A 127,903-nucleotide genomic window follows, 5' to 3' on the forward strand; every position below is an offset into this window, starting at 1 on the left:
GCTAAGGGGGCAGAACCTCCCTTGGTTAAGCAAATTTTATTTCCTGGATGGCAGCTGCCTCTCTTGGCTATGCCCATGCATCTGATATTGGAGCATCTGGTTCTTCCTGCCTAAGCGCACAACCTTGCATTTGTCCCGTGGTATTATCCCATTATTTCGTGGTAGCCGAGCAGTTTTTGGTAACAGGAAGCCCCAAATTCAGACTGGAAACCTTCCATAGCTTTCAACCTTCCCCTTTTTTGCGGGAAATTCCCTTATTCCAGCGCCGTTTCCTGTTGCTATCCCGGATTGTTAGATATCTCGTAGACTGTCCCCGGGACAGGTGTGGCTGCTGATCCCTTATTTTCAAATCTGAAAGTTGACAGCTATGCCGAGGGGGGCCCTTCCCGAAGAGAAGCCTTCTTCACTGCAGATCCCAGAGACCTCTCTCCGCCGGGGACCCTTCTCTCTCTCCCCCCCCCCCACGGCGGGGCCCCAGAGGCCTCTCACCCCGTTCCTCCGACCGGGGGCCTCTTGCCATGGGGGGCGGAGAGGGGAGAAGGCCGCTCACCGCCCCCCCCCCCGCCAGGCCGGCCTTCTTCCCTCAGAGGGAAGCGCCAGGCGCCCCCTCCGCCCCACCTGGAAGGGGCTCCGTCCTCTCCCCCCGCCCCAGTCCCCAAGGGAACGCGCGCGGACGGAGCGGCGAGGCGCGAACTTGGCGCTTCTCCTCCTCCTGCCGGCCGGGCGCCTCCCGCCTCCGCAGCGGCGCCGCACATCCGGGCCCCGCCGCCGCCCTGGTCTCGCTCTTGCCTCCTCCCGAGCCCCCCTGGGCCGGAAGTGACGACGGCCAGGTTTCCCCCACGCGGGCGGGAGCGAGGCGTCGCGTGCCCCTCCCTGCTCGCGCGCTCGGAGAGCGGGGGTGGGGGGGAGAGTGCGGGACGTCCGCGCGCGCCGAGGAGAAGGCGGCCGGGCGGGCCGAGTGCGCCAAGCGCCGCGCGGGCCAACGGTCTCCCGCGGGTGCCTGACTCGCGCACGCGCGGTGATGCGCCGGCCGAACCCCCTCCCCCGCGCGCGTCTCTGGCCCGGGAGTGGGCGGCGGGCTGTCCGTCAGGGCCTTGGCGCCGCCCCTTCCGGCGCGCGAGGCTGGGCCGGCGCCTGCTGGTCTCCTCCCTCTCTGTGTCTCTCTCCCTTTTGTGAGTTATAGCAACGGTTGCCTTGAGAGCCAGGCGCCATAGTCACCGTAGTCCTGGCGACTGTTACCCACCAACAACAACGGCTCCGCTCCGACTCCGCCGCCGCCGCCGCCGCCTCCTCCTCCTCCCGCCGCGGCTCCTCCTCACCCCCGTCCTCCTCCTCCTCCTCCTCGCCCCGCGGCGCCTCAGCCTCGCCCACCACCACCGCCACCACCACCACAGCCAGCGGCCACAGCAGCGGCGGCGCCCCGGCAGCCCCCCTCAGCCCAGGTGAATATGCCGCTCGCGCCCCCCCTCCCTCGCCCCCTCCCTTTCCCGGCCTGGCTCTGCCCGGGGGGGGGGGGAGAAGCGAAGGCCGGCTGCCCCGCGAGAGCGACGCGCGCGTGGAAGAGAAATCCCCGCGGCGGCGCCCCCCCACCCCCCCGCCCGGCCTGCTTGGCGTCCTCCTCGCGGCGGCGCCCCCTCCCCCCGCGAGGAGTTTGGAGGGGGGAAGGGAGGGGGCGCCGGGGGGGGCAGAGCTTTTTGTTTGCTTCGACCTGCCGGTTTGGTGTGGGGTATTTTTTTTTGGGGGGGGGTGGAGTAAGGTCACAAACTAAACTCTGCGTGGGGTTTGCAATAATAATAATAATAATCATTGGCGGCAATGCAGGGAAAAAAAGCCCTTTTGGTACTTGCCTGCTGTTTGCCCTGCTGAGATCCTGGGGAGCTGCGATGGTGGTGTCGCGGGGGGAGTCAGGTGCAGCGGCGGGCGGTCCGCATCTCCCTCCGGGTCTCGCTGCGCTCTCGCTTCGGATTCAGCAGCCCAGATCCCCCTCTCTCTCGAACTCGCGTGCGGGCCTCGGGTTCCCGTCGGGGTTGCGAGGCTCTGGGTGAACTTTTCTCTCCTGATCCTCCTCCTCCTCCCCTCGCTGCCTCTTTAACCTCTTCTGGGCTTTGGGGGTTAGCAGTTTGCTCCTGTGCCTTGGTCATTGGCATGCAAACAACCCTCCTTGCGCTGCAAATCACTCTCCTGCATTAAACACCTCGCTACATAAACACAGGTTTAGTGGGAGAAATCTTGCAGAAATTCAGTTTTTGCATTCTCGAGTTTTAATCCAAATTGACTGCCTGTGCATAACTTGGCTATACTGTAGCTTGCCCACCTGGAGTGTGCCTGTGGCTGGTAGAGAATCTGCATTTTATGTTTTATGAACTGGTGCTTTGGGATTAGAGGGCACTCACGTAAAGAAATTAAATTTCATTTTATTTATGAGACTTATTAAACATGGGCATGAATTAAATGGGGGGGGGGGAACATGTACCTAGACATTTTATTTATTAATTGATGTAGTTTTTAGTGGTATCTTACTGTTTTCACTTGTGACTTTTTAATCCCCCCAAATTGTGAAACTGATCAACCATAAATAATTATGAATATTCTGAACTTGAAATATCTGTGCATTTAATCATTTTCTTGTTGTTAGTTAAGATCTGCAGATTAGTACTTAGAGCATATGGTAATCACTTTTTCTTTCTGGACAAAAGGTAACATTTGTGATGCCGCTTCCTCAGTGGGAATGCTTGTTGATGTTCAGTTACTTTGCACCTGACCCCACTCCCTTTTAATATAGCCCCAAATCACCTTTCAATGAGTAATGCTAGTCATTGGAGTCAATGTATTATTTAGACTATAAGCGTCTGTACCTGCGTGTATGCTCAATTTAACTCAGTTAAATAGGACTTACTTCTGTGTAAACATGCATAGGATTGATCTGCATGGATACTAATGACATGAAAAGTCTTGTTACTTCACTGCTTTTAATTATTATGATTTTTGGAGAGGTGCTAATGTTTCCTAACTGGAGTCCTGTAAATTTTGTTGATTCTTTATAAAGAAGCCTAATTTAATTGTTAATAATTGTTATTCCTCACATTTGTGAAACCTGCATGGAACTGGTTGTTGTTTGTAGCAGTGCCAACAGAAAGATATTGATTTATTTGACAGAGCAACCCCTGAAGAATGTGGCAGTGTCTATTATTCCTTGAATTGTCAAGTGCAGAGCAGATTAGGTTAGATAATTGATGCTTTGGTAAAGCTGGGACTATTTTCTGAATTGAGATTTGTGTGCCACATAGTTTTATTCCATAAACATATCTTACACCTTCTATACTAAAGGTACATGATAATTCAATGAAGATTGAACAGGAGAAGCAATACATCATTCTCCTATTACACATTAACATGTGAATATTGAATACAATTATTTTGTTTGTTAAGAAGATACAGCCACTTCAGAATATAGTTTACCTGTTTATAGTCTTTTAGGGTGACAGTGATTTTCTTCATTCCTCCTATTGGTTGCATCCACCTGTTGTCTTATTTTAGATGTTTATAGCTAGGAAACGGATCTGATGATTGTCTTCTCTCTAGCACATTTAATACAACAGTGCAGTCAGTCCTTGATCAGCGAGATTAGTCTTCCAAAGGCAGGAAGCAATAGGGTAGGATATTTGTCTAGTCTTGAAAGTTTAGTAAGATACCTTATGATCTGATAGTTCAAGGAGGGAACCCTTTCCCAACCCACTACAATTCCCCAACTAATCAGATTAGGGTTGTTTTTTGGGGGGAGGGGGAGGAATGGAATATTTATGTCTTCTAATGACAGGTTCAGTAGCCATTCTTGTTACTGATACTTAGGTTCACAAATGTTGCTAAATTACTCTTAGCCATAGATAATTCCTGTGGTATCACTGCTAGGTATAAGATAGCAGAATTGGTGCTCTGATACTTACTGAGTTGATCCCTAGGAGGCAGAGTAGATTTGTTTGCCTGCTCAAGACTCAAATCTATGGCATTGTGAATCAGAAATGCACTTTCCTCCTATGATTTTTTTAAAAAGGGAACCTTCTTCCTTGACACCCCCCCCCCCCCATGACCGGCATACCCCTGAGTGTGTATCAATTTTAATTTATTTATCTTGTGTATTTATAAAACAAATTAGTTTTTGTTCTTCCTGTGCTTCTTGAGATACTGTGTACAGTTTTTGTTCTATCCCAAGAGCTAAGGACATTTCATGAGATGATAGTTCAAAAGACAAGCATCTGAACATACATTAAATCCATGTTTTTGTTCTTATTCCAATTTCCCAATTTCCTAACTAAAGAGAGCTGCAGCTTCCAACCAAATTTAGTACTCCCACCAATGGCCTACTTTTCCTTCCTTATCTGATGCTTGCACCTATTTGAGGGTATAAATACCCCCCTTTCCAAGAGAAGTGTAATGTTTACCCACTATCATAGCAAAGATCCATGTTTTTATTTACTGCCGTGTTTGTATACTACATGGTTGTGATATGGATGTCTACATATTATTAAGTAGAACTGAAAATGAAGGAGTGTCAGTACCCCCGTTGTTCAGCCTGGACACTGAGGTCCAGCGCTGAAGGCCTTCTGGTGGTTCCCTCACTGCGGGAAGCCAAGTTACAGGGAACCAGGCAGAGGGCCTTCTCGGTAGTGGCACCCGCCCTGTAGAACACCCTCCCATCAGATGTCAAAGAGAAGAACAACTACTGTACCAGACTTTTAGAAGACATCTGAAAGCAGCCCTGTTTAGGGAAGCTTTTAATGTTTAACAGACCACTGTATTTTAATATTTTGTTGGAAGCCTCCCAGAGTGGCTGGGGAAACACAGCCAGATGAGCGGGGTATAAATAATAAATTATTAATATTATTATTAAACTGGAGAAACTCTTCTGGGGCTGCCTAGCCAATGTTCAGTTACTAGGAATTGCACATAAGGGTGCATTTGTATTGTCTCACGTGTAGGCATATCCCCTACCCCCTCTTACATATATATTATACATACGTGCACACAAGTACATTCACTCTCTTTTGTACCCTTTATCATGTGTGTACATCAGACATGCAAACAGTTCTTGCCCTTTCTTTAGCATCACGTAGCACCTGATTTGCGCATACAGTTAACACTGTATTCAAGTAATCCTTGGCTTGCTGTGGAATTTTGTGGAGGGGAGCAGCATCACTTTCCCCTTGGTTCAGCTTGAATGGAGAAGGCTGACAGAAAGTGGGTAGTTTACGGAAGTGCCTCACACTAAAGAGGAACCACTGCATCCATATGGGTCACCAGCTGTAACTTCAAACCTTGGGGGAAACAGTTGAATCTTGCTTACTCAGAGAGTGATTGCTCTTCCCATGTAAGGAATACTCAACGTTTCCCTCAAACCTCAGTTCTGCAACTACTGGTTAGGACTTCACTTGGGCGGAAGGGGTCTGTGTGTGTGTACGTGCGTGCATGTGTGCAGCAGCAGCAGCAGCAGCAGCAAAAAGTTGCTTCTCCTTTGTGTAGGCCAAGGTCATTGATCTTCCCATATCTTGTTAGCCTCTTCTTAGCTCTTCACCTGTGCTGGAGCCTGCTGGAAGTGATACAGTCCCCTTCCACAGGATACAAAATAGCTACTCCAATACACATTGTAATTATGATTTGGGTCTTGGTTGTCACCATCTACAAGAAGGAAGCTGCTGCTGTAGGGGTGGTGGACTTGTAGCTCTGCCATTATTGGACTCCAGCTGCCTTCCGGCCCAGTCTGTGGCAGTAGCTAGGAATGCTGAGTGGTGGAGTCCAGTTAGTAGTATCTATTGGGCCAGTGAAGTGGAAGACATTTCTCCTGGCTTCCTATACCGTTTTCACTTGCTCCTTTTCCTTAATGGAGATAAGTTCCTGCGGCATGTAGACCTGTCCTGTGGTGTGGAAGAAAGAGCCATAAAACAACTGTGGGATGGGAATGCACCATGGGACATCTGCAATAGGACATTATAAGTGGGGTCTGGTTTTTATGGGACAGTCACTTCTGAATAATTTAAGAGACAAGTCATACATCCATTGCAGGAATGTGACAGCCCTTGTGTAAGCCGCTTAAAATCACTTTTATGATTTAAATAAATAATTTTGATTAAATAATAATATTCATTAGATTATCATTCTGAAAAGAAATAGGATAAACTATACTTTGAGCATTTCAAAAATAAAAATGTCCAACTTAGAAATCTCCAAGAGGATTGTTTAAGCTGTCCAAGTATCTTACTCCATCGTTGAATAGTTTTTGATGTTTTTCTCCAGACACCTAACTTAAATTTATCTTGCTGTAGTCTTGTTATTTCTTTGTTAATGTTTATATTGTGAATGTGCTATTTGTGAGATCATGCAGCAAGTTGCAGGTACATTTCTGATATGATCATGGTGTCTGTAAAGAAACCCTTTAGCATAATTGGGGAGTGGCAGTATTTTAAACTCTGTTCTAGGGGTGAGAAATGCTCTGTGTGCTGTTGCATACATCAGGGGTGTAGTATTTTGTCTTTATGGACGAGAATGGAAAATCCCTCTCTGTGTGAAGCTCTGTACCACTGCCATGATGCATACAGGTACATTGTACCACAGATTGGGTACTGATCTCTCATAAGTGAGTTTGATTTCTGGGAGCTGCTCGTTTGGGCAGGAAAAAGAATGTTAGTAGGCATTTTAGGCCTTCTTGTTGAGAAACTATATGAACATATAATGCTTGATTATGCTGATTCTGTTATTGCCCACCCCCCATTTCTTTTGCAAGTACTATTTAACACATTGTTTTCTACTTACTTTTAAAAAATTGTTCCCGTATATTCATTATACTTTTGTATATTCCTAATGACTTATCCAGCAGAATAGCAGATGTTATGCTAGCCGGTCCTGACAAGAACAGTTGGTATTTTTAAAAATACGTGCAGCCTAGAGTACATAGCTGAAAAAGTGTGATTAAGGATGGATTTAAATTCATCTGGTGTTATAACCTCATTAAAACTTTGGATTTTAGGCACTGGTGCTCTCTTCATGTTCACAATATTTTAAATGGATTTTTCCATGTGGTATAAATAAAAAGCAAGGTAGGAGTCTTAAAAGCCTGATCCTAAAGATTTGTTGTAAATTGGAGCATAGGATAGACTAATACTTAATTGTTCCAGCACCACCCAACTAATGTATAACTGGCTTGCAGAACTGCATATTCAAGCACTAAAGTAAGAATATTCTCCTAGAATTTGCTGTTTTTAAATTATCTCTTACTTGACAATGATTATGAGAGAAAGTTTACATTATTATCCTATCTGCTATGTCTTTGGATTCACATGGCCACTTAATTCTAGAACACTGCTATTTTGTGAAGTCAATACAGTCTAGTGAATAACTGACATGTATTAATGTGAAAAGCCAATGCAAGTTGTGCATGCATACATTTTAAAGTTTGCTGAGCTTACATTGGGTTGAACATGCATCAGACCTATGGTAGAAAAAGTTACTTGCTTTGTCACCTAAGATGAGTAGGAATTTTCTGCATGTTGGGTTTTTTTTGTAAATTAGAGGTTTTCCCCCAAAATTTATATTTTTCACAGGCTTTGGAGGGAATATGATCATCATGCTTGTTGTTGGTTTCTGTGTGTTTTAGATAATTCTCTTTTTGTTAAATGTGATAGGGTTTTTAAATTGTATATGTTAGTTGCCTAGAGACATTTTGTATTGGGTAACAAATCAGTTATACAGTAATTAGTAATAAGAGATAAATTTTCTCCATCAGTGGTCAACCAGCATTCCCAAGGCAGTTTACAAAATCTTCCTCTTAACCACCTCCTACAGCTCTCGGTGTGCATCAGATATTTTGCATGAGTATGTTTGCGTATAGTAAATGTAAGTGTATTTGTGGGCTATGACTTGCGAAGCTAGTGAAATGATTGACAAGGTATGTGGCTCTCGGCTAAAGATGGCTAAAAGTCACCTTGAGCCTCGGAAAAAAGTCGTCATGTAAATGCCAAGTTATACATTTTCAAAAAGGATTAACAGTGTGATTAAATTACCGGAAATGTTAGCGTTTCGTTAAATACAAGGTGCTACTCAAAAAGGTAGAATAAAATAGAATAATATTGTATAATATACAAGCCTGAGAGCACTCGTTATAGGTCAGGGAGAGGCATCAAACAGCACCCTACCATTATGAAACCTTAAGGTAACCACTTTAAATAAAGATGATTCGTCTCAGTCACATTAAATTTGGCATAAATAGTCTATGTGGTGGACTTTATAAGGTTCAAAAAATCTTTTGAAACTGTTCATGATGCAACAGTTTAATGTTTATCATCTGAAGTGCTGCCCTGTTTGTTATCATTTTTTGCTCCTGTAACGTGCCTTCTACCATTTCTACTGGATTAAATAGTATGTATGTATGTATAAATAAATAAATAAATCTAGAAAATTGAAGGGATTTTAACTTTCCTTGTTTGATGAAACAGTCATGGTCATTATAATCCAACATTGTACAAATCTGGAGCAGATATGGGAGGGTGGAAGGGGAAGTACTGTTGTGCTGGCAGAGGTCTATTCTGCTTGTGCAAGGATGCTGCTGGAGTACAACCTGTGTTCATAACAATATGATATTTTAGTTAAGACTCGAATTTCAGTTTTAAATCAACCAATTAAGTAAATGCAAGGTATATTGCTACATATGCTTAGGGCCAGATTGACTCTTCTTGAGTAAAATCTGTTCTCAAAAGAACACTGACTGCCACCATACTGAGGAGGTGTAAAGCTAATGAAACTAGGAGGATGTCGAAAGAGGGGGAGTGAGTGGGATTGTATGTGTGCAACAGATTGATTGTGAAGTACTCGGCTCTATGTGTGGGGATTGTGCTAAGTGCCTGTAGGAGGTTGGACTGACAATGAATGGACTCAAACAAGTCCAAGAGATCTTGATAGCTAAATAAAGATACCAACTTGGTCTTCATCTAGTAAATGATGATGATGGTGATGATGATAATAATTATTATTATAATACTTTATTTTTTGTACCCCACCCATCTAACTGGGTTCCTTTAGCCACTCTGAGTAGCTTCCAACAGGGTATACATTGCATGTTAATTTGGGCTGCAGTTTATATACATACTTGCCTTCTGAGTAGACATGTCGGAGAGAGTGAGTGTGCCATGGCTAAACACAGAACTGAACTGCCATTGTCTGAATAATCACTTTTGGTAGTTCATTGTTAGACCTACCCCTTCCTGCTCCCTGCTTCTTCTTCTTTTTTAAAAAAACCAACAAACAATAGATCCAGTTACAGATAGGTAGCCGTGTTGGTCTGCCATAGTCAAAATAAAAAAAAAATTCTTCCAGTAGCACCTTTAAGACCAACTAAGTTAGTTCTTGGTATGAGCTTTCGTGTGCAAGCACACTACTTCAGATACACTGAAACAGAAGTTGCCAGATCCTTCTATATAGTGAGAAGGTGGGGAGGGGTATTACTCAGAAGGGTGGTGGGAATGGGAGATTGGCAGATAGCTGAGATGAGCCTGCTGACGACTCTTAAACAATAGAGTTATGGACTCTTAAACAAACAATAGAGTTATGGACTCAAAATCAGAAGAGGTAAGAAAGTTAAAAATTTAATCATGCACCAAAAGAAGGAAAAAGAGAAAGAAAGAAATTATTATTTTACGTGCCTAATCTTAACTTCTGCAACATGTAAAGAGTAAACACACCTATTGTGCTTGCTTACAGTTTAGCTTCCCTGCATACATGTTCTGCCTTGGACTTCCATCCTAAATTGTTTTTCTCTTCAGTTGGTGCACGTAAAAGGAGCCAGTGCTATATCTGTGCTTAATATCCTTTTAAATTCTAAATTCTGATTATCGTAACTTCTTTCCTAGATACAGAACACAGTTCTATCAATGTTTAACAACAAATTGTTTTGCTGTATAAATTCCAAATTTTAATTTTGACAGCCAGTCCCTTGCAAACCTTATTTTAGTCTCCCAGATGCAACTTTGTACATATTTACCTACAAGTTAAACCAGCAAAGTGATTAACTAATATACTCTTATCAAAACATCAAACTTGTTATGCTTATAAATTCTAAGAATTTATTTATTTTAAACTGAGCCAACTTGTTACATAGTCCAGTCCTGTGCATGTTTGGTATGACATCTGCAAAATCATAACCTAAGGACTTGACCCCTTCTGGAAGGGTCCCCCACTTGACTTTGAAGTCCACCAAGTGGCCCACATCCCATCTCTAATGTTCCTAAACTTTAAGGTAACTTGAATCATTATTCTACTTGGTAAGTTCTAAGCTTTGGAAGGATCATGCGTAAAAACATGCTAAGAGCAGGTCACCTTTGCCAAACTATCAGTGTCAGCAGCTGAAATTTAGTAAAAGTTTTAATGAATTCTCAGGCTGTTATATAACACCTCTCAATTTTGATATTTGCTGTGGTTTTCATTCCCTTTTCAATTTGCCACCAGAGGGTCAACATTTCACAATGTTACTTTAGAAACTCAAAATAAGGCTGGTAAGATTCACCTGTTCCACTCTTAACTTTTGTGGAATCATGAAAGTATAAAGTCTACTATTCTAGAACTATCTGTGACTGAATTTGAATGTCTTGGAAGTTATATAGGCTGTTTGTGCTGCTTTTCCTGGAAATCTTACAATTCCTGTAGTCTACTACCATAGACTTGATCTTTAAAAGTTCTCAATTGCTGTAGAGTTGCAGTATTTGATTACAGTCACAAGTGAGTTCTTCTGGTTCATCATTAGGAAGTGAAAATTGAATTGTGTGAACTGGGAGAAGTAATTCTGAAGAGGGAAATTATATATACATGTCTCTGAGTTAAAACACGGGAGGCTAGAACTATTTAGATCACTGCTTTGTGGTGGAACAGAGTGAATGTTAGCCTCCCTCCCTGCCAAAATACAATGAAATATTCTAGATTGCACGGGAGGGAAAGCTAGTGTGGTATAGAAATAACATGGGAAATTAGGGTTCAGATCCTCACTCAGCTATGAAGCTCACTGGGTGACATTAGGTCATTCATTGTCTCTTAGCCTAATCTACTTCACATGGTTATGAGGATTAAATGGGGAGGGGAAGAAAATCAAATATGTCCCCATTGCTTCTTGAAGGAAAGGTGGATGAAATAAAAAAATAAAAATCCTGGTCCAAAATAATTTGCTAATATAATACAAACACATTCACATATGGTTATAATCTCTGAAAATTTAAAACATGACCCTCATTGGCTTGGCTGAGCTATAATGATCTCTTCCCTTGTGTATCCAACTTCACCGAACCTTTCCTGGTTTGTTTAAACCACAGTTTCCTGTGAGGTCTGAACTGGGAAACTAGTTTAAAGGCTTTCAGAAAGGTAGGATACCAAACTGGGATCATTTTCCCCCTCCCTTGTCTAAGCTGGGATAGCTCAGCTGGTAGAGTAAGAGACTCTTAATCTCAGTGTCGTGGGTTCAAGCCCCACGTTGTGCAAAAGATTACTGCATTGCAGGGGGGAGGGTGAAGTAGATGACCCTTGTGGTCCCTTTCAGCTCTACAGTTCCATGATTTTATCACATCTTGTGTTCAAATAATTGTGGTATCTCCCGTTTCAAGTGTTTGTGTCCTGTGTGTGCGGAGAGGGCAAGGTGGAGGAATGAACCCGAAAGCCCAAGACCTGATTGCCTACAGTAGGCGTGGGAGACCTCTGACCTTGGGGGCTACATGTGGTCCTCAGCTTCATTTTAAATGGTCCCCAGAGCTATCAGACTCTGGTTCCTTTCTCATCCTTGCATCCCTGTTGTGTTCTGAATTCCACAGCCTTCTATTAAAGGGGGAAGAAATGAAGCCATCATTTAATTCTGGTGAACAACTAGCAGAACATCTTTTTAATACTGTTTGTTTCAAAAAATAGTTTTAATTGTGAACTAATGGAATGATTCCTTCAAATAAATCCCACAACTCTGGCTCTGACCAACCACTGGTGTGTTGCCCCCAGAATATCTCCAAGGGAATGTGGCAGAAAAGTTCCCTACATGTTTGAGGATAGGGAAAGAAATATTATCTAAGACCTACAGTACATGTGATAGAAAGCAGACTTTTCAAAATGGAGGAAATGTTAAAATAAGGGCTCTTCTCTGATATGGATAATTGGTAGCTTTGGAGATCAATATTAAAATAGTTCTTTTTCCACTTTCAATTTGCCATTGCCATATTTTAACTGTGGAGTTACGATCAGAAATGAGTTTTAACAGCAGCAGACTGATATGAAACAAACAAAAAGAACAAGCTTTTAAAGTATTTAAGATACTTATTTTCAATGCTAATTTTGAGGGAAATTGTCTTGCATTTAATTTGACAAGTTATAAATTAATCAGAAATATTTATGGAACTAAAACAAACTTTCAAACTGACTATTAAGAAGATAGCATGCTGTTGTTGGTAGTTTTTTTAAGCTGGGTTCTTTATCAGAGGAGTAAAGGCTTACTTTAAGTACCCCAAAGTGCATTTTTTAATTATGAATGATGCTATTCATCTTATCTAAGAATAAAGGGAGAAAACTGCATGTTTACGTTCAAAAGTAATGTTTTCCCAACATGTACATTAATCAGTAGATGGCATTATTTATGGGATTTAAGCACTGGTGGATGTGAGCAGCATTTGTGCAAGGGTTCCCAGGTGCAGTGTAGCTCGGTATTTTGAAGATCTAAGATTAGGTGGAAAGACTCTGGTTTCTTCAGCTGGTGAGGGACAGATGGTTGCTTGAAACAGGTGTCACTTTTATTTCTCATGTATTGTGTTGGGACTTCCAGTGGCTAACAAAAGGACTGCCAAAAGCATGCGGCAATGGCATCATCTGCATTTTTAATTAGCAAAATGTAATCTTATGTTTTACTTTTCTTTGGGAAGCATTTTACTTGGCTGAATGTTTTATTAGTCTCACACTTTTCAGAGCACATTCTTATACTTTAAAAAAAGCCCTAATCCTCTTAGGAGGTGGTTGTTTTTAATAAAAAGGAGTGTGCATGTGTGCATTAGAAATGTAATTTAGCAGTGTTTCAGTCTATGCAGGTAGAGGTGATCCTTGTAATTTGCTTTATAAAGCAAGGAACAGTACTACTTTTATTAACATTCATTTTGATATAAAATTAATGACAGCCACTCTGAACATATATTGCTCCGAGTATTGGTTAAAGTCAAACTATAAACTAAATTTACAGGTCGAATTTCCACACAGTGTCTTTTGAAGCGGTGGTAAAGCAACCCCTGACCATTAAGTCCAGTCGTGGACAACTTTGGGGTTGCGGCACTCATCTCGCTTTAGTGGCCGAGGAAGCCAACATTTGTCCGCAAACAGTTTTTCCAGGTCATGTGGCCAGCATGACTAAGCCGCTTCTGGCGAAACCAGAGCAGCGCACGGAAATGCCATTTACCTTCCCGCTGGAGCGGTACCTATTTATCTACTTGCACTTTGTCGTGCTTTCGAACTGCTAGGTTGGCAGGAGCTGGGACCGAGCAACGGGAGCTCACACTGTTGCGGGGATTCGAACTGCCGACCTTCTGATCAGCAAGCCCTATACTCTGTGGTTTAGACCACAGCACCACCCACGTCCTAGTCTCTTTAAAACGTAACATTTATCATGTTGATCCCTCACCCCCTCTACTACTGCCACTACTACTAATTTTATTATTTGTACCCTGCCCATCTGACTGGGTTGCTCCAGCCATTCTGGGCAGCTTCCAACATATATAAAAACATAATAAAACATTAAACATCGAAAGACTTTCCTCTACTTACTCTCAGTGTTGTGCTTCGGGCTGCGTTAACTGAGGGTCTAAAGAGAATAACTTACTGCTTTATTTCTTTCCTCAAAACTTACTGAAGAAAACAGGTGTGATCTGAATATCAGCTCTTGTCCTCTGAATTTTGGTTGTTTAAAGCATGCTTCAAATCACAGCCAAGTAGTAGGCTGATCTGACAGTGCTGTGATGCCAGCTCTTGTACCAACAGAATATAGTCATAAAGGATATTTTGTGTGCTTAGATGCACAATTGCGCTAGAAGTTCACAGAAGAGCACTAACGGACAATTTCCCTATATCTCTGCAATGGTGCCACCATCCATCCTCAGTTATATTTTATCTGCACAGTCAGAAGGAATTTTAGGAAGGAAAAAGTCATATTGAAAAATACAACTTTCAAGCCATCTGGCCCCAAAATGGCAACTAGGCATTCTGTTTTGGCAACTGTAACCCAGTTTAAGGAGCCATTTTGCACCTAGCTTATATTCTAACACCAATCTACATCACATCATTGGTTGATGTAACATTAAGATGATGTTTACTTTATTTTCACAAAATTAATACACCTCAAAACAGTTTACAAAAGATAAAACAGAAAAATGAAGAAAAATGTATAACCCTACTTGAAAACATGCGAAAATTAAATTACTAAAACTACCTTAGGATTGCGCAAGTATGATCTTTGAAGTAAAAGCATAGGATTCTGTTGACACCCCACTGCCACTGCTCCCCATTCCGCCTCCAGCGCCATCTGTATATCTTCCCCAGTGCAAGAAGGCTTTGCAGCAGAGTTTTTCTGTTAAATGAATCAACGTGCGTCTCTAGAGCTACAGACAATTTGGGAGTCTAACGTTTATGGTCTTGCATTGGTTAAGTTAATGTAAGATTTCCATGAGTAGAACTATCAAATTGGCAGTAAATGTTCCAAACACCTTCAAGGTATACTAATATTTTATAGTCATGCTTACACAACACTTCTCTTTCCTATGCCTTTAAAAAGATTTTTGGTTTTTTTAATAACGTTTATGGAGCAGATTGGTAGAAAGAGGTACAGTTTTATACCCTCTTAAATTTGCTTAATCAGCAGGTGGACATAATGTAGCTGATTCATTGTAACTTGCATAAATGGAAGAAGAAAACATTTTTTTAAAGTTGGAGCTTTCTAATTTGCCCAGGTTTCTTGTTTTATTTCATTTATTTATTTTTCTATAAGGGGTCATCCAGATTGAAAACCAGTATTTTCTACATTAAGAAATTGTTATATCTCAGTACTTCAGAGGCTTTAGACTTGCTAAATTCACAAAATTAGCAGTTGACCCATAAGTCATGGAAATATTTTGGCTTTTGGTTTTCATGTTCAAGGGAAAACTAATCCATTAGTTTGCCTAATTTGTATGAAGTTTGTGGGAGGGACATAATTTATGATGGAGTTCTTTAAAATAAACATTTGCTACTGTACTTGCTCAGGACACATAACTGTAAAACATATTTTGGAAACAAGTCCTTCTGGAATATGAATGCTTAGGGAAATTTGGTTTAAATGATGTGCAGGGGAGCAACTTCCCAATCTGACCAGGACTCTTGTCCTGGAGGACAGGCTGATGGGGGGTCTGGCAGGGCTAGTCTAATAACTAGCAGTCTGATAATTAGCATCCTTTGTCATAACGAACAAAGATCCGAGAATAGGTAACATTAATATAAGTTACTATGAGTAGAGGAATTCTCTTGGAAGGTACTAGAGTAGCAATAGAGACAATTTAGTTGTTTTTTTAATTGAGGTTTTGTTGAGAAAATATAACAATGTAGCAATTAAATGTTTAACCATGGTGGGGTGGGGAGAGGAGCGGTGTGTGTTGACTGATATGTCTATCAAGTGTGTCTTTTGGCTTTGAAGGGAGGGAGGGGAGCTGCTGTCAACAGAACACTTGGAAAGAATAAAAGTTAAAAGTAGGGAAGAAATAATAATAATAATAATAATAATAATAATAATAATAATAATAGTTTATTTATATCCCGCCCTCCCCAGCCGAAGCCGGGCTCAGAGCGGCTAACAACAATAAAATAATACAGCATTCTAAAATCAATTCATTATAAAATCAGTTCAATACTCAACTTCCCCATTTGTGATCTGTCAAGAAAGAAGTTTTGGAACTTGTGGAGGATGGGTGAGAACTCTGGGGAATCCTGGCCATACAAGGAGTTATAAATCGGGGCAAAGAGATGCTTGAGGTATCAAAGGATGGTCCTGGAATGGTGCTTCCAAACACAGGAAAGACAACAGTCTTCCACCAGTTAACAAAAGGTATCTTTTGGCTTCTCCTTGAATTTGGCTTCTCGTTGGCCTGATCCTTAGTGTAAAGTGTTCTTTTCTAATTGAGGTTCTCCTAACCAATTTGGTAACTGAGTGATGAGGCCAGATGCCTGGAATAGGGTTGATCCCATACAGTCTCAGGAGGTGACTTTAGCTGAATATCTCCTGGCATCACCCCCTTGTCTAGATCAGTGGAAGTGTTTCCGCACAGAAGCTGGGTGCAGTTACAACCTACTTTGCTTTGTCTGGCCATTTCTGCATGAGGCTCAACCTCCAAATGTAACTCTTCAGAATTGTGCCGAGGAGCTAGAAAAATGGTAGCAGAACTTTGTTCTCCTGGCAGCACAACTGGATTCATTATATCCAATTGGAGTATAAACTGTAATCTAGAATTTATGCATGGGCGTTTCCCATTTTCTTAGAGAGAGAGAGAGAGAGAGAGAGAGAGAGAGAGAGATGCTTGTTTCTAGTATTTATCATTGCCCCAACCCAGCAATTGCATTGCATGGAAAAATAAAAAAAATAAGAACCTTCTGCAGGTGTAGAGCTTTGCACAGGCATGAATGCTAATCTGTCTTGGCTATGATGTTCAAAAGGTACTTGACAGTTATAAATTGCTGACAAACTAAGCTAATATGATGTGTAAAAAAAAAGAGAGAAGCATGAATTGTGGAAATATAAGACATGGGTTGCTTTTTTGAAATGTGTGTAAAAAACATTGTCATTCATCTCCTTGAAGCATGATTTACTTCTGTGTTAATTTCAAAACCCAGACCTTGTACTTAAGTTTCACAATTCTCAAATCTGTACTAGGTTGCCATGCCAGGCAGTGGACTGCTCATATATTAGCTATTGATCACATATTATTTGCCTGTCATATTTTCAAAGAAATCATGATGCTAATAATGCTTTAAGAATTGTTATGCTGCCTATTTAGCATGTGCCTTTTAAAATGGCTTTTGTTTTGTAATAGTTGCTGTTACTTTCCTTCTTTTTTCTATTTTAATTTGCTTTAAAAAAATGTATCCGTAAACTGACCTAGTCTGTCAAGATAAAAGCCAAATGGAAGAACTGTTCAGCCAATCATTCACATTTATAGGAAACCTTTTAAAAAATATATATGCAATTTTAACAAAGAAAGGAAGGCGAAGAATATATATGCATTGAATAATACTAATAGTAACCAAGAAACACTATCAGTTCAAAACACCAAGAAACACTATCAGTTTACGGTTACAGTAACTATCAATACATGCATCTTAAGTTAAATATTTAAGTCCTCCAGACGCCAGGTATCCATACAAAACTGACATCTGTATGAAATACATTAATAGAAATCTTAACATCCAGTGTTAAGTTAGTTCATTACAATTTTTTAAATTTGAAGTCACTGTTTCACAATAGCAGTAGCTTAATTCTGTTTTTGTAATTAACATAAGTGCAAAACCCTTTGATTAAAATAAAATAAGTTAATACTTTAAATCTTTAAATGCAATTCGCATTTGACAATATTTTATTGGTCTGTTGGTCACAGCTTTTTTGGCCTGGTCAGCTGCCCATCCCCTGTTTGTTCATTGATTCTTTAGGTTGACACAACCTGTAAGATTCATTAAGTATTCATGAACTTAAATAGAGGTGAAATCTCAAGTGCTTCTAGAGTTAAAGAATATAAGCAGGCTGTTAGTAGGCTTTTCTTTAGTCTGTCATCTCACCTGATGTTCACTACATTTAATGTGATGTGTTGAATTAGATAACAGGCTCTTCAGAGACAGTATCCTTCTAGATGTTAAATGCATATTGTATGATAGGATCTTAAGTTTTATGGGACCTCTGAATAGTACTGCAGCATACATAGAATAGGTTTCCTTCTGTTAACCACTGTGATAACAGATAAAAAGTCAAAATACCTGTGAATTTTAAAGTTGGGACAAAATGGTGATCAGCAGACCCTAGTTGGGTGCCAGTCATTGCTATGGATTACAGACTTAAAATAAATTTCCTAGTACTTACAACCCATTGCCATCTTCAATCGGTGTAATATAGATTACAACTTTGGTTAGGTTTACCAGTCCTTGTACAATATTTATTTCATTTTGGGTGAGGTGTTAATTTGGTGTATATGATATTTATTCAACCTGTATTGAAAAGTGCATGGAGACATCATGTGAGGTTTATAAAAATGGAATTGAGCCTTATAAGCATACAAGTATCTATAATATCTGGTTTGCAGATGAGTATACCTTTTGCTTCATATGGGACATCTTTATACAACTTAAGACTGTTTCAGAGCTGGTTGCTTGAGAACAACATAGTTCACTATCCACATCTGCCTCCCAAACTGAGGGGAGAAAATTGAAGGTTTAATAAGAGGAAGTATATAGTAGAAACCATGCCCACTCTTACCATAGATTCAAATGGTTTTAAAGATTTAGTAGCCGCCTCCAGTTTGTTAAGAAACATAATTGTCTTACATGTAGCCAATTTAATATCTAGTCTCGTAGCTCATACTAGGGAGAAAGGGCCATTAAATGCAATGTGATTTACTTCTGAGTGAACATGCATAGGATTACACTGTGAATGTTTTGGTCTTCACATGTGTTAGTGCCCGTCATAGATACCAATATTTTGTACAGGACAATTTGCAGTAGGGCTTGAACATTTTCTTCTGCCTATGAAATGTATAAAAATGGATCTAGGTGGGGCCATGATTAGGCTGGCAGTCCAAGTTTTTAAAATGTATTTTACTCCCCGCCCCCCCGTCTAAGTATAGCGTTTAGCTTTTTTCAGCTTCAAGTGCAATATAATGAGAAAGTCAGGTTTTTGAACGTAAAGCTAGTATAAGCAATGTGGCTTCACTACCCTGGAATTGGGCCCAATTTAAATGTGATGCTAGGCAGGCAAAAATTGCTTACCTGTGCAGCGTTCCACGTGGCTGGCTTTGTGTTTAAATCAGGCCCTCAGCTGCTACACGGTGTAGCATTAGCACGCCAGGGTTGCTCTTCGTAGCACAAACTTAGTTGAAAAATAACAAGGTAAATTAATGAATTCAGAGGAAAGGTTGATAGACCTGTGTATCAGAAATACACAGTACTCTGCATGCTCCTACAATTCAACGAAGTCTTCTCCTAGAGATATTGTTAGTTGGGGCAATGATGGAGGGCATGGAGGTCTTTCTTAAACATGTAATGAAACTGTCTAGGAGAAAGTGGCTAGTGTAAAACAGGAGGTGATGCATGCCAGATGACACCCATGAACTCCTTCTTTATCCCAGAATTTGCTGTTTTGTTTTTATGCCCTGCTGTAACTAAGCCTAACAGTTCATTTCTACTGAAAAATAAGCCCACAGAATTCAATGGGACCTACTTTCAAGTAAGTATGTGTATAGGATCATTGATGTGAATGTTTAACAGAAATAATTTGCTTATTCTTCAATATTTCTTCTTGCTTCCACTTCTGTACTCTTCCTCCTGCGTTTCTTAGATTGTAAACACTGGAAAGGGATATGTTCTCCTCTATCCTTGTAAGCACATTGTTGGTGCTATATGAAAATACCTAACAAACATTAGATTTTATATATTTCACTCATGCCCACTTTGCTGGCTCTTAGTATAAATTCTAAAGAAATTAGTAAAACGGTCTAACTTACTATTCTAACTTTTTATTATTCCTGACCACAATTGTTGCCTTCTGCAATTTTCTAGCCCACTATCTTTTCCTAGTTGTGGTGTTTTGAACTACATATATTCAGGTACACAGTTGATAGATATTTATTAGTATCTGCCCCCTGTTTTAAATACAAATAGTGCATTGCTCTAACATAAGAGCTACTATGTTTAATGGATAGTATTGGACTTAGTTGGGGGAAACCCAGTTTAGCCTGGTCCTGCTAAACCAACCTTCTGGGTAGCAGCCTTGGGCATGTTGCAACTCTCAGTCTAATCTACCTCACAGGATTGTTTTTTTGAAGATAAAATAGAATGGCCCACAGATTCCCCACTCCTTAATGATTAACATCTAATTCAAGTTTGTCCAAAATTGGGAATGAAGGCTGAATTTTGTAGGAGCATATAGCATGCTGTTATACAAGGAAGTAGCTTTGTGTGCTGGTGCATTAAAGAGAAACCATTGCTCATTGTGTGTGCTGTGATCTGTTTGTTAAGTCAGTGCAGCTTGTATCTTGTTCCATTCTGAAGTGGAGATCATATAGCAGAAACAAGCAGTCCTATAGACAGCCTCAGGACTATTTAGACAAATGAGATTTCATATTTGGACATAGCTCCAGCAACAAGTATCTAAGTCATTCCTCATAAGCATAAGCTGACATTTTATAAAACATTATTTTTTAAAAAATTAAAATTAAAATTAATGTTTTATCAATTTTTCTGCATTAAAAATTGTTTTAGCGATTTCCTTGTTTCTTTTAGTAGCTAGTATGTAGTTTTTATTGCCTATGACTAGCTGAAATTTAACTTGTCAGTTGACATGAAAAAGAGTAAGGACAACTGTTGCATGATTGGTGCATAACAGTTATTTTGATGTGCAAAAGGAGCTATTTAAATGCTGTGTCCTTGCACCCTTATGCTTATGTTTATAGGGATAGGAAGTTGTAGCAAGTCTCAGATTTGCATACTTCCTCCTTGCCTCTGGTATGGCTCGAAGGAGGACTTTGGAAGCTTTTGTTTCCATATTTTTATTAATTGCAATTGGTTGTTTTCTCCAAATCCAGTGAACTGGAGTTAATCTTAACAATGGTTTGTTTGAAATAGTTCATCTTCAAACCATGGATTATGAAGCTAGCATGTTTCAACTAAGTGTAATGCTAAACTACTCTTTAATAAAAAACAAAAATAAACCATGCAATCTCCTCCTCAAAGCCGCATCAGTGGAAGAAAGTTTTGTTGTGTTTCGTTTGTGAGGGGAAAGCAAATGAACATGAGGCTTGCTGTGGCCCATTTCCATTGCAACAAACCATGGTTTATCAGAGCCCTCCTTAATCTGATGACCATCAGATTGTGGACTACAACTTCCATCAGCGTGGACAATTACCCATACTGGCTGGGGTTGATGGGAGTTGGTGGAGGTTGGGGAAGGCTGGCTTATTTTGACAACTGAATGTAGTTTTACTATAGTTGTTTTTCTATTTTATCATTTTTGTTTTTTTAAGTACTACATGCTTTTCAGCTTTCTGTATGCTGAGTATGTGGTAGTTTGTTTATTAAAAAAATTCATTTCCATTTGAATACTGAGGTGGCATAAATTAGCAATTCAACATGCACATATGAAGGAGGAAAACAGTTTTAAAGGCTTTTCTGGTGAGTATAATGGTGCCGAAAGATATGATAACAAAGAGAAAAAGCATTTCAGCATGGCTTAAAAGCTGTCCCTTTCTGTGACTTTGAGACCTACTGAGTTTCCACAGCGTGTTTTTGAAATTTTGGGTATTCATGAGATATATTCATATCTTACTTATATATAGAAATGTAAGTGTTGTCATACTGCAGTTTGCCTGGCTGCTGACAGATGGCGCTGCAAACTACAGCAGACAACAGACTTCTGAGAGCTGCTCCCCTGCTGCTGGGCCATCACAACCATGTTGAGGGGCTGCCCAGGGGAGTCACGGAGGAACAGTTGGCCCCAGAGATGGTGGTTGTAGCATCTAGAGCTGGTGGGCTGCCACTTCTGACTGGCTTCTCCTCCTCATGCTACATGAGCGTGAATCACCTTGCTCGCGCAGCACCAGAAGTCTGTGCCAACCCACAGACCAGGTGATTCATGCAGCAGCGCAGCACCAAAAGTTGTGTGTATTTTGGTCCCTTGCTGCCCCACAGACCAGTTGACTGGCACGGCATTGCAGCCACACCAGCTAGCCAGCTGGAGATGTTAGGCGCCAAACCTGGACATCTTGCAAAAGACCAGTTGGCTGTCGCAAAATGCAACCAGCACCGGGCTAATTTTGAACGCTGATCATGTTGCTCATCCCACCAAGGGGGCATTTGGAGGAATGATGGGGAGCTGGGAGGAAGGCAGGTCCTTGAAATGGGTTGTATCTTTAGTGAATAAGGGGAGTTAAGGGGACTCCTGCGGTGGCGGTGGGAGCAAAGAGAAGTGTCGGTGTGATAGTTGTATGACTGGTGACACAGTGGGGTTGGGGAAAGCTTGAGAGGACAAGGATTGGGGAGGCACAGGTGAAAGTGTCTGGGGTTAAGAGGGCGTTTGAAAGGAAGGGCAAGGGCAGGTGTGCTGTGGGGGAACAAGAGGGGGCATTCGAATAAACGAGGGGGGGATATGGGGACAAGTCCCTAAGGAGGGTAAGAGTGATACATATGTGAGAACTGCTGCTGGAAATGTGGGGTTCTGGAAGGGCACTGGGAAGGGTTTTCGGTGTTTGCAAAGGATGTATGTGAAAGCAAGGAAGAGATCTGGGTGGCAACCCAGAGGACTGGAGACAGTCAGGGAGGCAGCTAGGATTACACTTGGTTTCTTGAAGGGGTGAAAATGGACATACAAAGTGAATGTAGAATGTAAGAGGAGTAGCTTCAGAAATAGGGTTGAGGAGGTGAAAATGGGGCTTAGTAGTTGCATGAGGTGGAAAGGAGAAGGTCCACGGGGTTACCATGGTGGGGGCAGTGGGGGGGTGTTGGCGAGTGGAATGAATGGGAGGGCACCCCCTCATCAAAATTCAGGAGAAATTTCTACAGAAAAACAACATGTTGACGATTAGAGAATGTTAGAACAAGAAGTATGACTTCCCTTCATTGCTCACACTGGGGTTGGATGTGCTCTTCCCTGTTGTGTACAAATCCCCGCCCCCCGGCTTCAGGGCTAACTGAGCATTGTTAACCAACACTAAAATGAAGCTAGTTACAAGCCTGGGCTTGCTGAGAACCTAGATCCAGCCATGATACTTGGAGTGCATTTGAAGTATATACTTTAAGCTGGCTTGGCTGCATTTGAGTAAAAAGTGGTGTGGTATATTTGGAGTGGAAAGAAAGGAGGCAGCCGGGTTTTATTCTGTGCCTAGATCCCTAAGTGTTACGTTTGAGGACAAAAGCATTAATATCTATTTAGGACAAATGGGAGTTGGAGTCTGACAACCTATTGAGGGCTACAGATTTCCCATTCTTGGTTTAGGAATGAATCTCTCAGTAATGTACAGTCCCACTGAATATTTAAGAAACAAAGAACTAGTTGCTCCTATTTACAGAAGTGAAGTCTGGATCCAACTCAGTGCCTTTAAAAAAACCAGCTTCTGTAAATGGGTATGCTTTGAATTAAAAACGTCAAAGTTATTCTCCTACAATGCAGTACCAAATAAGCATAGTTACTTTGCAATAAGTTCTAGTGGCAGTGTTACTTTATTTCCAGCTAACTCTTCTGAGGATTAGTATTTTAAGTGCACCTTTAAAAAAATTACCCAAGAGCACTGAATTTTTGGTGAATGTAATCTTTTAGACAATAGATTGAAATAAAGTTACAGTCATGACAAATGTATATTATGCCTTAATGGTTAACAATTTGTGTGTACACACACACACACAGGCATGCACACATACACACGCTCACTGCACACACTCACTTAAAATAAAGAAGCAGAGGACAAACGTCCCTGTTTTTTGTTAGATGGCAAAATACTTTTAAAAGACAAAATAGTGATGGAGGTAGGATCTTGATTTCTTGGCAAAGAAACAGTTGCCGTCTTAAAATACCTAATCAATCCTACTTTGCTCATGCTGGTTCAGGTGCCTTAGGAACAGAGCTGATTGTTTCTTGGAAAGGTAAGGGCAATTTTCAAGTGTAATAGGATAAATGATTTTGGACTATTTCAGGCCAGAGCTAACTCACTTTGGACACTGAAAGATTCTCACTGAGCTTGGATTGTACAGTACTGTCATTCATAGTTGTTTGGAGCAAGATGGGGCGCTATGTGCCTATGTCTTCCTTGAACACTTATTAGGGTCTGTTTTAAAATCACTTTCATATTCACATACAAACACTGAGGTCTGTGTGCCATTGGTTCCATAAAACTACAGTAGAGAAATACCCAAGACGGAACAATGAAAACAGTCACTGTCTATGTCAACTACGTGAATGGATGTTATCCCCTGTCTAGACAATGTACAGCACAGGCTAGAGTTTCAGAACATTAGTTATTTGGGAAAGACCATTGTTCAGCAGTTGAGAACATACGTTGCAAGCAAAAGGTCCCAGGTTTGAGCACCAGCATCTCCTGGTAGAACAAGAATTCTACCTGTCTGAAAATGTGGGAGACCATGGCTAGTCAGTGTAGATGGCACTAGGCAAGATGACTCTGTGGCCTGACAGCTTCCTGTGTTTCTAAGGAGATAACTTGCTTTGAAGCCTGAAGCTCAACTGAGGCTTTTAGTCTTGTTGCAGCCAGATTGTTCCTCTGACTGAAGATTGAAGATCCTTAAATGGAAAGTTCTTTGGCCTGCAGCCTAGCCCTGCATCTGTTGTCATCTCCCACCTGTGTGTTGCTTGTGCTGGCAAGCAGGCATTGGGAAGTGCAAGGCTCTTGGTTCCTGAGGTCAGTTTGATCCAGGGGCTCTGCCTCTGGGGCTCAGAGTTCGGTCGCCTTTCACTCAGGGGGCTCTTGGTTGACAGGCTCCGAACCTGGCTGTTACTGTCTGTGTCTGACTTCATCCTTTGCCTGGGTCTTCCTGATGCTGTTGGTTCTCCCACTTCAGTGTCAGAGTTCTAGCTGTTCCTCAAGATCACGGTCATGAGACACAAGGTCTGAAAACATGATATAATGGTTCATAATAGTTGGGTTCTTCTTCTTTAAGACTGTAAGAATTTCTTTTTGACCTTTTTTTTAATAGATGAAATAGACATTACAAGCCCACTTTCAAATGTCTAATGTTCCCAGCAAAATTGCTGATCTTGGGATGAACAGATTTTCAGTTGAACGTAACATCAGTTGTAATAAATAGTGTTTTAATAATCAAGATGCTATTGAGACTTAATCTCTTGATTCAAAGGCAGATGCTTCTTTGTTGGTTTAAATCTAATTAAACAATCAAGGCCTGAACTAGAAAATGCATTATACAGAGCCATCATTTTAGTTATATTCAAAACTATTAAAACTGCTTATGTCTGATTTAAGAGGTTTTGTAGAAGGACCCATGTGACTTAGTAAGGTACTTTGCAATAATGCCTTTTGTATAATAGTGTTACCATTCCATGCTGAATAGCTTAAATGCACAGAGAAACATTAAATGATGCCTGAAATGATCCGCTCCTCCTTATGCAGCTCTTTACCATAAATCATTTTTTCTTCTTATTTCTAGCTTTCGTAATATCCAGACTAAGTGATCCAAATATTATAATTGAGAATAACTTGGACTCTTAAGTGTATTATCCACCAAGGAAACTAAAGAAAATAACATTTCATATAGTTGCCATTTACACCAATCATGAGGAAGATTTTAGTTAAAATAATTTCAAATGGTGACTATTACCACAAATACCTTTGTTTAAGAGTAGTATCTTATTTTTTAAAGAATCCTAAGTATACTTACATGGAAGGAAGTTTTATTGAAATCAAGAACTGTTTGTTTTATGTTCTTTTTTACACTTAGTGGAAAGAATTCGCGGATTTCAATATGTGTTTGCTTTTTAGGGAGACGTGGAAATATAGTATCACGAAAGACTTTTTGTTATGAGTGCATGTAACAGACAAAAATGGAAATACTTGTTCTGATAGGTTGTACTTTTTCATCAATAATACGGCTTTGGCACCCTGCAGTGAACAGGACAAGCTGAGGCTTGCATATGTTGATTACCTTTTAAGGTGTTACAGATGATTAAGTAAGTAAAGAAAACGAAGCAGTGTGCACCCTTTGTGGAGCCACCAGGTTAAGTCGAAACCAATGATTAAGAACAAGAACAAAATAAAAAATTGAATTTTTGTTGAATGTTTAAAGCACTTCCATTTAAAAACCTAAGACATGCCTTATCGATGTCAGGCAGAACTACTATTCTTCATGCATGCCATCTTGAGCATCTGGTCTCTGTTTATGACGTACTGCTTCTGAATAAATTGGGGTTGATAGAGCTGGGGAATGATGGTTTTGCCTTTGAGCTTGATGTTGGACTAGGTGGTCTTTTGATACTTTTCATGTTTATGAAAATAAAGATGCAATATAAATTTTATTTTCCAGATATTTTCTTTTAAAATAATATCAAGCCTGTTTTGTAATCTTGTTTGATTCCATTTTGATTCTTTTTGAATTAGCATAGTTTGAGTTTAGAAAGCATGAATTACAACAGGATGATAAATGGTTTTAACTCTTTGTCTGACCAGAGAATTGAGTAATATTAACATGTCAGTCTTATGCGACTGCCGTAGCGTGGCCATATGGTGCATGTTGGAGGACATGAAAAGTTACTTACTTGAAAGTGCCATCCTTTCTATTGAGTGTACAGAGCTAACTTGCTCATGGCAAGGTTATTCCCTTAGGGATCTGCCTGCATTGTTAAACTGATCCCTCTGGATTTGACTTTACTTTGAAATTTAAAAAAAGCAATATGATAAACAGTGGCATGATGAAATGTTAGTTAAACATTGCATCTTACTAACAATACATTCTCCTATGTTGGGAATCTGCATTTTTAAAATTAATAACACCTGCTTTTTCCAAATATTTCACATAGTAATTTACCAAAATAAATTGGGCTAATTATATTTATTGCATTGAAGGTATCATTGTAACTATTGCTTAAAGTAGAAATATATTAAGTTTTAAGCCCATCACTTGTGAGATTAAATGGCCTCATTGGTGTTGCCAGATGCTAAATGTGGAACTAAAGCCTAATTCCATGATTTTGATTTTTATTTTAAGCTGGAATTGATTGAGTTTTTCAAATGTCAAAAGGGAGGGAATTCCAAAGAGAAGGAACTGATAGAGGAAAGGGCAGTTATGAAAAGAGAATAACAAAGAATTGGACAATGTAGCAGATGGTGGGTGTGCGGGTAAAGAAGAGGTGAAAGATAAGAGAGAGCAATATAAACATCTGCAGACAAAAGTGGGCGCTTAAAATGAAAAAGAAGTCCATAGGTGGGGGGGGGGAGAGTGGTGTGATTATAATGGAGGAGAACAAGGAACAAACGGAGCAGAGTTGTAAATGGTGAAATAAAATTGTATTAAAACATTTGTATACCACTCTTTATCCACTTTGAAGTTCAGGGTGGTGTTCCACAAAAGTTACTGAAAGTTCCTAAAGATGGGAAACAGGAAGACTAGGAAGAACGGCGTTAGAGGTATTGGTAAAGGTAAGGTAAAGGACCCCTGGACGGTGAAGTCCAGTCAAAGGAGACTATGGGGTGTAGAGCTCATCTCCAATTTCAGGCCGAGGGAGCCAGCGTTTGTCCACAGACAGCTTTCCGGCTCATGTGGCCAGTAGGACTAAACTGCTTCTGGTGCAACAGAACACCGTGACGGAAGCCAGAGCGCACGGAAATGCCATGAAAACAGCCAGGTTTTCATAGCAGATCAAGAAGAGAGTGCAGCTTGGAGAGATTCAAGAGTTAAAAATGACAAGGGTTGGCAGTTGCCTGAATAAAAGAACAAAAGAAGAATTCTTCATAACACCATGATTATGTACCTAAGAAGAATAGATCAAATCAGAGTCAAACAAGAAAGGAAAAGTTGGGGTAATAATAGAAGAAAGAGCACATGCAAAAAGCTAAGTTTAAGACACTTTTTTAAAAACTAGAGAAGCATGCACTCCCTTGTCAATATTATCAGTAAGGTGGGTGTTCCTGCATGTATCTAGCTCAGCAGGAGAATAGCAGCATAGCTTCCTCTCATGGGTGGCCTGGGCCAACATGCGTATCCTTAAGCTTGAACAGCAGCAGCTCCTCAAGCAAGATGGAAAAAAATGCTTTTGAAACAGAAGGGAGTTTGCAGATCAGTTCTGAGCATGGAGTCTGGCAGTTCAGATTAAAAAATGGCTTTAAAAGCCTATAGGTATGCAAAAGCTATTGGGTGTGCCTAGATTAGGTCTTTGGTTTCTGGCCAACATTTGGTATTGTTATACTTTCCATACGTTGCATGCAAAGAGTGTATTGCTTAGGTTTATAGCTTTGAGGTTGTGATGGTGTCTGAGTGGTGAATGTGCACACCTGTCTACCTCCTGTGATCTTGGCCTTTTCTCTTCTTGATCTGTGAGATGTAGCTGCTGTGTGTGTTGGGTCCAATGCTTCCTTCCTTGCAGCAGGGGACTGTTCTTGCCCTGTTCCAAGAGCAGTAGTGCTGCCTTGCCTTAAGGAGCCATCGCTGAACCCTAAAGTGTAACTTCTGCTGTCCAGTCACAGATAAACCCTTGTTGAGCAAGGTGCTTGGTGTTGGCCATTCCTCTTCAGATGAATTTAGAGGAAGCAGATTATCTTGATACATTTTAATCTACCTTCAGGCGTGATTGTAGCACTGAAATGACTTTTATTACTTTGAAGGAGCTGGAGGCATGTCATTGCCATGTTTTTGCTCCCCCCTAGTAGTGAAAGGCCCCATGACAGCTGGGTCACAGAGACCCACAAAGCATGATTCTGTCTCCTACATTCTGTACATACATACATCCTTTTTTTGGTATGATGCCTTTCCATAGTTACAACCATGATCAAGGTGCTTTAAAACATGAAGAAAATTACAAACAGAACAAATAATTGCAATAAATACATCCAAAAGTATACAGCCCAAATTGAGTAATTTCCACATAAATCATTATAAGATCTGAAAATAATGATACAAAAATGATTATCAATAACAGCAACAATGCCCCCCCAAAGCGATACCCCAATCCAAGAGTTTGTTCAGCAGCCTCAGCTCTTGTAGAGCCCTGCCCTCCCAGGCCAGGTGAAAATGACTAGCAAGGCAGGGAGCACAAGACTCACAGCCAAGATTTAACATCTATAAAAAGTTGTTGTGAGTGGAAATCATGAGATTTGGGCTCAGGGATTGTCCGTATGCAGATGATGGCCACCTCTTTTTCTTTTTACCATCTGAATGAAGTCAAGCCATATAGGTTCTGGATCAGTGCTTGTAGTCAGTAAGGGCTTGGATGAAGGCTGATAAACTGAAGCTGAGTCCTGACAGGACAGAGGGGCTGTGGGCTGAAGGGTCTTAGGTCTGGAAAATAGGAACGTGGCCTGTTCTGGGTGGCGTTACACTCCCTCTGGAGGATCAGTGTTGTATCTGGGGGCAGAGTTCCCTTTCCCAGCTTTAGCTGGTTTGTCTGCTTTAGCTGGATCACAATCATCCCTGCTCTAGTAACCTCCTGCTTGGATGACTGCAATTGGCTGCATGTGGGCTGCTGTTGAAGGATGCAACAGCCAGATTGTGAATAGACATAGCTGTATGATCTCAAGGGTCCTCAAAGATCTGTACTGTTTGCTACTGAGCTCAATTCATCTTGCTACTTTTGATAATATAAAGCCACAACCAACTTGTGATTGACTTACCTGAAAGAACATCTCACTCTGCCTGGGCTTTAAGGTCTATTAGTGAGGCCCTTCTGGTAGTGCCAGCATTACCTGAAGTCAGGAGATTTGTGGCCCTTCTGGACTGTCTAGACAGAGGGTTGGGAGTTGGCGGCACTGTTATGCATCCCACAGAATGTAAGCAAATATGTTGTTTTCTCTATTTGTTTCTCAGATTTGATAGTGCAACTTCTCAAGACTTTATCTCATATTTGCCGGTTTTTAATCCTGCTTTTAAGCAGTCATGCTTTTGGACACACATTCAGCTTCTTTGCCATTTCATAGTAGGCTTGATTGTTATGAAAAAAAGATAACTAGTTGGTGATTAGGTATTAGTGATTTATAATCATAATATAAATATATGAATTGCTAGGAAATTAAAGCCAATCTTCACATTAACATATCTTTGCAATGTGACTTGTGCTTGATTAACAGTGATATTGTATATTTTGTATCTGACCAGTGATAGGTAGTGATCTAGGCTTGTGATCTGGTGTAGTGCTGCTAATTCAACATAAATCAGCTTTCATCTTTTGTGCAGCATAGTTTTGATTCATATTTAGGCCACTATTACCCCCAAATCCTTTTGAAAAGTGCTAGAATATTGTCAGTATTTCTCCATTTTGTATTTATATATTTGCATTTGCTTTCCAATGTGAAATATTTAACATGTGTTGTTAAATTTTGTTTTGTGGCTTACAGCCCAGTGCTCCAATATTGTTAAAGCTGATTTTGAATTATAATCATATCCTTCCAATGTTTGCAATTCTTCCCATTTCTGTGTCTTCTGAAAATTTAATGAGTGTTCTCCAAATCTTTATCAGAGTAATTAATGAAGATGTTGAACAGCATTGGACCTAGGACAGATCCCTGTGAACTGAAGCATCACTTTTTACTTCCTCCCAGCTTGACACTGATCCATTAATTACTCCTCTTGGGCACTGCAGCTTTTCAGCCAGCTGTGTGCCCATCTTATGATAGCACTTTTTAATTACTTTTCTCTAGCATACTTAGGCAACTATCATGTGGAACATTGTCAGATGCCTGTTGAAATCAAGACGTAAATCAACTGCATTTTCTGATATCTATCATATATAAATCATATATTCTTACAGAGAAAGGAAATTGGATTGATTTGGAATTATTCTTTACAATTCTGTGAAGGATGTGAATAATCATTGGCTTTCTTTGACACACAAATAGAATTAAAAAATCACAATGAAGCTACATTTATCTAGATGCTTATTTCTCTTTGGGTCCTCTCTTCACCTAACGTTGGCTGAGACACAGCTAGGCAGCAGGAGAGATTATTGTTTCTTCCAAGTGCTTCCCATTGTAGGGTGAGGCACTTTCTTTAGAGAAGTGGCAATTTATTTTACTCACTTTGGTCAACACAGATAAAGTGAGCTCAGCATGTGGTGTGTGAACAAGCCCATCCTTCCAGAGAGAGGGAGAGAGAGAGAGAGAGAGAAATGAAAGGATGGATCAGCCTTTCACTTTACACCAGGCTGAGAGGCATGCCAAAGGATCTTAACCAGGTATGAAGTTGAATCTGCCCCTCACATGAGCTGCAAGGTAGTTCCCTCCGGTGGCACTTGACTGGGAGGTGTCAGAAGCTTTGAGAATTTCTGCTGCCATTTCTCAGTATGTCCCAGAAGGTCAGGTGGGCCATGCAAGAGAGGTTAAAAATAATACAAAATGTTTCTTTGGCTATGTGTGAAGCAAGAGAAAGGACACGCAAGTTATAGGTCCCTTGCATGGAGAAGATGGATACGTGCTATTGGGTGACAGAAGGATATTGATAAGCTGGAATTTGTGCAGAGGAGGGTGACCAATATATTAAGGGGTCTGAAACCAAGCCTTATGAGGAACGGTTGAAAGAACTGGGTATGTTTAGCTTGGAAAAGAGGAGACTGAGAGGAGATATAATAGCCAGCGCCAACTATCTAATGGACTCTCACATGGAAGATGGAGCAAGCTTGTTTTCTCCTGCTCCAGATGCTAGGAGCTGAATCAGTGGATTCAAGTTACAGGAAAGGAGATTCTGAATAAACATAAGAAAGAACTTTCTGACAATAAGAGCTGTTTGAGAGTGGAAATAACTCCCATTAGAGGTGGTGGAATAGAGCCTTCCTTGGAGGTTTTAAAGCAGAGGTTGAATAGACATCTGTCATATATTATGTTTTTGAGATTCCTGCATTGCAGGTGGTTCGACTAGATGACCCTCGCGGTCTCTTCCAACTCTACAATTTTATGATTCTATCTGTATGTACTCGAGGATCCTGTGATGAGCTGAAATTTCTTCTAGCTTGACATATGCTTGTAATTTCTGAAATATGAGTCCTTTTCTCCCCTGTGTCACCCCATGTACAAATTTAGTATCTTAGGAAACCTTACAGTTCCAAACTAATGTTACTATATCAGTTTCTACATAATAACAAAGTCCATTCCAAATTCACAGCTGAAATAAAAAATGATGAATACTAATGATAATGTCCGTGTGTTGCCTTAACCCTAAATAATACTGATAATTGGTCAATGGTAGGTTTTTACCATATGGACTTTATTATGTGCTTGTTTTGATTCCCAAGATATACATGTATTTGCATATTATATATTTTCTTTATAGTGTAAAACATTTTGGATAGTTTAATTCTCCTTATGTCAGGGGCTCTGAGTTTGAACTGAGAACACCAAGGTCTGAGACTGTCACCTAGGCTAACACAAGGAAAGTTTGAAGTGAAATAATTTAATGTGCTAATAATTAGTAGACAATAGATGTTACTTTTTTACAGTTGCATTTTAGAATGTAGCATTATTTAAAATTCCAAGAAAATAGTTAATTTGAATTTATGTATAAGTCTTTCTTTCTTTCTTTCTTTCTTTCTTTCTTTCTTAATGTAGTGCTTTTTTAAGGTTACAAAATATGTGTCATGTGTTATATAACTATATAAATTTCACATCAGGCCTGTGCAGTGGACCACTATTTTCCCCCATTTTTATTTTATTTTATTTTTAAAAAACTTTATTAGAATAGCTTATTTAGAACTCATTGGTCTTGAATACTTCAGCGTAGTTTTCCTGTTTCAGTTGTTTTAATTACCCTTGCTTTGGAAGGAGTACTGACTAGGCAAGAAGCAGTTTCAGGTCTTTGGACATACTGTTTATAACTGTAGACGGAGGCCTACAGGTTTATTAATGCTTCTTAGCCTGAACACACAACATACCCTTTTAGGTTGCACAGCAACAGATGCCTAGCAACGATAATAGATTGAACTTCCAAGAGTGACCATGCCAGATGTAATAATGAAGCAAGAGTACAAATAGTTGTCATGGTTTTCTTTTTGCAGTAAACTTGTCTCCATTCAGAGATCTTTTGTCATTTCCAAATAAAAACCCCAGTTTTGTGGTAAAAGTACCTAATAGTTCTGGTACCCAAATGCGAAGAGAGTCCTTTAAAAAATGTGTTGGGCATTTTTGTTTTAAAGTGCAGCAGCAGGAAAGGTAGCAGAAAAACAAACGAAGGTTAGATAGATTATCGGGGGTTGGCAATGTGCAATATCTGACTGAATTCTAATTCCCTTCTTACTTCAGAAATTAATTCAAACCTGGTTGTTACATAGACCAAAGAAAAATAACCATGGTAAACAAAGTTATGAAGTGAATGTACACCATTAAGCAGTAGAACATCAGCCAACTATTAACAGGTTTAAGGAGAAGCTTCCCTAGGCCAGGTACGGTGAGATCAAAAATGTTGTTGTTTCAATCTATACACAGTCAGTATCTTATTAGCTTTTGTTTGTTCATTTTAGATTCAATCATTTCTGCAGCAGCTGTTCAATTTTTTTTGAGTTTGGAAATGCATTCTTTGCTAAAGTTTTTTTTAAAAATTAAGAAGAAATGCAAGAAAAGAGAATAATTGAAAACCCGAGAATCGCATAATGAGGATAGAGTTTGATAGCTATTAATTGCACATTCATCTAGAGACAGTGGCTATGAATAAGTTGCCAGTGGCGGCTAGACAAATTTAGTTCAGTGTCATAAGTCTGTCATGCTGTTCTCCTGTCAAGTCTGCAGTGTGAAAAGTGCAGGGACGTGGGTGGGAGGCTGAGGAGGTGGGAGGCTGAGAATGGCAAAAATGATAGAAACTTGGGTATACCTGTCCATGGTTACATTTCCTGACACGGCTAGTTATGCTGAGGATTGAATCGTCGCTTTTGACAGCCATAGGCTGTAAATGCACATTCATACACCATTTGCTCATTATTATTATTTTAGGGAAAATGTAAAATGGTAGTTTAAAGGCCAGCGATTAATTTATAGAGCAAGTGTTACTTTTACCCAATTACATTTCATTAAAAGGACTTCCTTATTAAAATGACACAACTTTCTATGATTAGTTGACAGTTGTCCTAGCAGTATAAACATAAAAGCTTAATTTAATAATAAACTAATCCACACAAATAACTTCCAATGAGTATTAAATAATTCAAATTGTTTAAAATATTTTTTCAATTTTTAAAATACTGTTTGTCTTTCACTATTAAGCTCCTTCCGTAACTTTCTTGGCATGTGGCATAGAATGAGATCAGGCAAGAGACTTGAAACTTTGCAGAATTGTATTTATATTTATCAGTTGATTGAAATTATAGTCATTCAGTGAGATGAGGCTCTTCTTTTTACCCAAGTTCTTTGTTTCAATGATACAAAGGTGAGAACAGTTGGGATGGGAAATTACTGCTCTCCCAAATACAATGGGAAGTTTATCTTCTAAAAACTTTGAGGTGGTATCAAATGTACTTGTTCATTTGTGCGAAGCTTTATGTTTGTGCAATGGAACCTCTTTTTGCTCACTGTGCTCACACCAAATCTGCTTCAAAGGGTTGGGGGGGGAACCCAGAACAAATTGAGGGGGTGGACAGGGAGAGGAGAGCGAAGGGCAGTTCCGTTCTGCACCCAGAAGTTCTCACACTGATGGGATGAATGCATTGAACTCTGTCCTTGAATACTTGGTCTTGTGATAAGTGGTTTTGTTTTCGTGATAACTTTTAAAAAGTTTGATGTCGGCACATTAGTAAACTGAAAATATGAGTCTTCTGCATATTTAAGGATTATGATGAACATGTGTATAGATGGGTTAACAACTTTCTTGTGAACTTGGAGTGAAACTGGAAATACCGTCCAATTATTTTCTAATACTCCTTTGGTGTCCTGACACTTACGCTCATTCCTTTCCATGCGCACTACTTCTCCCTCTCATTACTGCTTTAATTTATTTGCATTGTCCACAAGTACCACTCCGTAAGAATTACATTTTTTTCTTTCTAATACCCTTCTGTTATAAATTCTTTGTTGCTTCCACTTGTAGTTGTGGTTTTTGATTTGGTCTAGTCTCATTCAACAAATGGCATATTAGCATTACTAAATGTATCTGGAGTACTAGTATAAGTGTATTAATCTTTTAGTAATCTACATAGTCAGCATTTCCGCAATTGTCTGCATTGTTTTTCTAAGTTGATATGAGCTGTAATAACTCCCCATAGCTCCCTGCATCCTCTCCCAACATATATTGCTGTCTTTCCCACTTCTTCTTCATTATCTTTTGCACCTCTATGCTTCCTACTTTTTTGCCTATCACATTCCTATAGAGCTCAGGATACAGTGGGAAATAGCATGAACTAAATTTCTCTGTTGAAAACTCATCTCTTCCTTGGGTGGCATTGCGCAACCCTTGAGCCCCAGTCAGTATCTGGGAGAGTCATAATAGTGCCCCCCCCCTTTTAAGGGTTGCTGAGGCTGTAGAGATTCTAATGGTGCCTGGAGTAGTTAGTGGATTGGATAAGGGGCATTAAATTGACGTTAAATCCAAACAAACCAAAAAAGCTGCTGGAGTGTGGCTTGTCTCACCTGGGAACTGATGTTTTGCCTTCTCTGAATAGCATTGCGCTTCTACACAATAATTGGGTTCAGACTTTGCAGGTGTTAGCCCCTGTCTTTAGAAACTCAAGTGGCTTTCCTGGCACCTTTCATCAGTTATGGCTTGTATGCCTGACGTTGGCATCTTCTTCAAGGCAGAGATAACATAGCCAACAGTTAGGCATGTCCTGGTAGCTCGGCTTAAAGTGCTGCTTCTTCCTTAAGCAACATTTGAACCTGCCTGTCTGTGTGGCTCTCCAGCCTGAGCTACAAATGGAGCTGTCCAAGGTGCTACCTACTTTGCTTGGACTTTCTCTTATCAGAAGCTGACTACTGTGTCTCACTGGAACCTAACTCAGACTTGCTTATCTTTCTCTTACTGGCACACTCTCCCTGCACCGGCTCTGGGAATCAAATCCCATCTGTCTGAGTTAAACTGACAAGTTTGCTATCACAAGATTACGTGATGGCCTCCAACTTTAATCTTAAAAGGGAATTAGATCAGTAGTTTCCAAACTTTTCCCGATGGGCTCCTTGTTACTTCAGTAGAGTATCCAACTGGAGAAAAGCAGCATCCCTTAGACTACAAAATTATAGTATCAATTCAGCTTCATGGTAATTGGCTGTAGCAATATGACCTCAAAATTTCAATACTTGGTGTTCATTTTAAACATAAGTAGCAGAATTCTCAGTTTAGAAAGCCTTTCTGGATAAATGGGGCCATATCTTCCAAAAACTCCAAACTGCAGTAGAGAGTGGGAATATAGTGGTACCTCGGTTTAAGAACAGCCCTATTTACAAACTATTCAGTTTACAAACTATGCAAAACCGGACGTAGTGTCCCGCTTTGCGAACTTTACCTTGGTCTAAGAATGGAAAGCGAACTGTGGAAGGGCACCGGCAGTGGGAAGCCTCATCAGGGAAAGCGCGCCTCGGTTAAGAACGGTTTTGGTTTAAGAATGGACTTCCATAACAGATTAAGTTTGTAAACTGAGGTACCACTGTAGTCATTTACCTGGTATACATAGATTAAATACATGAGGCTGCTTTGGTGAATATGTAGTACACTTCCTTGTATAGCTATTAGCTTGGTAACAAATGAGTCATAATCATAAACTTTCAGTCTATGACATTAGTTCTTAGTCTTCTCATGCCCAGGTTTGAAAAAGTTACATATTAATAAAATAAGATTTAAGGTAAAGGTAAAGGGACCCCTGACCATTAGGTCCAGTAGTGACCGACTCTGGGCTTGCAGTGCTCATCTCGCTTTATTGGCCAAGGGAGCCGGCGTACAGCTTCCGGGTCATGTGGCCAGCATGACTAAGCCGCTTCTGGCGAACCAGAGCAGCGCACGGAAATGCCGTTTACCTTCCCGCCGGAGCGGTACCTATTTATCTACTTGCACTTTGACGTGCTTTTGAACTGCTAGGTTGGCAGGAGCTGGGACCGAGCAACAGGAACTCACCCTGTCGCGGGGATTTGAACTGCCGACCTTCTGATCGGCGAGTCCTAGGCTCTGTGGTTTAACCCACAGTGTCACCTGCGTCCCTAAAATAAGATTTGCCAGTGGACTAAACTATATCTGATAATATTTTCTCTTATTTTAGATACCTGTGTTTTATAGGCATATGGCTAGGAATACCCCCCCAAGTGTGTGAGGAAATAATACCTAATTAGTTTATTTTTATTTACAAGTTGAGCTTACTCTAATTTTCTAACAAAATAATACAAGTCATAATTTTATTATGACTAAGCAAGAACCATAGCTAAGGTGATATGAAATGTTTAATTGTGTTTTAATGCTTGAAATGACATTAGGTTTTCTGTGCAACTTACACATTGATTTGAAATAATGAATTGGATCAGAGCATAAAGATACTGCAGCACAAACATAGCTAAGCCTATAGTTCTGTGGCATACAAAGCGGTTCATGCAGAATTTCTGATTCATCCCATTCCTTTTTAGTCATGCTATGAAGTTAATGGCTCATGTTGTATTTTCTCTCCGTTTTAAAATCTATTTGAAGGTGGCATTATATGATGCTCTTCACAACACTTCCAGAAAAGCCAAGCTATCTTATGGCAGATTGCCTCACTGTGTTACATGTGGGCTAACGTAGAGTTTGTGTATCAGTTCTTACTATTGTAGCCTCTGGCTTGCCGATTGGAACGTCGGTGGTTCGAATCTGCACAATGGGGTGAACTACCATTGCTCTGTCCCAGCTTCTGCCAACCTAGCAGTTCGAAAGCACACCAGTGCAAGTAGATAAATAGGTACTGCTGTGGCGGGAAGGTAAACAGCATTTCCATGCTCTATGGTTTCTGTTACAGTGTTCTGTTGCGCCAGAAGCGGTTTAGTCCTGCTGGCCACATGACTCGGAAAGCTGTCTGGACAAACACCGGCTCCCTCGGCCTGAAAACGAGCTGAGCACTGCAACCCTATAGTCATCTTTGACTGGACTTAACCGTCCAAGGTTCCTTTACCTTTTTACCTTTTACCTTTAATTAGGAAAGGAGTCTGAGATGGCTTTCCAGGACAATACTGCAATATGCATTTTGTCATGTCCTAGCTCATCTTCCAAGCCAAACTGTCATGTTTAGGTGAATGAGAGCAGGATGAGGCAGGACTGAACCTAGGATGCAACATACTTTACAGTCTGTAAGCATGGTAGAATGCTGAGAAGCCAGCTGAGCAGGACCTCTGGTATCAATGAGAGGAGTGTCCTGCTGCTACAGGATGCTGTCTTCCATTGAAGGAAAATCTAGCCCCTCCTCTTCTGCCATTCTTGTAAAGTGGGTTCTCCTGTTACAGTTACAGCTCTTTTGTTTCATTTCTTTGTGAATTTTGTGTATTTGTATTCACATTTGAAAGTGAATATATATGCTGTTGATTGAAAAGCGTATCTTTGATTTCTTTTCCTCTTATTTTAGAAATATTTGTTTTGTTTTTCTTCCACAAAGAGAATTCAAAGTAGCTCAAGGCAATAGAATACAAATAATCTATACAACATCAAATAGCATGATAAAACATTTGAATAGAATCAGCAAACAGAACAGTTTAGCTTTCCCTAAAGACCTCTTTAAAGAGCGAGGTATTCTTTGTATATCAGAGGGCACATGGGAGAGAAGGTGGTCTTTAAACTACCCAGGTTGCAAGCTGCTTAGGGCTTTAAAATTAAGAAACAGCACCTTGATTTGAGCTGGTAACCAATGCAGATCAAATGGGATCAGAGGACATATGGCAACCCTAGCTTAGCCCACATCCAATCCTTAACTTCCTATGTTACTATATATCCATAGATCCTACTTTTATTCTTCTTTTGCCTAACACTCCTCCATCCTATTATGGCTCATAAGGCCAACTTTTCCCCTACGGCACTCCTGGAGGCTGACCCCGAACCACTTCTTCTTAGTCCCATATTCTGACACACGCCCCCCCCCCCCGTCTCGCTGTTTCATCCACTCACCCTGCCATCTCCCTTGAATTTTCCCAGGGCCCACCCAGTTTTTATTGCTTCCCAATAGAGGGGACTTTGAAGATGAGAGAAAGCTTATTGTTCTATAAAGGGAGAGAGGGTGCTGTAGTTCAGTAACTCAAGTGAGTAAGATACCCCTAAATGTGGTGATGCCTTGGCAGCCAAACATTTCTATTTGGGCAACTTGCAGGGGAAGTCACTAGTATATCCCAGGTTTCATAAAAGCCACCAGTGATCCCGGGAAGCAGAGTGTGCCTGTTTTGTAATGATGGCAAGCTGTTGCACTCAGCGTGATGCGTTGGAGTGGAGGTATAACAGTAAACACACTGCACCTTCTGCTCTTTCCCTATAAAATGATTACACTAGAAAACAGGGAGGGAAAGGTCACAGTGCCTTTGTGGAGCAGGAAGCAAGGCAGCTAAGCATCACTGGTTACTGGAAAAAAAGGGATGGTTATGAAGTCCAGCCCCAAATATGCAGACCCTAATCAAGCAGTATATCACCTGTATGTGATTTTTAGCTTTGCCAATTCCAAAAACCCTCCGAACCCAGGTCTCAGGAGAATTTTTAATAGGTATGTGCCAGCAGTTACTGGGTCCCTCAGCCTTCCTTGTATAAACCCAAGTTTAGGTATCTTTACTACTTCAATTTTCTGATGCCACCAGTTCACTCAGAATACCTTTGAAACCTCCAGGTAAAGTAGGCTTAGGCACGAAGTGGACACCAGCACAAGAGAAAGGATGACAGTTAAACTAAAATGGTTGGTTTATTAAAGGGATACTAACTGTATTCATAAGGGAATGCTGGTACTTATAGCTGGGTCTTAGATGTGCTCGATGGCTATTTCTAAAAACTCAAGAGACACTGTTGCTGATCCTCACCTCTTTTAGCTCAGACCAGATTGCCTAAACCTCTGCCCCAGCCAGTTACTCCACAGCCAAGTTGAGCTCCTGGGGACAATCTGTCCTGTATCCCAAAACTCCTCTGTTTATACACCGGCTGCCTGGACCAGAAACCACTGTGTCATCTTCCTCTGGTGGGACCTTTATGCATTTCAGCCTCTCTGACTAACTCTGCCACCAGACACCTTCCCTGATCTTCCACAGACAAATAGCAGTACCGGACTGGATATTAATACATGGGCCTCAGTTTTTCCTTCAGTTGTTCTCTGGTCGTCTTCATTGACCCAGCATCTCAGCTGTTCCCCTCCCAGCTGTCTCTCTGGCTGACTCTTAACTCCCAAGGGACAGTTAGCTTCACACCTGGTGTCTCTGGCCAATCAGAGTCTGCTGTCACCCCGACCAATCAGACTGAATTTACCTGGCTCAGGCACTGCCTGATAAAATCTTAAAGCAATACTCCCTCTCTCTCCCCTGTCAGAACCTGTCACCAAGAACTACTGCTACACAGGCTTGCAGCAGCATAACGACACGAGGTTTCAAACTGTCACAGAATGTTTTTCCATTCCAAACAGGAACATAAGCATTTTTCCATGCCATGCTCCACATCATATCTGTTTACCCTCATCTACATCACTTATATGATGTATGACATCAGATCTCTTTGGGAGGTGGAATTCCACCGTGCTTGTATTTTACAGGTGTTGTAGGCAATTAGCTCAAGGTCAGGTAGGGCAGAATTGGTTGTTGCTGACAATTTTGCTTACTGTTCTTGGGAATCAGAAACCCAAGCTGAAACATGGCAGATCTAACAGAGATCTTTCAATAGATCTTGATATTCTGCCCAGCAGTGATGCATGCCATTCTTTTTCTTATTTCTACTCTGATATTATGGTACTAAAGTGTGTGGTGTTTTTTTTTAAAAAAAAACATTTAAAGAGCACATGTTTGTCCTTAAGAGGTTTTAGTAAGCAGTGCCCTCTTTAAGGAAAACACAGTCTTCTAAGAAATATATGTATTTATGTTTCAAACAGAATGATAAACATTTAATTATCTACCCATATTTGACTTGCATGATGTGTAAATGAGGCTATCTTAAACTTTCATGGTTTTGCTATTTTTTTTCTTGCTGTCTCTCTTCTGCCACCTGGTGGGCAAATGTATAATTTTACCTCTCTAATAGAATCTTACTGCATTTCTATCGTTTATCAGGGGCTGCTATTAGGTACAGTTTTGTTCTACCGGTAATCAGTTTTATTTTTCCATCTTAAATAAGCGATCACATTTTGTTACCAAACTATCTGCGTCAGTGTGATTGTTTAATATGACTGTATGTTGCCTATGTTATGTGGTTGCAAAACTACCTTGTAATACTCCTGGAAAGTTCTTTTATTAGCATTTCACTGAAGCTCTTAACAATTAGAAGGGTTAAATAACTGTTTCTGATTGAATATGTATAACAGTTCTAAATATAGCATTAAAATTATATATCCTCTCTAGATAGGACCAACGTATAAAAAAATTATAATAGAATTGCAGTCTAATCTTATAATTTAGTGGAAGATCTGTTTTAAGAAAATCTGATTAAATCTTGTCTCTGTTTTCCACTGAAAATCTACTGCAAAAATGAATTTAATTGCACTAGAAATGGAATATGGCCAGCAGAGTGGTTTTGAGAGTTCTGTAAAATTAAGCAATTAAACAAAATGTATCTGATTCGCGCACCACCACCCCCAGCTCACATTGGTCGTGCTGTATTAATTGAGGGTGATAAGATGATGAAATGTTGGAGCATTCTTATTTTTAGACATTTTTCTTTAAGAATACCTCAAGGTTCATACTACACATTAGACCTATTGAATTCTTCAAGAAACAATTCCATGACCAGACTAGTTAATATTTTCATTTGAAGCTTTTATAGTAGGAGTGGTTTTGGTGAAACTTAATGGGTTTGCCAACTTTGAGTTGTTACCAACACTGCTGAGGACTGGGGAAATTATCATAGATAAACAGAACGGCTGGGATCCAAAGAGCTATTTTAGGAACACCATGGGATTTAGTGTACACAGTGCTCCTTCAAAAACAAAACGCTCCCACACCACAAACTGCTTTTGAAAGGCTGCTTAGTAGAAAAGTAGTTTGAACATAGCCGGTTAGTGGGTATGAATCAAACTGGTATTTGGGAAAAGAGAAGTCCATTCGCCCTTGAATATCTCAAACTAGTTTCATAGTTCTTTAGCTCTCAGCCAGTGACTCCATGGTTTGATCTAGTGGAAATGGGGCTAGTGGTGTTGTTTTTTAAACCAATCAAACAATATACAGTGGTGGCTCGCAAGACGAAATTAATCCGTTCCGCGAGAGTCTTCGTCTAGCGGTTTTTTCGTCTTGCGAAGCAACCCTATTAGCGGCTTAACGGATTAGCGCTATTAGCGGTTTAGCGGCTATTAAAGGCTTAAAGGCTTAGCGGATTAGCTGCTAAAAGGCTATTAAAGGCTATTAAAGGCTTAGCAGATTAGATAAAGGGGGGGGGGGAAAGCAAAAAAAAAACCTCAAGACTCGCAAGACATTTTCGTCTTGCGAAGCAAGCCCATAGGGAAATTCGTCCTGCGAAGCAACTCAAAAACGGAAAACCCTTTCGTCTAGCGGGTTTTCCGTCTTGCGAGGCATTCGTCTTGCGGGGCACCACTGTATTGTTGTAACTAAAATGAGTCCCCACAGCCACAACAAGGATAAAGCAACCTCTTGCAAATGCACTGTTTACAGTATAGGCTTCTATGAACCTGCTCAGTGTCTTGATGGCTACCACAAATACTGTCGCTCATAATGATTGAAAGACTGTCTTAACTAAATCATCAGATTCTCCTGTAGCTGAGAATTGGGATCCATGATATGGGATTGTCTCCGCCCATCTCGCCACTGGCAGGAACTCTTTTTTAAAAAAACTTTGAGGATACTTCCGGGGAGAGACAAACCCCTTGCCTCTGTTCCATTTCCGGCCTTCACCAGAAGGGAGGGTTACAGGATAGAGTTCGACCAATTCCCTCCCCCTCACTTCATTTCCTCCCCACATTCCCCCAAAACACAAAAGCCTCAGCAAAGGCGTCCTTTGGGAGAAGAGTGCTCAAGGAGGAGGTTGGGTCCACAGGGGCTCCCACCCATAGCTGTCAACCGTCCCTTATTTGGCGGGAAACTCCCTTATCCCAGCGCCGTGTCCCGCTGCTGTCCCTTATTGATGATGTCCCTTAAATTTCCCGGGTTTCAAAGGAAGCAGCTCCTCTCCCTCCCTCCCTGCTGGCCAGGGAGGAGGGAGGCTCCAACTGTGTTGCTTGGCTGCGTTGCTCACCCAATAAGGAGTCTAAGAATGACTGGGGGGGTGGAGCTTGCATGCCTTGTGCCGATCAAATTGGCCGCATTGCCTGGGGACTCGCCTTTGCTCAGTGCTTTCCAGCGGAGAGGTGATGGTGCTTTTCCTTGCTGCATCCCCTTTGCTGGGTTGCTGCGCTGTGGGAACCACTGCTTGAGGCTTCGTTTGGCTGCTGGCTGGGCTCTCTGCCTTTGGCTCGGAGGGGTTCAGAAGTTGAACATACCTGTGCTTGGAAAATCCCTTATTTTGGCTGCTGATCCCTTATTATCGAGGCTGCTGGTCCCTTATTTTCAAATTTGTAAGTTGACAGCTATGCTCCCACCTGACCTGGACATTGCAGAGATACATCCCATATCATGGATCCCACTTACTGTCATAAGTTTCTTCTCTGTAGGGAGAATTGGGATCCGGCCCTCCCAGGTGCAGCTGTGTGCACAGGGGAGGCTATCGTACGCTGCATCTCAGAGGGTTGCCCAGAGTGGCATGAGACTTTGCCCCAAGGTCCGGGGGCCTCCGATCTTTCCTTCCCAGCTTTTCTTCCTCTTCAACCCATATCAGGGTTATTTCCCTTCTCCCCTTCACCTGTGCTAGTTACAGGGGCCAGTAGGAATTTTTCCTTTCATGCAGTGAACAGAGGGGCATGTTCCATTGAAATCACTGTGTTCCTCTCCTGTCTCTTAGTTGTTATTTATGGCTGTACAGTTACTTGCTTAAGCAGGAGTGGAACTGGAACAAGGGGCTTGTCTCTCCCATGAAATATCCTCATAGCTTTTTTAAAAGACTTCCTGCCACTGGTGAGATGGACGGAGGATGGATCCTAGTTCTCCCTACAGATAAGGAACTTATCACGATAAGTATCAGCGTTCATTTTATCTTGATATAGGATCAGAACAAATAGAGTTGTGAAGCACATAATTTCATACCATGTCAATTTTCCATGTACCACAAAGACATAGCAAGTATATATGAGAAATTCTGAAATCTTCAGATACAGGAAGGTTTGGAACCTTAAAGGTTGCTATGGTATTTTAAAATGGGGGGGGGGGGGCGTTATACTAGAGCAATGGAAATCCGTCATCACCAGTAAAGGGAACTTCGTTGTACAGAGGCAGTATATGTTGAGAAAGGCAAGAGTGGAAGGCTGTAGCCTTTGTGGTAACCCTGTGCTCTTCTGCCAACAAGTCTGGGTGTTGTGCTGCAAAGGAACAAAAGGGACTGAGTTGGGCTCCTGTTTTGCACCCTGAGCTGGAGAATAGTGGACATCCAGTGAAGCCACTAAGCCAGACAACTTTAAAAGAGAATTAGACAGATCCATAGAGGAGAGGGCTGTCTGTGGCTGCTAGCCAAGATGTCTCGGCTCTGTCTCCACAGTTGGCAGCAGCAGAGCTTCTGAATACCACTTGCAGGAAACCGCAGAAGGGAAGAGTGCACTTGCGCTTGTATCCTGTGTGCAGGTTTCCCACTGGCTTCTGGTTGGCCACGGTGAGAACAGGATGCTGGACTAGATGGGCTGTTGGTCTGATCCAGCCGGCTCGTCTTCCATTCTTGTGTTCTTAATTGTTATGGTCTCCCTTCAGGGAGTCTTCAGGGCCGCATGCAAAGATGTCTCTAATTTAAGTTTGTATTTGTTTGCATTAGAAAACTTCTAATTAAAGGATGTAATCTTGTTTTAGCATCTGAAAATGTGAGGCATGTTTCACATAAATGTGTAACGGTGAAACAAAGCTTATGTTTAGCTTTACACAATAACATTCTATTTTTCAGCAGAAAGCAATCTATCATGGCAAAATATTAGAATGTTTTGCATTGTCCAAACATAATATTGACATATAGGTCATCTTAGTTGACTGCTGAAGGTAATTAGCTTTCTCTGTTTTTTAGAAAAACAGATAAGACATTCATTGCATTTTCAGTCATCACAATAATATAAAATGTGTCTAACTTCTTCAGTTCCTTAAACTGATTTAGTGCCAATTGCTTACAGTACAAGCAATGAAAGTGACAAGCATTTTTGTGCTGCAAAAGCAGGTATGATTGACAGCCAAGCTCTTTTTTTTCATGAGAGGCAGCAATATTGGAGTACTTTAAAATGGCCTAGATATATAAAACTTAAAACTGCCAGGTCCTGGTAATATTTGAATAATGGTTGTCACTTGAACTTTTCTTAGGGGTGAGAACTAATGTCATTTTCCCCTGTCAAAAAACTCCAGGTACAGAAGCCATGTAAATACACTTGTCAGATGTAGCATAACACATCCCCTTGAGTGGCTGTAACACTTCAATCTCTGCTTCCCTGCCTTCTCTCCTCCCATCTTTTATTAAACTCATACATGAGTGGATGTGGTTGCATACCTGCATAGAAGTGGGCCTGAAAGTATGTAATCAGCATAACAGTTTGTGCATGAAGTGACAAAAAGTGTTGTGGCAACTTAAAAATGAGTGAGATAACAGGAATATTTTGTAGGCAATAACCTAGTAAACTAATTTCTCTGCTTTGGAAACTGCTACAAAGCTTAGCAGAGTGGTGACATAGTACAAGGTGATTTGTTTGGTGAAAATTGGAATCTAATAACATGATAGAGCAATGATGCAGTTGCTTCATCCACATGACCAGAGAAGGGAAAAAAGCTCACTGTATTCACTCAAGCTGTATTTCATAAGATCGTTGTCCCTCTTTAGGGACAACCTAGAAATGGCATTGGAGATGGGGAATGCATTTGTCTTGTGCTGTGTTTATTTTGTTGCTAAAAGTAGCTGCAAGTGATGGGAGGAATTTAGCTTGGACTGGCAGCAGAGGGAAAAGGATAGGCTGGAGCTGGTATCACCTTGTCCCTCAACACTGGTGCCCTGATGCAAATCTCCCAGTCCAGGAGCTGCTTTTAGCAGTAAAGACAAACACATATAACCACCTATTGTGTCTGCATGTTCCCCCCTGTGCAGCTGGCAGCAGCTTTCGTTGGCATTTGATGGAAGCTATATAATGAAGGTGCCAGACACACTTCTGTGCTGACTGAATGTGACAATGTATGGGCTCATCTCTGTCATAAAGGGGCTATAGGTGCCAAACCAGCCAGGATTGGGAACAGGCACTCATTGCCACCAAGGCCACCTGAACATCTAGTGACAATGTTGGACCCAAGAGTATCCTGGAGCTATGGACTTCTCCTTCCAGGAGAGGGCCACTCTGTCCAGAACAGGCTCTCTTCCCACCTCCTGTTGGTTGAGAATACGTAGCCCCTCTACCTTTTCCGGATTCAGCTTCAATTTACTGGTCCACATCCAGCGCATCACCACCTCCAAGCGGCGGGAAAGTAAATGGCATTTCCGTGCGCTCTGGTTTCCGTCACGGTGTCCTGTTGTGCCAGAAGCAGTTTAGTCCTGCTGGCCACATGACCCGGAAAGCTGTCTGTGGACAAACACTGGCTCCGTCGGCCTGAAACGAGATGAGCTCCGCACCTCATAGTCACCTCTAACTGGACTTAACCATCCAGGGGTCCTTTACCTTTACCTTTTTACCATTCTTACCTAATAGGACAGCTCACATAATATACAGTGGTCCCTTGGTATAGTGGTACCTCGCAAGACGAATGCCTCGCAAGACAAAAAACTCGCTAGACGAAAGGGTTTTTTGTTTTTTGAGCTGCTTCGCAAGACGATTTTCCCTATGGGCTTGCTTCGCAAGACGGAAACGTCTTGCAAGTTTGTTTCCTTTTTCTTAACACCGTTAATACAGTTGCGACTTGACTTCGAGGAGCAACTCATAGAACCCGGTGTGGTAGCCTTTTTTGAGGTTTTTAAAGACTTTGGTGATTTTTGAAGCTTTTCCAAAACTTTCCCGACACCGTGCTTCGCAAGACGAAAAAAATCGCAAGACGACAAAACTCGCGGAACGAATTAATTTCGTCTTGCGAGGCACCACTGTACTTGAACGGGTTGGTTCCTGAACCAATCGGTTCCCAAACGAAGTGAGTGTTCTGGTTTGCAAACATTTTTCAGAAGCCGAACATCCGTTGCAGCTTCCGCGGCTTCTGATTGAGTGCAGGAAGCTCCTGCAGCCAACCAGAAGCCATGCCTTGGTTTTCGAACAGTTTTGGGAGTCAAGGTACCACTGTAACTGAAATTGTTTTAGTTGTGCATGAACAATAGGTCATTAACAAATAAATAATATGTAAAACTTTGTAAATAGACTTTTTTTATTGGATAACCCAAACTGATTCCATTGATATTTTTGAAACTGAAGAAAGTGGATGTGGAACTGGAAATTTCTATTATAATATACAGATTTATTTTTGCATCCTATGCAACGGTCTGTAGCTATTTTTGAATACACATCTGCTGATCATAGAATCAGAATCCTGTAACTTCCTAAGAAAGTCACCACTGGAAGAACTGAAACTTCTTTTTCATATAATTTGATCAACACATTAGGCACTCCATTGGCAGCTTAATTGGTGGGGACCCTTGAACAATGTATATTTATCACCTTGCAGAACTGTTCCCACTTCTAGGGGATTAGCATTGGCAATCTAGTATTCTAGAGAGAACTTTTCTTTTTTAATGTGACATAATACAGTAAAGCATACTCTCCATCCCAACCCCAACACCCCACCATTTATTGAAGAATAAGAGTATCTTAAGTCAGTGAGTAGGGCCTACACCTGGAGGGCTACAGGTTTCCTGTTCCTGCTTTAGTACCCCTTTCATCAGTGCTGTGCTACTCCTTCCTTTAAAAAATGAAGTCTCTCTCTCTCTCTCTCTCTCTCTCTCTCTCTCTCTTATAATCAGAATTTTTAAATATTAAGCTTGCAGGTTAAAGAATATTCTAAATCTGTGTCTGTACAGCAGTTCTGCAAAAAGAAATATTTTGATCCTTTTTTCTAGGATGGGGAATTCAAAATATTATAAAACCGTTCTCTATTGGGCTTGGTTGGAAGGGACATAAAGTTGCCGCCTTGCTGAAGCGAAGCAGGGCTGTTGTTGTCTGATCAGTGCCTGGATGGGAGACAGTTTGGGGGTCCCATGGATGCTACCTTGGTTTACATGACAGAAGGAAAGTGGGATAGATTTGTCATAATTTAAATAATGTGGTTTCTGCTGATTCTGTTGTATACTGAATTACCTAATTTGTGTTTTAGCATACACTGTAGTTTAATTGTTCTTTATTTTGATCTCTGTTAGCATCTCATTTAAAACAATTTTTAAAAGAACTGGATTTTAAATAACCTTATGCAGGACAAGTGAGTACAAAATATCTTTTCTGTTGAAAGGAGTTATTCAGGCAGCTTCTCATGTTACCAGTACACAGCCAATTACTAATTGCCAGTATTAATTACTACTATCTCTTTTTGTAGAAGGATAACTATGGAAAGTCTACACAATTACTATTCTCCTTTTTGACTCTAAAAATAACTTCAGCACAAGTACTTAAAGGAAATCTTTGCAATTTAAAAACATAATTTTAATGCAGTTTTCTAAGTGTGTGGATGTATTTAACTTTATTTTTCCCCACTATACAAGGGAACAACCCATGGGTGTAGCTGGGGGGGGGGCAGGGAGGGGCAGCTGCCCCCTCCTAAATCAATAAAAATCAATAAAAATACATAGCTAGCTGAGTTTCTGCCCCCGAAGAGGGCCCCTCCTCCCGCCCCTAGCCCAGCTCCCTAGGCTGAGACCAGGCCATTCCCTCTCCCTCCTCAGCCTCCTTTGTTCTGCTGAGTTTGGGAGCTATGGGGTCATTCCACGCCAAATCACCCGGTGCCATGTGCTCTGACGACTTAGATTTTCTCCCAAGAAAAATTATGTGTAGATAGTTATGGTAAAGGTAAAGGGGCCCTTGACCATTAGGTCCAGTCGTGGCTGACTCTGGGGTTGCGGCGCTCATCTCGCTTTATTGGCCGAGGGAGCCGGCGTACAGCTTCCGGGTCATGTGGCCAGCAGGACTAAGCCGCTTCTGGTGAAACAGAGCAGTGCACGGAAATGCTGTTTACCTTCCCGCTGGAGCGGGACCTATTTATCTACTTGCACTTTGATGTGCTTTCGAACTGCTAGGTGGGCAGGAGCTGGGACTGAGCAATAGGAGCTCACCCTGACCTTCTGATTGGCAAGTCCTAGGCTCTGTGGTTTAACCCACAGCGCCACCCACGTCCCAAGATGAGATAACCTCAAATCAATTTTTAAGGATTTTTTGGTCCAAAATTGGGCACAGGAGAATTTTTTTTTAATTTTTTTTTCAATATTCGCGCAATATAGGCTAATGCAATTTCTGCGTCAGTTTAGAAAAAACCTCCCGTTTCGCTTATTTTTCAACCAATTGGGCTTATTTTGGTATCAAAATAAAGCTAATTGTGGTCTCTTTCAAAAGAAGGCATACAAATGGTATTAAGTGCCACAGAAAAAGGTCATCAACCATTCAAAGTGAATATTTGTCATTCCCGGTAGGTTTGATAAGCCATTGTGCGCAAACCACAACTAACACGTGTATCATACTTTTGTGTGTGTTTGTGTAGAATGGGCTAACCATGTATTTGTTATGTTTTAAAAATAAGGAGGGTGTTTTTTGTGGTTATAAAATAGATTTCCAAGTAATTTTTTTGATTTTGTACATGTTTAAGGTCTCTTTGAGCCTGAAATAACTCACACATTTGTGAGGATAGTTAAAACTGTACCCTCTTATGTTACAGTGTCATCTGATATATCTTAAAAATTAAGTTTTATTGATTATTTAATAAAACAAAATACGTCTCAGAGCCCTTGTTCATTTTATTGTGTAAAACAGTTCTGCAATGATATGGTCAAAGCTATTTTGTTTCCCATACAAGTAATACGGTCAAGGAATCTGTTTTGACCACTGTATGCAATACGACCTTTCTGAATCAGCAAGAAAAAAAGTATTTGTTTATTTATTTACTTTAAAAACGTCTGACAAGTTTCTTGTGAATGAAACCAAAAGGATTCAGTGCAGATTTCTGAGCGGAGGTGTTCTGTGCTCATTGGGTGTCCCTCCTGTCAGCAACCCTGCGGCCGTGCTCTGCAGTCAGGCTGTTTCCGGGTCAAGCCCAAGGGAAGTCCCACTCGGAGTGCATTGCAGTAAACCAATCTTGAAATCACGACTGCCTGAACTGCTCTGGTCAAGCTCTCCTGGTCCAGGAATGGCCATCGCTTTCAGGATAGGCACAGCCTGTAAAAGGCACCATTGCCCGGAGTGGCTGGGGGAACTCATATAAATAATAAAATTATTGTTATTATCTAGCTACTGAGACAGACCTGGATCCGCAAGCACTCCCAGGCTGCATACCTGAAACCCATCCAGGACAGGCAACTGACCAGTTTCTCTGATACATCTATGAAATGCTAAGCCATTTAGTTTATTTATTTCATATTTATAAAATACTTCCCCCGTTCTCATAAAGGTTTTATTGTTGATCTTAGTAATTCATTTGTTTTATAGAATAGGAACTTAGTGCTTTGTACTGGGTGTGTGTGTGTGTGTGTGTGTGTGTGTGTTTGCATGCACTCACTCACTCACTCACTCACTCACACAAAGACACTGCTAAAAAATTTTAAGAATTGTGCTGTTCAGAAACAAATCCACCATATGAAAATCTGGCCATTCACAGTTACATAGGCAAGTTATTTTTAAAAGTCCCTTCCATAAGATCACTTCCTAGCTAGAGATATTTTTCTTGGGAGGAAAAAAAGAAAAGCAACCTTCTTTAGGGAAGCTTTTAATGTTTAACAGATTACTGTATTTTAATACTTTGTTGGAAGCCGCCCAGAGTGGCTGGGGAAGCCCAGCCAGGTGGGCAGGGAATAAATTATTATTATTATTATTATTATTATTATTATTATTATTATTATTCGGTGATCCCTCGTAGCCAAGTAAGATTGTCTTCCATGAACACTGTCTTAACAGTAAGTCCGTACTTGACTGTGGAAGCCAATTCTGGATCCACACATCCTTCCACAGTGGGGACATTGGTTTCCAAGTGGGAGTTGATCACGGTGAGGGTTTGCCAAGCATGCCTTCCTCTTAGCACATTTCTCCCTTTTGTCCTGAGTTTGAGTGTCTTCAAAGCCCATGACACCTTTGGTCAAGGCTGTTCTCCAGTTGGAGCGCTCGCAGGCCAGTGCTTCCTAGTTGTCACTGTTTATACTACACTTTTTTAGATTTGCCTTGAGACAAGTCTTTAAACCTCTTTTGTTGACCCACCAGCATTACGCTTTCCATTTTTAAGTTTGGAATAGAGTAGTTGCTTTGGAAGACGATAATCAGGCATCCGCACAACATGACAAGTCCAACAAAGTTGGGGCTGAAGAATCATTGCTTCAACACTGGTGATCTTTGCTTCTTCCAGTACACTGGCTTTAGTTAATTCACCTGTCTTCGCAAGTGATACGTAAAAATTTTCGGAGACACCGTTGATGGAGTGTTTTGAGGACTTGGAGATGGCCTGATGTCTTGAAAGTAAATTACAAGCATTTATGTTTTTGTACTGAATTGTACTGAATTAAGAACGTGTGACATCATTTTGTGTAGACATGAAAGTAGATGCAGTGTAACAAGATTTTGCAAACTGTAGTGTTTAGAATAGCAAATTAGTTGCTGATGAAAGTGCTTGCTAAAAATAGTTACTATTAAGATGGCATATTTGCACTGTGTGATTTGCTAGGTAATTGATGGATCAGATTGTTAAACCATTCATTCTGGTATGCGCAGCACAGAAGACAGAAGGAGCCCTACTGTGCATCTAGAGCGTATTAAATAACCCTGAACAACTTTTGCAAAGAACATTGGGGGAAGATAAATTTTGTAATAAAAGCTGTGTTCTAAACACCATTTCTTAAATTGAAGAAATGCTAATCTTGTCACAATCAGCAGCTGGGTTACTGCAATATTATTTTCCTCTCTTACAGGTTAATTAGGCTTCTTTCAAAATGTGCCCTATTTATCTGTAGATTCACATGATTCAGCTAGTGCTGGTTGTACAAAGCAGACCCGTTAACAGGCGGGTGTGTCCAACTGCTTAATTAGCCAGAATAAAAAGGTCCTTTGTCAAACAAGCATCTGTTGTTGGTGACACACCTGACAGTCACATTAGGCAAGGATGGCTAGACGGAAGTTGGGCCAGTCTCTCCTTCCGTCATATACAGTTCATTTCCATAGGGGCAGTGTTCTTATGAGGCAGCAGAGGGCTATTTAGCTTTTCAGAAGAGATAAATCTGACTGCCTTTGTTGTGTGATAAGCAAATCACTTGAAAAGAGCACTGTAAAAGTACTATACTACAATTACTTTGAAGCACGACATCTCGGTATCCGTTAATGGATCAAGCAGGTATATGGAAAATGTTGAGCATGCCACGTTCTGTCTTCTGCAGTATTTTTTTTTTTATAAGATATTTATTAGGATTTTCAAAATTTTACAAAATAGAAAAGGAAAAAAGAAAAATACAAAATAAAAATAGTTAAAAACAATTCAGTCTTTCGATCACTTATCTTTCATTTGCTTGTTTCCCGGACCTCCTCATACCTCCCTTTTTTGTATTCCAGTTCAGTTTGTTGGTTCAGCAAATCCTTACCCTCTTTATTTATCCTAATCTTTGGTCTTAAAATAGTAACATTAGATTTTTACCTCTTAACAACCCATTTTTCATATTCCCTTAAAGCATTACAGCTGGAAACCACTTAATTTCTATCCAACATCGTTCTAACATTCATTAATTTTACAATATTTCTGTAGATAGTCTTTGAACTTCTTCCAATCTTCTTCCACCGACTCTTCTCCCTGGTCTCGGATTCTGCCAGTCATTTCTGCCAGTTCCATATAGTCCATCAGCTTCATCTGCCATTCTTCCAGAGTGGGTAGATCTTGTGTCTTCCAGTACTTTGCAATGAGTATTCTTGCTGCTGTTGTGGCACACATGAAAAAAGTTCTATCCTTCTTTGGCACCAATTGACCGACTATGCCCAGGAGAAAGGCCTCTGGTTTTTTCAAGAAGGTATATTTAAATACTTTTTTCAGTTCATTGTATATCATTTCCCAGAAGGCCTTAATCCTTGGGCACGTCCACCAAAGGTGAAAGAATGTACCTTCAGTTTCTTTACATTTCCAACATTTGTTATCGGGCAAATGATAAATTTTTGCAAGCTTGGCTGGGGTCATGTACCACCTGTATATCATTTTCATAATATTCTCTCTTAAGGCATTACATGCCGTAAACTTCATACCTGTGGTCCATAACTGTTCCCAGTCAGCCATCATTATGTTATGTCCGACATCTTGTGCCCATTTAATCATAGCAGATTTCACCATTTCATCCTGAGTATTCCATTTCAACAGCAAGTTATACATCTTTGACAAAATCTTAGTTTTGGGTTCTAATAGTTCTTTTTCTAATTTTGATTTTTCCACCTGGAAACCAATTTTCTTATCCAACTTAAATGCCTCCATTATCTGATAATAATGAAGCCAATCTCGCACTTTGTTTTTTAATTTCTCAAAACTCTGCAATTTCAGTCTATCTCCCCTGTCTTCTGCAGTATTATTAGCACACAGAATGTCTTTAACATTGTGATACACACAAAAATAAAGGTTGCCATGTTAGATCCAGAGAAGCACCCACTGAAGGGCCATGCCGGAAGATTATCTTTCTGCCCCCCCCCCAACGTTCCTGAGCCCCTCCTCAGCCTCTTCTGGAGGCCAGAGATGGTGACCCTGCCGAATGAGGTGGGCTGCAACATAGGGGCTAAGGAAAAGGAGGGCTTGCTGAAAATTGGGCACCTTCCACTCATGAAAACTGCCTCAACCTGATTTTTAGCAATCCCTCTCCTCTGTAGCATCCTATACAAAACCCACCCCCTTCAGCAGGTCCCCCAATCCTTAGGAAAGACTTTTTACCAGGCTAACGTAGCTACCAAGAAGAAGAACTTTCCATCCATCCCCATCCACTGATGTTTTTCTGGATCTGTCGCTTGGAAAAAGATCAGTTCATCAAAACAACAGAAAGTGCATGTTGCTATTAGAGTTAAATTTTGTGTTTTAGTAAGAAATAGCAAGAAGGATTTATGGTTTAGTATTTTAATGTACTAAAGAAGCCTTCAGAACAATCAAACAGTTAAAATACTATTCAAAATGTAACTTTTTTTGTTACTACAATCAGTCATTTACTTAATTAAACTCAGTCATTCATTTCATGACTTTTATTTTTCTTGCTGAAAATGTACAAATTAGAGAAATACAGTGGTACCTCTGGTTACGTACTTAATTCGTTCCGGAGGTCCGTTCTTAACCTGAAACTGTTCTTAACCTGAAGCACAACTTTAGCAAATGGGGCCTCCCGCTGCTGCTGCCGCGCCGCCGCGCGATTTCCGTTCTCATCCTGAAGCAAAGTTCTTATCCCGAGGTATTATTTCTGGGTTAGCAGAGTCTGTAACCTAAAGCGTGTGTAACCCGAGGTACCACTGTATGCCTATATCTGTATTGTCCATGTGCCATCCTTGGCTGGGAGTGAGGTGAAGAATTCCTGTAAACTCCTCATTATTTTTATTTTGGTCTCAGTTTTTAGTCGTGAGTGCCCCTGTGAGCCACCCAACTGTACATTTCTTAAACGCTGAGCTATGAATGCTTTTGTGATACCACAGACCATGGTATTCTTCTGGACCATCTAGGGGAGTTCGGAACCCCATTAGGCAATGGTTTTGCTTCTTCCTCCTGGGTCATGTCCAGAAAATTGTGTTGGGTGGCGAGTGTTCGGCCCCCTGGGCTCCCAGTTGTGGAGTGCCTCTGGGCTCTGTCCTCTCCCCCATGCTGTTCAATGTCTATATGAAGCCACTGGGAGAGATAACCGGGGGGGTTGGGCTGTGTGTTCACCAGGATCCCTACCTCTTCTTTAAATTGGAACCAGTGAAGGTGGTGAAGGTCCTGTGTGAGTGGAGGCAGTTGGAGGAGGAATGGAGGTTAGCAGATTGAGGTTGAATCCTGTCAAGACAGAAGGGCTGTTTCTGGGGGATGGGGTGGGCAAGAGTCCTGAATGGGGAGTGTGTTCCATACTTTAACTGTGTCTTATATGAAGGAGTTCTTTCTTTTGTCTGTCCTGAAGTTTCCAACATTCAGTTTCATTGGATGTCCCCAAATTCTCGTGTTATGAGAGGGGGAGAAAAGCTTACCTCTGCTTTCTTCGCACCATGCATAATTTGATATATCTCGTATCATCTCCACGCCGCCACCCCAACACACATCTAAACTCAAAAGCCCCCCAATGTTCTAACCTTTCCTCGCAGGGGAATTGCTCCAATCCTCTGATAATTTTTGTTGCCCTTTTCTGAACCATTTCGAGCTCTACAATATCCTTTTTGAGGCGATGGGACCAGCAATGTACGCAGCGCTCCAAGTGCAGCATTGCCATATATTTATATAACGGTATTATTTTCAGTTCCTTTCTTAATGATCCCTCATATGGAATTCACCTTTTTCGCAGCTGGCACACTTTGGGTTGATATCTTCATGGAGCTATCCATTACAAACCCAAGATCTTACTCCCAGTCACTAACTACCAGTTCAGACCCCATGAATGTTTTTGTGGAGTATAGGGTTATTATTATTATTATTCATTTTGTTTTGGCCCAATGTGCAACACTTTACATTTGCTGACGTTGAATTGCATTTGCCATTTTACTGCACATTCACTCAGTTTGGAGAGATCCTTTTGGAGCTCCTTGCAATCCCTTTTTGTTTTAACCACTCTGAACAATTTGGTATCATCAGTTTGGTATCCAGATCACACTAGATCATTAAAGAACAAGTTTAAAAGCCCAGGTTCAAATACGTGTCCTTGGAAGGGTCCCTGTTTTATATTTTCCCATTATTCATCCCTTTTGTTTCTTCACCAGTTACTGCTCTATAGTCGGACCTTTTCTCTTCTTCCATGTCTGATAAGCTTCCTCAGGAGTCTGTGGTGAAGTTCTCACCAGAGGAGGGAGCTACTGGATTATGAAGGGAACGTGGCCATTTGAAGTGGCCAGTCTTTAAAAGAGAGCACAACCCTTAACATGCTTATTTTTCAATTTCATGCAGAAGCGACAATGCAGACATCAGAGACTGGTTCGGACACAGGTTCGACAGTGACTTTACAGACTTCTGTAGCTGGCCAAGCAGCCGTGCCCACCCAGGTGGTACAGCAATTACCAGTGCAACAACAGGTAAAGTGCTTGCTTGTCAGATATGGATGAAACATGGAAAACAAGTCATTTTCGTGCAAAGCCAAAGTAGTCTCTCTATCCATCTATCTATCTGGATCACCAGAAAAAGTTCTGTGTTTCAATTTTACTCCAGCTAAAATGGCCCCCTAATAGCCTTTATTCAGGGTGTTGCTGCACCTCTTCTCCCCTCATCCAGGCTGCTCCCTCCCCAAACGCAGCCTCCCTACCGGCCTCCTGTCTTCAGCTGCGGAGTCATGGAGTCCAAGTGCAGGGTTAGAACCATCTGTGTTTATCACAGCTCTGTATGGAGCTCTAGAGGGAGATTCATAATTAGTATGTAAATGGTGTTAGCTTCATACAAAGGCTGGGTGGGTCAAGGGTTGAAGGAAAATCTTTAAAAAATGCACCCTAATTGGCCCCAGCTTCTCCAGTGTTGGTTCATTTGCAAAATGTTTAGAATGAAGAAGGGAAGGACTTTGTTCCCTTACAGTATTCTAATCCGTGTGTACTAAATCTCATTGTGACATGAAAAGGGGGGCTTCATTGATTTATTGTATGTTTGTGGAATATTGTATGGGAAATGCAAAAGGTTTATGTTTAGTATAGGAGACCAAAACAGGCAAAGAAATGAATAAAAATAAGTGAAGGCTTGGGAAGGACCCCACCTTAAAAAACCATTTTGTCTTTATGAAGCTTCTCTGAAGGTCTTTCTTGGGTGACATTGGACTCTGGTTCACTTAAAATCAATAAATCCTCTTTGCTGGAGGGATGTGGGAATCTTGGAACCTTTTTCCATGCTAGGTAGAATACCAGGGTCTTTAATACCATTTCTAAAATAATTGAACAACAACTCTTGCCAAATCCAGCTTTAGCGTTCTTTCATTGAACATAGATTATGACCTCATTATTTGACATCAAGATTTAGGTTTTTTTTTACCCCCTATTGATAACTGCATGTTTGGTGAAAGCTTCTGTTTGGCATTCTCAGGCTGAGCTACCCTTTGTGGGATGTGACTGTCTCAGAGCGACTCACTAGTCTTAGAAGAGGGGCAGAAGGTATAACGAAGAGAAATACCTTTGTGGAAATTTGGTCTCCTGTCTTTTCATATGTAATGGGGAAGAAGATAACAATTCTCACCCAGCAACTACTCAGATTTGTCTTATATTAACCATTAATACCTTAAGAATATGCATGAAATGACATTACATGCTCAATGTAATGTTAGTTGTGGAGATTGTATTACATAACTAGACTTGTACCCAGTTTTTGTTGTTAACAGTTTTATTATTCTCTACATGTTTTTGCTACTTGAAAAAATACAGTATTTAGTCTGCTTTATTTGAAAGTGCTATAGTTAAAATTTCAAATTGGATTTATAAATCTGAGTGAATTGAGCTGGTTTAGCTCCTCTCAGTCTTCTGTTTGAAAAGCATATTGTCTGGAGCAATACCTTCCCTTGTATAATGCTTTGTTTTTCTCATTCAAGGTGGCTTTTAATTTTGCGCTGAATGTTTTTATCCACTTTTGATGTTGTTGACAAACATTGAATAGCAGCATGCTGTATAAATTGATGCTCCATTTGTTCCTGTGAGGCAGCAGATTTTACAGAAGCATGTAATTTGTTTTGGTATGCCTTTCTTCTGCAAATGACAATGAAAATAATGACTAATAAAAGACAGTGTTTTGAGAGGCTTCAGCTACCACATTGCGATATCTTTTGCCTCATCTGCCCTTGAGCCCTTGCTGTTCAACTGGATATCTCAGTGCTCAAAGGAAACTCTTACAGTTGTGTGTTGCGTCTTTCTTTACCGTCTTGGAAACCAGCCAGAGGGTTAGGCTTGAAATTTGAATGGTGTGCTAACCTTGGTCACCAACTTACATTCTGATATTTCAACCTTTTCATTTTGGTTCATTTGTCCAACATTTTCTATAACCTCATGAAAACGGCTTGTGGTCGTTAAACGGGAATCTAAGACTGAAACGCAGATTAGGTTCCTAAATGTGCTGGATCATTAATTCTGATGTCTCCATTTTAAAAAGAGGGGCTGAATTGGGATGTGTGCCACATCTTTCCTGACCTTGAAAATGGGTGCAGGAGCTTTAACTTGAAACATAGAATGGTGTCCTGCACATATTTACCAGTGGTTACTGTAATACAGGCTTCCTCAACCTCAGCCCTCCAGATGTTTTTGGCCTACAACTCCCATGATCCCTAGCTAGCAGGACCAGTGGTCAGGGATGCTGGGAATTGTAGTCTCAAAACATCTGGTGGGCCGAGGTTGAGGAAGCCTGCTCTAATATCTCCCATCTTCAAGGCAGATGTCCCATGAGAATGTATTTTGCATTTTCTTTTCCCCATCCTTTGAAAACATATGAAGACTATGCTGATATTCAGACTTGAATCATGTATCTGCCCAGTTTACTTTTTCTATCTCAATGTTCAACAGAGTTTCCACATTACATAAGTAGAGACTTTCCGGCTAAGTGGAGAGTGCTCCTCCAAATTGAGTTTCTTTAGAAAATAAAGAACCCGTGAAGATGAGCTAAAGATTTACCTGCAGCACTTCTTACCTTCAGGGATGCTTCTCATATAATACAGGAACCAACCTGCTTGACCCTCTTCTGGGGGGCATCAGTGGGGAGTACAGTCACTGTCAGTTTTTGGCACTGGCGTTTCTTGCTCTGTTCAGTTTTCTTGTTTGAAGGGCTGTCTTTTCCTTCGTTTCTCCTCTGCTGTCTTCCATTTTTCAGCTTGCTGCTTTTGAAAACCTGGTGACATTTTTGTCTTAATCAGAGTCCCCCTGCTCAGTTTTTAATTCTCATTCTACTCTCATTTCTATTCCATGTAGGTTTTCCTGCATCACATCTTCTTGTAGGGGGTCTTTGAACTGTCATTTGGTGTTCAATAAATCTGCAGTTTTTAGGATCTTTTATTTCAAAACATGTTTCTTTTTGCTGGAAAGAAAGAAGATAACTTGGTTATCTTCTTTTGAAACAGTTACCCCTGCTGCTCTTTCTTTTGGTATTTCTTTTTGACATTCTGCTTTCCCTGACGACTGTGGTGGTGAGGTTGATCTTGTTCTTTCATTATCTTGCCAGTCTTGTAGTGCTCACTTTTTCCTTTGTAAATTCAGGTTATTTATCTTTCCTTGCTGCTGTTTACTGTACCATTGGATGTCTTCCTTTTTTGCTTTGGGTTTTGACCTTAAAAGGCATAGGAAGCTGCATTATACTGATTCTGACCCCCAGTCCATCCAGAGGTGCCAACAAGATTGTTTGGGCCTCATAAACTGTGTGTTGACTGGGTCTCCTGCTGCACTTACAAAAAACACACATTTGCATAAGATTTAAACACTGTTTATGTTCAACTGCTTAGGAGTGCCTGGTTGTGCCCAGGAATTCAAAGAAATGGGTTTTTATATGGATAGTGTTTTTGTGAGTTTAGGGCTATGTCCTCTCACACACTATGCCAAGGCTCCAACCTAACCCAGGAAATGCTTGACACAACCACAATTGGGGGAGATGCTAATGTTTAATTGTGGTCCACCATATTCATTCAACATGGCATCTAGCATCCAAAAGTAGATGGGGACCACCTCATTAACCTTCATGCAGACTTGGGCAACAATATCTTCAGAACCATCCATATTGGTGCAGATTGGGCCTGTGATGCCAAATTTGTCCACCATCTTGGTTCAGAATGGCAGCAGGTGGCCCAGTGTTGATGAAAATCCATGCTCCTGTGTCAGAAATCCCGGTGCCAAGTTTGGCGACAATTCTCCAAACTAATTTTGTGAGTTTGATTCCCCCCTCCCTTCCTCAGATATCTAGAATTGGGTCTTTAAAATTTGATATTTAACTGGTTTGCCCATGAAATATAGCTGAGTGATGTGAGCTAGATAGATAGGTTCCTTGTTACAATAACAACTACAAGTACAGCTTATTTTTGGTTGCCCCAGCCACTCTGAGCAACTTCCAAGAGAATATGCAAAAGCACAACAGAACATCGCACGTTAAAAGCTTCTCAATGCAAGGCTGCCTTCAGATGTCTACAGAAGGTTGTGTAATTATTTATCTCCTTGACATCTGATGGGAGGGCATTCCACAGGGTGTAACTACCAAGAAGGCCCTCTGTCCGGTTCCCTGTAACTTCACTTCTCGCAGTGAGGGAACCACCATTATACAATTCTTGTTTTAGAAAAGAATCCTAGCATGGCGAGTTCTCTTAAATCAGGTCTCTTATTGATATGTAAAAATAAAGAAAATCCTTCCAGTAGCACCTTTAAGACCAACTAAGTAAGTGGTCCTTTAAGTGGTCTTAAAGGTGCTACTGGAAGGATTTTCTTTATTTTGACTATGGCAGACCAACACGGCTACCTATCTGTAATTGATATGTAAGTCTAGGTAAAATAAGTTTGGGGTTTTGTAAAAATACTTAGGATATTAGTACTGTAATTCCATTTTGTCTTTTTTCACAAATCTGTTAAAGGCTCACTCTTTTCCCAATTACTGATTTACAGATTGAAAACCTGTTTACTTGATTCACACAGTTAACAGAATTTTATATTGAAATTGCCCATACAGTCTTGCCATTTATAGACATGTAAACAGAAAACACACCTGTTCAGCTCCTTTCATATATTGAGATCTTGTGCATTGAACAGGCAAGCTGGAGATGGAAAATCTTACAGTTCTAAGTCTGGCTTGGTTAACTTAAAACCTGTTGATGAGTCATTAGGTTTAATGCAGTCTGAATTGGGAACTATAACAACAAATATATTCATGCCTAATTAAATTACAGCTGCACACATTCACCCGCACGTACAAATGCACAAATTCCCTCACTCTCAGTAGTTACTAGTCCCAACAACCCCCTAGGTACACATATTGTATATATTGTTTATTGTATGTAGCATACACAATTTGGGGTGTATGAGAGACTGAATGCATGATATACATAGGTTTTATGCCTTTGAGAGTTATATCCTCTGGGTGTGCAACAGGGTAGAGAAGAGATGGTTTATACCCTGGATGGGGTAGAATGCCCAAAGAATAAATCACAGGGTGGTTTTTTGTTTTGTTTTGTTTTTTGCTTAAGTGGGTGGTGGGCTTATTTACAGTGAGCCTTCTGTGATCTGACTATTGTGGATTGATGCTGGCCCGGCCTGGTGGTGAGATAAATTGTCTACATAAATTGTATCCATGATGTGTCTTGGGGAAATGAGATTGGGGAGGGGGGTGTTGGATGACTGATCTCAGTGATGGGCGAGAGGAATAAGTTGCCTTCTGGTTGCCCTCCGTCTCCTGCTGCCTCTCCTGCTCTGGCAACACTGCTTCCTGACTCCTGCTGGCTGCTTGCCCTCGTCTGAGATGGGGAGGACAAACGCCTTGGTACTCTCCCCCCTTTGGCTTGTGCCCTTGCCAAGTTGTAAGTCTTAGATTACCTAGACGGGGAGGAGATCATCATGGATGCCTTAGTTGAGATTGCTGCATTGCAGGGGGTTGGACTAGGTGACCCTCAAGCTCCCTTCCAACTCTACAAATTAGGATTTTATGAAATCAGCCCCAGCTGGAACGAAGTAGTCAAAGCACCTTATAGTTTCCAGAAGCTCAAAACTGCAAGAATGAAAATGGCCTGGTGTTTTTAAAAAGCACATTGTGACAATTCTTAAATCCTCACATAGGTTTGTAAGCAGATTCAAAATGGAAAGACTTCACAGTTGAGAATAATAGAAATAAATTAATATAATTGCACAGAAGTCATTCCCTGCAATATCTGGGTTAGTGGATGACAAGGCCTCAGTTTTTCACTAAAAGTATATGAATTGTTTTTAGAGTGAAGGTATTTGTATTGATTCAAATAAAGAATTTGTACTGATGGCTTTTCAAAGATTTATGTGAATAGCAAAAAAAGAAGATATTTAATTTGCTGGTAACAGCTTTACACAGTCCAATTAGAGTAGCAGAGACATATAATTGAAAAGCACTTAAGGACTAGAATATCTTTCATCCTCTCTCAATGTGTGGATAAACAGTACCCCCTGCCAGTCCCCAAAGTAGTGTGAGTAATAGACTACTGGCAGTTCTGCTTCATATTTACTCATTCTATTATCTTCAAGGATAACATCTGAAGATCCACATATAAATCTATAGAATGTATAAATATGGACAATATGGACATAAATTCCAGGGTAATTTTGTTTGAAAACAGATATCATGCAGCAGAGCGGTCAGGATAAAAGATAGCGTAAGATGCATTTTTGTTATGTTATCAAGAGTTCAGAATCCAGTTGACAGGAAATAGCATGAATTTGTCCAGACATCTGCAATGCACCTGAAGGAAATAGACAATTATTCAAAGGCAGAATTTGCTGTCAGAATTAAGTTCCAACTTGCAGCAAACCATGCTTAGGGAAGTAGAACTGTTGTTTGACACAAACCATGCTATGGAATAGGCTGGCAAAGGAGAATTGGAAAACAAGCTGTGGTTCGTACAAGTTATAGTTTGGTATGTGGTCTGAATAGAAAACCCATAGTTAAGTCCCTTGATTCCAGAGGCCATTGCATCCAGGGACAAGATTATTGAGCAGGAAAGTAGCTCTAAACCATGGTTTGCTTGATTGTGTCAGCACTTAAGATATTGCTGTGTTAGACATAGGAATGAGTGTCGGCCTCAGCAGTGCTTTTTCTTGTGCTACTCAGTGGCACACAGTCCCACCACCGCCACCCCCAGAGACGCTCAGCTGCATGGGGAGCCATGGCATGAACAAAGCCCCTCCGGTGCCTGGGCACCTTCTCCCCAGGGCTGACCGGAGTACCCAAGTCCCACTCCCCAAGGGGTGCAAGAATGGGGGGTGCAGCTTGTGATGTGCTTCCCCGCGTGCCCTGGGCTCAGCTGCTGGCTGGGTGCCCCCTGGTCACCTCACTGGCGGTGCTCACAGTGGCTGTTGCAGGGCAGGGGGAGAAGGTGCTGGTGAATACCGTCCCCCTCCCGTCCCCCAAAGGCACTGGGCCTCAGCTTCACCCTCTCTGGTTTTGTACTGTCCTGCTCTTCCATCACAGCCTGAGGAGTAGAGGAGAGGGATTCACTTCCATTTCGGATTAACAGCAGTCTGGTGTTGCATCTGAATCATAAACTGGGGTCATACTATGATTTATTGAAACAAGCCAGCTTCATAAACCACAGTCTGCAGTTGGCTTGTTTCAGCAAACCATAATGAAGACTATCCACGGCTTGCACGGCTTCGCATTTCCTGCTGAATGGTGCTTTCGTCAAAAAGGCAAACAGAATTCTTTGAGCTCCTTGCAGCCATAATGGAAGCTGAGAGGAGAGGGGAAGATACATGAGCCCAAGGCTTGACAGCACTCATTCCTGTAACAATAAACCTTATTTCATTGTTCTCTCCAAGCACAGCCTATAGTTTTGGTTTAAATTATTATTTTAGCACAAACCATGGTTTGTCATGGCATCTGAACAGTTCACAATATTCTTTCCCCCTTCTTTAAAAATTTTTAGCCATGAAGCTAACATTGCTAAGTCACTTTTTGATAATTCAAGTATATTTATAGAACAAGATTGAATCTCTTCTAAATGTCATGTTATGTTATGTTATGTGGACACCTGCTGAAATGTGACTTTTTAATGTTTCATATTTTACAATGTTTTATATATGCTGCAAGTTGCCCAGAGTGGCTGGGGGAACCCAGTCAGATGGGCAGGGTCTAAATAATAAAGTTATTAGTATTATTACTTTAATATTGTACAGATAAATAAGGCAAGCATGCCATGGGGAGCCTGTCCTCAGTCACCCTACTGTGGGTTTGTTTTGTAATCTGTTTAGGAAGCTTCACTGCTTCACCGTTTGTTTATTGCTCACTAATAATTAGCAACAGTAGAGATTAGGTTCTGAATGGCTGAGAGGGAAACGCATCTCATCATGTGACTGATTTCTTTGCAGGTTCAGCAAGTGCAAACGGTGCAACAGGTCCAGCATGTCTACCCAGCCCAGGTGCAGTATGTGGAGGGAAGTGACACCGTCTACACAAACGGAGCTATGTAAGTCCTTCATCTTGGACATCCCACTCATACATGCAGGTCTTCTACATGCAGGCTGCACATAGGACTGAAGATGGAAAAATGTGTGAGAAAGTGAACATATGAAACTACCTTCACCAATTGTGAATGATGGACCCCCATCATTCATTCTGTGTTTGTTTTGTTTTGTTTTTTAAAGCTCCATCATGGTTGACACCTGGTGGTAGCTAATGATCTTTTGTGGTTGGCATGGATCTTAAGGGGGTGGTGGGTGTTTCTTTGTCACATGATATAGGTGAAGCCCATGTTGAGATAAAAACCATGGTTGGTATTTTTCTTTTCAGTAGACACAGGAAACATAAATAAGCTAATGCCACAAATAAGCTGAACAGTTCTGATTATGGGAGTGTGTGATAATTACACGGTCTTGGGAGTATGTGATAATTACACAGTCTAGGAATTTTGAAAGAAGAGAGAGAGAGAGAGCGCACAAGCAAGCAGTGTCCTTAAAGTGGTGCATACGTCATTACAATACCGGGTGATAAATAAAACTGCCTTATGGTAGAGAATCTTTGCCATGCTCATATGGAAATTTTCAGTGAGGCGGAAGCAGCATTCTAGTCAGTATATTATGCACATCACAGATCTGTGAGTTTTCAGACGGTTGATCTATGAGTGGTGAGGTACAAAGAGTACAGTTTTAAGTGCATGACTCTTGAGGTTGTATTGCCTGTTCTCTACCATTATAATGTACTTCTCATGGATGAATGTGACCATGATATGTCACCTGCAGTGTGCAGACAGAAAGAGATTAGTTTAGCGCCTGAATTTTTATAATTATCATTTTGAGTGGAAGAGTAATCAAGTTTACTACTTCAGTTTTATGTTAGATATCTCTGATTAATTATAGGTCTCTAGTATTGTGACTCTTATGTTCCTTATTTCTCATATAGCCAGCCTTCTAGATGCATTTGTTCATTCCCCGTGTTGCAAAAGCTGTTTCCTAAGGGCAGAATTAGACATTTGCCTGGCTTGCACATTACCGTGAACATGCAAGCATGCAGGCTCTGGGAGAGGGGAATGTGGCCGCATTGCCGCTTGGTTCTGCTGCTGTGCTGAGCCAAGCTATGTCATCTAAGCCCAAGGCTGTGGTTTAGCTCTCTCTAAACTAGCTCCAAGCTGTAACCATGGTTTGTCCTATGGTTTGGGCAGCACCCTAAATCAAACCACCAGCAGAATAACTGGGGAGGAGCAAGGTGGCTGCCATTTCCCTTTGAGAACTTGCACCCTCATGCATTTGCACGAAGTGCTGGTTTGGCCTAGTTAGTGTGATGTGTGAACCAGACCCTCAGAAAGGACATGTGGTGCTGCCAAAAATGAAAGCCCAGGGTTGTGTTATAATTCTCCATCTCCTCTCCATAATAATTCCAAATATATTGCCTTCAAATAACATTATGGTTAATGTTTTCAACATCTCTGCTTTGCAGGAATAAATAATTTAAAAACCTATAACAACTTGTGTCCGTTCTCATAAATATTGATGGGTGTAAGCAGCTTCCTTAATTTTTAGCTAAGAAATCTTGTCTATTTTCCCCACAGTAATATTAGCTAATATGATTAAATGTATTAATGTTATTAAATTCTATTACTATCACTACATACTGTTGAAATAACAATAATAAATGAACCCTATGTAAATAGATGGCGAAGTTAAACACTATAGTAGTAAGAACAGGTGTTTGAATCAAGGTTCTTTTGTGCATTCAAATTTTTATAGCAATTAGGCTGCCTGTAAGGAAATAACACTTAACTGAGTAGAAAATAATTAATTGCAAGGAAAAGCCTTTTCTTGATGGAGTGAAAAGCACCTGTAAAACAGTACTAAACCTAAGAGCAACTTTTGCATGGAAAGATCAGTGTGCTCCAGGTAAATGAAGCCTATTGAATGAGCAGATGAAAGAAAACTTAGGGTCGCATTCAGCTCAGGTACATGCTGAGGCAAGATGAGGTGGCAGAAGTACTAATTTATAAAAGGTGACAGATCATTGTCATGACATTTCCATAGAACCTAATAGAGTCAGCTGGGAATAAATCAATGTGTGGGAGTGTGCCATGTGCACACCACCTTTGAAACTTCAGAAAATATAAAAGATTTACCCTTTCAATGCCGTTCTCTTTCATCAGAAATACTGCTACCTGACTTCTTTCCCACAGGGAAATGTCAGAAGGACACAAAACATCTTGAGCACATGAAAATGGTAACTGGCGTTGGACAACTCTATGGTTTTATGTTTGTGTCCACAGGGACACACACACACACACACACAGAGCCCAGTTCCTGTATACATCGCTTGTGCTTTCCCTTGGACATGCTGATATCTGCAGAATCTGCTTTTGTTTCTTTTTAAAGTTATTGTATAGCTCTCGTGATTTCACACAAGTTTGAATACACTTGATCAAGTGCTTGATCAAGTTTTCGGCATCTAAGCTGAGCCATTTTTTTCTGCCCATAAGTGTATGTCATCTTTCTACTGTGAATTAATATTTTGTATTCTGAGCTCAGAAGTACTTGGAGTTGACATCACTGAGAGTGAGCATTTGAAACAGATGGACTCGGTAGTTACACGCTTGTTGTGTTTTTCTCTTAGCAAAGGGTGTGTCATCTCCACTTCTAAACATTGGGAATAACAGTTTGCTGTGTTGCAACTTTTGTAGTAAATAGTTTATAGTTTTTTTCCAGGAAAAGAGATTCATCTTAGATTATAAGCTAATAAATTTAAAAGACTTTGTGCAATAGAAAATGCTGTTAGTAATGAGAAGTAATATTTAGCTCAATGCAAGCCATTGTGGTGAAACAGTTGTCTTCCTCTAGTAAAAGGATGCATCTAAACAACTTTGTCTTTTCTCTCTTTTTCCCTGAAGACGAACAACCACGTATCCTTACACAGAAACTCAGATGTACAGCCAAAACACTGGAGGGAATTACTTTGATACCCAAGGCAGTTCTGCACAGGTGACTACTGTGGTCTCTTCTCATAGTATGGTGGGCACTGGAGGCATTCAGATGGGTGTCACGGGAGGACAGCTCATCAGCAGCACGGGAGGCACCTACCTGATTGGCAACTCCATGGAGAACTCTGGCCATTCAGTGACGCACACCACACGCGCCTCCCCAGCCACAGTAAGTAGCGCAGACGCTTCCATCTCTCTTGTTTGTTTTCAGGAGCAGAAATTCCAGGTTTGCTTAATGAAGGCATGGACTACCTGGCCCTGTTGCCATGCAACCTCTATTCATTTTTGTGTTGCTTCCACAAGGACATTGAAATGAACAAAAGCTTCACAGCAATGGGTCGCAGGGGTTTTTGCCCCAAATAATTGACGCCCACCATGCAAAAAAAGAAAGGGAAAAGTATGAGTCTCATTCTCTTCCATTCTTTTACTCAGATTTATTCGAACGGATTCAGACTTTCAGATGGCTTTCTCTCAAACCTATGTTCAGTAATTTACTTTGTGGGGAAATAAAATTGCAGAAATTTAGTTAAATATAATGACAGTATCACAGCTTCTTTCACTGCATTCTTTTCAGTTCTGGATTTCATGTCTCCTGTATGGGTCGCTCTAGATAGTTCTCCATGTGGTTGTCATTCGTATTTTAGCTTTCTTGATATTGATAGCAGCTTCAGTCACAGTTGTAGTTTCCATGTGAGCAGGCATTTGACTGCATTAGAGGTATGTATCACAGAGATTAGCAACTGCATGTAAAGTTGCTAAATGGCAGGTGGATGCAAATGAACTCAATGTTTGAGAACTTTTTATTCCTTAAAAACAACCAATCCCATTCCTGGTTAATATAAATTGTAGCAGTAAATGATAGTTTGTTTTAATCATGGTTTGTTGAATAGTCCAGGGTCCAGCTTACTGATATTCAGCCAAACCATGGCTTGTTTGGTCTAGTGTTGGCTTGCTATTCCTTGAGTTCCTCTGCAAATACCCTGCTGCTACGCTGAAGCTCTTTGTGGCATCTGAGGACTGGCAAGGCATCACCAGCTGTCTTACCTTTGGCTGGTTACAGAAACGGGGCAGTGAACATAAACACTTGCCTTGGAGATCTTTGGCCTCTCCAGAAAGCTCCTAAGCAGTAAAACATCCTCCTCCCACAGTCCTTTTGAAGAAAAAGTCCTTTCCTTCTGAAAGTCTTCTGCTTGTACCCAGATTATGTAGTTTGCTATCAGGTGAGGCTGTCTTTTGCTCCTCTCAGCGGTGATTGTTCAGTGGGGAAGGGAGACATTAAACTTCTCTGTTTCACATTCACCCACCCAGCACACTTGCTCTGACAGCCTCCTCACCCTGCCCACGCACAACTTGGGTGATCCAGGTCTCCCACAAAGCACAATAGTGTAAATTGCTCCAAACAAACCATGATGAGTGATCTTAGTCAGCTTAAGACATACAAACAAACCAGTGTTGAGCTTGACAAACCGTGGTTTAACATTGCATCTGTACGAGGCCATTATGTTATGAGAACCTGTGGTGTTCTAGGTGTTATTGAACTCATATCAGCTCCAGCCAGCATGGCTAATGGTCAGGAGTGATGGGAGTTGTGGTCCTGCAATATCTGGAGGACTGTGCAAAATGAACATACAAATTAAATAGACCTGCTTGTAGCAGCCATGTTAAAATACAGAGGCAGTGGGGAAAGGAGAAAAACCCCCCAAAATAAACAGCATTATGAGATTAATGAGAGAAATATTAAACATTGGGAACGAAACCCAGAAAGCCTTGTAGGGAGCGAAGGTTTCTGAGGTTCCTTTTCTACTCTCTCTGCCTTGCCAGAAAAGCCACTCTGTAAAGTCAGTGGATCTTGTAGATTGGCATTCAAGAGAACTTAAGTTTAAAGAGGAAATCTTATATGGCATTGTGTAGTTATGTCAAGTTCAGATTATAATGTACAGTGGTACCTCGGGTTACAGACGCTTCGGGTTATGCGATTTTGGGTTGCGCACCACGCCAAACCCAGAAGTACCGGAATGGGTTACTTCCAGGTTTTGGCGCATGCACATAAACACTAACTCACGCTTTGCACATGCGCAGAATCACCGAATTGCACTGTGGGTTGCAAACAGTGCGGATTGTGAACGTGCCTCCCACACGGATCATGTTTGCAACCCGAGGTTCCACTGTATATGGATTTTTGGATGCAGACTAGGAAAGACAAGTTTTAAGAAAGGAAATTACATACATTTCAAATGTTGACCCCTTGAGTATATTCACCAACCATGAATATACTGAAAATCAGATTAATTTTTTTACTTAAGGGTTTTTAATCTCTGTGTGTACCTTCTTTCGGGTTTTTAAAAAATAGTATATTACATAATACATATAAATCGTAGGTACATTGCGCTTCCTCTTTACAGCTAGAAACTTTTATTTAAAAATACTTCTCAGTTTTGTTTTGTTTTTTTAAATAACTCTTAAATTGTAGGAATTGTAGAGCATACTTTTCAACTGCCGATCCCATACACAGCAATATCCATAATTGTTGCATGTACCATCTGTTTTGGCAAATTAAAAAGAGAGAATTTAAAAAAACTGAAGAGCTTGAAAGAGAAACTTTCAAGCAGCTTGTGTGCTTTTTAATATTATGACTAATTGGTGTTAAAATAGCAAAAGACAAAAGAGTGGCTGGTAAATTCAAATTTTATATTTGTTCTGTAATGTGAAATACTGTCCCTATTTTGAACTGCATAATTACTGTATTCTTCCTCATTATTTTTGCAACAGCAACCCCCCCCCCAAAAAAAAACCTATGATGTAGTGGAAAATAAGCTGTTTCAAGATTCCAGAAGTTCTTTGCGTATCTTGTTCTAACAATATGCCATGGAAGCTTACTCTGCTAAGTGTTTTATTATGCGTTTACAAGACAAAGAAATCAGCCAAACTCTCTGTATGCCAGTTTCACCAACCACTTGATGACATCAGTATTATATTTGGAGATTGGTGACAGTATTTCTGTCACCTATCACAAGTTCATTTTTTGAAAATCCCAATGTGAAATAGTTACAAAATGGGAAAAGCTGTTGATTTATACATAGAAATGAGTGACAATCAATATGAAAGACAAGGCTTATGTTGAAATCAGATGTTTGAATTCATTGATATTATGATAGTCTTTTATTACATTTTGTCACTGTGAACCAGATTAGAATTGTATTTACTTTAGAAAGGATGAATTTCTCTTGAGTTAGTTCTCAGCGTTGTATTTCAGTATTGCTAAATGGTGTTAAAAGTACAATATGCAGGTTACAGGGGTCTAGCACTGGGGGGGGGGGGCTGCCAGGGTGATGGCCCTGGGCACATTTTTCTGGGATGCACTGATCACCCACCCTGCCAGCTCTTCATGGCTTTGTGAGGCTGAGTTTTGAGTTTCGCTGGCCAAATAATTCATATCAGATCCCAGCCTTGTGAAGTGGAGCAGGGCTGGCAGGGCGGTGTGAGAAGGCTGGGGTGATTCAAGGGCCGCATCCGTTGGCCTGCCCCCCCCCCCCCAGCACAGGCAGGTAGGTGGCACAGCACAGCCCCGCTTGGCTCTGGGGTGTATGGCGCTCTGACAGTAGCCAGGACTGGGTTGGCGCGGCAGGCTCCATTCACCCTCTGAGCCCTACCACCTCCTGGCATGTGCTGCTGGCAAACCACGCTATGCCGCTGGCGGGTTACACAAGATTTTTCATTGGTGGTTAATTCAAGAATGCTATCCTGAATAAACGGGACGCGGGTGGCGCTGTGGGTTAAACCACAGAGCCTAGGACTTGCTGATCAGAAGGTTGGCGGTTCGAATCCCCACGATGGGGTGAGCTCCCGTTGCTCAGTCCCAGCTCCTGCCAACCTAGCAGTTTTAAAGCACGAAGTGCAAGTAGATAAATAGGTACCGCTCCAGTGGGAAGGTAAACGGCATTTCCATGTGCTGCTCTGGTTTGCCAGAAGCGGCTTAGTCATGCTGGCCACATGACCTGGAAGTTGTACGCCGGCTCCCTCGGCCAATAAAGCGAGATGAGGGCCGCAACCCCAGAGTCGGTCACGACTGGACCTAATGGTCAGGGGTCCCTTTACCTTTATCCTGAATAAACAGACCTTGATTAATCTAGGCAGAGGATTTCAAATTATTAGCAAGATTCCCCTGTTCACTTTGGTCACTCTCAAAATCAATGTGAGTTTGCAATCAATGTTTCACTTCATTTGCATACCTGAGATAATGATAGTGATATTGAGTGGTAACTGCCCACTGATGGAAGGGAATCCATTTTGGCCACACACACCCCACTGGGGGACTGGGAGCAGACTGGACTGGACAGATTGAGAGAATGCATGGGCCACAGCAGGGCAGAGGGCGACTGCTGAAATTTGCCTCACTTCCTGCTCTGCAGACAGATTCTCATCCATCAGTGAGCAATCACTTGTCACCCAGTGATCACTGATTTAAAACAGGCCAGACAGGAGCCCATATTTATGAAGGTGGGCTTCTAAAAGTATTTCAGCTTTCTTCTCTGCTGATTACGTTTGATTGCAAAAACTAATCAAGGAGTCAAGTAAGACATTGATACATCAGGAATAATTGTATTTACTATTTTGAGAATTCTGTGTGAATATTGACACAAGCTGACATTTTAACTAAGAGTCTTTTATATATTTGTGTTTCGGAAAGATTCTACGTTGGGTTTCTTTCAGCTTATGCATGTGGCACTAAATCATGGTTTTGCCTTGTGTGGAAACTGGGCAAAAGAGAGGGACCGCTAAGGGCTCCTTCTTAAATTAAACTGTCAGGATGGGAAGGGTAGCTTGGGTGTAAAGCACTAGTTCCCAATTAGCTAAGTGCTGCAGGCCCCTTGTTTTTTCAAAAGCCAAGCCCTAAACCCCCTACTTGTGAAAACCACCCATTGGAAACCACTGGTATAGAGGGAAGCCACAGTTTGGTCTCTTTTTGCATTTCCCAAGACATTTATTGGCGTGGGGAAGAGCAAGTATTTTTCAAATACAAATGCTGCAATCACTTCCATGTCACCAGAGTAATGCAAGAAAAGGCCCTTAAAAGAGCAGTGAAATGGTTGCTTAGACATACTAGAAACAAATTATGCAAATTTTCTTAATTTGCATAATTATATGCCAACTCCATAATTATGAGTTACTGTAGCACAACATTTGCCTTTTCAAATGCAAGATATTCCATGTACCACCCAATAACTAAACAACTGTTCTGTTGAGAACATTTTTTTTAAAAGCAGAAAGCACACTTTTTTTTTGTTCTAAGCAGAAAGCACATTGTACATACTGATAATATAACACATGCAATTTGTAGTGAATTGTTTCCTTAACATGTGGTGGTATGTTGTGCACAAATATTAAATCAATGTCTCTGTGTGGAAAAAAAATATTTGTTCACTCTCCTGTTTGAATAGGCATGCATACTCTCTAAAACAATGTGGGGGGGGAATAGGGACTTGATCATTAAAAGACGCAATTAGCACATTCATACAGTTGCATATTCCAATACATTGTTATCCCAACTTTCCCCAAATGTTTGGAAGAGTAATCTTAAAAAGAAGCTGTCTTTTGTGAGAATATGGAAAGTCAACATGACAGAAACATTTCAATTGTTTATTTGCCATTGTAGCCTTTTATTGGCAAGCAGAAGACTTATTTGTATTTGTGCACATTGCAGGTCTAAGCAAAACAAAAAAATTCCTTCCAGTAGCACCTTAAAGACCAACTAAGTTAGTTCTTGGTATGAGCTTTCGTGTGCAAGCACACTTCTTCAGATACACTGAAACAGTGTATCTGAAGAAGTGTGCTTGCACACGAAAGCTCATACCAAGAACTAACTTAGTTGGTCTTTAAGGTGCTACTGGAAGGAATTTTTTTGTTTTGACTATGGCAGACCAACACGGCTACCTATCTGTAACCAGGTCTAAGCAGATTATTATTATTAGGAGGACATTATTTCTGGAGATCTAAAATGATTTGTACATTCACATTAGTCCTGTTGTAGACTGAAGGTTTGAATATGGACGATTCATGCAATGCTTCATGTGTACTGAGATTTGCAACCATTTTAGTCTGCATGAATTTAGATAAAACTAGGATGTATAGTTATTAGTCTATTAATACAAGCTTAGTGATATGTTCTTTGATAACTCATTTGTTTACATAAGAGTATAGTACAATACTTTATGTTACTGTGTTCTCATCTGTTTTAAACATCTCCTCCTCCTCTGTCCAGACTTGACTGGGGCTAAAACACTCCCCATAACAATTAATTTTCCTTTGATATAAAATGCTATTAAGAATACAAGAACATTAGAAGAGCTGTACTGGATCAGGAAAGAGGTTCAAATCTGGAATCACTTGCATTTAAAGGTTCCTTGTATCTTTGGCATTCTAGGTTAGACCACTGTACAATACAGTACTTTACATGTGTCTCCCTATGGTGTATGTTCTGGAAATGGCAGCACATACAGCACCAATTTTACAATTACATCGTTGGTGGCCAGTTGGCTTCCAGGCTCATCTTGAAGTGCTGCTTTTGAGCTTTAATGCCCTAAAGTGTCTGGGTCCCTAACGCCATAAGGATGGGGTGGTGGGATCTTCATTGCAGTGAGTTGCAACACGCAGGCAATTTCTTCTCTAAAGCTGCAGAATTCTCTCTAGGGAAGTTCATCTTGCTCCCCTCTTTCTGGTTTTTTAGACATCACGCCAAAGCGGTCCTCTTCTGGCAGGCTTTTGAGTTGCCCTGATTGTCTTTTTCCTGCTTCTGCTTTTCTGATCAACATCGCTGCTAATTTGTTTCTCTGGGGTGTTTTTCAAATTTGACTTGATTTACATGTTTAATATACTTTGTTAGAGACCTTGACGATTCTTCACTGAGATCATGGTTTAAAATAATAAAAATAATAATTAAATAGATTTCCAGGAGAATAAAAAAATTCCTTCCTGTAGCACCTTAAAGACCAACTAAGTTAGTTCTTGGTATAAGCTTTCGTGTGCATGCACACTTCTTCAGATACACTGAAACAGAAGTTACCAGATCCTTCTATATATTGAGAAGGTGGGGAGGGGTATTACTTAGAAGGGTGGTGGGAATCGGAGATTGGCAGATAGCTGAGATGAGCCTGTTGACGACTCTTAACGACTGTAATAGGTCTTACAGGAAAAGGCAAGGGGTGAGAAGGTGAGAAATGGCTTAGTCATGTATAATGAGATAAGAATCCGATGTCTCTGTTCAGGCCAGGTTTCTCCATTGTTTTAAGTTTGGTAATGAGTTGTAATTCAGCAGCTTCTCTTTCCAGTCTATTTCTGAAATTCCTTTGTAGTAAAACAGCTACTTTGAGATCTTGTATAGAATGTCCTGGGAGATTGAAGTGTTCTCCTACTGGTTTCTCTGTTTTGTGATTCTTGATGTCAGATTTATGTCCGTTTATTCTTTGGCGTAAGGTTTGGCCTGTTTGTCCAATATAGAGAGCTGAAGGACACTGTTGGCATTTGATGGCATACACAATGTTAGACGATGAGCAATTAAATAGTCCCGAGATGGTATGTGTGATGTTGTTGGGGCCAGTAATGGTGTTGTCCGGGTGTATGTGGCAGCAAAGTTGGCATCTGGGTTTATTGCAGGCTCTGGTGCCAGTGTCCGTGTTAAGTCTGGTTGTAGTATTATTGTGGGTTAGGAGTTGTTTAAGATTGGGTGGCTGTCTGTAGGCAATGAAAGGTCTTCCTCCCAGAGCTTGAGAAAGAGAACTGTCATTGTCCAGGAGAGGTTGTAGATCTCTGATGATGCGTTGAACTGTTTTAACTTGGGAGCTGTATGTGATGACTAGTGGAGTTCTGTTATTTTCTTTTTTGGGTCTGTCTTGCAGCAAGTTCTCTCTGGGTATCAGTCTGGCTCTGTTGATCTGTTGTCTAACTTCATCTGCTGGGTATTTTAGTTCTGAGAAGGTTTGCTGTAGATCTCTTAGGTGAGAGTCTCTGTCTGTAGAATTGGAACAGATGCGGCTGTAACGTAGTGCCTGGCTATATACAATGGACTGTTTGGTATGTTTGGGATGGTAGCTAGAGGCATGTAGATATGTTTGTCGGTCAGTTGGTTTACGGTATAAGGTGGTGTCTATGTGTCCATCCTGTATTTTTATAGTAGTGTCCAAAAAATGTATTTCTTGCATAGATTGATTCATTGTAAGGTTGATTGTGGGGTGAAAATCATTGAATTTCTGGTGAAAGGTGTCCAGGGTCTGTTGACCATGTGTCCAGATGATAAAAATATCGTCAATGTATCGTAGGTACAAGAGAGGTTTGAGTGGGTAGGAGTTTAGGAAACGTTTTTCTAAATCTGCCATGAAGATGTTGGCATACTGTGGGGCCATGCGGGTGCCCATTGCTGTGCCGCTAATCTGAAGGAACAGGTCATCACCGAATTTGAAGTTGTTGTGGGTAAGGACAAATTGGCAGAGTTTGGTGGCAAGGTCCGCTGTGGTTTTATCTGAAATGGTGTTCCTTATAGCTTGTAAACCATCGTTGTGTGGGATGTTGGTATACAGAGATTCCACGTCCATAGTTTACAAGCTATAAGGAACACCATTTCAGATAAAACCACAGCGGACCTTGCCACCAAACTCTGCCAATTTGTCCTTACCCACAACAACTTCAAATTCGGTGATGACCTGTTCCTTCAGATTAGCGGCACAGCAATGGGCACCCGCATGGCCCCACAGTATGCCAACATCTTCATGGCAGATTTAGAAAAACGTTTCCTAAACTCCTACCCACTCAAACCTCTCTTGTACCTACGATACATTGACGATATTTTTATCATCTGGACACATGGTCAACAGACCCTGGACACCTTTCACCAGAAATTCAATGATTTTCACCCCACAATCAACCTTACAATGAATCAATCTATGCAAGAAATACATTTTTTGGACACTACTATAAAAATACAGGATGGACACATAGACACCACCTTATACCGTAAACCAACTGACCGACAAACATATCTACATGCCTCTAGCTACCATCCCAAACATACCAAACAGTCCATTGTATATAGCCAGGCACTACGTTACAGCCGCATCTGTTCCAATTCTACAGACAGAGACTCTCACCTAAGAGATCTACAGCAAACCTTCTCAGAACTAAAATACCCAGCAGATGAAGTTAGACAACAGATCAACAGAGCCAGACTGATACCCAGAGAGAACTTGCTGCAAGACAGACCCAAAAAAGAAAATAACAGAACTCCACTAGTCATCACATACAGCTCCCAAGTTAAAACAGTTCAACGCATCATCAGAGATCTACAACCTCTCCTGGACAATGACAGTTCTCTTTCTCAAGCTCTGGGAGGAAGACCTTTCATTGCCTACAGACAGCCACCCAATCTTAAACAACTCCTAACCCACAATAATACTACAACCAGACTTAACACGGACACTGGCACCAGAGCCTGCAATAAACCCAGATGCCAACTTTGCTGCCACATACACCCGGACAACACCATTACTGGCCCCAACAACATCACACATACCATCTCGGGACTATTTAATTGCTCATCGTCTAACATTGTGTATGCCATCAAATGCCAACAGTGTCCTTCAGCTCTCTATATTGGACAAACAGGCCAAACCTTACGCCAAAGAATAAACGGACATAAATCTGACATCAAGAATCACAAAACAGAGAAACCAGTAGGAGAACACTTCAATCTCCCAGGACATTCTATACAAGATCTCAAAGTAGCTGTTTTACTACAAAGGAATTTCAGAAATAGACTGGAAAGAGAAGCTGCTGAATTACAACTCATTACCAAACTTAAAACAATGGAGAAACCTGGCCTGAACAGAGACATCGGATTCTTATCTCATTATACATGACTAAGCCATTTCTCACCTTCTCACCCCTTGCCTTTTCCTGTAAGACCTATTACAGTCGTTAAGAGTCGTCAACAGGCTCATCTCAGCTATCTGCCAATCTCCGATTCCCACCACCCTTCTAAGTAATACCCCTCCCCACCTTCTCAATATATAGAAGGATCTGGTAACTTCTGTTTCAGTGTATCTGAAGAAGTGTGCATGCACACGAAAGCTTATACCAAGAACTAACTTAGTTGGTCTTTAAGGTGCTACAGGAAGGAATTTTTTTATTTCGACTATGGCAGACCAACACGGCTACCCATCTGTAACTGATTCCAGGAGAATGTTATACTAAATAAAGTATTTTACAGTTTTCTGTGTCCTATGAGAAGGGCCTGAAGTTCAGTGGAAGGGGACATGCTGTACAGGTGTAAATGGTCTCATTTCAACCCCTGGCATTTCTAGCTAAAAAGGTAGAGGGTTAGGAAAGACTTCCACTTGTTAGAATAGACAAGCTTTGGCTGGATTGGACAATGGTTTGACACAGACAAATACTATCTTCAATTGGTCTCTTCATAATCTGATCAGTGTAGAATGCTCTCTAAAAAGACTCAATTCATAAAGATAAAAACATGTTTATGTTTTTGTCCATTCTGTAGTGTTTTTTTCCTCAACCACTAATTGATTTCATGCTGTTTTTATTTCACTCAGAATCACCACAGTAGTTTATTTGTTACTATCTCTCTCAGCAACTTAAGAGAGAAATGGGAAGTTCTATCAAAATGCTTCTGCTTTTATATATTCCCACATACAGAATTTATTTATAAGTGCAAATGCAAATATTCTACGTAAGGACATCTACACAAGGCCAGGATGCAAAGAAGGAACAGATGTGCTTGAAGCATATGTTCCATCAGGCACATCTGGAGATTTGTCTTGTGTTTTCCCCCCTTTTTGGAACCCATCACCCTGTTTAAACTGAGCAGCGGCCTACATTTCTGCATTGGGAACTGCTCTTGCAAAAGCATTCCACCAGTAGTTCTCTCCTGCTCATCTGCATTTGTCTTTGGAAGGCCAGGGTGCTAGCCCAGCGAATAAATTGTGGTGGTTTGGTAGCCGTTTAAATCATGAGATTAATTAAAGTTGGTCAATCATTTTTCAAGTATCAGCAGGCAAGAGACACATAATATGAAACTGTAGGTCCAAAGAATAAACCCTCCTGGTGCCATCCTGTTCATGTTTACTTGGAAGCATGTCTCACTAAGGTCAGGGAGACCTGCTCCCAGAACAGAGCAGAGGGTTGCAGGCTCAACCAAGTGCTTCAAGTTCTTTGTATACTTATTTTCTAGGATGCTTATCTGTTTTCTATGGATATTATACCATGCTCAGGATTCTGAAATGTTTGCATTGTGGCTTAACAATAAACCATGTTTTTCTTTCTTTCTTTTTATGGAATGAGCAGGAGTGGGGGGTGGCCTTTTTGATAACTTGCTCTTTCAGTTTTGTTGTTGCTGCAAAATTTGCTGGGGTAAAGATTTGAAGACTATGCCCCCAATAAACTGTAATAGCTTTGAACTAAAGTTTTCTTTTGAACTTTGGCAATCTATCAGAATTTCTGTGGTCAGTCTTTTATTACTATCTTGTCTTGAGCCCTTTTTTTAATGACATCTATTATCAGATTGAAATGGCGATTGAGACACTGCAAAAGTCTGATGGTCTGTCCACTCACAGAAGCTCTCTTCTCAACAGCCATGTAAGTTGCCTCTTCTTCATGTAAACTAATCCCTTGCTTGATTTGCATGCCTAGCTTGCCTTCTAAATGCTTGTTTTGGTTGCTGCTTTTTTTCTTTTTCTTTTCTTTTTTTTTGCCTCCTGAATCTTCCTTTCTACTTTTAAGCTCTCATAGCAACTCCTCACTATCTTTTTTCAGACACAATGACAGAGCAGCAAAATTGTTGAGTTGTTTGATTTCCTCACCCTTATGGCATTGCTCAAACCACCATGAGCAATTTTTTTTTTTAAAAAAACCCAGTTTTATTTGGATTGTTAACATAGGCTTCATACTGTTAAACAAAATGTGTATTCTGTTCTCATTTGACAAGGGTAAGATGTCACAGTTGTGACTTAAGATTTTTTTAAGCAAAGAAATAATTTCACTGCTTTATGCTTCTTCGTTGCCAGTTCCTAATACTCCACCATGCTCCAGTACGACCAAGAAACACAATATGACTCTTTAGGCGAAGACCTAGATATAGATAAGAGCAGATATGACTTTCAGAGCTGACACTACTAGAGGGAGGAAGCAGATTTGGCCCCTGTCACAGCCATGTTCTGAGTATCTCTCTTTATTATTTCCCATGCAATCTCCCTCCCATGCAGCCAAGTGGGGATGCTCTTGTAGTGGAGCAAAAGCCTCCCCTTCAAGCCAGACAGGGGTCACCTGGAATTTTGTAGTGGGACTCCAACATCCCTCTGCAGAGAGTCCTTGCCATACGAGGACTGTTTTCATATACAGCCTGCCTCTCAAAATGGCAAGTGTTTTGCCACTTTGTAAAATGGCGTTAATTCCCATATATTCATTACACAAAAGCCAGTCATTTAATCAGTTGGCATCTTAAACACTTTCTTTTTATATATACAAAATTGGGCACCTGGAGGAGAGCCATAGATATGGAAAAGGGCATGTCTGGTGTCTCACAGGTACACCAGCTTCTGTTTCTTCAGGAAGAAATGCGTTGTTGAGCTTTGGTGACCTAGCCTCAGGTTCTGTACCTCCTGATGTCTCCTCTGAGTGTTGGACTGAGCCCAGGGTGACGTGACCCAGGCTGCCTCTGGGGAACAACCAAGTAGAGTCAAGGGCTTGGTTCATGGGGTCCATATGCTTGTCGTTTCTGTATGCCCATAAACCCATGACCTTTTGAGTCGGCTTAACTTATTTTTATCCTCAGTGCTGTTTTCCTACCCTTGTGTTTTCCCACTCCTCCATCCCACAAGTTGGCCCCACTCAAAAATCTGTAAATATTGTTCAGCTCTCATCATGCCATCTCATTATTGTTAAATCACAAAGCTTGTATGTTTCAAGTCTTGCAGATGAATGAATGCTTTTCTAACATGTGTTTGCATGAAAAAGTATCTTAAAAGAAACATAACTATGGAAATGAAATTTCCAAATATGTGATTATCTCAAAATTAACTAATTGTGTATACAGTGGACGCTCGGGTTGCAGACATGATCCGTGCGGGAGGCACGTTCATAACCCGCAGCATTCGCAACCCGCAGCACTGTGTCTGCGCACACGTGGGTCAGACTTCAGCGCATGCGCAAAGCGCGATTTAGCACTTTTGTGCATGCGCGAGTGCCAAAACCCGGAAGTAACCTGTTCTGGTACTTCCGGGTTTGGCGCGGTGTGCAATCCGAAAACGCGCAACCTGAAGCGTCTGTAACCCAAGGTATGACTATATAAAAAGCTGGTTCAATTCATTCAAGAATTTACTCGCTGGCATATAAGTAAACTGCCACCACATTTCCTGAAATGTGTTGGTAAATCTGACAAAAATATATTATTTGGTATTTTTCTGTGTTTCCTTGTTTCACAGAATAAGTATGCAGAAAAATAATTATACCCTGTGCCTTGCTGTGCTATTTCCAGGGTAAAGGAACACAAAGCTAAGTCATTGTTCCAAAGCAGGGTATTTTGTGAAGTTCTGTTTTGTAGTAGTGTGGCCCATATAGTAAATCTTTCCCTGTAAAATTAACTATTTTCTTACGGTGCCTAGTGATCCATGACTGAAAATCTCATAGCTTTATGTGAACATATATTTCCAGAAAAATAAAGCAATATACCTAACATTACATTTCATAGTTTACATAATCCATAGAGTTTTCAAAATTCTTTGTTTGAATATTATTTGAATGTTTCCTTTTGGAAATGGACCATTAGGATATATAAAAAGGATGCCATTTTTATTAGTGAAAGAATGGTTACTTGTCTCAAAAATACAACATGTATGAAATAAATACTCCCCCCATCCTTCCAGTTTTATAATCCCAAAATTCATTGATGTGTCTAGAAACCTGATCCAGACCCCTCCTTAAAATTAAGTTTTGAATGTAGAGCTCTTTTAGACTTAGCGGTTATACTGGGATGACATTCAGTAGATGGGATACTAGCACTTAGTTAAATAGTATTTTAAATCTCTGTTTTTATCTCACCTCACCTCTTTTTATGTGTATGGTAATTACCAGTGTGGCTGAGAATTAGGTGGAAGGGTGAAGGTTGAAATTGGGTGAAGGGAGGTAAATTTATTGGATTAACTTATTTTTGTACATCATAACAATATTTGACTAAAATTTAAATTCAAAACTACTTTGAAACAGACTATCATAATGGTGACTTATAATGCCAGCGCTTAACACTTTATGGTTGTATGGCATGGTTTTACAACATGGTCTTAATGCTGTTAGCTTGTGTTTTCTTTAAATTATTTGTATGTTGGGCCAAGTATTAATGCTTTCTTATTTTTGTGGCTTTCTCATTATTTTGATGCCCATCCCCTGTTTGTACCCAGCATCAGATATTTGGAGGCATAGGCATCTGAGCATGAAAATTCTGTATAGCTATAATGCTAATGGTCATTGCTAGACCTATTCTGCATGAATTTGTGTCGGAGTAGTTGCTGGTTACTAGAGAGGCATCATCTCTTACTGTCTCAAAGGCAAGTTTAAGCTTTTTATGCTACATACCGCCCTGTGATCTTCAGATGAAGAGCGGTATATCAAAATAATCATAATAATAATCCTGTCCACTCACTACTAGCATACATGCAAGAGAGCTGTTGCTTGCTCATTTTTGGAGGCCCATGCTTCCAAATATGTAGAACTTAAATTTATTATTTCCACTGTAACATTTTCTGTGGCCTAAATCATCATCCTTTGCTCCGCCCCCAGTTTTATAATCCAAAACAACTGGACCTTTGTCAGTGAAATGTGTGTGTCCTAAAGCAAAAGTCTTTATTCAGAACATTGACTGCACTGCCAACAATGACTATTGCAAGTAACAGTTATATTATGTCAAAAGTAAAGGGTTTTTTTTGTAAAATGTATTTTAAATTAATCATAGTATGTTCTAATTCATCTGTGGGGGGAAATGTCAAATGTTACATTTATAATTTAATTGGGAAGTGTTCTGTGGTTTTTGCAATTCCATTTCGGCATTTCCCTTTGGGATAAATAGCAATAGAATATCTGCTTTAATCTATGCTGATTAATTCTAATGAGTTAAGTGCAAAGTTTGAAAGCTATGATGGTTCCTGTCCTCAGATATGCTTATGTTAGCTCATTAGTGAAATAAATAAGTGTTTTTAATACACCAAGGTAAAGGTTACCATTTCCCTTGACATACCGTCATAAGTTATATGATCATAATGGTACATAACTAATTTGAAAGAGATTTGTGACAAATGAGATATCTTGAAATAATATTGGGTACATGAACTAAAACAAGGAAGAAAGAACGGGCCGGATCCAGAGTTCCCCTCCGCAGAGGCTTGCTTGCAGAGTGCTCCAGGCCATGTCCCCACTTCCCTCTCTCTCTGTTTCCTAAAACACTGCTTTGGGGGCAGAACACTGGGGGTGTTGCAGGAGGCTGCAGCGGAAAATGGTAATTGTGGGAAATAGCCTGCCCTCCCCGGGATCTCAGTTCTGTTCGTGAAAGGGACACTCTGGATCTCTTGTTTGATAGGCTTTGAACAAACAAACAAGCCATATCTCAGTTGCAACCACATGGAATTCCCAGGCACAGCATAACTATTTCCATTTTTATATTATCAAGAACAGCAGCAATAAGAACAGCATCAAGAAATATACAATGTATACAGCTTTTTAGAGGGCTCGTAGTGTTTATAACATTCTTTACAACAGCACTGTAACTCAGGTCAGTGTTATTATCCTTTGATAATAATGAGTGGCTGAAGCTGAGAGTTGGTGGCATGCCTTAGGTCTAAGGTGAAATTTGAACCCAAAAGCAGATTTATGACTAACTTCTGAGGGTCATCTGCCTCTACTTTTTGAGGAAACATCTAATCCAGTCTGACATGGGAACAGGGTGTCAAGGAAGCCAGAGGGTGGGTAGCACAGTGGAACACCACTTAGGATAACAAGTGGACCGGCCAGCATCCTTCATTTTGTTGCTGTGTTGGCTGGGAGACAAGATGCCAAGCATGATGGGCCAAAGGGAGAGAGCAGTCCTTCCGGTCGCCCCCAGTACCCCCGGGACCTCTCATCTGCCTGCCCTGTTAACTTGATTTCCACGTGAAAGTCTCATTCTGGCTGCTGGTGGCCAGAAGAACCTTTCTTTCGTCAGCTGATCCTGATAGCCTTTCCACTGCCTTCATTTACAGCAGCACTGCAGGAAGATTTTAACCTCTGGATAGTCATTGCAGGAGGCATTTCTTGGGGGTTGGGGTTCTGCTGAAGGTTTCTGCTGGGGCTTTTGTCATTCAAGCTGGTCTGGTAACTAGAGAACACTAATAGGGAGATGGCTAATGACAGGGGGCATGTCTTCTGCTTGATTTATAATTTGTTCAGCAGGTGGCCTGGTTACTACAGCTCCAAAACCTTGCTGTCTACACCAGAGGTTTTCAACCCTTCTGAGTCCATGACTCCCTTGACCAGCTACATTCTTTTTTGCAGCTCTCCTGTGGGGCTCAGGAATCCAGTTGTGCCTGCAGGGCTGGCAGCCTCTCACTCTTTTTCAAACACCTTCCCTTGTGGAGTGTTTCCTCAGCCTCCTCTCCTCTCCCCTCTCCTTGGGAGTCCTCTGGGCAGCCACTGCTGCTGCCCCTGGTCTCTGAGCTGCACCAGAATTTGCCTGTGGAGCTTATAGCAAGGGCTGCTGAAATAAACAGCTGTCTTGGGGAGGCAGAGACACCAGAGGGCATCAGAGGAGGGAGGGAAGGGAAGAGGGACAGAGACCAGTGTTGCCATGGCACCCCTGAGCATCCTTCAAGGCACCCCAGGGTGCCACAGCACACTGGTTGAAAATCACTGTTCTACACCAAACAGCTTGGAACAGCTAATCAATAAGTATACCTAGTCATGTGTACCTCTCCCATTCCTATATATCTTACTAAAAACTACCAATCCTCAAAGACTGGTTGAACATTTCCCCCTCCACTAGAATGTAAGATGGAAAGCTAATCCAAGGTTTCCTAGTGGAGTCTACTTCTAAATAGGAATGTATAAATTTGTGCTGTAAAAGTGTTTTTCCGATTGAAACTGTAACAAATTTAAGTGGTTTGATTATTTGGAACACGATACTTTGTTTCTGTCTCAGTAATTGCAATCTGCTCTGCATACATTGTATAATTTTGACATAGCTGCCATGTGCCCCTCAACAGAGGACCATGAATGATAATGTAAATCCCAAATAAAGTAACCTAAAGCAGGGATAGGGAAACCTCTGGCCCTCGGGATGGACTCCCAGCTCCCACCAGCTCAAGCCAGCAGGGCCAATGGAAAGGGATGGGGGGAGTTGTACATTGGTTGCCCATACTTGGTCCAAAGGAAGCCCAGCTTCTTCATAAGACCCAGTTTGGTTTTCAGTGAAATTGGACCTCTCTCTCTCCCTTCCCCCCCCTCTCTTTCACTAGTAGGAGCAGGATCTGATCCAGAATCTTCAGCAGTTATAAAAACAAAAGTTATTCAAGTAAATACTGCAGTATTTGTTATCTTGGTAATCTAATGATACAGAAGCATGGATAAATGTTACCAGTACTTCATAAGAATATTTTCCTTTTTGATTGTGTGACTTATTTTCAGTGTTGCTCTTATTCTCTCAAGTGCTAACACTTTGCCTGAAAGTCTAGGTCAGTGCACATGGAATTAACATGTTGCTACTTAAAGTAATTTATATTGCCTGAGGCCACAAGTCTTAAGAATTCTGCTGTTTCTCTATTTGTAAAGCTATTTTAAGATGATGTAATGCTTTTAAAATTTCTGTGGAGAATTACCTGGAGCTAAAGAAAGATGTGTCCAGCTAAACAGAGATAATTATTTATGTTCTTACATTATTTCAACACTAATGAAGGCATAACTGTTCTGCAAAGTTATGTTGAGCTCATTTTTCTTCTTTGTTCCCAATTTGAAATAGCTCCAGTGGCTTTTAGACAACTATGAAACAGCAGAAGGAGTGAGTCTCCCCAGAAGTACCCTCTACAACCACTACTTGAGACACTGTCAGGAGCATAAATTGGACCCAGTCAATGCTGCCTCTTTTGGAAAACTAATAAGGTCAATTTTCATGGGCCTACGAACCAGAAGATTGGGAACCAGGTTAGTGTAAGGAAGCAAAGTTATGAGTTAACGGGACAGAGTGTACTCCCTCTAATAGCAAATTTAGTGGTCCCGTGACAATAGACATGAAGCAAAAACATGATCATTGAGAAACAAAAGGTGGGAATCTGCACGTTCATGAAAACCCCAAATTGTAGAAGTACAAAAAATGTTGTTGGTTGTTTTTTGTTTATTAAAAAAAGACCCAAAGCCCCGCTTCCCTCCAGTCTCAGTTTGCAGTGATTGACCAGTGATTGGCAGTCTGGTGGTTAGTCAGAGGAGACGTGATAGAGCTTTATACATGAGTGGAGAAAGTGGATGAAGAGATGTTTTTCTTGCCCTCATAATATTAGAGCAAAGGGCAATTCTGTGAACCTTATGGTGGGAGATTCAGGACAGGCAAGGTCTTTTAACATAGCACAGAATTAAATCATGGAATTTTCAATCACAGTATCTGTGTTCACCACCACTAATTTGTTCTTGCAGGATAAGGCCATTAATGACTGCTTATTAACTGTATATTAATTGTAATATTACTTATTAGCTATATATTCCTTCTTGCTCAAGGTAGTTTACATCCCTCCTCCTTTTTATCTTCACAGCTACCCTGTAAAGTAGGTTAGACTGAGAGATAGTCCACCTAGAACTCCAAACTAGAACACTGCTGTTTGGAATAAGTTCTGGTGCAACTCCCACAACAAACTGCTGTAAAAACAAAGTTTGTGCAATTGTCTAAATATACTGCCCAGTTCATTAAAATGTGTTTTAAGCACTTTCTTCTCCCCTATTGCTCTTTAAGACATTGCCAAAGCACCAGCTTCTATCAAGCATTCTAAGAGGTACATATATTAATTAGTACATGCAAGCTATATTATCCATTGCAGCATGTAAGGTGCTTCATTTAACAAATGGCCTTAGATTAAATAGGGACAAAATGCTTCTGTCCATTTTTCCAAATGTTGCACCTCATTTTTCTGAATGAATCAGCCCCCTTTCAAGCAAGCTGTCCTTGGAACAAAGGTGTACAGTTTGCAGATTCAGCCTGTGTAAGAAACGTCAACAGCCCAGATAACACGCATTTCAGAATACAAGGGTACTTTGTGTATTGTCACAGCTGATTGTATGCCTTGAATGCTCTACAGTAAATGTTTCAATTGCTGCCATATGGATGAAACCAGCAGCATGTGGAATGTGAACAAACTTACATAGAATAATAGTGAAGGACTTAGGAGCTACTGGTGCCTGTAGTGCCAGATTCAGGCAGGATCATGAACTGAAGAAAGGCAGCCACAGCTTCTTTGGATACAGCAATTGCAGGAAGGCATGGCACACAGACAGGGATTCTGCTTCTGATAATAGGCATGTCCTAAGAAGTACTTTGCTCAGCCTGCCTGTGGGTAGATGCTGCAGGATGGAAAGCAACAACTGCAGTGCATTTATATGTTCCCCTGACAGTTGTTGTTTTTGTTTTGTTTTGTTGTTGTTGTTATTATTATTATTATTAATTTATACCTTTCCCATCTGGCTGGGTTTCCCCAGCCACTCTGGGCGGCTTCTAACAAAAGATTAAAAATATATTAAAAATCAGTCATTAAAAGCTTCCCTAAACCGGGCTGCCTTCAAATGTCTTCTCAATGTCATATAGTTGTTTATTTCTTTGACATCTGATGGGAGGGCGTTCCACAGGGTGGGCACCACTACCGAGAAGGCCCTCTGCCTGGTTCCCTGTAACTTCACTTCTCACAGTGAGGGAACTCCTAGAAGGCCCTCGGCACTGGACCTCAGTGTCTGGGCTGAACGATGTGGGTGGAGATGCTCCTTCAGGTCTACTAGACCAAGGCCGTTTAGGGCTTGAAAGGTCAGTACCAACACTTTGAATTGTGCTCGAAGTGGGAGCCAATGTAGGTCTTTCAAGACCGGTTGTGGTCTCGGCAGCCACTCCTAGTCCCTAGTCTAACAGCCACATTCTGGATTAGTTGCAGTTTCCGGGTCACCTTCAAAGGTAGCCCCACGTAGAGCGCATTGCAGTAGTCCAAGCGGGAGATAACTAGAGCATGCACCAGTCTGGCGAGACAGTCCGCAGGCAGGTAGGGTCTCAGCCTACGTACCAGATGGAGCTGGTAAACAGCTGCCCTGGCCACAGAATTGACCTGTGCCTCCATGGACAGCTGTGAGTCCAAAATGACTCCCAGGCTGCGCACCTGGTCCTTCAGGGGCACAGTTACCCCATTCAGGACCAGGGAGTCCTCCACACCTGCCCGCCCCCTGTCCCCCCAAAACAGTACTTCTGTCTTGTCAGGATTCAACCTCAATCTGTTAGCTGCCATCCATCCTCCAACCGCCTCCAGACACTCACACAGGACCTTCATCGCCTTCACTGTTTCCAGTTTAAAAGAGAGGTAGAGCTGGGTATCATCCACATATTGGTGAACACCCAGCCCAAATCCCCTGATGATATCTCCTAGCAGCTTCATATAGATGTTAGAAAGCATGGGAGAGAGAACGGAACCATGAGGCACCCCACAAGTGAGCGCCCAGGGGTCTGAACACTCATCCCCCCCCCCCCACTTTCTGGACATGACGCAGGAGGAAGGAGCGGAACCACTGTATAAGAGTGCCCCCAGCACTGTAACTGAACACTTGAGGACATGGCACTGGTCTCGGACCAGACCTCTTGACTAAGGTGGCTCTTCTTGAGTTAGAGGGTGGTGTGCTCACCCCACACCTCTTTAAGGATCCAGGCTGACACCTGGAGATGATGCCCCATATCCAGAACACAGCAACAGTTATGATTATATAGGCAGTGAGTAAATCTCCCTCTGGTCCCCCAGGCTTAGTCCCTCGTACCACCCTCAGAGGAGAGAGCGAGAGGAGAGCTGTGCCAAGCATATGCAAAGGTGACTGCTTTTGGGTGGCCACCTATACACAGCATTTGTTCATCCCACTTGGGGGGGACACAAAGTGGGTCCCCGTGAAAATGGTGTCCTTGCATTATTGCTTGCGAATTTTTTGCCCAGTGTGAGCAATTTCCTTTTGATCTTAAGTTTTTGTCATAAAAGGAAACTTACAATAAATAGTTAAAGACAAAATAATTGCAATTTCTCTTCCCTACCCCACCCCTTCTCTTTCACAAATTAGTAACACTGGTTGAAATCCTATATGCACTTAGCCTCCTTAAATTCTATTGACATTCTGAGATCAAGCCAACTAACTATGTATAAAGCTAAATGCATTCCTTAATCATTAGAGTAATCTACAGTCCCCTGCTGTTTGGGCCATTTTCTGTTTGAGTGGTAAAAACCTTGTCAAGAGACCAATATGTGAAATGATTGTGAAATATTTGCAGTTGTAACTAAGTGAATATCTAATACTCAGCTAGCTTTCCATTCTGCTGGGACTCAATTGGCTGCATAGGATTATTTTTGCACAGTTCAGAGGAAAGCAGCCAAATTGAACAACAGTCTGAGATACAATTCAGATCTAAAATATTTAAGAACAACCCAAAAGGATCACATTTGCGTTTAGGTTGTGTACATTCCCTTGTTTTTAATATTTGCTTTTTCCCAAAGGGGGAACTCCAAATATCATTACTATGGGATTCGTGTCAAGCCAGACTCCCCTCTAAATCGGCTACAAGAGGACATGCAATATATGGCTATGAGACAGCAACCCATGCAGCAGAAACAAAGGTACAGTCCTGCCAAGCTGACCAGACCCCTTAGAAGCAAGCATCTTTTTCTGCATCTCTCTGTCGCGGGAGTGTTTAGTCAGGGAGCAGTAGCCTCTCCTTTTATTAGACCACATAACTTCTCTAGCTGAAAGTTTACCTGCAGTTGCCTCAATCTTACACCCTTTTAGACATTACGTAAAACCTTACCTTTTGGGTTGGGCTTTCAGATGCTGATGCATTAAGTCATTTTTGTAATGTTGTTAATTATGTAATTTCTGAGAATTATTTTCATATTTCTGTTTATTTTGTGTTAAGTTTTTATATTACCTTATTTTCAAAAGCTGGCCTATTCATGAAGATTGGTATAAAAACATAGAAACAAACAAACAAACCAACCACCTTTTATCTGGACAGAAATAGTTTTGCTAAAGGGCATTATCTCAAATTTTTATATCAAAATTGCGTGAGGAGTGGTTAAATGTAAACGTGTTTGTGTTTCCAGAATCTTCTAAACTTAAGAAGAGAATTTGGCCTTTAATGAGAGGAGATAGAATTATGTGTGCCACCCTATGGCCAAGTTTGGAATGCTATTTTTTAAAAAACAGCTGAGATCCAATGCCATGCCGGCAGACATGATAACATTTTCCTTCCTCCTTTCCTCCCTGCCCCCCCCCCCGGCGAAAAAAATCTGTTGTGGAAGGTCTTCCAGTGCTCCAGAGCAGATTTTGGGGGTGCCTGTGGGCTGCAAAGCAGGAGGGCAGGGAGGGTAACTCTCATTTGCACAAGTGGATGTTCGTTGTGGAAGCAGGATGGGTCGGGAAGGAAAGTAAACGCGACTTTATGAATGCTTTGTGCTGCTCTTAATTTAGAGCATTAATGCACAGTATACAAAATTTGTGATGCACCATTTGAAATTATGAAGGATGAGTGGAATTGCTTGTTGTGTTGTGGAATAAACTGCTTACATCAAAAAGGAAAATGTTATTCAAAACAAGTCCTTTGAACATATTAATTCCAGGTCTGGTCAGAAGTCTCAATGCAGGGTGTGGGAATGAAGGAGAGATTCATGTATACAACCATAATTTTATTTAGCTTTGTAAAAGAGCAGCATGACTCCATCCTACCTAAAGTGGTCACTGGATTCTGGCCAGAATCTCCACTTGAACGCATCTGGTATAGCCGTGGGCGAATCTAGTCTAATTCCTTACATTATTTCCAAACTGGGTTGATGTACTTCTGAGCCAGTTCCCTCAGTGAGCTGAGGAGCACTTTCTGAACATTTTGCTTTTTTCAAGTAGCACATATCCATTTACTTGTCAAATTATTATTTTTTAAGATACTCTTACAAAGCAACTAGAGACAGCATGTAACATTTGTAGGAAGGCAAATAGGAGGATTGCCATTTTCCGTGTTTTAAAAGCTAGCACCCACTTCTCTCAGCCATACTTGTGCACTTCCACTATGTTTCTAGAGTGAATAAATATGCAGCAATAACACCAAATAACATTTTCAAGTGTTCCTTCCTGTAACTGGTTTGTCAGAGGAACTAAGAAACAGAACATGCCTAATGGAACAATTGAGTCTAGAGTGTATCGAAACTCAAGTTTCTAAAAACAAGGAATGCTTAAGACATTAGCACTTTGCAAATTCCAGTAAGAACTTAGCTGCATCTCCCACACGAGTAAATATCCTTCAAAGTTTGCACATTTCCCAATTTTGTGATGCAGCTCTCAGCTCAAAAAACATGCAGAAAAAGATTTTAAAATTAATATTTTAAGATAAAAGAAGTTTAGAAATGTTGTATTTTATGAGAAAATGTTGTTGTTATTTATTGAATTTATATACCGCCCTAAACCTGAGAAAATACATGCAAGTATGTATTTAAATGCACTTTTTTCCGGGCAGATTTCAATTGCTGACTTATGAATCAGCACATGCAAATGTGATCTTGACTCAAAGTAGGCAAATCTGTCCATCTCTTTTTGCAGGTCAGCCCTGTTCAGCAGAATATGCCATGGCAGTTTTATTGGGCAGTAGATATTTTCTTTTGGGATGGTATCTCACTGGCCATTGTTAGAAAGGCAATGCTGTAAAGAGCTGGGCATTTTTAGGCTCTGATGAAACTCCAGTGCATGGATTGACTTTATATTTGAATCTACTTAAGTGCCACAGAGCAGGGAAGGAAGGAAGGAAGGAAGGAAGGAAGGAAGGAAGGAAGGAAGGAGAGAAAGGTCTTCATTCTTGTGCAAGTGTTGCATTCAGTGTTGCTGCAGGTAGGAAGAAGAGTCTGAGGATGGGGGGGGGCTTTTCATGAGGAAGTTGAGAAAAACAAGACCAGGATGCCTAGTGACTGAAGGAGCAGAGAAACGTCAGCCCCAGTCGGAGGTAAAAGGAAGGAAGCCGAGGCAGGGTGGAGAAAAGAGAGATCCCAGAAAGACCAGCAGAACATCCAGAGAGTGGAAGGAATGGGGAGAAAGAGATGGGGAGGCAAACTTTCTTCCATGGGGGTTATGGGAAAATATCGGTGGAACCTGAAAGCTCACGGAGGCCAATGGCAGATCAGATCGATTTGCAATGGCCACTTCAGGCAGGGCTCTAGTAACGCTGGAATAGCCATTAGCTGGAAGATAAAAGAAGTGCTTCCTGAAACCAATGATCTGTTTGGGAGAACTTTATTTTTTATTTCTTCCTGCACTGCTGGGAGCAGCATCTTCAGTGGAAAGTGCTCATGTTCTTTTGTTTCACTGGAGAAAGCAAGCACAACTAATTTAAATTTGGAGCATTTTAACTTTCTTTCTCAGCGACTCTGCAATTAGAGACCACCATAATGTGCATAGGAGACAAATTCCACATGCTTCTTTCCAGCTGTTTCTTAGTCGAAGTAGCATTTTAAATCTCAGGTGCTTTACTACTCCCAACTTTTTTAATTGTTGTAGGTAGTCAAAATGCCTGGAAAATAATCTGAATAATAGATCTCTCATTATTTAAATACTGCACTTCCTGATGTTCAGGTGCTACTTTACTGTAATAATAAATCAGTACATATTGAGAGCTAGCGTTCAGTAATTAACATCTTAATATCTACGACAACTGCAAATGATGACAAACATTCTTTTGTGCCCTACTTGTGAGAAATAGTTCTGAAATGATGATTCATTGCTAATTTAGTTTCTGTCTTCCCACAAAGATTCATATTGAGTCAACATTGTTTTATTGATCCCTATGCTTCGCTCTAATGTTTTTGCTCAATGTTGCTAAATTACTAAAATTAGCTGCCTGTTTCATATGACGACCACCAGTTTTTATCTGTGTGTGCCTTTAATTTGCAAAGTTCAGAACGTTCCTAACATAGAGAAAGATTTGAGGTGGAAGGAGTGGGATGGGCATGCAAATGTACAAGATTCAGCTGATTGTGGTACTGCAAGTCACTTTTATTCCATTATTAAAACCCTTCATTGCGATATATAGTTGTAGCCCTCAGACAGTTTTGTTTTTATTTCATGGTTCCTGTTGCTGAGTTCATGTTCATGGGTTGACTTCCTTATTAGATTAACTACATTAATCAGTAAGTCAGATGATGGAAAGCAGTAAATTGTATAGCACCATCCTTTTAAAATAAACAGCCCAAAGATGTTTGTGTTAGAATCAACATGTGCAATTTGGGCAGCTGCCAAAAATCTGGACTCATTCAGTACTATGTTAATTAAGTAATTGTCCATATGTGTGTAATATAGTGCAGAGTTAAGTGAATGCAAACTGTCATGGCTACACACACTTTAAGTTATGTGTGTGTTGCTTCTTCCCAGATTTAATTTCCAGGAAATCAAATGTAGTTGCTTAGGTTAAACAGGCTAAGGAAAAGTGGTACAGAAAATGAGTGGGAATTGAGAAAACTGAGATAGTCACCTTTACTTTTACTGCTAACTTTGTGTACTAAAAAAAAAGTGAGCCAGAAATACAAATCATCTATGCTTTTTGGGTTTTGTTTTTACCTAATACATAAACAAGTTCAGCATCCAAGTGTTTGGGCTATTACTGAAAAATTATGTAAGGTGCAGTTCTGTGGATTGATCAAAACATCAAAGTACGGCTTTGGATAATCATAATTCTCTCCCCCACCCACCCCCCCAAGCATAAATTTGAGTTTCTTGATAAATTTTTAACCAAAGTTTGCCAGCTTTGCTAAAATCAACTTTATAGTCTGAGAGACGGAGAAGGAAAGGATAATTTTGTTCTTTGTTGCATGTGATATATTCTAGGTACAAGCCTATGCAGAAAGTGGATGGAGTCACAGACGGTTTCACAACAAGTGGTCAACAGACAGGCACATCTGTTGAACAAACTGTAATTGCTCAAAGTCAACATCATCAACAGTTTTTGGGTATGTAGGAAGAATATTGTACTAGTGTCCAAAGAAAAATAACTTGTATAGTTGTTAGTTAAGAATCAGAACAAAGGTTTTCTTGAAGCTGACCCAGAGTTAACTAACTGTGGAGTGTAACCATTTGTATGAGTTTAACATTATGCAAATAATAAGTTTCTAACAAGGGCATTGAGCTTAATTAAAGCTGTCATTCATTCTAGAAACAAAGAAATTCATATCCTTACCATGACTTTGCAGCCAAGTCTCATACAAAGAATAGGTGGGACTGTTGTCTTTGCACATACATACTATTTTGACAATATATGGGATGAAATACTCCAGACTTATTTATCTGTACCCTCAACCTGTGTGGCCTGATCACACCTCTGATAGAGAGCATCTTGGAATCCCTTGCTGAGCCAGGCTAGTGTCACAATTGCTACTACATGGCTATAGACTGGGAATATGTTCCAAAAACTACTACCATACATACATGAAGTATACTTATTTAATATTGCTAACGTAATTGTCATTGAATTAAGACACAATGGAACTTCACATGTAATAGTGAAACCACCTATAATTAGGTAAAATCCAGCTATAATTTGCTCGTTGTTTTCCCTAAAGACCTTGTATAATATGCAAGAATACATAGATATGTCTGGAAATATAACTACATAGGCAAAAGGCACTTTACTAAATTAAAAGAAGCAAAGATCAACTGGTATATTAAAATGTTTGTATTCACTGCATTGGATCCAGGTGCCTTATGTGAGCTGGCAGGAAAGCACTTATGGAAGGCAGCCCTTTTAAGTTCTCCCCATTTCCTGATGACGCTGCCGCCTGTCCTTCCCCTGCCCCCTTCCAGAGGGACCTCCCACCCTCCGGAGGGGCTTTTCAGGGGGGGGGACCAGGAAGTCCCATTGAACCCACAGAGTTCTGTTCGTCTGTCTCTAAATTCAGGCCTCTTGTCTATTCACAATTTTAACTAGGTTTTCAGACAGGTAAGTTATGCACCACTCGATCTTAGTATGATTACAGCTGGTTTAAACATTCAAAGAAGTAAGCCTCTCATTCAGTCAGAAATCCTAGAATTTGTGTAAGTATTTCTTAATTCCTATGGATCGAGCACATACAATTTAGCAGATCTGGCTCCCTTCGCTTAAGAATTTTAATTTAGAAGAATAAAAATTTGATTCCTTTTTAATTGCAACCTATTAAACATAAAAACCTTACACCTTCTCAATTTTTAGTCCAACACTTTGTGACCTTTCTGATATTTATTTCTTTGTATCATTAAATGTTTCCCTAATTAAAGTGGGATTGACACACTCTACAATATTTTTCTTTCATTGTGTTGCCATGGAAACAGATGCATCTCGAGCACTTCCAGAGTTCGGAGAAGTTGAAATCTCTTCTCTGCCAGATGGTACTACTTTTGAGGATATTAAGTCATTGCAGAGTCTCTATCGAGAGCACTGTGAGGTAAGAAAGGAGGATTTGACAATGGCTTCCTCTCATGCAGTCAAGGGTTCATGATGTGATGATACACAGGAATACATCAGATACAGGAGGCTCTCCATTGCCTGCAAAGCAGAATATTGTGAAGAGAATTAACATTATGCTTGCTAAATTTGTGTGTGTTTGGAAAACATGGTTGTGGGCCAAAATACAGAGCGTTTGTGTAGGCTTGCTTTCACCCACCCAGGACAGTTGAGAGTAGATCAGCAATATGCCAATGCCAAATGTGTCCGTCTTTGGTTTGCTGTTGTGTTAAAATTTTAGCTATGAATATGATATTAACTAAATTCAAAATACACAATCCTGGACAATTGATACGTCCTTTGATACATCCTAAGCATGTTTACTCAGAAAGAAGTCCCGCCGAATTCAATAGATCATGCTCCCTTAAGTATTCAGGATTGCAGACAGACTGCTCAATATTTTTCATGCATTCTGTTAAAAAATACCGGTATCTGTGTTGTATTTTTAGGCAATATTGGATGTTGTAGTGAACCTTCAGTTTAGCCTAATAGAAAAATTATGGCAGACTTTCTGGCGCTATTCTCCCTCAACAACAACCGATGGCACTACCATTACTGAACCAAGGTTGGTAATCTTTTATTCAAAGTTTGTGAATAGTTTTAGTGCTGTTTTCAAATAAAATAGAAATCTAAAATTTACATACTAAATAGGAATGCTATCTCTGCAGTTCGTTACTAGATTAAATTGCCGTGTTATGATAACTGCAGTTTATATTTGTACGCATACCATTTTATTTTATGGGAAGAGGCCCAGTTATTTTCTCATGAAATAATATCCAATCCAAAGACCATTCTTATCACTGCTGCTCTTTGACTAAAGCTCTGGAGGCCATGTACCAGCCATTATTACAACACTAAGTGCCTCAAGGCAGTTGGATGCGTTTCAGACATTCCTAATGTTTATTTTTAAAAACTTTGAATTCCATTGTTCTTCTTTTTTATCTTCATGTAAATGCATTATCATTTATTCATTTGATACATTTGTTCACACCAGCAATCTGAGTGAAATAGAAAGTCGACTTCCGAAAGCAAAGCTGATTACTCTGTGCAAAAATGAGTCAATTCTGAAATGGATGTGTAACTGTGACCATGTGATGTACCAGACTTTGGTGGAGATTCTCATTCCTGACGTCCTTAGACCTATTCCTAGTAAGTTGAATATAGATGACGTCTTGTAAGGATTTCTTTTTCTTCTGGTGATCTTGTGACTTCAGTGCCTCCCAAGGAAACCTGTAGGAGTGACTTTAAAGACTTCAGAAGTAGCGTGGGTGTGCTCACTTTATTTACATGTTATAAAGGTATACCTTAAAATAATAAATACTGCTTAAAATATCACTCTGTGGTTTTGAAAAAGTAGCTTTCAACATGCTTGTGGTTTATATTTATCTGTTTTTGGCTGCCCTGGCAATGCACGCTTTGTCATAACGAAAATCCCCTCATTCCTTTGAGCAATTCCTCTAGTCCGCATGATAACATTAAAACGTTGAAGGCTTGAGTACATAGTTCTGTTCAAATGACACATTAAGCTGTAGCTTAAATGTGATGGGAATAAGCCACAATGAGCTCTGGGCTTGGGTGCCCAATCCTCCTGCTTTGTGGCCATGGAATTCAGAAGCTTTTGTTTCTTCTTTAGAGTAATTGTAGCTTTCCCTGTCATCCCAACCTGTTGTCAGTTGAAAATAGCAAACTTCAAACCATTTGTTCTTAAACGGGTATGGTTTAACAAGCCACAGTTTAGAGTTTGGATGACATGCTAAATGGAGGTTAGTTGAAATTGGAAATAAAGGCTCCCAAACTCCCCCTCAAAGACACACCAAAGAAGCAGGAGAGAGAGAGTGCTAGCACAAGGTCCATTGCCCCTCATTCTCATCAGGAACTATGATCTATGCATGATGTCCAGATACGGTCTGTGTCTATGTCAACTTTTGTTTTACACTGAATTCAGCAAGGTGAAGACCAAGCACATAGTGGCACTTGTGCAGTTGTGTAACATGTCAGGGTAATATGTAATCAGAACTGAAAAGTAGCTTTTCAGTGGCCTGGTTTTACTGACATATAACCTGATTGCACATTTGTCTCTCTGTATGGTTGGATCAGAGTTTGCCCTGGTGCCTATAGAGGAATACCGTGCTAAACATGTTAGTTGAGCATTTGAATCCACTTGAACATATTACTTATAAAAGATTTACCGGAATTAGTTGGTTGCCAATCTTATTAGTTAACTGTATCATAAGAAATGTGAGACTAACATTTTATTTTCCTCATTCATTTCTCTAGTCACTCAGTCTTTTATTTTAAAAAGCCAGGAGTGTCTCACAGGGTAGACTCACCATCTAATTGTAAATATTACACTTCAGCTAGACAGCCATTATCAAATAGTTATACTTATGAAAATTTCCCTTTTAAACATAGAATTATTCAGATTGTTGCAGTGTAGTTTGTTCTTGTTTGGTATAGAAAGTGATTTACTTTGGGTTCTAGCAAAGCTGATTTCCATTATAAAACATTATATGTGTTCTGGGCACTGTGATAAATACTTAGGAATTTATTTCCCATTAACAATAAAGGTTAACGGTTTCTGCGGGGGAGGAAATCCATATAACTGCACAAGCATTGTGTTCTTTCTGTGAACAATTATTTTGTAGTTCAGTTAGATGCACTCATGCCTCAAAGAGACCAGGAGCGAACAAAACTAGTTTCTCTTGAAGGGATTATAAAAGCTACTGAGTTGTTATAGTTGTTACAAAATGTTCAGAAAAAATGCATATCCAATTTTGCAAGAACACGCTACTGCCCTTCACCTGCAAACAAGACAGAAGGAACCTTACTATTTATATCACTTGTGGTGCAAACCTAAGTGTTCTTATAAAACACAGTCTAAATGTCAATAATGCCTTCTACATTTTTCTGAAATTCAGAGAGTTGATATATGCAGATGTGTGACAATTGCTTAGCTTTTGAAACATGCAGTGAAAGCAACAGGATGAAAGGATTTTGTTTGAAATTTGTGTAGTAGCATGGGTTGTGAAATGGAGACTCTTCTGGGTGACAATTCGACACCCTCAGAACCATTCTTGAATAAGACAAAGCCAACCAGGTTTAATTCAGATAGCTACCAACAACTCCTCACTGGGGGCGGGGTGTGTGTGTCAATGTTCCTTGGCTATCCTCTCACTACTTATAGGTGGTTTGCCAACTTTCTGCTTGTTTCCTTTGTAAAATACAAAGCCATTTTCAGTAGTAGGCAGGAATGGCAAAGGAGAACAGAGATTGATCCAAGAAAACAATTTCTGGGATATTTGAAAGTTGCATTTTAACTACTGATTTGATTTCCTCTCGAATTATGAAATAGTAGGTTGAGTTCCTGTCTTAAAGATCAAAGAATCATAGTTACCTCAATCAATATTGCAGAAAAAGCCCCCCCCCCCCCTTTATAAGCAAGATGGATGTGTAATGAGATCAACATTGTCAGGCAAGACTCCATCCTTCAAGGCAAATTTCTTTTTCAAAATATTGGACTGTCATACCTATTTCTTACATCAGAGGGGTCAAATGTAAGGTTGGGAAGCACTGAGAGACCCTTGAAGTGTGCCTTGGACCACATTGGGGATTCCTGCCGCATTATATAAGCCACTGAACTGTCTTCAAGGGTTGGACATTGGTGACCTTGTAGGGCAATGGGCTGGTTTGCAAATGGCAGCAGCCTTTCTTCCTGCCTCTAATTGAGTGGTAACAGTGCCAACAGGGGGTGTGGCGGGGGTGCAGTGCCTTGGCATGGAGCGGAGCAGAGCCCTGGCCATTTGCCAGATGGGGCCCCCTTGTGAAAGTGCATGGAGTAGATGGGGAAAGTCAGGCCAAGTTGGCAAGTGGTGGATGGAGGAGGGCAGTTGGTCGCATGTGGGCAGGGAGCTTAGACAGCAGGGCCTGAATCCATTTTTCAGATGTTAGTGTCCAACTGAGATGGAATTTACGACCCTTTGGTGCTGAACTCAAGTGCAGTTGACTTCTGTGGAAAGAGTACGAATGTGGCCTTTGGGTATTTGCCAGGTGGAGAGTTTGGTCCTACAGTCTATTTGAGTTTCACACTCTTGCATTTGGTCCTTTCAGGAAACTGAAGTCTTGTTAACTGAACCAAACTTGCCATGATGGAGCATGTTTTTTAAAAAATATGTTGTTTTTATTGTTGCTCTACTTCTAAACCATCTCAAAGCAAAGTGATGGCTATTAAATGTTTAAAGTAAATAAGTTTCTGATAGAAAATATTAGATTAGATTCAAATGTACAGCATAGAAAAGTGGAGAATTGTTCAGCATTGAGAGCAGAAGATAGAGTGGTCCAAAAATCACTGCCTTTTGACCCTATACTGGTTTTACCCTCAATATGGTTGCCACATTTGATTCACAATACATTCGCATATGTAACTGAGCCTTGCAAATGCGACAAAATATTGTCGAAAGCCATCACAAACCTCTAGTCATTTTCCTAGGCCCCAAATACTGCTCTTTGAACACCAGAGAAGTCAACTTGTCGCCCCTTTAACGTTTTTGAACTTTTTGTTGGTTCTAGCCTTAAGTCCTATTTCTGCATTCCAAAGAGAGCGTGAGAGCTTAAGCTAGAGGGAGGGCAGAGGCCCCTGCACATTGGGAAGGGCGGAAGAGGGCTTGCAAGCATGTCCAGCTGAAGGTGCTTCAAGGCCCTGCTCAGACTCCCCGCTCAACGAGAGATGGCTGGTGACAAAGGAGGCCTCCCTCTGTAGTTCTGTAGATCTTCCTCTCCTACATTTCTGACCAATTGTCCGTTACCATTACAGGAAAATCAGTGTTCCTGGCTATATATTTTTTTTGAAGAATACATGGCTAAAAACATTAGGGTGTCAGAGTGATTAAAAACAACAACAACAACAACCCCAAACCCCTCTAAATCAAAACCCAAATCCTGCAAGAGAGGTGGTTGGACTGTTAGACAACAATGGTGTGCAAGGATAGTGAAATTGCACAGAAATGAAGTCAACTCTTTTGGAGAAGAGGTTGGCCCGATAACCATGTCTGAGCAGGTTTTGGGAGAGCACCAGGGGACTAGTTTTCTCATGCAAAGGGGGGGGGGCACAGGGCCAAGGCCTGCCCCCCAGCACCCTCCTGTTCCTGCATTGAGAGCCTGCCATAAGTTAGAAGGCAAAGGTCAGCAGCAACAAATCTCCCTGTGCAGTTTTTGACCCTGATTGTGCAGGGTTCTGTAGTCACCCCAGATAAACACTGTGTCCTGCAGAGTATCTTTCTTTCTAATACTTAGCTTCATAAAAGCTTAAAAGAAAACAGACCGTTTTTCATATAGTTGTTACCAAAATAAACTTTTATTGTAAAGATTTGGTACAAATCTAGAGGAATTATGAAATTCAAATTGGAACTCCTTCTGAAATCTTCAGAAACCTGGAAATTCAGTTTGTGCTTTTTGTATAGTTTATTTTTGGTAGTTGTGGGGAGGGGGGACTTCTTTGTGAGTGCTAAAATCTTGATACAAATATTTTCTTGCTTTTTTGGTGTCATATGTTAGTACCACTATGCAGGTACAATTTGAAATCACGTTAGAGATATTTTGTTCAGTACTCATATATGTGTGGGGCTTAAATAATCCTCAGCTACCTAACATTACCTGTGTGTTTGCTTACCTTTCTTTCACATAGACAAACACACATCTAAAAACTATTTATTCCCCTGCAGCGATTGGGGATAGTAATGTCTGCAGATTGTAATTTTGGTTGATTTATTTAAATATTTATATCCTGCTTTTCATCCCCAACACACACACTCCAATTTAAAACATTAGAAAAGAACTGAAGAGCAATGGAAGCATGATTCCCTTATATAAGTCTGATATCTCTGTAGAAAGAAATGTGCTGTGTGTTTTAACAGACTGATTATTTCATAGGTAGGTGTTATGGAGCTGTTCAAGCCTCATTTGTAATTGAACTTCAATATGATTCATGCTATTTTAAAAGAGCACAGAGCTTTTTATGGATAACTACTATGACCGGTTTTAGTACTAGTAATTAATATTTAGCTAGTGTTTCACATTTATTTAGCACCGTGTGCTGAGGTGTTGAGGTGTGCAATTGACAGGAAGCTGCCCTTGGTCATCTACATGAGCCAGAACCTCATGCATCTTCAGAGGTGCTCTGTGTACCTGCTCTTTCGCTCAAATGGCTCTTGTGACTTATGGCGTGTTTATGAGAGCCCCCTCCCCACAGTCTTGGAGGGGGGCATGTGAGAAGAAGGATGGAGAAGCCTGCCCTTTCCATTTTAGTCCTAGAAAATTACACAAGTCAGACATGCAAGAAAATAGTGTTCCTGCTCTCTGTGCTAGTTAGTGAGCCATGTTGTCCTACAAGATTCCCACCTCAGATTCATTTTTTTCACAGTCACCATTCAATGGCCCATTTCTCATTCAGCTTTTTGCTGCGGGAAGAGAGCTTAGTGTTTTTTCTCAAGCTTTCTTTTTGTGCTTCTACATACACCTGCAGCAGACTGATCCATCCGCGTTATGTGTGAATGGTGTCATTTGAGCGCATCAGCAATGGCTCTTATACAGGAACATTTGGAAAAGGGGGAATGATCTGCTTACCTTATTCTTTTGACATTGCTTCTTTCAAATGTTAAAACAGTAGTTTTACTAACTCCCATATCAATGAAAGCAAATAAGATACAGGGAAAGTCAAATTTTAATTACAAAGTTCCTATCTCTTTATCCCAGTGCTAGATGTCTCAGCATATATCCTTGTTCCACTGCTATTCTTAAGCCAGAAACCTACTGAAAATTTTATAAACTTCCCCTCTCTTTAATTAAGACAGTGTGCATTCTTAATTAGGGCATGACAAACAGCAAGGCAGATTCTGATGCCATTCCATGATGGGAGTTGACTCCCATTTCCATCGGTTGGGTGCATGGTTATAATTTTATAGGCAAACTGCATACTTTATGCTTTTGACTAGTTCTAGTTTATAAATGTGTCATTAGTTAAAAGTGTCTGAATTGAAATAATGAAATATGTCCCTTTGTAGGTACATAAAGAGACTCCCTGAATTGTGGTGAGACAGAAAGTGTGTGTGTGTGTGTGTGTGTGTGTTCCATAGATATTTAAAGAGTCACTGAATAGGTAGGGTTAGTTTGTGTGTGCTCACTTTAAAAACAGAGTTTTTTAATGTGTTTTAAAGCATCAATAAACTCTAAGAAAAGCAGAGACTTTCAGTGAGGTTGACTGACATTCAAGCGACACCCAAAAATCTAACAACTGCCTGAGAATGTTAGGAGCGCTTGGTTTAAAAAAAGTCACAATAAAAATTCAAATTAGAATGCATAACACAGATCTGTATTGAAACAATCAGTAGAAATACTACATAAAAATCAGATCGCATAATTGTGTCAATACCAATCTAAAAGGTCGTACTTTCCCACTCCCAGAGTGAATATCAATATTTCAGAGAAGAGTCACTGGCCTGGATCACACGTAACACTCAGCCATGATTTAGCACTGTGTGGATGAGCCATCAGGAGCTTAAGCCAAACACCAAACTCACACATTGTCCTCCTCTCAGCAGCAGGATGACTTCTGCAAAGTTGACTCCTTTCAAAGAATCTCAGTTTAGATTTACGTACAAACTGGGGATCATAGTTTATGATAAAAGAATGCTTAGTTTCTAAACAGGACAACTTCAAATCACAAGTTACTGTTAGGTGCAAACCCAGCATTGCCATGTTGCACTGTAACTGCACAGCAGCAGCAAGATCTAGGCCTTTATCTGACAATGTACTTACAGTCTAGAGTGGATCTTGCAATGCTTGTTCTCTCCTACCTGCTGTGCAGTTAGGCAGTGATCTGTTGCTTCCCCTTCTTTAGGCCTAGTCTTTAGTGCAAGAGTGAACCTGTGAGAGTGAGCTGTACTGGTGCTGACTCCCATGACGGAGTGCTCCTCCCCCAAAATGGTGCTTTCTTCCCATCTGAAGTGGCACAGTCAAGATAGAGGTTTACTGCCTCGGTGAGAACTGGAACCACGAACATTAGATAGTCATTGTTCAATGGCTGCAGTACTACCTTTAATTCTATGTGGGATTTATACTAATTGTTCCTATCATGGTTATCATTTGCTCCCTCGCTGTTCTCTGTAGTTGTAATAGTCAAGGACATTGATCTTTAAATACCTACATGCCTTGACTTTTTTTCATTTGTTTTGTATTCTTTTATGCATAGGTGCCTTGACCCAAGCCATTCGCAATTTTGCAAAAAGCCTTGAAGGTTGGCTTTCCAATGCCATGAACAATATTCCACAGAGAATGATTCAAACCAAGGTAAATGCCTTCTAAACAATTTGGAACAAAAATGACATTGCAAAGACACAAATAAAACATAATTGTTAAGAGTCAATGCCAGAAGCATCTCTTTAAAGAAGACCATGCAAAATTTAGCCTTCATTTAATTGCATTATTATTATTATTATTATTATTAGTATTATTGTCCCCCCCTTACGTGTGATCAACTTGCACATGACCACATATATGCATGGTGCCGGGAAATAAATAAATAATTTGATTCAAACCTGGCAATGGCAGCAGAGAGCTGGAGAGTCCTTTTGGCTCGCAAGGAGCCTGAAGAGGATGTCAGGAAGGGTGGAGGAAGAGACCGGAGGCTCAGCGGGTTTTGTTTTGGCTGCTCAGCCTCCCTGCCTAACAGCTGGTGTGCAGGGGAGCCCAGCAGCTGCCACCCCTGCTTTCCCTCTTGTCCTTCAGCCTCCTGCTGGCCCCAGAGCTTCAACTCTTGTTGTGGATGTTTCTAGATACAGTATTTTTGGTATGGATTGAAGAGAGAGCAACAGAGAGGGTGTTTGGAGGGTGCTCCCCACTTTACGCATTTCACTTATATGCACGGGTGCCCAGAACATAACCCCCATGTGGGGGGGGGGCACCTGTATGCATTGATTTATACCCTGCCTTTTTCCCTGACAGGGACTCAAGGCAGCTTCAGCATTACTGACAACATACATAGTTTTCTACGGATGTCAAAAACTAGGCGCTTTTGGCTAACCTGATCCAAAACACCCACCCACCCCACTCACACACGAAAACAAAGATCACCACAGCCAACCACAAACAAACAACCACACCCTAGGCCAATCCCAACCTCTCTCACCACCAAAGGAACACAAGTGAACAGCACAAGCAACGCTGACACCAAACCCTACATACATTAAGCATAATAGAAACATCGCCACCCAACCCCACCCCCACCCATCTTCCCTCCCTCCACCCCCTTTTTTTCCCCTCCCCCTAATGTCTCAACAAATGAAACAGATTTGTAAAAATGTTACATGGAAAAAATACGAGAGACATTACACTTCTGTAAAACAAGAAAATCTTTAATAAAATAATAATTAAAAAAAACTAGGCACTTTAAATGACACGGTATTGAACACTTTATTTGCTTGTGTACTTCATTGTATGCTGAAGGTCCAATCCAAGAGAGGGTCTTATGTACTTGTCAGAGAATGGGAGACAATTATATGAATTCCAGTAGAACTATCCCTCCCGGGTCTCTCCAGTTTCCATCTCCTATGCAGAAGTCTTGCCTTGCCTTTACCTGCTTCTCTGCCTTATCCTGTGAGCAGGGCAGGGAAAACCTTTTGCGATGTGTGGCTGTATTGTTCTTGCACTGCTGTATCCCACAAGCAGGACCTGCCACATTCTCATTAGCTTACTTTCTAAGAAAAGGTTGATAGACAGGAGTGAACAAGGTCTATCTCAGTGAAGATAAGACCTGAGTGAAAATGTCCTGGTCTGTCTCATCTCTGTGCGTTTGTGTGCGTGAGGCTCTAGTCTTCCTTCTCCTTAGGTTGCCGCTGTAAGTGCCTTTGCTCAGACTCTGCGAAGATACACATCTCTGAATCATCTGGCTCAGGCAGCACGGGCTGTACTGCAGAACACGTCTCAAATCAACCAGATGCTCAATGACCTCAACCGTGTAGATTTTGCCAATGTCCAGGTAGGCAGAAAGTTTGCAGGAAGCATATATGACTGCTCTTGGTTCCCCTCCTCTTGTGTCTGAGTTTGCAGTGCCAGTTTCATCTACAAAAATGGCTATAGAAATGTTTCATTTCTATAGAAAAGGTATACATAACTGAAACATGTCGGCTTATAGCTCAGCCTCCTTGCAAAGAAATCATTGTGAAACATTTCTTCAGCTTGGAATCTTTCAGGTGTTCCAATCTCGTACTTTTAGAAAACATATGGATTGTTGACAAAGTACTGGGGTGTCTCCCAGTATCAGTATCCGTGCATCTGTGGTCTATAGACAAGGATCCTCTAAGCCAAGGTCATAAGAAAATGTTTAGTAGAGCATTTGAAATGAAAATCAAGAACAAAAATTAAATGCCCATTTCCACCCTTTCTCTCTCCAGCTGTATCACCCCCAAATCTATCCCTTTCTCACTGGATCTTACATTAGACCTGCCACCACACAGTGATCAGACTTGAGACTTGTCATTTTTTTAGTCCTGAGATCAACCAACCAGAGCCCAGTGCAAATGACAAAAAAATAAAATTAAAGACTGTTAAGCCACAGAATTGGCTTTGATTGAGACTTACAATCCTTCCACACACGAAACAATGCCTGGTTACTCCAGGCTTTATTCATTTCAACAGTTTAGGTTTGGATGAGGGGAAAGTCATTGCCCCCTGCTATTAGTAAAAAATTGGGAATAAGACATCCAAGGTGATATACTGGAAATCTCCCTGAGATTTTCCTGTAGATCAGAGCTGCCATAAGCCCACCTTTAGCAGCTAAGGATGGCAAAGATTAGCATTTGCCTGTGGTTCTTCTGAAGCACTTGATAGCAAATGTTAACTAAGATGTGCAGCCTTTTGCACCAGTGAGAATGACAAACTAGAACCACATTGGAATTGCAGTACAAATTACTCATAAGATTTGGCAAACTTGTCACAAATTGATCCACCCAAAGCCAATTTAGTTCTTAAAGTTCTCACTTGAGAACTTGAGAGCAAATGAAGACAAGTTCAGTCTCAGGCTTAGGCCTGTGGACTGTGGACAACTAAACCTTCCTGGACATTAACATAAAAATAAGTTAGAAAGTCCATTCAGAAAGGAAGAGCACAAGCACTGCAACCAAGGGAGTGTGCCTGTGTTGGTGGAGGGAGATCTAAAGTACGACATTGCTTTTGTCTAGTGTCCCTTTTCTTCCTTGCTGGTAGTTTTAGGAGGCAGAAAGACAGTTATAGGACTGTGCTGTCTGTTTTGTCCAGGAAGAAGCTGGAGATCATGTAGCTTTATATTTTTTGTACCTATTTCTTGACTTCAAAAATGCTACCCTATGGTAAGAGTTGGAAGAAAAAAGCAGACCTTGGGCAAAAAAGGGTGCAAAATGTCACTTCTTAAAATGCAGCCCTTACTTCACTTGCAAGCTCAATGTTGGGTCTGCTTCCTTTGATGCCATCCCTTCTTGAAGCATCATCAGCATTACGAGGGTTGAGGTGCAGGTGAGCAGCTCCTTAGCCTCTGCCTCACTTCCTCCCCTGGCTGCCGCAGCATAGCTGCAGCCGCCAACCTGGCCTTGTCAACTGCACATCCACCCTTGGTTCCCATCCTCTTCTCTCTAGCTTCACGGCAGTGATGCTGTTGCTGCTGTTGCTGTTTATCACCTCTGCCTCCTCGCCTGCTTGTGAGGTTGTGTGGTTTGCTGTTTGCAGACACAGCCAGAGCTGTGTCTATGTGCTTGAAGCTGGAAATGGAGAGCAAGTGTGGTGGCAGCAGTCCCAGCAGCAGCGCTCTCTTCCGGACTCCCTTTGTTCTGGGGAAGCGCAAGCTGAGAACCTTCCCTGAGAGATGAACAGCCCTGACAAATCAGCAGCTCTGAGCCTGCTGCCAACCCTCAGATTAAAAAACCAAACCTGCTGTCCCTTGATGTGCTCATGGGCTTCTTTTCTTCTCTGCCATCTCTAAGTTCCCATAACTGGATTCTTCTTGTGCCTTTTTTGTACTGGGACAGGAGCAGGCTTCCTGGGTGTGCCAGTGTGATGACAACATGGTGCAGAGGTTGGAAACAGATTTCAAGATGACTCTTCAGCAGCAGAGCACTCTGGAGCAGTGGGCGGCCTGGCTTGACAACGTCATGATGCAAGCACTGAAACCGTACGAAGGAAGGCCGAGTTTTCCTAAAGCAGCACGGCAATTTCTCTTAAAGTGGTCTTTCTACAGGTCAGTGCCTTAGGAGACTTTGAAAAATTGGTGCTCTGTCCCAAGCACACAGTCTCTTATCTTACTAACAACACAAGTAAACTTTGTGGCATTTACCATATATGCCGCCGCCACCTAAAAAATAATGTTTGAGGGCGCTTACCACCTAAAAGTTTTTTCAGAGGTGGAGGAGAGTAACAAGAGAGAAACATGAGCAAGTGCAGTTACATATACTTAGGTTTTGTTGTGTTTGGGAATTATAACTTTGAAGTATTACTAACTTTTATACCTTCCTTCCTTGGAGCTATCTGATGTCTTTGTGGGTCCCCAAAATGAGTCAATCATTGCTGAGATAATTATTAACCTCATACTTAAGATCAGAACTCGATTTTTGATATAGGTAATGTGATCCTTGTGGTTAATGAATAGGTATTGTCAATCTAGTTCTACCGTTTGTGGCAGCCAGTGTAGGGTGACTTTTCTGCGGGGTGATTTTTCCAGGCTGGGCCTTTCTGTTGCCTACGCTGGCTGTAGGTTGCTTCCGTTAAAAAGGCTGCATATATTAGGCATGGGACTCTATTCAGAGTTGTAATACATGGTGCTTCTAAGCACAGCACTGAGTAACCAAAGCCATGGCTATATATTTGCTGCATCATTTCACCCATATGCCTACGATAAGTGATATTGACCCACACAATGGAAGGTACGCTACAGGGAAATTCTGGCTTTGTACACAAGCAGTAGAAGACCTCTATCATTATGTACTATATTGCCCTCTGTATCCTGAACGGAGAACTAAGTATATTCTGGAATTAATGTGTGAGATGCCTAATGTGGACGACTGAGTGAAAATCGCATAGTTATTGTCTGGCACGGAGAAGTTTGTGACTGACAACGTTGCAAGATTTGCAGTTGCAGCCCAGAAACAGAAGAATGTTCATTAAAGATATTATGGTGGACTGTAAAGTTTGATCGGCAATGTAATACAGAAACTGATTCGTGTTGGTCTATATTTTAAGATATATCTGCATACATTGGTTAACTCTGCTTTTTAACCGTGTATTTCTGCACATTCTATATAGTGTGTATAGGATGTACAATTCTTTCTGCTGGTGCTTGAAATGACCATGATGGTCATAACAACAAAAATTGAATTTGACCAAGAAAATGGATATAACAGTACAGCAAATTGTAGTTTATCATTATTCGAATAAGCCTCATGTTCACACCTTGCCCTTCTCTCTTCCACTCCAGCACAGATAAAACGAGGAAACTTTAACCATCTGTTTCCTAACTGCAGTTTATTATAATGCCCAAAAAGGACAGACTGTTTTTAGCTTAAACTATGGTTTATTAACACACGCTGGGATCAAAGAATGGTTTGTTGTAGTTTAAGTTAACCAGAGTTCCCAATTTGGGTGTAACAAGAAACTGTGGTTAGCTTAAATCAGGAAGCAAAAATGTTACTCCCAACTGAGCCATTTACACATTAATAGAACCCAACTGAGCCATTTACACATTAATAGAACTTTCTAAATGCAATGTAAATAAGCATATTTTCCTAAGTGGTTTGATTTTTCAGAATTATTTTGGATAACTTTGAAAATTAAGTCAGAGGTTTCTGAAGTAATTATGGAATGATCATATTTCCCATTTTTATTTTTATACAGCTCAATGGTTATTCGAGATTTAACCTTGCGCAGTGCTGCTAGCTTTGGTTCTTTTCATCTGATCCGTCTATTGTATGACGAATACATGTTTTACTTAGTTGAACATCGTGTTGCTCAAGCCACAGGAGAGACACCTATTGCGGTTATGGGAGAAGTAAGTCCACAGCCAGAACACTTTTCCAGCTGATAAAATTGAATTAGAAATAATTTTCTCTAAAGTGTATTTAGTTAAGAAATAAATGCATCTTGTGGGGAGTACATGGGATAATTGTTGGACTGAAATCTCTTTATGTAAGATTTGGGTGTGACAGATGTAAAATCCAATTTTCAGTTGTAGTATCTAATACCTTAGTTCCTGAAACCATGCTGAATTGCTCATTCTAGTTTGTCAGAATGTATCTGTTCATGCTGAGTTTTTCCCTAAGTACCAAACCTCAAAATTTGCTCTTTGAGTCTATAATTTTCCAATATCCAAAATTCATATTTGAGACCTCTGGGTATAGGGTGGTATATAAATTCACATAATAATAATAATACAATTTGTGCTGTCACCCTGGCATGGCACATCAGTGAATGAAGTTAGATCATTCACATCCTTCCTTTGCTTCTTCCTAGAGTAAAGAAAGTTCTTGTTTTCCTCTCAAAATTGGTCTTTCTTATCTTCCTAATAGTGGTCTTCTTAGTTAACTCCTAATCACCCTCAGAGATTTTGTATCAAAATTGTGCATGACGAGAACTTGAGAAAAAGTGCTGCCTGCCTTTTTAATTGAAAGTAATAATAAGCCTTAAAATAGAATGCCTGCATCCTATTTGCTTACTGTGGCTTTTCTCGACATATCAAAGCTTATCCAAGGAACTTCTTGCTTGTCTTGTATACCACACAATAATTATTTCTATTTCTTGGGCTAAAATCCGCAAGAGTGTCTTGTGAGGAAAGGTGCCAAGTAGGCAAAGAGTGTGCCTTGCCTCCATTCACCAAGTGTCACAACCATTGTTGTTGCCTTTTCTGTTGTCAAATGCTTCCTTTTGAATGCTGTCATCCACTTTCTCATTCTTTCCTCCCGCTTGGTCTCAAATACTTCTTATAAGTCAGAGTCAGATTAAAAGACTTTGTGCTTTGTGTTAGTATAAACATTTCCTTACCATCCCTGACCATCTTCGAACCCTGGAGAAGCCCAGAGGACTGAGGGATGAAGCCCCAAAATCTGAACGTAGGGGTCAATCGCTGCTTGTGTTGTTCCTGTGGAGCCAGGGGGATGTCTAGATGGGTCAAAGGATTTGACTGCAAGAGAAAATGTTCAGATAATGCAGTGTGTGTGTGTGTGTGTGTGTGTGTGTGTGTGTGTGTGTTCCGAGGCCCTTCTTCATGTGCCCTCTCCACAAGAAGTTCAGAGGATCGGAGCCCGAGAAGGGGTCTTTTCCGCAGTGGCTCCTCATTTGTGGAATGTTCTGCCTGGCGACGTTAGCCTGATGCCTTCAGTAGAGATCTTTAGGCGCCAGGCAGAAACATTCCTCTTACCCTCTTAAACAATCTATGGCCTTTTAAATTTGCCTGTGGGACATTGGTTTTGTTGTTGTTACTGCATTATGTATTGTTTTGTTTTTATATTGTAAACTGCGCTGTAATGCTCGGGTGAAGGGCAGTATAGGAATTTTAACAATAATATTTATCTATCTATTTGTTATGCTTTCCTCCTCTGCAGTTTGGTGATTTAAATGCTGTTTCTCCTGGAAATATGGACAAAGGTCAGTAGGAAGTTTGTTCTAGATCTTGGGTTGCATCCAGAGAATTGCAAGTAGAATTTGGCTTGCGCAGTGGTGCTTTCTTAATCTCACCTCCCTGCTACAGCTCTCTTTCCTCTCCAAAAATCCATTTGGAGGATCAGAGAACCCTCTGGAAATCAACAGGATTGCGGGGGGTGGGGGTGGGACATCTTGCATGAACAGAAATGCATTTCTCCATTGGAGACTAGAACCCCACCAAGTGGGATATCGTTATTCTTGCCTTGTTTGAAAGGCAGAAATAGCAAACTGGTAGTGTTCTAGCGTCCCCTTAGAAACACCTCTCAGGGGAGTACCAGCAGTACCTTCTGATCATACAAAGCACCACTGGATCCAGGAACAGGTGAAGTTGTGAAACGTGTGTACCGTGTAATATTTAAAACTGCTCCAGAATAATGGACAAATCAGGCTTAATGAAACCAGTATGACACAATGCTGAACCCTGTTTAAACCAGTTTAAACCCTGGTCAGAGGTTATGAGAATGAGAGATCGGTATACACTGAGATAATATAGTTCTGAAACCGGAAGTATAATAGGCATGTAGATTATAGGAAATCTTGATTACCATGAAACACGGACAGAAACCGCAGTAGGATGACTGAAAGTAGAATAACAGAATCATAGACTTGTCGAGTTGGGAGGGGCCTGGAGAGTCACCTAGTCCAACCCCCTGCAATGCAGGAATAATTCAACCTGCACCTGCAAATTTAGGAAATAATGAATTATTTGACTAACTGGGTACCCAGATGCACCTGCAAGTTTGCCTCGTTATTCTTTGCCGGGGTCCCAAACTGGGAACAGTTGATACTTAGGGAAATGGTTGGGTTGCTAAACAATTCCATCTCCCAATCATCTGGCTCTTTCAGATTGCAGGATTCATGGTGGTTTTATTTGTGCAGATGAAGGTAGTGAAGTGGAAAGTGAAATGGACGAAGAGCTGGATGACTCCGGAGAGCCGCAAGCCAAGAGAGAGAAGAGTGACCTGAGCCAGGCCTTCCAGGTGGGCTGCCTGCAACCCGTCCTGGAGAGCGGAGTTCAGCAGAGCCTGCTGAGCCCACTGCACAACGAGCACATTGTGACAGCCACGCAAACGATCAGACAATGCAGTGCCACTGGAAACACGTATACTGCAGTCTAACAGATATTAAAGCTCTTTTTTTTTCCAGATTATATTAGCCCTGTTGATGTTGGGCTTATCATGGGGGAGGGGAGGGATGCAAAAAAAAGAAGTCTGAAGGTCGACTGTTGTCAAATTTTATCTGTGCTTGAACATTACTTTTACTGGAGTTGTGAAATGAAATGAGTGTATGTATTTCTCCAGGTCTCTTTTGGGAAAAGAAAAAAAAAATTGGTAAATACAATCATTTTACACTGGCCGCTTAATATAAAGAGTTTTCTTAGTTTCAAGAGTCAAGAAGCGTTTTTGAGAAGCTTAATGTTAATGTTTTTGTCCTCTTTATAATTAAAAGTAATTTAATTTTTCATAGTTTTTACAAAATATTTTAATGTTAACTGTTAGTCATGGTGATTTCGTATAAATAGGGTTTTAATTAATTGCACTCTGAAATATCAAGAATTTTCCTCTTTGATTTACACTGGAGGCCTGCTCATTTGATAGCAGCTGCATTAAACTTGTTATAGGAAAGGCAGCTTTCATTGGACAGAACTGGAAGATGCTATTTTGATACATTTCAGAGTGTTCAGGGGTTATATTGGAAATTTTATTATGACGCTAGAGAACATAGACTGTCGTCTTTCTCAGAGGAAGAGCGATTCTCACGGTTGCAGGATAAATGAGAGCTCTGATCACATGTGGTAATAATGTGTACTTAATTCATGTACACAGGACACCATTACAGACAATGCAAGCTTCCTTTTCAAAAAAGAATCAGTTATTTGCGTACCAACTCCTCTCTTTTAAGACTACTGATTTCAGGTGCCGTCTGCCCAAGCGGCCGACTCTGTGCAACCTCCGCTGGCTTCAGTTGAGCTTGCACCAGATTTGGAGCCTGTCCTGGGGGGATGATGCGCCTCGTATACACAGGGGACCACCACCCAGATGCTTTCTGCTCTTCAGTGGGACTGTTGATGCTAGAGACTGAAGCTAGAAAAAGAAAAGAAAAGCATCTCGATTATTATTTTTTAAGTGTACGTACTACTTATGCTGAACTGGACATGCAGGAAACCATTCCTTTCAGATGACTTTTTTTATTCCATGTCCTTTTCCCCGTGATAGTTGAATCTGCTGCTCTTGTTAAAGATAGTTTATAGGATGCAAGGAATGTAGCAACCTGCATTGTAACTTTGCTCAAAATAATTCCTGGTTCTTAAGTGGATTTCATTTTATACAAAAATGTTTAAAAGGCAGTGAAACTGGCACATGTCACTTGTACTTATTTCCCAATTGCGTAGAATTTGAATAGGTGGCTAGACGGACCATTGCCATTTAAGAATGTACATCAGGGATCATTGTACCTCGGCTATTACATGGTGCCTTAAACAGAACTGAAGCTAAGATTTTCTTGTTAATAACTCTTGCATTGATTCAGCAAAGTGTGCCTGTCTTCTTTCTTTCTCCCCTCCTCCCCCAAGTCCCCAAACAATAGAAGGGCAGGTTACATAGTTTTCAAAAATCAAGATTTTCTTTATTTATTTATTAGATACAATATCCCGCTTAGAGTGACGGCATATTTCTTCTTTATAGCTGAATTTCACTTTATTACTAATCAGATTTTCTTGGTGGGGAGGGGAGTGTATGAAAAACAAAACTAGCTTTAACAATGTCAAAGGTCAACAAAATAGGTTAGCCAATTTCCAAACAAGAATTTATATATATTTCTAAACCCTTATCTACTTTTAATTTTTAAAAAGTAAAGTAAGCAAAACTTTTTAAAGCAGCATATAGTTACAATTTGTGCACATGTGGGGGGTCAGTCTGCTGTTTCATTTACTGGTTAAATCATACTATATGTGGGGGTTTTTTGTTTTGCTTTTGTCTAATGACCTGTTACAAGTATAATGGATTAAACATGTCATTGGTTGAAAATATACCTGAATTTCCTTAGTTTGATCAAAACAAACCAAAAATGAAGGAAAGCACAAAGAAAATTCACAGACTCTATAGCGCGAGGCCCATGTCAAATATTCAGAGCCTTGTTTGTCATTTGTCTGAAAGACGATATTTAAGGTTAGAGTCACCATATGCTTGAACAGCAAGGAGAAATTGTTGGTATATTTATAGCACACAAGTTTGATCCTAGGTTTTTCATGTTTCAAGAATTTCTAAAGATTTACTAATTTTTTAATTTAAACATTTATACTTCTAAACCAAGCTTTATGAATTTTCTTAAAGTTGCAGAATTGGAGGCCCACTGGCAGAGCGGCCAGGCAAGATCTTGTGCCTGGTCATTCCTGCCACATTGTTTAACTTATGCTGATATGATTCCATGATCATTCTGTTTCCTCTGTTATTTAAATGTGTCCCCATCCCCCGCTCAAAATCCATCACGTCTGTACCCCTCACCATTTTTTAAAGAAATCTAAGCTGTGATACTTACTCCCTCTCATTGTGCATTATGAAATGTTTACACTTAAATACAGTGAAATTAAATGTAAAAACAAAGAAACACTTTTCAGCATAGTTTTTTAAGGCTCTAGTAAGGAGATTAGATTTATTTACTGATAATAATCCTTTGAGATGGCAAACTTGTATGTTTTCTAATCATTGTCCTTTTCATTATTGTTGAATTTTGTTCATGCAGCGAAATGACAAAGATGCAAATTTAGTTTTCTGAGAGAGACAGGCCTTGTAAATCCTCTGTAAGTCAACTCTTTTCGCCTTCCCACCTTAGTTGATCACTGTATTCAAGGTGCCAAAAAGATCAATATATAATTTTATCTTATGTCAAGTTTTCTGATTAAAAGGTGACATTCTAGTCTGTAATGGAACCAGGTAAATAAGATGGATCTCTGCAGCCACACATTGCCCCAGATTCATCCAAAAATGCTCTGATAAGTTAATATTTTTAAAAAATGGAATACTAGTTTTGATCAATCCAAATGTGCGTATTTTTATCACTTAATTTAGTGGCAGTTGATCATTTCTGCTTTTCTATTTTTTGGTCTCACAAATCTGGTGAGTCCTCTGCCCTGCATTGTCCCCACAGACCCTTCCGCGTAATCACGAAGCCACATCAAGGGAGCTTTCTGACACTCCACTCTTTGTGCCTATATCCTTTCAGCATTCCTTGCAAAATGTGGCTGGGATTCCCAGACTCCCCTGCATGTGCCCAAGTGCATCTGTGCCCCTAACCCAGAGGGCTCCCCCAAGTCCCTCTTCCCACCCTAGATCCTTTGGACCTTAGATTCTGTTGCCCCAGGATCCCCCCAACTTGCTTTGGGGAGGAAACCTCAGACCCATAGAGGGCTTTGAATCTTGGAGATGAATTTAAACAAAATAATCACAATTTAACCATCATTCACAACATAAATATTAATATTATGTCTTAGCACTGACATTACCAGTACTTTTTTTCTGGGGGGACGCAGGCGTACGCATACCCCTCAATATTTTGTGAATCTAACTTTGGCCTCATTGAGGGGCACTATTTCAATAGGAAAATGAGAGTACCCCTAAACATTTTTTTTTAGAAAAAAAGAACTGGACATTACTAACTCTTGATGGCATTGCAGGAGAATAGACTCATAGGATTTGTGTGGCTCCTGTCTTTAAAAGTTGGTTTAAGGAATAATAAGTTTTAAAAATAGGACTTTTTGGCTCTTGTAGAAGTAATGCAGTGATCAATGTAGATGCTACTCTGGAAACTTCCTACTCAGAGGCCAGGCCCAGTTTTCATAAGCTCTTCAGGAATGCAAAATAGTTGGTGCTGTCACTTTAAACTTACAAATGTTTGTACTGTCTTGTCGAAATTATTTGCTTTGTGCTTATTTTTGTATTACAACTTGGAATTACGACACTACTTTAGAAATGGATCACCTTTTAAAAAGTTACCAATGTGCAATGTTACCACATTTGGTTCACCGTGCGTGGTGATAATTTAAACAGGACTTGTACTAATGGTACCGTCATTCAGGAATGTACAGATCTACATACAATTTCTTTAATTTAAAACGAGGTATTTTTAAGCATCAGAAACACTTCTCTCAAATTATTTTCAGTAAAACATTAAATAACTGCATAGTTTTCTCAAGACAAATCAGCAAGGAAATACATAAGTTTGACTTTTAATTGCAACCTTGTTTCAATAATGGAATAATTTTATATAAGGAATACCTATAGGAATTTTTTTTTAACTTTCATATAACACTAATTTCGGAATATGTAACACTGATTGGTGAGAGTAGTATCCCTACGTGAAAATTGGGTCCTTATTCCTGCATTACAGGTCAGTCTCTTTTATCTATATGGTTAAAATGAGTTAAGAGGAAGGGGAATGTTAGTACTGTTGCAAGGTTGTTTGGTGACTGAAGAAAACTGGAATAGAAGCATAAATGCAGTGCTTAGTTCTAGTGATAGGAAATTATTTTGATGGTAACGCCTTGCATTAACCCTTTGAGCATTGTAAGCTAATGTGATTGGTACAAATATTTCAGAGACCACTGGCAAGAGGAGGAGTGCCGTGGCCCCAGCCCTAACCACTATCTGAGATAATGAACACCATGTGCACAGTTTTGCAGGGGAACAGGTCCCAAGAACTCTAAGAAAATCTAAGGAGTTGTGCCCTACTTCAGAGAACTCTGAATGCTCCCTAAATCCTACTGAAGCAATTACCTTTTGGGGGGGTGGATATTTTTATTTTAAATTTTGTCATGCATAGGGTTGAATCTAGCCATAGTCATTCTTCAAGTCAGCCCAGGGAAGTTTGTGGGACTTGATTTCAATAGGTCTGCTTAAAGTATGATTAAGTTAGGCTCCAACCCTGGTTTGCACTTAAATAGGTGTGTCATAGGAACATTGGAAGTTGCCTTATACAAAGTCAGACCAGGGGTACACCGAGCTCAGAATTGTCTGTCCCAGGGTTCTTCAACCTTGGTCTGTTGCTGGACCACAACTCTCATCATCCTCAGCCAGCTTTGCCTGTGGTCAGGGATGATGGGAGTTGTAGTCTAACAACATCTGGGGACCTGAAGTTGATGAACACTGGTCTACCCAGCAGCTCTCCAGGGTTTGGGGCAGGGAACATTCCCAGCCCTGCCTGGATATGTCAGGGATTGAAACAGACAACTTCTGCATGCAAAGCACATGCCCTGCCACTGAGTTATGGCCCTTCCCTATTAGACATTTTAAGCATCAAAGATCTGGATGCATTGTAAATGTTCTTCACAATTTCAATACTTGAATTTGAGGAGGACATCTCTGCTGAATACATTTAGAATACTGCCTGCAGCAAACTAGCATTTATGCTATTTACTGCCTACAGCAAACGTAATATTGCTACTAGTTTAGGGGGAAATTATTTGATCCAAGAAACATGAATTGAAAAGTACCTATATGGTCTTAAAATTAGATACTTAACAAGAAAATAACTTTATTTGAGAATACAGTGGTACCTCGGGTTACAGACGCTTCAGGTTGCAGACTCCACTAACCCAGAAATATTACCTCGGGTTAAGAACTTTGCTTCAGGATGAGAACAGAAATCATGCTCCGGCGGTGTGGCGGCATCAGGAGGCCCCATTAGCTAAAGTGGTGCTTCAGGTTAAGAACAGTTTCAGGTTAAGAACAGACCTCCAGAACAAATTAAGTTCTTAACCCGAGGTACCACTGTAGTGGGGAAATCTTGCTAGGCTAGTATATGAGCATGTGTAAATAGGAAATGTATCTCAGAGACCTGAATTTTATAAGACATTTGCGGTTCAGTTACACATGCCCCCATCCTATAAACCAGGGGGGCTGGCCCATGACCCTCCAGATGTTGGGACCCAAGTCCTATCAGCCCCAGCCATTAGGGGAGTCATTGTCCATCGAAATATGGAGGGCCACAGTTGAGACGGCTGTGCTGTAGACGGTCTCCCCCAGGGTATTGCTGTGACTACAGTCCAAGGAGCCTCTACAGGTGTTCCTGGGAGAGAACTGGGTGGAATTACAGGTATCTTTGGATTTTGTTTTGCAACCATTATTCAGCTGAAGGCAGGCTGCATTTTGAGAGTGGAAATGGCTTTCCTCTCCCACATGGTGAGCTCTTGTGGTGCTCAGAGAAGCCTTTGGCTGCTCACACAGTTTTCCCGCTAGGCATGTAGTTTTGTTGAGCTGAAGCCTTGATTCTCCCCATTTCCAAGTCGGTTTGTTACTGAATGCAGAGTGGCATATTTCTAAGGAATTCCAAACTTCAGACATTGTGCAGATAAAAATAGGCTGTGGGCGATAGAGCAGTAGATGGTTTTTTTTACGTAGTCGCATTTGCCAAACCAGCCCAGTCTCTAAATCTGGCCTGTGACCCCCCAAGTTACGAATCCTGTTGTAGCTGAGGCTCCACCAACCTCCCCTTATTGCTGCTGGACTGGCCCTGCCCCAGTCACTAGGGTGCGGAGCGCCCAGCAGCTCCCAGTAGGTGTCTGGTGAGCTGCCTTTCTCTTGGAGAGTCTCCAGGAGCGCTGGCCTGCTCTCGATAGAGTTCTGCAAGATTCTTGTCCATTGGTTCAATGCATCATCACTAATAAAGCAGTTTGCACTGAAGCTGTGGTTATTCTGGAAGGGACTTGGGAGCGCTACGGTTCTCTAACACAAGCCTCTAACCAGCCTTCCCTTATTCTGACAAGCTATTCAAATTAATGTATAATTAAAAATGAATGCAATACTCAAAGGGTTTATGAATTTATTATTCATAATAATTTTACTGTAAATGCTTCTCAGTTTGCATGCCTTGATCATTGCTGCTAGTGATTTTATGTGCCAGTAGAACTGAGTTTACGTTACCAATTTTACTTAATAGTTAAAGCCACTTACAAAGTGACTGCCTGGGGTCTTTTGATTGAAGTAACATGCCTTGATTTCAAAACAATTTGTGGTTGTTTTTTTAAATGATTTTTCTCTCCTCTTTTTTTCGTTCCCTCCCTTCTTTTTCTTTTCATATATATATGAAGCCCTGAGTAATATTTGGTAAGAATGCTCAGTTCAGTTGATTATGTAAAATGAAATACACCAGAATACCCATTGAATGCAAACCATCATCCCACTAAGCCTCATCTCTGTACATTTCACCAAGCACTGATGCTGGGCAGCCTTCCATACAAATCACATAGGAAACGAGTTGAAATTGCCCAGCAGCAATGCCTTGTGGATTGTGCCTTCTGTACCTAGACTTAGCGGAAATCAGGGAGATCTGGTTTAACTGCAGTGAGAACGGGATGGGGCAACAGGTTGCGATTGAGAGGGAAGCAAAACTGTCGAGCAAGACAAGTGTGTGGTCCTTTGCACTTGGTTGTGCGACACTTTTGCAATGACCAGTCACCTTTCGTGGCCAGGTAAGAGACAAATCTTCAGCATGCATGCAAGTACTATATAAATAGGAATTATTTCATTTACTAAATTGAAATTTTAACAAGATACATGGCTTGAGTGGGTTGTCCACATAAGGATATATGTATTATTGCAAAACAGCATAGGAAGTATGGAATCCAGTATAATACTGGTTATAAAGAAGAACCCTATTTAGTACTTCTGTGTTATTTCATTACTACATTCCTATCTCCCTAAGCATCTCACATCAATAAAAGTGAGATTCAGGCCCTGTAATCAGACTTATGAACTAAAAAGACATGACATGCAAGGGAAGCGATCTTTCTGTTCTGCTGTGGCTCTTCTTTGATTGGTTCTGCCCGTCGCAGGGCAGCCAGCGAGGGAAGCCGCCTTCTTCCTGGACCAGTGGAGGGGCCAGGCCGGTCTTCCTTTGGCCCCCAAGTTCCCCCTTGCCCCCCTGGCCAATTTCAGAGATCCTGGAGTTCTGCCTTTGGCTCTGCAGCCTCAGGGCAACTTTCAAAAACAGCCTATTGAAATTCTGATATGGATTTCTTGCACAAGAAGTACAGTCCCAGGTAGTTTAGGGAATTATACCCTTACATTTTAAATCTTAATTACAGTTTCAAAGTAACCAAATAATTTTCAACCTACAGTTATCAAAAACAAAAGTCTAACCAAAGCAGGTTTCTCCTTTTATAACTTAATTTTCCCATTTGAAATTTGACTTTTTTAATAATAGCTAGTGAGGCTGTAAAAAAACAAAACAAACATTTGTGTGCCTTCTTAAAAACTTGGGGAATTTGTGCCTGTTTAATGCGGTTAAATTTAGTTCTTACCATTGCTAACTCTACTATCACTCAGGGCTTTCTTACCTTTGATATAAGTTATTTCATTGTTTTATTTTACAATTTGTTTTTGTTCTTCATTACGTGCCATCATTTAAATTTCACTTAGTAAGTGGCAGGTCATGCTTTTCAGTCCCACAAGCACAGAAATGCAGGAAACACTCATAGAGCATATTGGATCTTTTTATTTTCAAAATTGACTGAATATATAATGTAAATGAGGTAAGCAACTTTTTGTAGATTGTATGTGTGAGATAATGTAATGTTCTTTTCCAGTTTTTGGATTACAGTTGAATATACTTTTTAATTATTTAAAGAAAACATCTTTACAGAATAACGTGATGGGTTTTGTATAATGTATTTGATTTTGTAAATACGTATTTCCTGATGTGATTTTTGTGAAAATGCTAAATCTTTTAGTATATCATGTCCTCTCAAAATTGGCAGGAGCTAAATAATAGTTTGTGGGCAATTTGTATTGTGTACTGTACAATAACTGGGGAACTTTTATAATTATAAAAATATATATTAACTTTTAGTGTGTTGTTTAAACAAATGACTGGAACATACTAAAGATAGTAGGATTTTTCTGAATATTTCAGACTTGAACTCAGGCTAGCTTTCTTGTGTTTTTCAAAACAAAATTGTGTCTTGTCTTTTAAAATCAATAAATTTGTTTTCTTGTTACAAATATATTTCAAATGTTTCCATTTTTATAGAGGGGTACGGCATCACAATGGTTTATAACAATATAAAAACCTAAAACTAAACTTCGGAATCAAAAAAGTTTAAAACAAGTTAAGTTAAAAAAATAATAATAAAGGAAAGTTAAAAGCAAAAATAAATTTAAAACAAACATTAAATAGACCATTGGGGGTGGGTCATGCTAGTTCCTCTTCATCAAAACTTGTTCTTCTGTATGCTTGGTAATTCTACTTTTAACACTAGTTTTCCCAGAATAGGCATTAAACTAGCAGGTATATAATTCCCCAAATTCCTCCTGGATTGCTTTTTAAAATATTGGTATTACATTCATACCAGTCCTCAGGTACAGAGGCTGATCTTGGAGACATGTTTTTGTTAGATCACAAATTTTACATTTGAGTTGTTAAGGGTGGATGACATCCCAGCCCCAGTGATTTGTCTTATCATAGTTTATAGATAAAGCATTCCTCGTGCAATATGAACTTAATTTTGCAAGCAGCCGTCTCAGGCCCACCTGGGTTCTAGATACAAGTACTAGGTCATCAGCATACATTAAAACTGAGAGTTTTTGGTCGAGAATTGTAACAGGGGCAAACTGTAGGCCCTCCAGTTCTTTAACCATGTCATTAATATAAAAATTGAACAGGAAAGGTGCCAAAATGCATCCCTGTTTGACTCCAGTAGTGGTCTTAATTCTAGTGGTGAGATGGCCAGCCAGATCCACCTTTACTTGTATTGATGTGTCAGTATATAATGTTTTGATGAGAAATAATAGACAGAGGTCTATATTTGTCTTTTCCAATTTTTGCCACAATGCGTGTCTTGGGACCATATCAAAAGCTGACTTTAGATCGATAAAAGCAACATATAATTTTTGCTTCAAATTATGGATGTATTTACATAGCAGAAAGTTCAGCACAAAGCACTGGTCCAATGTGGATTTCCCTCTTTGGAAACCTGCCTGGACTTCAGATATCACCTTATTTGTATCTGCCCATTCTTCTAGTCTCCCAAGAAGGAGCCTGGCATATAGTTTGGAGGCTACATCTAACAAACTAATGGGTCTATAATTGGCAGGGTTTTTCTTATCGCCCTTTTTATATATTGGGGCAATTATACTCAACTTCCACCCTTCAGGTATATGACCTGAGCTGTTAATGTATGAAAACAATTTTGCAAAAATGGGTGACCAGAAATCAGGTCTTATCTTATAGATCTCCATTGGGATCATGTCTTCTCCTGGAGCTTTATTAGCTAGTTGGCTTGCGATTAGCCTCTTAATCTGATTGGGCGTGACGTCTGGCCATTCTGGCAGTTCTGATAACTGAGTATAGTAAACTTGTGGGGGTAGGTCAGGACAGGGGCGATATATTTCTGTAAAATATGTCACCCAATCCTTTCCTTGGACAGATGCTTCTAACGAGTAGCCCAGCCCATTGGTGCCTTGGGCAACCAGATGCCAAAATTTCCGTGAGTCCTTCTGAAGTGCTGCATCTCCCAATTATTTCCACTGTTGTTCATAATATATTTGTTTCTTGCTTTTAAGTAATAATTTATAGTTGTTTCGTAACTGGGCTACCTCAGCTTGTAGGGCAAGATTGTGCTTATCCTGTTTTAACTTCAATTTTCTAAGTACCCTAGCTAGGCATTTTTTTGCTGTTCTGACATTCCTTATCAAACCAAGTCTGTCTCTTAAACTTTTTGTTTTTTATCACACTAGCTGTGGTCATCAGTGGGCGCATTCGGTTGATTATGTTCTCATAAAGTCCAATTACGTTTCCTGTTTCTAACAACATTTCCCCCTTTAATAGAGCAAATTCATGGGAATCCAGGATCTGAATAATTTTTTCTTGGGCCTGTGCATTCCATTTTAACCTTCTATTTCCAAGTATCAGATATTCTGTTTCATCCAATAATTTAGGAAAGGCAGGAGAAAAGAATAATGTCAGAGATAACTCAAGTGGAAAGTGGTCACTTTCAGCTCTGGGAATTATCCTGAAGGTATCTCGGTTAACTGGCACATTATTAGATGTTAGGATATAATCTATGGTGCTAGTAAATCCTCTGGGGGAGATAAAAGTAAAATAACCCTCTTGATCCCCTTGACCGTGCCCATTGCATAACAAAAGGTTATGCTTTATTATAAGTTCACAAAGATGTTTCCCAGCGCGATTAGGGGTGGTGTCCATTGCTGCCCTCTGACAGATTTCAGGTTCGTCCTCCAAGTTTAGACCAGATAATATTGTATTTTGTGGGGAAACAAGGCTGATCCGGGCATTGAAGTCACCTCCCAAGATAAACCGAGGGTTAGGTGACAGAGAGTCTATACTTTCGAGTAGTTGGTCAAGTTTATCCCAATATGATCTCAGTTCCCCACAAGACTTTACTGGAGGTATATACACGCATATGCAATAAGTATTTCTCAGGAGACTATCAGAAAGGGACAACACTAAAAAATTAGGGGTGGTCAACGAGGGACACTGTTGAATTGATACATTAAGAGAGGTTGACACCAGCACCGCCAGCCCCCCACTAGGCCTTCCATACTTTACAGTTTTAAGAGCTGGTTGAGTGTAATTTGTAAAACCCTGTAATTCAACCATAGTGCCCTCTTTTGCCCAGGTTTCTTGAAGAAAGATGATATCATGTGTTTGTAGATAAGAACAGAAATGCAGTGATTTGTCAGTTTTTAATTTGTCAGGGAGGCCTAGAACTTGACCTAGTATCTCCATTCAATTGTTCTGTGTCTCAGTTCCTCAGATTCCCTTCCCATGAAAGCGCCACATCTGCTGCTGCAAAGACATATGCAGAGAATTCATGCAGCTTCTCTGCAATCTCCTTTTCCTCATCCAAAGGTCCAACCGCTCCCTCGCTAGTGCAAATATTTAGTTTCTAACATTAATTCATGCATCTAATGTTAATCCAATATTCTTTTGTATGTGCTCTGTAGGATTATGTTTTACTTTGCCACTTTTCAGCAGTTTATCTCCGACACTGTAGAAAATTGGGAAAGTGCCATAATATCTTGTTCTGAACTCCTACAAGTAATCTAAATGCTAACTGGATCACAGCAAAATAACAGAGCAATCCTTTTCTTGGGCGTGCAGTGTCAGCGCCTTATTCATTGTTATGAAACATTTGAAAACCGAGTAGCACTATGGAGTTGCAAGGTCTTTTGAAGAAGCAAAACACTTGTTAATAGGAATATCTGACATGTATTCTTGATCCGCATGGATTAAAGCCACAACTGAAAGTTCAGTCACACAGTCTGCACTACTGCCTATTAAATTTAAGCTTTTGGAACTTCTAACTAATAAATTCCTAAGACTATGAAAGATGAATAAATAGGTCTTTTGTAAAATGTTAACAGAAGATATAGATCTACACAGTCGGGCCATGAATTTTAATAAATGGAAATAACTGCAGCCAGAGTGCTTGGGTTTAACCCAGTTTAGTACCACTGAAGTGAGCAAATCCCTGGCAGCCGGGTGCCTGGATGGCCCCGTGGCACAGCCCCCTTTCTGCCCTCCCTCTGCTGAGTCAGACCATTGGTCCATGGAGCTCAGTAGTTCCTGCACGGACTGGCAGCGGCATTCCATGGATTCAGGCAGGGAGACATCGGCAGCCCTCCTTGGAGAGGCTGGAAAATGAACTGGACTCTCCTGTGTGCAAAGGCTGCGATAGAAACTCCTGCAGCAGCAGCAGCAGAATAGAGCGGTGCTTAGCTGCTGGGGAAAAAGGGTGGCCGTCCTGATTCATGTCATCGTGACACGATGATGTCCTTGAAGAAAATTACAGTTGTGTACTTATCACCATTCAGTTCTTTGTTCTCATGGACAAGTGAGAATAAACTATTGAGCATTTTCAAGCATGGAACTTGGCTCATAGCTGAGATGCTTAGAAATGCTGCTGTGAATTTTAATCTGTTTTGGTATTTTAACTTTTTGTATGCTTTACAGTGTTGTGGATTTTTCCAGATTCTTTTTGTAAACTGCTTGGAGGTGTGCTTTTTTAACCCAGCGGTATTATTATTATTATTATTATTATTATTATTATTATTATTATACCCCGCCCATCTGGCTGGGTTTCCCCAGGCACTCAGGGTGGCTTGTAAAAGGTAAAGGGACCCCTGACCATTAGGTCCAGTCGCGGACGACTCTGCGGTTGCGGCGCTCATCTCGTTTACTGGCTGAGGGAGCCGGTGTACAGCTTCTGGGTCATGTGGCCAGCATGACTAAGCCACTTCTGGCGAACCAGAGCAGCGCATGGAAACGCTGTTTACCTTCCCGCCGGAGCGGTACCTATTTATCTACTTGCACTTTGACGTGCTTTTGAACTGCTAGGTTGGCAGGAGCTGGGACCAAACAACGGGAGCTCACCCCGTCGCGGGGATTCGAACCACCGACCTTCTGATCGGCATGTCCTAGGCTCTGTGGTTTAACCCACAGCGCCACCCGCATCCCATCTGGGTGGCTTACAGCATATCTAAAAACATCATAAAAAAACATTGAGTGGTAAAAACCTCCCAATACAGGGCTACCTTCAGATGTCTTCTAAAAGTTGTGTAATTCTTTATCTCCCTGACATCTGAAGGGAGGTATGGAAATAAATAAATGAATAAATAATTCATATTTAAAAGGCACATGAGTCCTCACATGCATCCCCCTCATCACTCTCACAAGCTGCCACCTCTGGCCCTAACTTTCCCTATGAAAAATTCCACCGCACAGAACTGCAGCTCCTGCATTTCAGGAGAGCCCAGGAGGCTGGTGAGACAAGGACTGGAGCACAATGATCTGCTTTATCAGTGCATGGTGTGAAAAAGGCAAACTGATTATACAGTCCCTCCATGCTAGGGCAGCTTCCCTTCTCATTCTGGTTGTGCCTGCAAGGCCTTCCAGGGGAGATGTCCGTGTGCAGTTGCCTGAAATGCAGGAATCGCACTGCACCAGTCAGCAGAAGCCAAAAACTTCTCCAAACAGCATTAAGAGGCATTGCCCTTGGGTAGGCAGTTTCTCAGTAGAAAACTGCTTGACTAACAGCAGTTAGTCAAGCACAAGTACTTGTTCATTTTTCATTTCACTATTTCCAATTACTATTAGCTGCATAACACATGAATATATATTTTTTTACTTGCTATTTAATACAGCATAGCCGGCTGATGCTTCCATGTTAATTTACAAATGCAGATTTTGTATGTTTTTCTTACAGCATTTCATATTATGCATGGAAAGAATACCCTGAGCATTTTTTTATGAGGGTATACCCTTGCTCTCAAGAAGACTAGGACCCAAAATTACCGTCATAATACTTTAATAGCAAGATGCTCCCTAGATAGTCACTAATTAGGGCTGTTTTGCACTGTAGGTTTTTCCAGTGTGGGTTTTAATAATGTCAGTGCCCCTTCTGGCCTGAAAGATAACTAACCACTTCTAGAACGCTTCACTTAACAGATTTTGTTGTTAGTTCTTTTTTTCAAGCTACTAGATGAAAACACCTTAACAGTGACATCTCCTGGGCAATTATTTTCATACAGACTGTTTAAGGGAAATGGTCTAAAAGAGATTGCCAAGCACCCAAGCACTAGAAAATAAAACTCACCAATTTAAACCAAGAATTTATTTGTTTTATTTGAAGTCTTAAAAAATTGGATCAGAAGGTCAGCGGTTCGAATCCCTGCGACGGGGTGAGCTCCCGTTGCTTGGTCCCTGCTCCTGCCAACCTAGCAGTTCGAAAGCACGTCCAAGTGCAAGTAGATAAATAGGTACCGCTCCAGCGGGAAGGTAAACGGCGTTTCCGTGCGCTGCTCTGGTTCACCAGAAGCGGCTTAGTCATGCTGGCCACATGACCCGGAAGCTGTACGCCGGCTCCCTTGGCCAATAAAGCGAGATGAGCGCGGCAACCCCAGAGTTGGCCACAACTGGACCTAACGGTCAGGGGTCCCTTTACCTTTACCTTTAAGTTATCAGAGGCAAAATGAAACCCGAGGCAGACCTGGAACACTCACTCTGTTTGCTTTGCAGAATTGATGGAATGCTTTATGTATTTATTTTAATTCTGGTTTCTGTTGCTCCTCTCCTGCTTTCTTCTGCATTGCAGCCTGCACCGGGCCTCCCCAACAAGGTAGGAGACATGCCAACAAATCAAAGGTGTCTTTTGCATTGGAGCTGCCTCGGGGGTGGAAGAGCAGGAGCGTCCAGTGGGGGTTGGGGATGAGCCCTCCTGGTCCCAAGGGCCCCCAGCCAGGGGCAAACCCTGCTTAGCCCCCGGCCTCATTTCTCTCCTTTCCCCCCCCCAATTTTTTTTTGGGGGGGTTTTCACAACATTATAAACAAACAAACACATAAGACAAACAAACATACCGTAAATGATAGCCTTATTGAAAATTACACTTGTTAACATTGTTAAGTGACTTCCCCTTGGTTGAATTTCATTGCATATCCTTTTAACGGTTTTCCAAATCACAGTTCTTATAAAATTTAACTTAAACATTAACATCCTTAGATCTTCACATTATGAAATTAAACATATTAATTCAACACTTAACATAAATAAAATCCTAAGCCAATTAAGTGTCTGCAAGCTGTTTTCAGTTAATTTAACTTGACATATTTAACTAAGTAATCATTAAATTTAATCCACTCTTCCTGATACTCCTGCTCCTTCTGGTCACGGACTAGCTAGGTCAGCTAGCTCAGAAAAATCCATCATCTTCATCTGCCATTCTTCTATCGTTGGTAATTCTTGGGTTTTCCACTTTTTAGCTAACAGAATACGCGCAGCAGTTGTGGCATACAGAAATAATTTAACATCTTTCTTGGCAATTCCAAACCTGTTATTCCAAGAAGAAAGGCCTCTGGTTTCTTTATAAA

General features: G+C 40.8%; 1 protein-coding gene across 6 annotated transcripts; it reads left to right on the top strand.

The window, feature by feature from the left end:
* The first annotated feature begins 1,137 nt into the window (after window positions 1-1,137).
* RFX3 (regulatory factor X3) lies at window positions 1,138-112,167 on the top strand. Of its 6 annotated transcripts, none has more exons than XM_080987801.1 (17): window positions 1,140-1,442; window positions 56,349-56,473; window positions 64,433-64,530; window positions 67,432-67,690; window positions 79,084-79,158; window positions 85,556-85,737; window positions 89,307-89,426; window positions 93,667-93,788; window positions 95,143-95,255; window positions 95,764-95,879; window positions 96,309-96,463; window positions 103,557-103,654; window positions 105,192-105,341; window positions 107,362-107,570; window positions 109,220-109,373; window positions 110,923-110,965; window positions 111,869-112,167. In XM_080987801.1, exons 2-17 carry the CDS (start codon window positions 56,357-56,359, stop codon window positions 112,138-112,140), a joined length of 2,283 nt encoding a protein of 760 aa, XP_080843927.1. In that variant the 5' UTR covers window positions 1,140-1,442; window positions 56,349-56,356; the 3' UTR covers window positions 112,141-112,167. The 6 variants fall into 6 exon arrangements, with proteins under 6 accessions (XP_080843930.1, XP_080843927.1, XP_080843932.1 ...); XM_080987806.1 differs by having other exon boundaries at window positions 67,432-67,522; XM_080987803.1 differs by having other exon boundaries at window positions 1,143-1,442; window positions 111,902-112,167.
* The last annotated feature ends 15,736 nt before the right edge of the window (window positions 112,168-127,903 follow it).

Source organism: Podarcis pityusensis, assembly GCF_964106645.2.
Source record: "Podarcis pityusensis genome assembly, chromosome: 17".
NCBI lineage: Eukaryota > Metazoa > Chordata > Lepidosauria > Squamata > Lacertidae > Podarcis > Podarcis pityusensis.

Bases quoted from the DNA above. Each gene is read 5' to 3' on its own strand.
- RFX3 (XM_080987801.1), top strand. From the start codon at position 56,357: ATGCAGACATCAGAGACTGGTTCGGACACAGGTTCGACAGTGACTTTA. The intron at 89,427-93,666 runs GTACAGTCCTGC...GATATATTCTAG, and splicing joins CCCATGCAGCAGAAACAAAG to GTACAAGCCTATGCAGAAAG. The intron at 107,571-109,219 runs GTCAGTGCCTTA...ATTTTTATACAG, and splicing joins TTAAAGTGGTCTTTCTACAG to CTCAATGGTTATTCGAGATT.